Raw genomic sequence first — 144,179 nt, 5'->3', positions numbered from 1 at the left:
TCTGCTAGCCACAGCCCCAACTCACTGTTAGCTCAAAGCAAGCAGCTGTTACTCTGGAAATGGGATCCTAATTAGTGTATGTCTATGGACTTGAGTTCCAACATTCTCATACCTTGGCTTTGGAGACCTGCTGGCCCATTCTAACCTTACGTAACTCTGATTCAAACACTAGAGTCCTGGTGCCACTTATTTTTGGTTCATGCTGGGTTCTAATCTGTCTTTTGTGTTTTCTTGGGTTTAGATACCTGCTCTGTCCAACTCAGTCATAGCCACTACTTTTGTCCAACCTTAATTATAAACATTTTATGTATATTAGAAATCAAGAATCCTAAGCATAAAATCATATGAAAAAAGTTCAGTATTACTTAAAATATAGATCTATTACCTAAAGCTATTAGCATACTCATATTTAAGATGTTAATGGTTCTTTCCCCTTTTGTATTGTTATTTAACTCCTAAGACATATACTCTAAACAACCTCACCATGTTAACAAAACCGTGAAGATTAAAGTTTTATTTTCATTTATTTGTATATCTGCCTAACTTAAAGCGTAAAGTGAAAAAAAGGTACATGGTAATTTTTTCAACTCGTTATTTCATCTTTGACATCCAAATTAAGGTATGTCTTCTCAAATTATGGCAGAGAAAAATAAAGAGTTGTACTCAAAGAACTAACAGTTTCTTTAGGAAACTTCTAGTAGATGAGCTCTATGGGACAGTTTTTACATTAATTCTGCAAACTGCTGTGGGACCGTTTTTAACAGGAAGCTGCATTGTTAAAAATACTACTTTCCCTTTGCAGTGTTATAACTATGGAAATTACCCTGAAGAAAAGGAAGGACATCCCTTCCTAACACATGTGCTGTACATTTCTCCCTGAATCCAGCATCCACCACTGTGTGTTTACAAAACATCTGCATATTCTCCTCAGTTCCTCCTCAGCTGTCCTTTTAAAATAGGCACAGCTTTCAGTTGGCTATACATACTCCATGGTTGTTTTTTTTTTTAATGATTTCCATCTTAGACAAGTTGTCCATGTTATAAACTATAAAGAACACCTGATGCCAGGTGCTGGTAGCTCACAACTTTTATCTTGGATACTTAGGAGGCTGAGATATGATGGTCACAGTTTGATGCTGGCCCAGGCAAAAAAGTCTGCATCGTATATCTTTAGTTAACTAGCAAAATGCCAAAAGAGATGAGGGGACTCAAGTGGTAGTGTGCCAGCCTAGAGTGAAAAAGCCAAGCAAGAGCATGAGTCTGAGTTTAGCCCAAATACCAGGATTAAAAAAAAAAGGGATAAACTTGCACAGAATTAGATTAAACACTAGGATAAAATGATGAAGAAGTATTTCCTGAAACTGGTAAAGCTTCAAAGTTCTACTGTGAGATGAAACCATAAACACGCGCCTGCACTCTCTTTAGCAAATGTGGTTGCATTACTTATCATTCCATTCATTTCTGTCCATGTTTAAGGACTCTAGTAATGATGGACTCTGACGTTCAGTGTTGCAGACACTGCAGGAAAATGACTCTCTCAGCTGGTGACTTCTGTAATCATATCTATGAGCAGTGCTACCCTAACAGCACCCCTCCCGTATATGGCTCACAAGCTCCTGGGGTCCCTCATTGTTTCAGCTCCAGGTACTTTCCCCAGTTAAGCCAGCCCACCCACAGAGCACCATTTCACCCCAGCTGCTTCCTCTTATCCACTTAATGTTATGAGGTCACTACACTAGAATACTCTATTGTTCTTTAGTAGGAATGAATTTGTATTGTAGGCAGATTATCCTTGTTGCATAATGAAGGTATTGTTAGATGGTAAACAGTAAAAGGTAGTAGGCTCCTACCTACCTCTGATTTGAGAAGGATGTCTCAATTGACACATGGCAGAGTATGTTGCACATCGGAATTACTGGTGGGAAGTGGGGGTGGCAATGAAATATCAGTGACTTGGTCCCATCTCAGACCAATGAACCACAATATTTGACATTAGTATTTCTTACAAATTTCTTCAATAATTCTAATATATGATTGGGACTAGAACTATTTAAATGAATCATAATTGGGGACTCAGAATTTGAGGTCTTGGACACTAGGTGTGAACTAGGGAACTTGATTAAAGAGCTAAGATTTGGAGTCTGAGAATGTGAGTTTAAATTCTGATTCTGACTTTCAATAACTGTAACCTTCAACAAGTTACTTGATGTTTAACTAATGTCAAATGATACCCACCTAAAAGGATAATCACCAGTTCCCTTAAAATCTTAGCTTGTTCTTTTGGGGTATAAGCCAATGACCTAATGCTCCCACTGTCTGAATATTAGTTTTAAAAATCTATGTTTGGAGGGGGGACCAAGATGGCGACGGGGCAGTAGGGAAACGCCACAGCTCTCTCCAACCAAAAAGAGAGTTCGAGTTCCAACGCTTAATCTCCCCAAGAGACCGACAACAACAAAAAGACGAACACTCAGAGAAAAACCAGAGGCGGAGAATAACAAAAAAAGAAAGAGAGGAAAAGAATTTCAAAACAGAGAAAAGCGAAGACCCCTCCCCCAACCTTTACTGGCCGCGGGGCAGTGCGCCAAGCCGCCGGCCAGCCGGCCCGGCGGGGGCTGTGGGAGCCCCAGAGACACAGCAGAGACACAGGGGGCCACTTTCAGAACATCAGGTACTGGTTTGCAGAACAGCAGATCGCCAGGAACAGAGAAACCTACCAGCCGGGAGTCTCCACGAGGATCCCACCCCCACCCCTCACTCTCCACCTGAGCAGAGAGGCTCCATCCCGCCAAAGCCGCTCGGCATCAGCAGAGTGACAAAAGGACCTGCGGCAGACCACCCGGCCCACCTGATCGCAATCGCAACGATCCAGCACTCTCCACCCGAGCACAGAGGTTCCATCCCGCCAAAGCTGCTCGGCGCGACAAAGGGTCCTGTCTGCAGACCACCCGCCGCCCGATCACGATCGCAACAACCCGGCGGGGTCACTTGGGCCCCAGAGGTACCGAGAAGAAGCTGCCTGAGCGTGGACACTCTTGACCCAACAGCTTCGACAGAGGCAGAGACAGAAAAGAATCACACAGAGCCACCACCGCCCAACCCAGCGCGGATTGCAACAACAACTGACGACCTACACCACACAGAAACAACCAGCTCCAGGGTGAGTACCCCACAGGGGAAGTGTATCCCTCAAGGGAGACCAGAGCTGGAGGGAATCCCCAGACCCTGACCTAGACTCCCTACCCCAGCACCCGGACCACAGGACCCACTAAAACTGGGAACTGTTTGAGAGCTCCACCAGCCCGTGGAGCACACTCAGCTGGCCAGGCTAGAGCAAGAGCACCCCTGGAAGGGAGCTTAAATGCCCAAGCCAGGAACAGCGCCCCTGGGTCAAGACTACCAACAGTAGAAGAAATTTGAACTGTGTCCCCCAGGCTATATAACCTAGGTGGTATACACATCAGCACAGGCCTAACGAGTGCGCTCCAGGCTGCATCACCTAGGTGGTATACACATCAGCACAGGCCTAACAAGCGCGCTCCAGGCTGGGGCCGGAACCAGGCCCGGGGATCCGGCGCCTGAACAACACAACCAACTCCTCCCAATTGAAGTAAAAAGCTGAGCATACGCCTCAACAGAGGGGAGAAAACCAGGAAACAACACTCCCCTGGGAAGCACGCCTGTGACAACAAAAGACCTGGAGGCCCAGGACAAGAGAAGCCCAAACCCCACCAAAACTCCACCCATATACCCTAGACTGGGAATTGGGCAACACAGGCTGCCAGCACCTGATAGTAAGCAGGAGCTCATACTGTTAAGGCAGCTCAGCAATAGAGTGATAGTCTTGGATGTATGAGGCCCTGCATCTGATTCCTCAGCATCACAAAAGCAAAAAGGGTCAGAAGTGGTGCTGTGGCTCAAACGGTAGGGTGCCAGCCTTGAGCTGAAAAGCTGAGGGACAGCACCCAAACCTAGAGTTCAAGCCCACAACCAGCCCAAAACAAATAAACAAAAACACATCAGGAGCCCATAGCAGACTCCAGCATTTGGGAGAGTGCATCCAGAGCATCTGTTCTTCACAAGAGCACCCGTAGGAGCAAACACAAGCAGTCTAGGCTGCTCAACCCTTCCAAAGGCGGGAACTGCCAGCAATCTACAGCAGAGAGCTGAGAATCCTAAGTAAGTCAGAATAGCAGCTGGAAATAGGCTCCCAACAGAACCCAGATCAGGCACAGACTCTCTCTACCAATACAGAATCAGCAACCAAGCAAAGACAGACACACCAAAACAAAATTGAAGAGCAGTCTCCTGAACCTCCATGCGAAAATCACAGAGAAAAATCACAAGGTTTACTACCACCCAGGACAGCAAGCTCACCTCAAAAGCCAGCAGCCACACAGGGGAGAGCCCCAGTGGGAGCAAAGCAGGAATGGAAGACAAAGGCTACTTCCAAGGGTTGCTGGAGGCAATGACTCAAGAAATAAAGCGAGAAATTGATCAGAAACTGAAAGAGCACAAGGATGAACTATCCAAAGAGATACAGGGTATCAAACAAGAGATGCATGCAAAAATAGAAGCTGCACAAACCTCAGTAAGAAGTGAGATAAACGCCAAATTAGAGGTAATGCATACCTCATTGAGAGGTGAGATCAGTACTCTGAGAACCAACATTGAATCCATAAAGGGATCCATTTCCTCCATGCAAACCACAATAGAAGCCACTGTCAACAGAGTGAATGAAATGGAAGGTCGAGTGTCAGATACAGAAGACAGAATACACCAACTGGACCAAAAAGTGACAGATATGGAAAAATTACTCAAATTAAACCAAAGGGATATTCAAGAGCAAGCAGATAATGCTAAAAAATTTAACCTTCGCATAATTGGAGTGGACGAAGGTGAGGAATTCCAGAGCAAGGGAATGCACCACCTATTTAACAATATAATCAATGAAAATTTTCCCCACCTCAAAAACGACCATCTTAACTACATCACAAAAGCTTATCGAACACCCAACAAGCAAGACCCCAGGAGAAACACTTCTAGACACATTATAGTAAAAATGATAGATCTGAATAATAAGGAAACAATCCTGCATGCAGCAAAAATGAAGAAGGAGCTATACTACAATGGGAAAAAAATAAGAATTACTGCAGATCTCTCCACACAAACAATGAATGCAAGAAAAGCCTGGGAAAGCACCATACGAGCCCTGAGAGCCAATAACTGCCAACCCAGACTGATCTACCCGGCAATGCTAGCATTCACATTTGATGGAGAACTGAAAACTTTTAATAGCAAAGAAAAACTAAATGAATACATAAACATTAAGCCAGCATTACAAAGAATTCTAAGAGGGGGGACACAACCTGAAGAAAGCAGCCAGGAACTGGGGCCTGCCCCAAACAGGCGTTACTCAAAGTCTAACTGAGCAAGCACAGGAGGAAAGGAAAAAAGAAAAACTTAGGAAAACGGAATGGCAGGGACAACAATGCATCTCTCTATACTTTCTCTTAATATAAATGGGCTGAATTCGCCAATTAAAAGAAAACGAACTGAGGACTGGATAAGAAAACAAGACCCATCCATCTGTTGCCTTCAGGAGACCCACCTCTCAGCCAAACATACAAACAAACTCAGAGTGAAGGGGTAGAAAAGGATCTACCAATCAAACGCCCCCAGTAAGAAAGCAGGTGTAGCTATCCTGATATCTGACAAAATAAACTTTTCATTAAAATCAGTACAGAAAGACAAGGACGGACACTACATATTAATAAAGGGAACAATCCAAGAGGAGGATATAACCATCATCAACTTATATGCCCCAAATATTGGTGCACCCAGATATGTCAAACAAATGCTCTCAAACTTACAGAATAAAATAGATCCCAATACGATAATACTAGGAGACTTTAACACACCACTCTCACCAAAGGACAGGTCTACCAACCAGAGGATTGGCAAAGAAGCTACCGAATTAAGAGAGGCCATACTGCAAGCGGAATTAACTGACATCTACCGAGTATTTCACCCTAAAACAACACAGTACACATTCTTCTCAGCAGCTCACGGAACTTTCTCCAAAATAGACCATATCATAGTTCATGCAAGGAACTTAAGCAAATACAAAGGGATCGACATAATCCCCTGTATCCTATCTGACCACAGTGGAATCAAGCTAGCTCTCAATAACAAAGCATACCGCAGAAATTTCTCCAATACATGGAAATTGAACAGCACACTCCTTAACAATGCCTGGATAACAGAAGAGATCAGAGAAGAAATAAAGCATTTCCTACAACTCAATGAAAATGAAAACACCTCACAAAGAAACTTGTGGGACACAGCAAAAGCAGTCCTGAGGGGCAAATTTATTGCCCTCAGTGCCCACATCAAGAGAATGGAGACAGACCAAGTAAATAATCTCATGTTGCAATTAAAACAGCTAGAAAAACAGGAAAAAATGGGACCTAAAGCTACTAGAAGAAGCCAGATAACCAAATTAAAAGCAGAGATTAACCAATTAGAAAATCAGAAAACCATAACCAAAATAAACCAAACAAAAAGCTGGTTCTTTGAAAAAATAAACAAAATTGATGGCCCATTGGCTAGATTAATTAAAAAAAGAAGAGAGGAAACCCATATTAATAGGATTAGGGATGCCACGGGAAACATCACAACACGTACCCAAGATATCCAAACAATTCTAACAGACTACTTTCAAAAGCTATACTCTCTAAAGGAAGAAAATCGGGCAGAAATGGATGCATTTTTAGAGAAATACAAGTTGCCCAAACTGAGCAAAGAAGAAGTTAACCAATTAAATAAGCCAATATCCTATAATGAGATACAGGAAGCTATCAAAAGTCTTCCAACAAAAAAAAAGCCCAGGACCAGATGGATTCACAGCAGAATTCTATAAGACCTTTAAACAAGAACTAATACCCATACTCCTCAAGCTCTTCAGAGAAACAGAGAAGGAAGGAGCTATCCCAAACTCATTCTACGAAGCCAATATCACACTCATCCCCAAACCAGGCAAAGACCCAACCAAAAAGGAGAATTACAGGCCAATCTCCTTGATGAACACAGATGCAAAGATCCTTAACAAGATTCTAGCTAACAGAATCCAGAAACACATAAAAAAAAAATTCACTATGACCAGGTAGGCTTCATCCCAAAGACACAGGGATGGTTTAACATACGTAAGTCAATAAATGTAATCCAACATATCAACAGAGCCAAGGTCAAGAATCACATGATTATCGCTACAGATGCAGAAAAGGCCTTTGACAAAATTCAACATTCATTCATGCTAAAAGCTCTGGAGAAAATAGGAATAGAAGGAACATTTCTAAAAACAATAAAAGCCATTTATGACAGACCAATAGCCAATATTATACTTAATGGGGAAAAGCTACAACCAATTCTCCTAAAATCAGGAACAAGGCAAGGATGCCCACTGTCTCCACTCCTCTTCAATATAGTCCTAGAACCCTTAGCCAGGGCAATAAGGCAAGAAAAAGACATTAAAGGGATCCGCATAGGGAAAGAAGAAGTTAAACTATCCCTTTTTGCAGACGACATGATACTATACCTCCACGATCCCAAAAACTCCATCCCCAAACTCTTAGAAATCATAAATCACTTCGGCAAAATAGCAGGATACAAAATAAACCCACAAAAATCAGTTGCCTTCCTATACACTGATAATGTACAGGAAGAGAGGGAAATAAAGGGAGCAACCCCATTCACAATAACCTCCCGAAAAATAAAATATTTAGGAATTAACCTAACCAAAGATGTAAAAGAACTATTTAATGAGAACTATAAAAAGTTAAAGAAAGAAATTGCAGAAGACACTAGGAAATGGAAAGACCTCCCATGCTCCTGGATAGGCCGACTTAATATAGTAAAGATGGTAATACTTCCAAAACTAATATACAAATTCAACGCAATTCCTATTAAAATCCCAATGACGTACATCTCGGAAATACAGAAAACAGTCCAAAAATTCATATGGAACAACAAAAGACCTAGAATAGCCAAAACAATTCTAGGGGATAAAGACAATATGGGAGGGCTATCAATGCCGAACTTCAAACTCTACTACAGAGCTATAATAACAAAGAGAGCATGGTACTGGCACAAAAACAGACCCGAAGACCAATGGAACAGAATAGAAGATCCAGAAATAAATCCACAGGCCTACAGCCAGCTGATATTCGACAAAGGAGCCAAAGACATACAATGGAAGAAACACAGCCTCTTCAACCGCTGGTGCTGGGAAAACTGGGCAGCCACATGCAGAAAACTAAAAGTAGACCCCAGCCTATCACCATGCACCAACATCAACTCAAAATGGATTAAAGACCTTAACATTAAACCTGAATCTCTGAAACTACTGCAGGACAGAGTAGGAGAGACACTTGAACTAATAGGCACAGGAAGGAACTTCCTGAACAGAGTCCCAGGGTCACAACAAATTGGAGAGAGACTCGACAAATGGGACTACCTTAAAATAAAAAGCTTCTGCACAGATAAAGCTATCGCAACCAAGCTAGAAAGACAACCAACTAATTGGGAAAAAATATTTACCAGCAATATATCAGACAAGGGGTTAACATCCTGTATATACAGGGAACTCAAGAAACTAATCCCTCCCAAACCCAACAAACCAATTACTAAATGGGCAAGGGAACTAAAGAGGGACTTCTCAAATGAAGAAATAAAAATGGCAAAGAAACACATGAGGAAATGTTCATCATCCCTGGTGGTGAAGGAAATGCAAATAAAGACAACCCTGAGATACCACCTTACCCCAGTCAGAATGTCCCACATCCACAAATCAGCCAACGACAAATGCTGGAGGGGATGTGGAGAACGAGGAACGCTATTACACTGCTGGTGGGAATGTACACTCATACAACCACTTTGGAAAGCAGTCTGGAGGGTCCTTAGAAAGCTAAAGATTGACCTCCCTTACGACCCAGTCATACCACTTCTAGGCATCTACCCTGAACAACAGGAACCAATATACAAGGACACATGCACCTCCATGTTTATTGCAGCACTGTTCGCAATAGCTAGGATATGGAAACAACCTAGATGCCCCACCACAGATGAATGGATCCAAAAATTGTGGTATCTATACACAATGGAATATTATGCAGCCATTAGAAATGACAAAATAATGGCATTTGCAGGGAAATGGATGGAGCTAGAAGGAATCATGTTGAGCGAGGTAAGCCAAGAACGAAGAGACAAACAGTACATGGTCTCCCTGATAAGTGGATGATGAATCCAAAATGTTAGGTGATATGACAAAACTAACAGGACTTAAGAAACAAAGAACTCCCACTCATCTGGTTGAACCACTACTAAATATCCCCATGCTGCTGATCACATATATGGTATATAACATATGAGCACCGTTATATATTACAGACTGTGATAGACAATTTGCTCCAGGAAAGTTAGAATGAACTTGTGACTTTAAATGGGCATCATTATTCCACAATACTGTGAATTTCCGGAAATTAAGTAATCACTTAATCACGATCAAAAAAAAAAAAAAAAAAGAACCTTGGGGAAGGGAGGGAGGGAGGGGATGGTAGGGGGAAAACAATGGAGGGGGTAACAATGTTCAAGAGGAAGTGGAAGTGTACTCATTACCTCACTCATGTAACTGTAACCCTCTGTATAGTATCTCTACAATAAAAAAAATTAAAAAAAAATCTATGTTTAAAACCTACGTGCTTTTATGTATTTGAGAGGATGTTCCCCTTTCTCATGTTCAACCATAGGCACAGCTGATCAGAGATGTCAGCATTAAGAATCTATTAGAGGTCAGGTGCCAGTGGCTTATGTCTGTAATCCTAGCTATTGAGAAGGCTGAGACGGAGAGGATTGCCATTGGAGGCCAACTGGGAAAGAAATATCCTCAAGAGTCTATCTGCAATTCCTCAAAAGACTCCACATAGAGCTCCCCTATGACACAGCAATCCCACTTTTGGGCATTTACCCAAATGACCACAAACAAGACCACACTAAAGCTACCAGCACAACTATGTTTATTACAGCATTATTTACCATAGCTAAGATATGGAACCAACCCAGATGCCCTTCAGTAGATGAATGGATCAAGAAAATGTGGTATATATACACAATGGAATTCTATGCCTCCATCAGAAAGAATGACATTGCCCCATTTGTTAGGAAATGGAAAGACTTGGAAAAAATTACATTAAGTGAAGTAAGCCAGGCCCAAAGAAACATAGGTCCCATGGTTTCCCTTATTTGCAATAACTAGTATATGTCTGAGTCAACCAGAAAAGGTCAGATAAGTTGATGTTAGGGGAATGAACCCCAAGATAAGTATTCAAATTTTTTTTTGTTTTTTTCCTTTCGTGCAATTGTTTCTAACATATTTATAAGATGATTTCTATGTTGCTTTTTATGTCCCTCCCCCATGGTATAAACCCATGCTTTAACTGTATTTGATGTTGGTATAATTTGTGGAGGGGAAGGGAAAAAACAAATCGTTTAACTAGGGATACAGGTGGACCCATTGCAACAATGAGATGTACAAGTCGTTATGTCGAAAAACAAACTTTACAACTTTGGTGGGAGGTGGGGGGAGGATCCGATGGGGGGAGAGGGGGTGTATGGGAAGGGATGGGAAGGGGAAACGAAGAGGAGGCAACAATGCTTGATAAGAAATGTTATCTTGGAAGTGGCGCTGTAGCTCAAGTGGTAGAGCGCTGGCCTTGAGCTGAAGAGCTGAGGGACAGCGCCCAGGCTTAGAGTTCAAGCCCCATGACTGACAAAAAAAAAAAAGAATATAGCTCTTCACTTTGCCGGGCGCTGGTGGCTCACGCCTATAATCCTAGCTACTCAGGAGGCTGAGATCTGAGGATCGTGGTTCAAAGCCAGCCCAGGCAGGAGAGACCGTGAGACTCCTATCTCCAATAAACCACCAGAAAACCGGAAGTGGCGCTGTAGCTCAAGTGGTAGAGCGCTCGCCTTGAGCTGAAGAGCTGAGGGACAGCGCCCAGGCCCAGAGTTCAAGCCCCACAACCGGAAAAAAAAAAAAAAATGTTATCTTGCCCATTTAATTGTAACTCCTCTGTACGGTATTCTCACAATAAAAAAAAAAAAATTCTATCTCCAAAAGAACCAGCAAAAATCAAGGGTGGAGGTGTAGTTCAAATGGCAGAATGCTAACCAAGCAAGTAAGCCAAGCCAGTACAAAGCTCCGAGTTCAAGTCCCAGTACCAGCCTCTCCCCAAAAAAGAAAATCTATTAAAGAGTTTTTCCTAAACAATAGTGGCTTTTTCCTACTTTCCCAAGATTGATTGATTGATTGATTGATTGATTGATTGATTGATTGTTGGTCATGGGGCTTGAACTCTGGGCCTGGGTACTGTCCCTCAGCTCTTCAGCTCAAGGCTAGGGCTCTACCATTTAAACCACAGTGCCACTTCTGGCTTTTTCTGTTTATGTGGTACTGAGGAATTGAACCCAGGGCCTCATGCATGCAAGGCAAGCTGAGCCACCTTCCCAGCCCCTTTACCAAGATTTTAATATACTTAAAGAAGCTAAATTACCTTCTCTGGTGGATGTTTAGCTATGAGGGCTGTAGCCCTTTCAGTAAATACGTTTGCTGAGTACATATTTTTATATTCTGTTGCAACTTCTTCACCATCTCGAAAATCAAGAGCACATCGTGTGCCATTCAAAGCATCAATGAATGCACAGTGCTCATGAGAATAATAATTTTCACTTCCTAGAAGATATCCTGCAATAAAAATGATAGACAAAACAGTGAGCAGGGCATAAAACTTGTCAAACAAACTAATTTTTCAGCATTTAATTGACTAATGCAATTGATTACCTGTGACAGGGTTAATCAAATGACAAGACTAATTAGAGAAACATCTCTATATTTGGTAGTAGAGCTCACTAAAGTGTTACTACATAGTCAAGCCTTTCAGAACGTAGGCTCTATTAGGTAACTAGTGAGTGACTCCTGGTAAATATGATGTTGCTTTAAAAAAAAATCAGAGGTCAAATTTAGCATAGATGAGAACACTACACTACCTAATTACAAAAATAATATATGGTTAATGTGATATGGTATAAATTTCTACTGAGATAATTATATAAATGAGTCCAGGATTCAAATTTGTTGTTACTGAGCTTGAGAGACTGGCTTCCAAGTTATTTATAGATGTAGTCCTAGAAGTCATCTTTTGTCAAATGGTGACACCCACTGGTGAAAAACACAAATGTTTCTAAATAGAGAACCTGTAGATGTGATTGAACAGAGCCAAAAGATCAAACTAAATTATAGCACTGAATTCAGATTTTTCTACCTACAATTATCTCAATTTTGCTGTTAAATAGCATCACTTGCCTACCCCTACTTGCACAATTTAAACACAGAAGAAAATACATTTTCTTAACTGACACTTCTTTCTGCAAATGTTCCATATTTTCCTTTCGTATTGGTTTTAAATGTTTTAAAAAAATTTTTATTATCTTTAAGTGGTTGTACAAAGAAGTTCCCATTCTACAAAAGAGTATTATTTTCCTTTAGCAATAACATAAGCTAGGCTGCATGTTGTGATTACATTTATATAAATGTTATATTTACATACATGTAATATTTACATGTTATATTTACATACATATTTCAATATTTAAATGTTATATTTACATACCTATAACGTATGGAAATAGAAAGTCGTGACTGCCTAGGGCTGGATGGTTAGTGAAATGGGGAGTGACTGTTCAGGTTAATGGGGTATGGCCTCTCTTTGGGGGGGTGGTAGTGATGAAAATGAAACTTGGTAGTAATGAAAATGAAATGGACTGGAATGTAATGGCACACTAGAAATTTATTTAAAACGCATTGAATTGTGCACCTTGAGTGAATCATATAGTATGTGGATTATATCTCAATGAAATTATCAAAAAATAAATGGCTGGGATTTTAGCAATTTTCTGATATATACTGCTTAGAAATCTTAAAATGATATAAAAAAAAAAAAGGGCTGGTCCTTCCTCTAGTCCTACACTTCCTTTATTTTTTTTTTTTTAAATGTGTGTGTGCGTGTATGTGTGTACACGCACAAGCTGATCCTAGAACTTGAACTCAGGACCTGAGCGCTGTTCCCGGTTTTTGTTGTTGTTGTTGTTGTTACTGTTGTTGTTGTTTTGTTGCTCAAGGCTAGTGCTCTACCACTTGACCACACTCCCACTTCTAGATTTTTTTTTTGCTGGTCATGGAGCTTGAACTCTGGGCCTGGGCACTGTCCCTGAGCTCTTCAGCTCAAGGCTAGCACTCTACCACTTGAGCCAAAGCACCCACTTCTGGCTTTTTCTGTGTATGTGGCTCTGAGGAATCCAACTCAGGGCCTCATGCATGCAAGGCAAGCACTCTATCACTGAGCCACCTTCCCAGCCCAACTTCTGGATTTTTAAGTACTAATTGGATATAAAAGTCTCATGAACTTTCCTGCCCAGGCTGGCTTTGAACAGAGAACTTAAAATCTCAACCTCCTGAGTAGCTAAGATTGTAGGCATGAGCCATTGGCATCTGGCTACACTTCCCTTTTAACAGCAACTAAGTTTTGGTAATAACTCAATTCATTTTAAATTAAATCTTCCATTTCTGTGATCCAGTTCCTGAATATAATTACACGTTGACTTTAAGATACCTTTTATATGGCAAACTTTTCTTCTATATAAATAGTAGACATTTTTAAAATCCAATATACTTGTTAATGTACATGTAATATATCCAAAAATAATTTCAACCCTTTTCTAGGTGATTAGAGTGGTCAAGACACTAGACATAGTTATCTTTTTTTTTCTTAGTTGGTTGTAGGGCTTGTACTCATGGCCTGGGTTCAGTTTCTGAGCTGTTGTGTTCAAGTCTATGGCTCTACTACTTTGATCCACAGCTCTACTTCCAGTTTTGTTGTTTGTTTTTTGTTTGTTTGTTGTTTTTTTTTTTTGGTCGGTCATGGGGCTTGAATTCTGGGCTTGGGCGCTGTCCCTGCGCTCTTCAGCTCAAGGCTAGTGCTCTACCTCTTAAACCACAGTGCCACTTCCGGTTTTCTAGTGGTTTATTAGAGATAAGAGTCTCACAGACTTTCCTGCCCAGGCTGGCTTTAACCACAATCCTCAGATCTCAGCCTCCTGAGGAGCTAGGATTACAGGCGTGAGCCACCAGCACCAGGATTCTACTTCCAGTTTTTAAGTGGTTAATTGGAGATAAGAATCTCAAGGCCTTTCCTGCCTGGACTGGCTTCCAACTGTGATCCTCAGATCTCAGCCTCCTGAGTAGTGATGATTGTAGTCGTGGGCCAGAAGTACCTAGCCAGAGTAAGCGTTTTTAACAACCAGTGGGTATTAAAATTTGAGGAAGTCACTTTAGCCCCCTTATTTATTAATGTAAACTGTTTTCTACTATTTGGAAGAATATGTACATAGGATATACTTGATTAGATGATATATAAACCATAGGTATTAAAATAATATTATACATAACATAATTATAGAAATAAAACAATTTATACCTCTAGCCAATCGACCATGTGACTGTCACATGGTTTTTTCATTGTATCTACAAATTTGAACTTCTAAGGCTAAAGATAATGAAAGCTTGTGCTCTGGGGGTGAGGGATTATGGAAAAAAAATTATTTTTGTTTTATTGAGAAGGAATCTCTCTATGTAGGCCAGGGCAACCTGGAACTCTCAGTCATCCTGTCTCAGCCTACCTAGTGCTAAGGCTATAAGGCATGATTCACTATACCAGCTAGAAAATAGTTTTTTTTGGTTTTTTTTTTGGGTCCGGTCGTGGGGCCTGAACTCTGGGCCTGGGCGCTGTCCCTCAGTTCTTCAGCTCAAGGCTAGCGCTCTACCACTTGAGCCACAGTGACACTTCCGGCTTTTTTTTTTTTTTCATTTTGCTTATGTGGTGCTGAGGAATCGAACCCAGGGTCTCATGCATGCAAGGCAAGCACTCTACCACTGAGCCACCTTCCCAGCCCTAGAAAATAGTTTTTAACCAACAAAATCTCTGAATACCTTAACAGTTTAAGTGAGATATAATTTACATACATACATCCACTTAAAAGTACACATTTCTGGGACTGGAAATGTGGCTAAGTGGTAGAGTGCTTGCCCAGCATGCATGAAGCTCTGGATTCGATTCCTCAGTATTACATAAACAGAAAAAGCTGAAAGTAGCATTGTGGCTCAAGTGGTAGAGTGCTAGCACAGAAAGGCTCAGGGACCATGCCCAGGCCCTGAGTTCAAGCTCCAGGACTGGCAAAAAAAAAAAAGTGCACATTTCCTTGTTTTTGTGTATTTATGATCAGCAGAACCTTCAAGCCCAAACAGTGACAATGTCTGCGTGGTCATCATACTACTCTGGGATGGAGTTGGACTCTTCAGGTCAGGCTCTTCATACTCATAAAAGGATATGATAACTTCCTTTTGTCCAATTGAACTTATAAGTGTGAAATAAATTATAACAAAAAATTCAAAATCTTTTATTTGTGTGTGTTTGTGTATGTGTGTGGGTGTGGGTGGGTGGATGTGTGTGTGTGTGCACCAGTATTGGGGCTTGAACTCAGGGTCTTATTTGCTCAGCTTTTTTGCTCAAGGCTGGAGCTTTATCACTCGAGCTACATAGCCACTTCTGGCTTTGTACTAGTTAATTGAACATAATCATCTCTCAGGTTTATCTGCCCAGGCTAGCTTCAAACTGTGATCCTTATATCTCAGCCTCCTGAGTGGCTAAGATTACAGGTGTAAGTCACAAGCCTCATCTTTTAGTACAGGCCTGGATAAAAATTTTGAAAGGTAATGAATACAGTTATCAAACCATAAAAGCATGGAGGCATCCAGGGTGGTGGTGATGGTGGTGGTGATGATGGTTGCTAAGTGAAATAAACTGGTCTGGAAAAAAATTTTTTGAAAAGATGTACAGCCTGTTATCTTTCAAGACAGCAAATTGCCTTACATTCAAGTATACAATGAATAGTTCAGTCATTTTAACAGCTATTGGAGAATACTGGGAGTACATATTCACAACTAGAAATATCACCAAGCCTGATTAGTAATTTCTATTAAGGGCATATGGATGAAGTGCAGGTGCAACACATTGACTGTCTGATATCTTTGCACCTTGATCTTAACCCTAGGTCATGCGTTGTTGTTTTTTATGTTGTTGTTGTTAGATGTGCTTCGATTGCCTTGTTTTTCTCTCCACATATATTCCTTTAACTGTATTGTATTGTTGTGTTTTCCCTAGCTTAAATGGGAAAAATACCTCAAGAAACATCCACAAGAAAACCACCACTTTATCACTAAGATGATGTTTTTAAGAGATGTTGTCCCCTCCCCAGCTTATCTTCTCCCAAAGGAAAAAATCTCCCTCAAGCCTACGAGCCAGAAAATGCTTTACTCTTCTGAACATCTGGTTTCCATCTCTCTTGTGAATAAGGAGACTCACAGCCTTTTTCATTTTGCTTTTTTTCTTCCTTTGGACTTCAGAAGTCTTGAATCTTAATATCAAATGCAAATCCCTCCTAAGACTATGCAGTCTTTCTGCAATTTGGTGCCCATAAACTATCTCATCATTTTCTAATCACTCTGATTTTGTTGTTCTAGTTAAATGTTTTATGTTCACTGTGTGTTCCTTTTTGGCTATGGAAGACTGTAAATAAATGAAGAAGCAGATGGCAGGTAGGTAGGTAGCTAAATAGTTAGACAGAAAGATAGCTCAACATAAAAAGAGCCTGACAGAAAGATATACAGCTGCTGGCAAGATAAACAGGTTATTAATTGTGGTACAGTTAGTAACAGATTTCAGAAGGCACATTTTAAAACAAACTTTAAGTTCATATTTATTTTTTACAGGGTTACCAAGTTGATAAAATACTTATAAAATACTTATAAAATAGGTCTGATTATCAGACCTATTGCCATTTGTTATTTGCCCTCCCCATTCTATTAATATTAATTTTTAAATTGATCCTTCCCCACTTAGTATTTTCACAATAGATCTCACAGATGGCAAAAAGATGCCAAGGGAAACGTGTTTTTTTTTTCTCCAAATTCTCAAAAGGGATTAAAAGTCTTCAGTTCATAGAGAGAAAATAACTATTATATACGTTTGTAAATAAAATAATCTTACTTTAGGTTTTGCCTGTAATTAAAGAAAAGCAGTTGTACCCTTTACATAAGAAAGTTCCAGAGAGTACATTGCCCTCTGATGTGGAAACAGTGACTCTTCCACAGCTCTACGGTGGCACTGAGTGTTCTGGCACTGCCTTGCTGTGGGCGCATGTCCACCATGAGCTGAGTGCAGAGCCATGGATGGAGGTAACATTAGAAGGCGGCCCACTGATTCACTCTGTCTTCAACTTTCCAGTTATTTCATTTGATTCCACTTGGGTGTGTTTTATGAGATGGCTAGAGTTAGTCTGGGTTAAAAAAAAAACACATATTTACATTTCCATTACCAAAATAGGTATCAAATCCTCGGCGGGTTGGAAGACATTCTTTCCGGTACATTCCCAGGTGCCATTTTCCGACCATATGAGTAGCATAGCCTGCTTCTTTTAGAAGTTGGGGCAGGAGTTTTTCATCCAGAGGAACACAGCTGGGCTGGCAGGTCTTGATTAAATAGTGCTGTAAACCCATATGGATCTTAGAGAGATAAACAAAATAGTGAGTTATTGGCACTGAAACGTTGTAAGTAGATAAAATGGCTGCCTAGTTTATTGGACATATCTGGTGATCTTCTGACCTCTATTTCTGTTCTGGCTTGAGACCAGTCTCAAGGTAATGGACATAAGTGGAACTTGAAAAGATGTATAAAAGCATTTCAATAAACAGGATTGGTGGTATACACCTGTAATTCTAGTGCTTGGTAGAAAGATTATAAGTTTAAGGCCAGTCTGAGCTACACAGGAAGACCTAGTCTCAAAAAGTTCTAGATGCTGGTGGCTCATACTTTTTATCCTAGCTATTCAGCAAGTGGAGCTCAGGAGGATCATGGTTCAGGGCTAGCCCAGGCAAAAAGTTCATGAGCCCCTCCCCCCCACTTAACCAACAGCTAGGTGCAGTGGCATACAACTGTTATCCAACTATATGGGAAGTATAAATAGGCAGACTGCTACCCATACATGTCATACATGTGAGATCCTATTCTAAAAAAAATGAAGGAAAAAGGAGCTGGGGATGTGGCTCAAGTAGGAGAGTATCTGCCTAGTAAATGCAAGGCCCTGAGTTCTACCCCCAGTATTACAAAACATTGCCACAAGTGTTAGATTTTTTTCAACAAATACTCATCAAAGAAATATGTCAGAAACCATTTACTTTAAGTTTTACTCCCTAAAAATTAGCAATAATATTAAGAGTGTGGGTCTATCAAGAAAACACCATTCCATGAGAAGCTGATATTTGGTTACAATGAACATTTGTATGTAATCTTTGAAGAAATGGTAATTTTTTTAAAGAGGAGTTCTGGGTGAATCTAAGGCCTTGCATAGTCAACAGTGGTCATGGTAACAAATGTAAACTATATAATCAACAACATTATCAATCCTCCCAACACTATACTTCCTCAAGAAAAAGTACCTTTACAACCATCTTGCATCTAGGCCTGGGCCTGCCCCCAGAGTCATTATAGTATATATGACATCATACAAAGTATACACTGGAACTTCCAATCCACAGTTGTGCTGCCACAAACTACATAGTTATTTATCACTGATGTTTCTCAGACTGGACAAACTTACAGATTCTTGTTTGGTTTTACTTTACTATTTTGAGATAGATACAAAGCACAGTCCAAAAAAAAAAAATCTGCTCAAATTCACTGTAAACTATAATCAATTAGTTTTCTCAAAGCCAAGCAGGGTGGTTCACACCTGTAATGCTAGCTACTAGGGGGTGGGGGAAGGTTAGCTGGGGAAGATCATGGTTCCAGCCAGCCCAGGAAAAAAGTTCATAAGAACCCCTCTCAACAGAAAATTGTCAGCCCAGCTTAAAAATAACCAGAGAAAACAAGCTGGAGAAGTGGCTTGAGCAGTAGAGTGCCTGTCTAGCAAGTATGAAGGCCTGAGTTCAAATCTCCTCCCTAGTACAGGTTGGGGTGGGGGTGGGGAGTACAAGCCCACAATTTTCTCAAAAATTTTGACACAATCTTAGATTTTATTTTTTTGCATGAACCTTTTTAGAAGCAACATTAAAAATTACATCTACTATAGCTTGACATCATCTTATTCTATAGAACCAATGGAAGTCAGGAGACTGTAAACCTAGCTACACAGAAAGCTGAGATCTGAAAATTACAGCTCTAAGTCAGCCCAAGCAGAAAAGCCTGTGAGACTCTTATATCCAATTAAGCAGCAAAAAAGCTGTACCTAAATTCAAACCTCAGTATCTGGGGGAAAAAAGAAGGCAAAAAGGAAGGGAAGGAGGGAAGGAGGCAAACATATGGAATATTTTTAACGTTAAAGAATTAATATTTTGGGGCTGGGAAGGTGGCTCAGTGGTAGAGCGCTTGTCTTGCATGCCTGAGGCCCTGGTTTCGATTCCCAAGCACCACATAAGCAAAAAGAAAAAAGCCAGAAGTGGCACTGTGGCTCAAGTAGTAGAGCGCTAGCCTTGAGCTGAAGAGCTGAGGGACAGCACCCAGGCCCAGAGTTCAGGCCCCACGACTGGACCCAAAAAAAAAAAGAGAGAGAGATTTAATATTTTTTAATATTTTTGGAAGTACTGGGGACTTAACTCAGGGCCTTGCACTTGGTAGACAAATGCTCTATCTACTTTGCAATCCACGCCTCCAGCCCCTTTTTGCATTAATTATTTTAGAAGCAGAGTTTCAATTGATACCAGGTGGCTTGGGCTGCAACCCTCCTTACTGTGCTCTGCCTTGTCTCTGGGGATGACAAGTACACACCCAGCCATTGTGCTTTCCTCTAGCTGGGATAATAGGCACATGGCACTGCAATCAGCCATTGGTTTAAATCGACTCATGAACTTTTTTTTTGGGGGGGGGTCCGGTCGTGGGGCCTGAACTCTGGGCCTGGGTGCTGTCCCTCAGCTCTTCAGCTCAAGGCTAGTGCTCTACCACTTGAGCCACAGCACCACTTCCGGCTTTTTTCTTTTTACTTATGTGGTGCTGAGGAATCGAACCCAGGGCCTCAGGCATGCAAAGCAAGCACTCTACCACTGAGCCACCTTCCCAGCCCCTCGATTCATGAACTTTTATGCCCAGGCTTGAACCTCAATCCCCTGATCTCTGTCTCTGAAGTAGGTAGGATTACAGGCTTGAGCTACTAAATCCAGCTTAAAGTGGGCTTGTTTAAGGGGTGATAAATTTATTACCTTGCTATGGTTATGGCCTCTCAAGTATAGGTACATGTCAACACTTATATTGTATATTTAATGTACTGTTTATTATAGGACAATTGTGCTTCAATGAAGCTGCTCAAAAATAGCTTTTGTCTGCTCAGCTTTTTATGCTTCTCTTAGCAATAATTGTCATGTGTGCTGAGATGCGTGCTAGATATCTTCTATTCTGTCAGTCCTGCCCTTTACCTGAGATACTGACCGTGGAGGGCCAAACCAAAGGACTTGCCTTTTAGCTTCTGCTTGCGTTCAGGCAATGGAAAGCCCTGATGAGCAAGAAGACCATGAAAGTAAATGGCCTGTAGCTGCCAGGTTACTTCTACCTGGCTACCTATGTTCTACTACTGAAGTTTACTCTGAAGGAAGCTTCTTTTCTAGGTTCTAGTAACTACTCCACCCTTTTGGTCTAGGGGGTGGTAACAGCTCCACCTGGTTACTACAACTACCTCTATTTCTCCCACACATTTGTACCTTTTAAAACAGCTCCCTTGTTATTAAATATTCCCTAAATTATTCTCATCTGAATATGACATCTCTTTCCAAGAGGGATTTGGGAACCACTTTTCTCTACATTCCCTCTCTCCCTCTCCCGCCCTCTCTGTGTTCTCTTTCTTTCAAATCAAAGAATGTGTCTTTCCATTTTCAACATTATAGGTTTACTCAACAGAAAATTGATCCTAGACTCAAAAACTTCATAATATATGCTAACCGGCAACCAAGCAACAAAGGTAAAAATAATGTTTCGTGGAATCCAAAAGCCCCAGCGGAGATAAATGCTATGTGCAAATTTCCTTAAATGGAAAGCTCATCCATCACATGCAGCGAATTAAGTCTGATCGCTTGAAAGCTCTGCCAAGAGATGCTCTGCAATTGCTTTTCCTAAGCCATGGGCACCACGCCATGTGGTCAGCTGAAGCCTGCACACATTATCTACAATTGTATGGAGCAGGGAATTTGTTCTTTTTAGTTCCTGAGAATTTATTTGACAGAGCATTTTTATGGCATTATTGGGAAGCAGAAGCCGAACTCTGGATTATAGCCAAAAACATGTTTTTGGTCTGTTCAAACACTATTTGAAGTCAGGAAGCTGTAATGTGTTGAGAAGCAGTAAACAGAATGCCAAGCTGGTTCCAATCCAGTATGTTAGTTCAACCAACACAGCACTGTGGAGTTACTCCATGCTTCATGGGGCAGGAAGATAACAGAACACCCACAAGAATCAAGAGAATAAGAAAAGGTTTTCCTTGTCAACACAATAAAATCTGAAACAATTCCATTCTCACATTCACCTTGAATGTGCAGAGTGTATGTGAGTGGAGAAGGCCCTATGCATAACAAAAGTCCAAAGAGGTTACCTCCAATCTGCCCTGTGTGGCTGTCATTTCTGCATTAAACCAAATCTTTTAGGAAAATTCCAGCTTGCTAAGATTCCACGTGGCCATTAAGGATTCTGGCAAAGGATCTACAAACCCTGAGAGAGGACCTGGCTTGTTTCTGGGCTCTTTCCATAAGATAAGTGATGAGAAATCTTTGTTTATGTTTTTGTCACACTTTATTTGCTCCCATCACTTCCTCTGTCCTCTACAGACCTATGAGAGATTTGCAGCAGTCTCAGGAGCTTAAAAGAGAAAAACCAATCTCCTCTTGGAAGAGAAGAGGGCCATAAGCTCCAATGTCATAGACTTTCTTAGTCCAGGCTATTTATTAAGCGCCTATTTTGGAGCTCTGGGCACACTATTTCAGCTACCCTCATGAGAAACACTGCCAAGGGGCAAGTAAACAGAAAATCATTCTCTCCCAATCTCAACAGTGGTAAAATAACATCCAGCTGATCAGAGAGAGGTTCTGTCCAGTCCATCTCACTGGTCTGAAATGAACCTGCATCCTTCCTGTAATCTCAAATCTGTACAACACCTACTGCTGCAGTTCTAGAAAAATTTAAAATGTGGGCAGTCCTACCCCTCTACCTTACACAGCAGAGAATCCAGAAGGAATCTTTGTGAACAGAAAACAGAGGACATGGTTATGGCTATCCTGGAGTTCAGAATTTCCAGCCCACACGTTGGCCAGAATACTGCAATTTTCAGCCACTATCAGGGCCACTTTCACCACCTTAGGGTTTTTGGGTTTTTTTCTGGAGATGCCCCACAGAACAAATGGACAGTAGAGAATCTGCTCCCTTCCCCTGAAGCCTTTTAACAGTCAGCTGCCCATGCTGCTGAGAAGCCAAGAGCTACAGAACACACATTATGGGTGTTAGGAGCCTGGCTTGGCCATCTGGCCTGGCCTGTCAATACTGAAGCTGCAGAACTGGCCCATCTCACTGACAGTTTTAAGGGTCTATTTATTTTGGTGTTGATTAGTAAAACTGCAAATCTCTGACTAAACCCACAAAGGGATGTTGTTGTTAAAGAGAATAAATAAGTCAGAGATGGTTTCAGAGACTCTGTCTGAATCATAAAATGTAATACAAATTTATGATGAAAAGGAAGGAACATATAAAGAAATGTGAAGACGATGCATTTTATGTGGTTGTAATTAAGGAAACAAAAAAACTAAAGGATAACAACCAGAGAGAAATACCTTGTGTAGGGAACTCTGGAGCTGAGCTATGAGAGCTGGAAAAGGGTTGAGAGGTAGGAACGCTGCTTCGACAGTACTCAGAATGTTGAGAACAGGCCAGGAAAGGGTTAAAACAGCCAGCTCTGGAGATGTGGAGGAGGCTGAAATGCTGCCTCCTTCCTTAGAGTTGGAAAGGCTGAGGCTAGACTTTGAAAGCTAGATAAAAGTAGAATAGATGTTTGAATTATGTCTTCATTCCCAAACCAATAAGGGAGCCAGTTATTCTCACAAACTCTCTTTTGTCTCTGTGATTCTAATAACAGTATAGATGCCTTGTTTTCTGCACATACCCATGGCAATTTTCCCTGTACTAAACTTAATAAACAAGCTTGGTTATGGGAACACAGGGTTCAGAAGCCGATAAGCACTGAAACTCCTGGTTATTTTGTTGTGGCTCTTTTCTGGTGACAGTGGGGTCTGAATGCAGAGCCTTAACAACTCCTAGACAAGCAATCTACCACTTACGCCATGCTTCCAGCCCTTAAAAATTAAAAACATTAAAAAAAATCCTCAGGTATCAACCAAAACAAGTTAATCAGTTACATTCTACTCAGCCCCAAACCTATTTCATTTTCAATTTCCTGGGAGGTAAAAGGCATGAAATATGAGTGTTCCTTTAAAATATCAACAACTGTAGAATAAGGTCTCTGGCTTACCCTTCTTCCTGAGAAAATATCCCTTGGCTCTGGCTAAGCTCAAGTAGGATACGTGATTTTAGTAAAACCAAAAAACTACCAGCCAGGTGTGGTGGTGCAAATCTATAATCTCAGAACTCAGGTGCTGATGGCTCACACCTGTAATTCTAGCTGCTCAGAAGGCTGAGATCTGAGGACCATGGTTCAAAGCCAGCCAGGGCAAGAAAACCCTTGAGACTCTTATCCCCAATTAACTACCAAAAATCAAAAAAACTGGGGCTGGGAATGTGGCTTAGTGGTAGGGTGCTTGCCTAGCATCCATGAGGCCCTGAGTTCAATTCCTTGGTACCACATAAACAAAAGATAAATAAAATTAATTTTAAAAAATCAGAATAGAGTGGTGTCTCAAGTGGTAGAGTGCTAGCCTTGAGCACAAAAGCTCAGGAACAGTGCCTGGCCTTGAGTGAAGCTGTAGGACCAGCACACACAAAACAATTCAAAGCCAGCCTGGGCTGGCTTTGAGACCTTGTCTCAACAAACCAAGGCCTACCAGAGCAACTTACTACCAGGTGTCACCATGCTAGAGCCCTAGCATGTTTTAGTGGTTAACGTATCCAGTTCCTCCTCCTAAATGAGCCCAGGAATAAAAGCTAAGACGCTCTCTCTTTAGTTGCACCTTTGACGGCATGTTCCTCTTCCTCTTGGATGCCTTAACTAGAGGATCCTGTGAACCCTCCCAGGTGGCACCATATATCCTCCACCTATTATAGGTCCTCATTCCTCTCTATTTCACTTCTAAGTGTAGGACCAGGAGAGGCAGCTGTGACAGGAGTCCTCTGAGGTAAGCTGGCAGGAAGCAGGCAGGACCCTGAGAGGAAAGAGGAGAGCCAGCAGCTATCCATAGGCATTTCTCCTGCCCCTCCATGTCCTCCTCTACTTCAGGTTATGGATGCTGCCTGCTGACATTCTCAAGGAAAGCTTGAAGCAAAAGTCCACAGCCTCCTATCCACGTTTCCTGTCCAAGGTTCTGTCTCAGGGATAAGTGAAAAGCCATGACAATGTCTTGTCCATTTATCAGTGTGATTAAGAAAAATGTGGCAGGGGTCCCATAAGAATCAGGCCTTGGCATCGTCTTTCATTTCAGCTACTCTGGCAAGGTTTACAGAGTTCTGGTGGAGTGGTTTCCTCAGTCCCCAAGGGAAGAACAAGGAAAAGACTAGACATGCTTTTACTTTTTCCTCAGAAGGAAGTGCTTCTACTAAGACCTACTACATCTACCTTAATGGCTTAAATTCATCCTTTCTTCTACCCATCCATCCTTCCTTTTTTCTTTCTCTTTCTCTTCTTCTCTTCCTCTTGTTCCTTCTCTATTCTTTCTCTCGAAGTTTTAGCAAGGATTGATTTTAGCATAATAAGATAAAATAGGGAGAATTTTCTTTAAAAAGGAAAGAGAAGCATTTCCTGTTCCCCAGGCAGAAAGCAAAAGTAAAAACTCAACCTTTTAAATTTCTTGAGGAAGCAAGGGGATTAGAAGTGATATAAAATCCTGACAGGGTTTTTTAAAATTTAATTTGTATTTCTATTTTTATTGTACTTAATGAGAGTCCACTACAGGAGAGGGCCCAGAGAGACCACAGCCCCTGCAATGTCTCGTCTAAACACCAATAAATAATAGTCATGGCAGAGTGAGGTGCAGTGCTGAGGCCTGGGTGAAGGCTGGTCTGAGGCCATATTGAAAGCTTCTAGAGGGAATCATCTACTCTTAAGTCTGAATGATGGTGTTGGATTCTTCAGGGGTGGGAGGAGACCGCATGTGTTTAGGTATCTACTAGTACTTTGGCATGAGTGAAGTGTTGGGCAAGGAATGGTGTTGGGAAAGATGAGGTGAATCAAGCACAGGTGCTGTGGATGGGGTGTTAGGGCAATGGGCCATGAAAGGAGTTGACAGCATAAATGCTATTATTATTATTATTATTATTATTACTATAACTATTATCATTTTCTATGTGCTTGAGTTTGGGGTCTTGTACTCTCAGCTTTCTTGCTCACAGCTAGTGTTCTACCACTTGAATCACACCTCCACTCTTTAGAGATGGTTCTTTCCTGGTTCTTTAGAGATGGAGTCTCACATATTTTTCTGCCCAGGTTGGCTTCAGAATATTTTTGTTTTATCAATGCTAGGGATAAATCCAAGGACCTTACCCATGCAATGCAAGTGTTCTTCCATTAAACTACATCACAAGTTCTTGGTTTTAATAGCGGCTCTCACTAGCTCAGGCTGTGCTTGAATTCTCAATATGCCTGCCTCAGCCTTATTAGTGCTAGAGTAACAGATATGCGCTACCAAGCTCAACCCTAACAGTTGAATTAAGATATTGAACTCTTTCAGGAAACATGTCTATGTTACAGAATGTGGCACAAGCATCCACCCTAGCTGTTCAACACAGTGCTTCTCTAGGCTAGAAACAAGCAGATCAGCTAATGAGAGCAAGCAAACACAATTAAAATGGTGGGAATACAGACATACAATGAATATTTCATAGTGAACGAAATCAATGTGTATCATATAGGAATAGACAATGACTATAAAACCAAGAGGCCTAAGTTAACTCTATTTTGTATTTGAAATCCATTAAGCTCCTGCTTAATCTTGTCTTTTCAGTCCCAGCCAGTGAATTATCTATATTAGTCTGAGAAAACCACAGTGCCCAGACACTCAGAAGATATATCTCTGAGCCAAACCACACTCTGGCCAATGTATTAGTATAATCAGGAATGCACACCCCTTCATCTGTTAAAGAGACCCATGACCACTTACTTATTTCACCACCACCCCATTCTCACAAAAGCCCTTAAAACCTCGCCATGTCAACAATGCCTATGTGAGAGAATGCTTGTGGCCACTCTCTTCCCTTAGAAAGTGATAGACCTTTGCTTTCTTGCTTGTCACTGTTACTTGTGGTAATTCTTTCACACCAGCTGAAGACTACAGACCTAAGTGTGACTGGAACCAATACAGCACCATTGCTGTCTGCTTAGAGAAAGTAGCATCAGGAGGTGCAAGCAAATATGTCTACTGGGATGAAAGGAGATTGTGGGGCAGGACAATACTTTTTTAAAGTCTACTTAAACATTAAGACTTGGAAAAAGCCTCATGTATGACAATATGAAATATGCTACTATTTAAATTCAACAGGAAAATGCATATTTATTTTATACTTTACATATGTATAGATTACCTCTGAAATATTAACACTATTAACACCAAAAGAGACTTATTTTTCACTGTATGACTTTTTGTATTCTCCAATTTAAAATAAAACTATGTACATTTTACTTTTGGGGGATAGGAGTACTAGGGTTTGAACTTAGGGCCTTGCACTTGCTAAATGGTCACATTAGCACATGAGCAATGCCTCTAGACTTTTTTTGTTTGTTTTTTTTTTTGCTTATTTATCAGATAGGGTCTTGTCTTTTTTACCGGACCAGCCTCAGATTGTAATCCTTCTATTTATGCCTCCTTTATGGCTGTGAGACAGGAAGCCTAGAGTACATTTCTCTTTTAAAAAGACTAAAGTCGGGCATGGCAGTGTAAGTCTGTAATCCCAACTATTGGGGAGGTAGAAGCAGAAGGATTTCAAGAACAAGGCCAGCTTGGGCAAAGTTAGAGATCCTATCCCCTAAACAAAAGAATGAGGGTAGAATTTGTGCCTAGTGTGAGGTCCTAAATTCAATACTCAGAACCCTCCTTAACACAAAAAAACATTGTCATTAAAATATGCACACATGCTCACTTTTAAAGAAATAGGTAATATAATATAAACAGTTCAGTACAGAAAAACAACATTTATATGCATGACAGTGCACAAAAGTATACAGAGGTCAATGAATTCTAAGAACAAAATCATCATACAACTACCAACTAGGTCAAGAACCAGGATGTTGGCATGGACAGTGGATGAAAACTGAGAAACAAAAGTAGAGCACATATTATTTTGTTAGAAGTCACTGATATTTGTACACTTTTGTGCTCTTGTCTTATGCATAAAATTTTCTGTGCCAGAATGTTTTTCTTAATCAGAAAGGAATTGTCCTGCTCATCTAAGTTGGTTTTGAGATTAGAAGTATTAAGGAGTAGGTAGATGAAGGATCAAGAGTTTCATTTTGGTTGATCATCATCTTATTCAGACTCATTGATTTGATAAATTTGGGCAGTTTTGGAAGTAAAAGAAATCTTTCAGGGCTGGGAAGGTGGCTCAGTGGTAAAGCATTGCCTTGCATGCCTGAAGCCCTGGGTTCGATTCATCAGCACCACATAAGCAAAAAGAAAAGAGCTGGAAGTGGCGCTGTGGCTCAAGTGGTAGAGTGCTATCCTTGAGCTGAACTGCTGAGGGACAGTGCCCAGGCCCAGAGTTCAGGCCCCACGACCGGACCCAAAAAAAAAAAAAAAAAAAGAAATCTTTCCTCTTTTTCTCCTCTGAATTTTTTCCTTATCAATACAGTCACATATACTAACACACAGAAAATACCCCAAAATAAATTATGAGTGCTACTTACAAATAATTAACTTTCAAAGGAAGGGTGGTATTATAAAAAAAAAAAAGAATGTACTCATTACCTGACTTATGAAATGGTAACCCCCATATAACAACTTAATAATAACACTAACATTATTTTAAAAAAGAATTAACTTTCTACATGCGTAGAATCTTGATGTAATCCAAATGCATTGGTAGTATCTAGTGAATATAACTTACACAGGTAAATATAGGTAACTGGAAGAGGAATCAAAAGATTGCACAAACACTCCTCTGAAGCCAAGTTTAGGATCTTAGTGGGCATTTAAGACCCTTTCCTCCTCATCTACTATGATTAAAGAAAAATCTATCCCACATCAGTCTCTAAAATTGTGTCATGAAAATAATTTATATATAAAATCTAATATGAAATTGTACAGCTTCTATAAAAAGTTCTGCAGTTCCTCAAAATTTGAACATTAGAGTTGCCTTATGACCTAGCCTTCCACTCCTAAGAGTTAAGGGAATTGGAATAACATATTCTGACAAAACTTTTACTTGGATGTTCATGGCAGCATTAAAAAGTAGCACCAGGAAAAAAGTAGAAAAACCTAATACTCATCAATTTCTAGATGGGTAAAGGAAATATGGCTCAGAATATTATTCACTCATAAAAGGAAACAACACAAACTAGTATATGTGAAAGGATATCTATTGTATGGTTCCATTTGTATCCAAAATAGGCTGATCTAGAGATACTAAAAAATAGATTGGTGCTGAAGGCATGGCTCACTGATATAATGCCTGCCTGGCAAACATAAGACCCTGAGTTCAAACACCAGAATTTTAAAAACAAAAACAAGATGAGTGATTTCCAGGGGCTAGTGAAATGGGTGGATGGGGAGTACCTGCTAATGGTTATGTAGTTTGTTCTTGACGTTCTGAGAATATTGATTGCACAATCTTGTGTATATAGGAAAAGCACAGAGTTGAACACTTCAAATGGTAGATTTAATAACAGGTGTATTATAACCTCTAAAAAGGCTGTGCATGTGTATTGCATGGGACTGTGTACTGGTACAGCCTTTTAAAGTTCCACCTTATAGTACCAAAATTACAGATGCTTTCTATTCTTAAATAAAAATTCCTAGGAACTTGTCCTGCAAACATGTTTGATGATATACATACATACAAGGTAGTAACTTCACCTTGATACACTAATAAACTAAAAACTCCAATGTCTATCATTATGTGATTAGTTACATAAATCATGGCTTAAGAAAATAATATGCAGCTGTAAAAATTAATGAATATGCTTTTTATTTAACAGTATGAAATTTCAAATATAAAGTAAACCATGTGATACCATTCATATAAATGGAAAACAGGAATATCTACGTATATTTGCTTGCATAGGCATAGTACCTTTGGTAGGATATTTAAAATTCAGAGAGCATTGTTTGCTTAACAGAGATGGGAACTTAATGCCTACAGAGAGACTGTATGTGTGTGTGTGTCTGTGTGTTTGTAGGGTAAAATTTTCAATGTAACCACTTTTTTAAAGTTTTGCGTTTTTAAAACAAGTAAATATATTTTCTATTAAAAAGAAGTGAGTGAGTTATAAGACTATGAAAAAAAGACACTAGTTTGACCATAGAGAAATCTGAATTCAAGTTACTGGACTCACCAGTAACTATTAACTTAGTCTTCTGACTAGTGTCCCCATGATACACAACCAGTTCACTCAAGCATTATGCATTTTAGATAATCACAAATGATAAATAGGTTCATTTATAGTCTGGTGCACGCAAGTGGCTCACAATTCTAATCCTAGCTGCTCCAGATCCAGGAGGGGTGGAGAGGGTGGGGAAAAAGGAAAGTAGGAGAAAAATGAGGGAGGGGTAACAAGTTGGACAAGAAATGTAATTATTACTTTACCTATGTAACTGTAACCCAACTTTACATCACTCTGACAACAACAACAAAACAAAGTAAAATAAAAAAGATCCAAGGATTGAGGGTCCCAGCCAGCCTAGGAAGACTCTGTAGAGCCCATGAGACTCTATTTCCAGAAGAAAAAAAAAATCTGTATATGGCACAAGTGGTAAAGCCAGTTGAATACTCTGGTCCTGAGTTCAAACTTAGGAAACAGTCCAACCCCACCTCCCCAAAATAGGTTCATTTGTGAGGATTATTAACAATTATGTGTCTTACTATTGAAATTGATGTTGAATTTTGAAATTGAACTTGAATTCATGTTCCATGTGTCTGTGCGCACGCATGTGTCTGTGCGCACGCAAACTGAACTTGAATTCATGTTCCATGTGTCTGTGCGCACACACTTGTGTACTTGAGTGCATGCACTCATGCTGGTCCTAGGCCTTGAACTTAGGGCCTGGACATTGCCCTAAGTGTTTTTGCTCAAGCTAGTGCTCTACTACTTGAGCTACACCTCCATTCCCAGCTTGTTCTTTGACTTTCTTATCTGGGCTGGCTTTGCACTGTGATGTTCAGATTTCAGCCTCCTTAGTAGCTAAGATTACAGGCATGAGCCACTGGCACCAGGCTCATGATTCTTTTAAAGTAAATTTCTAATAGCAGAACCAGTCATACATACAACTTGTAAGACAGTGTTAAGCAAAGATCAGTCCCTCTTTCCACCAACAGATGGGGTTAGTTGTAAGCTAATGTGTATTTGCCAAGTTATAAACTTGCTCTGAAAAGCCTTAAAGTCAAAGAAAACATTGAGCTAGAAAGAGCATTAGAGTTCAGTCCCTTTATATTTATTAAATATTGTTATTTTCTATGCTATATACCCCATATTATATTTTTATTTTTATTTTTTATAGGAGCACAATTCCTACATTCATGTAGAACTGATAATCTAGTAAGGTCAGACTGACACAGCCAAGACTGACATCTACCTAATTTCTAACATGTCTTCTTTACTTAATACTTTTGTAAATCAAAAAACTAAAACTCAGGATTTCTTGAGAGTGTAAGGTCCAGTCCATCAGGCTAGTTTGTTTACTACTTTTCTAATCTAACAAGACAATTATAATAAGGGGTTATCTAAATATTAACTTAAAGCATGGTTGCCAAGCCATGGCAATAAGTCATTATCTCAAGTGTCTAATTTTGAAGTAGCAAGTAAGTTTTCTCATTTTGCTGTACCAAATTATGCAGAACTAATGACTCAGAACTAAACTCTATTTCCAATGTACATTTAAAACAATTTAAAATCTAGATGGTTGGGATTCAGAGATCTAGAGACATCTCTGAAGTTTTTTTCAGTTGTTTTGTTGTTTTTTTTGTGCTATATGCATATGATCATATAAAATGATGCTTATTGAAATCAACACCAAGAAATGAAAGAGGTTTTTTTTGTACTGTTTGCAGTTCTTTTCTTTTCCTTTTTTTTCTTTTTTTCCTTCTTTCCTTTTTTTCTTTGGTTTATTCCCTTCAGTCGCTGTTTTTTTATTTCTGTACCCTTTATTTTATATATAATTTTATCTTATATGGGGAGGGGAAGGGGAAGCATAGAAATGGTGGGCAAAGGGTGAATCAATTCAGCAGTGAAACCAACTAGACACTATGGTGGAAATGAACTATACAACTGGGGGAGTGAGGGGAGAGAAATCAGGAGGGGAAAAACAGAGAGAATGAAGGGGTGTAACATTGTTCAACAGTCATTACCTGACTTATGTAACTGTACATAACCTTTATAATAAAATTTTTAAAAAGAAAATTCTTTAGAGAGTTAATCTGCTTTGAGTGAGAGATCTGTGGAGGTCTCTAAACAGTTTTTTTTCCAGTTGTTTTGCTTTGGGGGGTGTGTGTGTGTGTGTGTGTGTGTGTGTGTGTGTGTGTGTGTGTGTGTGTGTGTGTGTGTGTGTGTGTGTGTGTGTGTGTGTGTGTGTGTGTGTGTGTGTGTGTGTGTGTGTGTGTGTGTGTGTGTGTGTGTGTGTGTGTGTGTGTGTGTGCATGTACTGGGTTTTCAACTCAGGGCCTGGGTGCTGTCCTTTAGCTTTTTCCCTTGCTCAAAGCCTACCACTTAAGCTACACCTCCATTTTTGTCTTTTTGTCCATTAGAGAGAAACATATCACAGACTTTCCTACTCAGGCTGGCTTCCAACAGTGATCCTCATATCCCAGCCTCCTGAGTAGCTAGAATTACAGGTGTAAGTCACTGGCACCCAGCTGTCTAAGCAGTTTTGAAGTACCAGCTTCTACATGTCCTTCGCTTCTTTTCTTTTGGGGCCCCAGGCTCTCACTCAGCTTGCTTACTAGGCAAGCACTCTACCACTTACATGAGGACTCCAGTCCGGCATTCTCCTGGATAACTGAATATGGAGCCTTGACTTTTGTCTATGCTAGAGCATCCAGATCTCAGCCTCCTGAGTAGCTAGGATTACAGGAGTAAGCCATTGTTGTCCTGCTCCTTCCTTCACTTCTTAACTACAGTATACTCTAGATACTCAAGGTTTTTCCCCAAGAACAAATGTAGGTGATTGTGAAGCAGATGACAGAGAAGGAAAAGAGCATCAGTTGTATTAATGAGGTTTGCAGCATGGCATTTGCCTTCCTGTTCAATCTGTTGGGACAAACGTTGGAGAAATGACTGCCCCTTCTATTCTTTGCTGTGTGACCTGAGTTCTCTTTCTTTAACCAGGGCAAATGCATAACCCTGGGGACACACCTCACCTTTTCTTGTCTCCTGGTCTTTACTCCAACACAACTCTACTCGTGTCTAGGGTGAGACTTGCATTAGAGATTGCTAATTACACTCAGCAGCCTTGGTAGGCAATGTAGTCTTCACTGCTTATGGTAAGGTAAGGACACCATTTCTCTGTGGCCAATCTTAGCCTTTAGAAAAAACACTATCTCCCTTGTTTATAAGTTCTCAGACTACTGGTGAAACCTTTATCATAAATGCAGTTCTTCCTTCTTGGGTCTTAGGACAACATGAAGGTAGTGTTGATCTGAAGGGTTATGTGAATACAAACCTGGGAGAATAGGATCCAAGCATAAATCTCCTGGGTTCAGGCTTACCGACTAGCACAGTATGCTCAAAAACTGCTGAATAGACAGTACAGTCAACTTATATACGGAGGTGTGCATGTGGTATCCAACAGTACCCAGCATAAAATATAAACATGTTGCTTTCATGCAGTCTGAGGAAGCAAGTTCAGTTTTACAGGCCTTTGGTGACTAGTGAATAGGAGAAGAGCCTGGGGGAGCTCGGAGCTACCACTTCCTAGTTGTGTACTTCTTTTCTGTCATTCAATTTACCCAGCAATTTCCTCACCTGAAAGGGGATTAAAGAAAACTACTTGACCGGCTGCTGCGGCAGTCTAATGCTCTGCACTCTCTGTATGTTTTCTCTGTTGAGACATTTCTAAAGAGAGGGTTTGTTTGTTTGGTTGGTTGGTTGGTTGTTTTTGGTATGTGCCAGTCCTGGGGCTTGAAGTCAAGGCCTGGGCGCTGTCCCTAGCTCAAGGCTAGCACTCTACCACTTGAACCACGGGTCAACTTCCGGCTTTTTGCTGGTTATTGGCGATCAGAGTCTCACGGACTTTCCTGCCTGGCCTGGTTTAGAACTGTAATCCTCCAGAGGCCAGCCTCCTGCGCAGCTGAGATCACAGGCGCCTGGCTAGGAGACAGTGAAGATGCTGTGCGGGCTCAAGGCTAAGCCCGGAGCCGCAGGGCTCCCTGCGCGGGAGGTGTGTCGGGACTGGGGAAAGAGTCACCTCCGATTTTGGTGGGCACCCTAACTTGTGTGTGTCCACGGGGTGCGCGGGGGCTGTGCGGGGCACCGGGTCCCCTCCCTCCTCCAGCCGCAGCTCCCAGACCTCGCCAGCGTGCTCCCACAACTCCCTTCGCCCCGACCTTCTGAAAGCGAAAGACCTGGAAATTGGGGACAGAGGTGCCGGGCATGCGCAGAGGTGGCGGGCGCGGGTCAGCCTGGGAGGCGCGCGCACTCCACCTCCCCCCCCCCACCCCCGCCCCCGCCCGCGCCCGCGAAAAGCGAACCGGGAACTGAGCTCGGCGGGCGGGCCGCGGCCTCGCGGTCGGGCCGGGGCGGAGAGGCCCGAGGAGGGGCGAGGCGCCGCGTACCTGGTAGCGGCCTGTGAGCAGCTGGGCGCGCGACGGCGTGCACAGCGGCTGCGTGTAGTAGTTGTCCAGCCGCACCCCGCCGGCCGCCAGCGCATCCAGGTGCGGCGTGCGGATGGACGAGCCGTGGAAGCCCACGTCGTTCCAGCCCAGGTCGTCGGCCAGCACGAAGACCAGGTGGGGCGGCTGCGCGGCCCCGACGCCCCCGCCGGGCAGGAGCAGCAGGAGCAGCCCCAGCGCCGCCCGCGGGCCCGGCCCCATCGTGCGCGGCCGGCCTGCGATCTCCGCGCCGAGCCCGGGCCTCGCTTATAGAATGAGGAACTGGGCGGCCGCGGCCGCCCCGCCCCGCCCCGGCGGCGGGGGACTCGGCCCCTGGGAGCCTGAGCCTGGGGGCGGGGGAGCGAAGTGCCGACGTTACCCCCCCTCCCCATACCCCCGGCTTGAACTTGGCACGGACGGGCTCTGTTTTTAATTAATGCTCGCCGCGTGCCAAGCCTCTGGGGCTGGGTCCTCAGTGCAGGCTGCAGCCCCAGATGCTGAGCTGTGCTGGGTTCAGCAGCACGTAGGCCAAGAGTTCAGCCTGGGGCAGGTTCGGGAAGGTGGCGTTAGGAGCAGTGCCCCTTGAAGCCTCCCCACGAGCAATCAGTGGGCCAGATACCCAGACCAGTGACTGCACCTGCTTCCAGGTCGTTCGGAAGTTGGGGGAAGTTGTGTAGTCCTTGAACAGCTAAATGGTTTCTCCAAGGTAGGAGCGCGGTCCAGAGCTGCCGTCACCAAGCCGTGAGCCCCAGAAGGACAGTGCTTGATTTGCCCGGCCTATCTGTGAAAGAACGGATGCCATAACCATAGGCTTCCTGCAGGAGCTTAGCTTTGTGAGCTGTGTATTCCTGCTTCCCTCCGAGACGTTCTGCTTACTCCATGTCTGGAGATAAATTATAGCTATTCTGTGTTGGTGAAAGATTTTTTTTTTTCATTACCAGGAGAACACAATCTTTCAGGCTGAGTTTAATTTTATGGGAATTATTTTACAACTCCCTCCCCCCCCCCCAGCCCTTTACCACAACCCCAATCCTTTTGTCTGTTTCAGAAAGTGTCTCATGCTGTCTTTCTCCTGGCCAACCTCAAATGGTGGTTATCCTACTTTTACCTCCCCAGTAGCTGGGACCACAGGCATGTGTCACCACACCAGAATTACTTTACAACCTTATAAGTTGCAAACAAATGGCAATCACAAAAACATGATTCTTGCTATATACAAGGAAATGAACTCCGTGTAGAGGGGTGACAACCCTCCAACTCCCACATTAAGGCAAAAAACATTTTCATCTGCATTTACTTTAATATTCCTGATCTTTCTATTTTACTTTGTACTGGTTTGAACTTTTTGTCAGTTTTTCCATTAATGAGTTAAATAAAATTTTACCATGTGTTTGTTTCTATGTGAGGATGATTATTTTACCTTTTCTGGAGAAATTCTTTTAATGCATGAAATATGTCCCTTTTACATATTGGCATGGAAGGAGGGGAGGGGAGAGAACAGGTGCTTGCTTACTTTAGAGTAACTCAAGAAAAATAGAGAAGATATTAGCACCTTGGTAAAAGGATGAGAAAGTTTTATCCATACACTTCCTATACATTCTGAATGTTTATCTCTGCATATGTTATCTATTTCTTCTGCTGCTATTACTGTACTTATCAAACCACAAATCTCCCTAAGCAAGGCTGAAGGCATCCTTGGCTACGTGTAAAGGCACAACACCAGGGATGTCTAAGTGGCAAGGCTCATGTAGGCAGAGTGCAGAGGCATGCACAGGGAAACAATGGCCCTGGACCCGTCCCTGACCCTTCTCCCAAACCAAGGAAAGATATCTAGTTTACTCAAGAATGTTAGCTTAAGAGTTTATATTCAACTTGGCTTCCTAACCCTTCTCCCAGACCAACATAAGAAGATAGCTAAAGATAGCTTACTCAAGAATATTAGCTATGAGGCCCTTGTCTGTTGTATGGCTAGTAAAGATTTTCTCCCAGTCTGTGGGTTTTCTATTGATCTTGCTAGCCCTGTCCTTTGCCGTGCAGAAGCTGTGCAGTTTCGTGCGATCTCATTTGTCCAGCCTTTCTTTGATTTGTTGTGTTTCTGGGTCTCTATTGAGAAAATTTTGGCCTGTGCCAAGGAGCCCTAGAGTTTCTCCTACTCCTTCCTGTAATGTTTTCAGGGTGTCTGCTTTGACTTTGAGGTCTTTGATCCATTTGGAGTTGATTGTGGTACAGGGTGATATATAAGGATCTAACTTTAGTTTTCTACAGGTATTTAACCAATTTTGCCAGCACCATTTACTGAAGAGGCTGTCTTTCTTCCATTCTATTTTTTTTGGCTCCCTTATCGAAGATTAGGTGGCTATAGGTCTGTGGATTCATTTCTGGGTCTTCAGTTCTATTCCATTAGTCTTCAGGTCTGTTCTTGTGCCAGTACCAAGCTGTTTTGATTACTATGGCTTTGTAGTAGAGTTTAAAGTTTGGTATTGCTATTCCTCTAGCACTGTTCTTTCTGCTAAGGATTGTTTTTGCTATTTGGGGTCTTTTATTGTTCCATATGAATTTTTGGATTGCTTCTTCTATTTCATTGAAGAATGAGGTTGGGATATTGATGGGTTATCACATTGAATCTGTAGATAGTCTTTGGCAGTATTGCCATTTTCATGATGTTAATCCTCCCAATCCAGGAGCATAGGAGCTTCCTTAGTTCTGCTTTAATTTCCTTTTTCAGGTTTTTATATTTTTCATCATAGAGGTCCTTCACTCCTTAACTCCTAGGTATTTTTTGTGGGGCTATTACAAAGAGGGTTGCTTTCCTGATTTCAGTCACACTCTTCTCATTATTGGCATACAGAAAAGCCATTGATTTTTGAGGATTAATTTTATACCCTGCTACTTTGCCGAAGTTTCCAATCAGCTTAAGTAACTTGAGAGTGGAGTCCATGGGGTTCTTTAAATACAAGATCATGTCATCTGCAAAGAGGGAGAATTTTACATCATCTTTCCCTATTTGGGTCACCTTTATGTTTGCATCTTGTCTTATTGCTCTAGCTAGGCATTCTAATACTAAACTGAAGTGGAATGGAGAAAGCAGACATCCTTGTCTTGTTCATGAATTTAGAAGAAATGGCTTTAGCTTTTCATCATTAAGTATAATGCCACTTGTAGGTTTGTCATGCACAGCCTTTATAATTTTGAGGAATGTTCCATGGATTCCTAGTTTCTCCAGAGCTTTCACCATAAAGCAGTGTTGGATCTTGTCAAATGTTTTCTCGGCATCTTTTGAGATAATCATGTGGTTCTTATCCTTTCTCTTGTTGATGTGAAAAATTACACTAATTGATTTGCATGTATTGAACCAGTTTTGCATTCCTGAAATAAGGCCATACTCAAGCTACCAGCACAACTATGTTTATCGCAGCATTATTCACTATACCTAAGATATGGAACCAACCCAGATGACCCTCATTAGATGAATGGATCAAGAAAATGTGAGCTATATATACATATATATGAATTTTATGCCTCAATCAGAAAGAATGGCACCGCCCTATTTGTTAGAAAATGGAAAGACTTGGAAAAAATCATATTAAGTGAAGTAAGCCAGACCCAAAGAAATATAGGTCCCATGATTTCCCTTATTTGCAATAACTAGTATAAGTCTAGGATAATCTTATCAAATGAGCAGAAAAGTTCAAGAGCTATGTACATATGACCATATAAGATGATGATGCTAAGTAAAATGAACCCCAAGATATGGACTCAAGAGGTTTTTCTTTGTTGTTGTTTTCAATGTACTATGTGATTTTTTTTGTTTCTTTTGTATGTTCTTCCCCTATGGTATATTCCCTGTTGTCACTGTATTTGATTTGAGTTTGTTACCCTGCATTTTGTATATACATTTATCTAATTTGGGGAGGGGAAGGGGAAAAGAAAAATGCTTAAACAAGGACACAGGATGACCCATTGCAACAGTGATACTCACAAGACACTATGTTGGAAATGACCTTTACAACTTTGGTGGAGGGGGAGTAGGGGAGGTGGAAGAGGGAAGGGATAGTAGGAAAAAAATCAAAGGAGAGGGAACACTGTTCAACAAGAAATGTACTCATTACTTTACCCATGTAACTGTAATCTCTCTGTACAGCATCTTTACAATAAAATAAAAATTAAAAAAAAAAGAAAATTAGCCTAGGGGCTATGTTCAGCTCAAGGTCAGAGCTTTGTGTTAGAGAAGAAACTTAGTTACTCATCACCAGTTATGTACAGAGTTCACTACCTTTCCTACTGTGTCATGCTGAATAATTAAAACTGCCTGGAAGATGAACTAGGGGCCTTTGTCCTGCAAGATGGAGTTCCCCACCCCCACCACGTTCCCCCCCCCCTTTAATTCCTGAGATTGTCTTTGCTCTTTCTCATTCCGCAGCGTACCCCTTCTAGGTGCCTGCTTACCTTGTAGGGCTGGATGTGGCAACTACTATCATCATTGTTCATGTAATGAAATAATTTACAGAGTATTATGAACAAGTCTTCCCCCAAGGAACGCACTGATAGGCTGAAGGCATGTGCTAGGAGGTAAGAGTTGCTAATGCTGGGCCTCTTTATGGCTCATATATATATATATATATATATATATATATATATATATATATATATATATATTTCTTAGCTTGTGCTGATTTGCTGCATACTGTGCTCAGATGTCAGAATTCCCATGTTTCCATACTTCCCTCAAACCATTTCTGTCCAGTGCTTTTGAATATGGTAAATGTGCATACAAAGACTTAAGAGATTTTTTGAGAAAAAAAAAGCTATTTCTAAATGCTTAACTGTTAGGATACATGAAGAAAAGCTCTCTGGCTGTTGAGATAAGAATGATAAGAGGCCTTTCTTCAGAGAGAAAACTTGAGCCACTAATAAGTGGTAAATTGTGGTTGGTTTTACTCAATGCTCTGTTGCTACATTTAGCAAGTCAGAAAGAAATGATACTTGAACATCAGAAAGAATACCCAAAATCCATTCATTGAATTTTTCACAACACATTTAGTTTTAGAAACTGACATAGTATGAATTTCCTACAACTATATGAGAGTGTAAGTGTCTTAAAGACTCATCTGAGGTCCTAATCTCTGCTTTGAAGAATATTTTTGAGGTCCTTTGACCCTTCTGATTGTTAGCAGTTACATGCATTAGTTATATTCACTAAGTGTTACCATGCATTAAAAGTCATTGAGATTCCATTCAGATGGAAAGCTAATTCTTTATAATGTTGTAAGGTGAATCATCCCAGAAGCCATATTTTAGAATATGGAATATTGGAGTCTTTATTATACCACTAGCAGTCTTTGTGTAACCCGTTGTTTCAAAGGCTTGCAGCCTCCAAATACACATAACACAGCTAGGAAATGGGCTAAAGAGGAAAGAAAGAACTAAAACAATACCAGCAACCCAATTCAGCTCCAATGGGGAGTTGAATTGGAACACCAAGATGACCAGATAGGAGCTAGGAGCCAGGACACAGGACATAGGACATGATCACAGAGATGCACAGGGTGTGGTGCTCTGGCTGCTGGTCTGGGCCTAAATAAGGCCTGAGCAGGGGTCAGATCCACAGGAAATTCCCAGTCCCAGGCACTGGACCGACAGATTCAGTAACCTATCAGCCAAGTGCCCACTGCTACCTCCAGAGTTCCAGCATCACCCGGGTGATGGGCAGAAGGCATTTCTCTCTCCCAGCAAGAAGACAATATTTGGGGGGGGGGGGGAATGGGAGGACAGGGATGATAAGGGGAAACAAAGGAGGAGGCAACAATGCTTGATAAGAAATGTACTCATTACCTTGATCATGTAATTGTAACCCCTCTGTACAGTATTTTCATAATAAAAAAATTGATATTAAAAAAAAAAGACAAGATGCCAGCCCTTACCATCCAACCATGTGGCCAATATGGCGCTAGCCAGACCTGACCTCCTTACTTCAGTAAGTAGAATCCAAAGTTTATTTCTGGTGTGTTAGGGTATGTGTGTATTGGTAAGAACAAGTATGAAAGAGAAAAAGAAGAAAAAGTTCTTTTGGCTCCAAATTTATAAGTCCTTATAAGACAATGGGCAACCAAAACAAAACTCTTTATCTTAATCTGCCTACTGCTGCTCATTTCTAATCTCAAAATCACCTAGATGAGAGAAGAGTAGTATAGAATTCTTTTCTGATAAAAAAAAATCTGGGCATGATGTTTTATGCATAAGACAAAAGCACAAAAGTATGTAGAAGGCAATTAATGCTAACAAAGTAATCCTATTTCCTCTTTCTTTTCCTTGCCTTTCACACATTTGTCCATGCCAATATCCTGGTTCTTGACTCAGCTGGCAGTTGTGTGATGATTTCTCTCTTACAGTTCATTGTGCACTTGTCTTATATCTGCACTGAACTGTTTATATTATTTGTCTATTTCTTAAAGATCTCAAGGCAATCTTTTCCAACCATGCTAAAGTATCTCAGACCAATGTGAGAATGTGTACATATTGGAATGATAGTCTCCAGGGAGTCCTGAGGTTGAGCCTAGGACCTCAAAATAAGCAAGTGCTCTACCTCTTTAGCCTACTCACTTCAAAAATATTTTGTTCATTTTTTTGAGATAAGATCTCACTAATGTTGCCTGGCTGGCCTTGGATTCAAAATCCTCCTGTTTCCACCTCCCCAACAGCTAGCACTACTGATGTACACCACTATGCTTCTTCTGTATGATGCCATTATTTCTTTTCTTTTCTTTTTTTTTTTTTTTGGTCAGTCGTGGGGCTTGAACTCTGGGCTTGGGCACTGTCCCTCAGCTCTTCAGCTCAAGGCTAGTGCTCTACTACTTGAGTCACAGCACTATGTCCGCCTTTTCTGTTTATATGGTATTGAGGAATTGAACCCAGGGCCTCATGCATGAAAGGCAAGCACTCTACCACTAGGCCACATTCCCAGCACCGATGCAATTATTTCTTAATAACAATCATGAAAAAAGAATAGTAGATATCACAAAAGAAATACAGAATGAAATTTTCTAATGAATTTTATAGATATTAGACCCACAAAAATGAGAAAAATAGAAACAACAGTAAATTGAAATGAAAAAAATCTGTTATAATAAATTATGCATATCTGTTATAAAGAATTGGTCTGTTTCTGTGAATTATGAAGTCACATTGGTTTTGTTGTTGTGATTGTTGTTTGTTGTTTTCTTGTGTGAGTCCTGGGGCTTGAACTCAAAGCTTGGACATCAAAGTTAGCACTCTACCACTTGAGCCACAGCACCACTTCCAGCTTTTCCTGAGTAGTTTATTAGAGATAAGAGTCTCGTTTCTTCCTAGGCTGGCTTTGAACTGTGATCCTCATATCTCAGCCACCTGAGTAGCTAGGATTATAGGCAGGAGCCACCAACACTCTACACATTTCTGTTTTTATAATGACTTTACCAAAATTAGTCTTCTTTGAATAGTAAATGTTTAGTGAACAAATAGCCAGTTTGTCCATTTGCCTTTGTGCATAGCTGGATGAAAACTAACTTTTAACTTTTAATTTCAGAGTTTCTCTTACATGGGCAACAGATATACAAGCAATTGAGAGATTTCAATATGATAAGTTTGACAGAGGTTAATAAAGATCTCCTTTAACAGCAAACACTAGTTGTAGTATTTTCTATGCTTTGCTTCTCTAGAACAATTCTGGTTTCTTCTGAATATCTCTATAGTTGAGATCTTTTTCCACCAATATACCTTCATTAGAAAATTCATTAGCTTTAACACAATTAACAAATTAAAAAGAAATCTGATGCTGGTTGCTCATGTCTGTAATCCTGGCTACTTAAGAGGATGAGATCTGAGAATAGCAGTTCAAAGCTAGCCTGAGCAGGAAAGTCTAGGAAACTCATCTCCAATTAATCACCAAAAAGCCAGAAGCAAAGCTATGGTTCAAGTGGCAGCACACCAGGTTTGAACAAAAAAGCTCAGGGACAGTACCCAGGCCAAGTTCAAGGCCCAGAACTGGCACAAAGAGAAAAAAAAAAAAAGAAAGAAACCTGAATTTTAAAAGATATATTCAAAACAGTGAAATATTTTATGTATGAACTAAAATTTATACCTACTACGCATGATATTAAACTTCAAAGATTGCCTACTTCCTTATAATATGCATAATAAACAAACCAAAGCTGTGTTTACATGGAATGATAAAACTGAAGAAACTCAACTTCTGTTTGTTTGTATTTACAATCATCTGCAGTCATTGTTTATTTCCATTTCTTTTTAAACATAGGCTAACTCATTCCACAGGGACTGGGGACATTAACTGTGCCTCTAGTAAACTTGACTGACTTTAGCAACTGAAAGATCCACAATAGATGTATACAACCAAGTCAGTGAATATTGGAGGCCCATGCTATAACTGGGAACTCTCCAAATTAACTTCTGTGGGGAATACAATGTTCTGTAAGATATAATCTATTAGGACAGCACTCCAAAGGCTGAGGCGGGAAAACCACAATTTTAATCCAGCATGAGATATACAATCAACACCTTTTATCATTTTATTATGAAGCTAGATGCCCCTAAATACTAAAATTTCTTTTTATTTAGTTTCCAATGCAGCCTAGCTTTGGTCTTCACTGGTGTACCTGAAATTATTCATGCAGAGGGCATCAAAGACTATTCTGCTTAACTCAAGGGACCCTTCTAACACTACCTTATCTTTTGACACTGCCTGCAAGTCCCTCATTCTCAAAATATTTTCTACCTTTGTCATTCATGACACCATCATTTGTAACTAAAAGTTTACTTGCTTTTCTTCCTAGTTATATGCTAGGAACATGTCTGTTTTGCCTGGCCTAGAGTAAGTCCTTAGCAAGCATCTGTACACCAAGTCCTTCACTGATGGAACCACTACTGAGTAATGCAGTTACACAGAATTTAAATACAGCAAAAGCTTTGGTTAACATGATGTGTGGACCGTGTTGGCTGATGGATGGCAGAGCTGGGGAGAGCAGTCTTGTGACTTTCAGCCCAATAGGCTTTGAAACACACCACCACCTCCATGCTTCATGGCCTACTAATGCTTCCAAAATCTGCACCTAGAGAAAATACTGTTCAGTAATGCATCACCCTCTTCAAAGAAGCAGTCTGTAAAATGTGGAACTATTTTATAAAGATTCATTACTGAAGGAAGATAAACCTGGGTTGATATCTTTATATGTAGATTCATCAAGCCAGTGTTATAATTAACTTGATTTTGGGTATTCTGCTTTTGGGAGGGTTTGGATTAAAGGAGATGTTGTTTGGGTAGCAGAACCTTTCTTTCTCCAGTGCCATGTTTCCTGATGTTATCCTTCTTTTGTTCAGTTTAAACATGCACAAAATCTTCTCAGTGCAACTCCAGTTTCCAGTTTTTCTGCTGCTTAACCTAAGTGGTTTCTTTCTATCACCTTTACTTACTAGTGGGAAAAGAGAAAGACAGATCCTTTAGGATGCAAACATTAGCAGCATAGCAACCTCCATAAATGTTTTGGTAATGTGTTGACCAGACCTATTTTTACAAGTGCCAAAAGTCATCCCTCAATCAAGGGAAGAAAGCATCTATGGTTCAGGATGTTTCTCACGGCTTCTGGACATCTCTGCAGTACTTTCAGTACTTTCAAACTAGCTGTTTGCTGTTCATGGCTGACACTAATCCTGGACTCATTCCTTTGAAGGTCTCTCCCAGTACAGGCTCTAGTTTAAGAAGCTCTAGTTTTAGATGAGCTCTTTATAATCAAATTTCTCATCCAAGAACTGGCTGACATGCCACCAGGGGCTGAGAGCTTGGGGAGTAAGTCTTTCTGCTTTCTGTCTCTCTCTCAGGGTCCCCTACTTATGGGGGCACACTCAGCATCCATAGGCATATATATGTACACATATATATGTACAAAATATAATAATGAATTTAATGATTTGTTATTTTTTTTGAGTGAGGAAATTTAAAATGGATGCTTTTTATTACCCTATCTTATAGTTCATGAAACTATATATATTTATATATATTTTTTCTTCCTATATGATTCAGCAGTGATGGACTGGCTGGGCCCAAGGTCAGGACCATAGGTGGGAATGTGAGTGCCTGGGGTGACTTAGAACACCTAATAGCACTCAGCCTACAACAAATTAGACTGCCAGGACAACTACTTAAGAAAGTCAGGAAGTAGGCTTCCATTGTCAATAGAATTTCTTTCTGAATATTCTATTCCCTTTTGTTCTTTTTTTTTTTTTTTTTTTTTTTGGTCATGGGGATTGAACTCAGGGCTTGGCCACTGCCCCTGAGCTTTTTCCGCTCCAGGCTAGGGCTCTTTCACTTTGAGCCACAGTGCCACTTCTGGTTTTCTGAGGGTTTATTGGAGATAGTCTCATGACTTTCCTGCCCTGGCTGGTGTTGAATTAAAATTCTCACATCTCAGCTTCCTGAGTAGCTAGGATTATAAGTGTGAGCCATTGGCACCCTACTTTGTTCTTTTTTTCATTAGCATCAATAAGATGTACAAGAGGATTTCATTTGACATGTCCATATATGCACACAATGTACCTGATCTAACACATCCCCTCTATCCCTGTCCCTCCTATTCTTTATGTTCTGGCTTTAGTGGTATTTTAACAATACTTCAAGTTCAGTATCATACTATCATTATTGTTTCTTGCGATAGTAGTCCCCTGCAAATAGGAGAATCTAAACCTTTTTCATAGAGATGGCCTTCTTTCTTTAACATCTAGGAAAAATTCAGTGTGCAACAAATATATGTGTGTGTGTGTAAATTAATTATAAATGATAGACCATCTGGTACCAAAAAAGCTCTTTTATTCAGTAAGCTAAACTCACATAATTTCATGAAACATATCAAAGAATTGTTTCTATTTTTTTCTTGCCATACATTATACTAAAGGCAATGCCGTCAGCTCTTACACCTGCCTTCGTTTGACCTGTGTTGTCAAATGCTTTGTGAGAAGACATTTAAAATGGTGCCATGTGATGTCAACTTGCATTACATCTTTCCCAAGGAGAAGTGTTCAGTATTCAAACCGTGTGTGTTCTGGCACAATCTATTTAGGTTCAGTTGCACTTCTGAAGGTTTGCAAGTACCATTTCCTTTGGCAGACTGTTCTTTTTTTTTTTTTCAATTTCTCTACTAAAATAACCTTTGAAAGGACACTCTTTATATCCTACAAAGCTGCTTTCATGAAATTCATTATGAAAAATAGCAAATATTTCAGAGAATTGATAGAAATGTTACCAATAAGCTAATATTAAATTTTCACTATTTTCATCAAATATATTGAAAAAAAAATTAAAACTATCACTTATTCATCCAAGGAAAGATTTCTTAATAAAAGTTTTTCAATAATATCACATTGCAATTATAGAAAAGATAATTTATTGATAATTTGTTTTCAGATATCAGCCAGATATTCCTAAGCTTACATAGAGTTCTTTAATTCTATGATAATGATCAATGCCTACTGATAACATCTAATGTCTTCCTGATTTGGTTTCATAAACTATATGACATGGTAATAAAAAGCATCCATTTTAAGTTTCTTTACTTGAATAACTTAAATCATTGATTTATTATTATGTTTTTGTTTGAACATAATTAAGAGAAAGGTTTTATTAAAAGTGTAAGTCTAGACTTTTGATTATTTTGAAGTGAATTCCTGGTTTCCTCTATTCCCAACACCCAATTACAATAATTTCAAGTATAGTCATATAGCATTTATAATTCATCTGATTAGTTACTGCTTTATTTTAAGCTTTGTCCTTTCTGCCATTTTTCTGAAGGCGGTTTCTAGTTGGTTCTGTCAATACCAAGGGCTCTTGAATGATGGTTGCTGGGTAATTTTTACCCAGTAGTTCAACTTCCACTTGCTGTCCCACTTTACTTAGCTCTAGAGGGACATAAGCAAAAGCCAGACTCTTCTGGATACTGTAACTGTAGCTTCCAGATGTTGTGTTGCCAACCACCTGAAAAACAAAACCCAACAATGCTCAGCATCTTCCGATGAAATAATCTAAAATACAGAGTCAATTTGCAATGTGAAAGTTTTAAGAAATTCTGTCTAAAGGCTAATACCAGAGACTTAGCTCACCTTTGGTAAAGGTAAAGGGTGCAAATTTACAAAGTGTGAAAAATAATTCTCAAGAACATATTTTGGTTATTATCCTAATGTTTCTCATTTTAGAATAATCACATTTAGTTTCTTTTTTATGATACTGACCTCAAGGCTTTGTACTTGGTACTCTACCACTTGAACCACTCCTCTTACACTTTTTACTTTAGTTAATTTTTGGAGAGGGTCTAGTGTTTTAGTCTAAGGCTGGGTATTTGTGATCTACCTGCTTACAGCTCCACAGCAGGGATGTCCAGCTCCAACACCTAGTTGCTTAATAAATTACATTATTTTGCCCAGTTTCATATTAAGGAATTCAATAAAAGAAAAAATGATTTCATTTTAAACTTTAAAAAGAAAAACCTCTTTAATCATTAATTTAGTATGAAAATAGAAGAGAGAAATTCAATAAATCCAACTGCAACTTAGTTAACTGTCCCTGCTGAGGTTAGAAAATCTGCCAAAATAGTGCTGAATTAATATATTTATTATTATATCAGTAGTCAAAGTGAAGTCAACATTCTATATCAGAGAATCCCCATAGCATGTATATATTTATATACATATTATTTAACAATTCCTACCAATTATAAGGCATTTAAATGGTAACATTTTAGCTCAGCCACATTAGACACTAGAGGAATGAGTAGAGCATTGGTACCTATTTCCAGGAGCAAATATAACCAGGAAACCAGGGCAAAAAAAACATGAAGGCTAATCACTGAACTAGGATTTCTTTTATACTTTGAAATTGGATGGAATTAAGTTGTTCAAGATGGAGGATAAAACTCTCCAGGATGAGGAAAGAATATTGCTGATGCATAGAGGTAATCAATGTAAAAAACTTTTATGGAATAAATGAATAAACTTGTGCCTTGTCTCTGTTAGTAATGAACTAAAAAAGCAAAAAAAAAAAAAAAAAACCCCAAAAACGATCAAAACCACACAGGATGAATTAAGGTAACTTCTATTTGCAGACCAGAGAAAAACACTAAGCAAGAAATCAAAGCCTGGCCAGTCACCAGTAGCTCAGTCTTGTAATTCCTAGCTACCCTACTCAAGAGGCTGAGATCTGGAAAGTCCATGAGACTCTTTTTTTTTTTTTCTTTTTTTTTAGGTCCAGTCGTGGGGCCTGAACTCTGGGCCTGGGCGCTGTCCCTCAGTTCATCAGCTCAAGGCTAGCGCTCTACCACTTGAGCCACAGCGCCACTTCCGGCTTTTTTTATTTTGCTTATGTGGTGCTGAGGAATCGAACCCAGGGCCTCATGCATGCAAGGCAAGCGCTCTACTGCTGAGCCACCTTCCCAGCCCTCCATGAGACTTTTATCTGCAACTAACCATCAGAAAACCAGAAGTCCAAAAGTGGCACTATGGCTCAAAGTGACAGAGTTCTAGCCTTGAGCAAAAACAGCACCCAGGCCCCCGAGTTCAAGCTCTACAATAAGAAGAAGGAAGGAAGGAAGGAAAAGAAAGAAAGAAAGGCAGAGAGAGAAAGGGAGGAAGGGAGAGAAGGAGGGAGGAAGGAAGGAAGGAAGGAAGGAAGGAAGGAAGGAAGGAAGGAAGGAAGGAAGGAAGGAAGGAAGGAAGGAAGGGAGGGAGGAGAGGAAAGAAAGAAAGAAAGGAAGGAAGGAAGGAAGGAAGGAAGGAAGGGAGGGAGGGAGGGAGGGAGGGAGGGAGGGAGGGAGGGAGGAAGAAAAAGAACAAAGAAAAGAAATCAAAACCATGAGATGAAAACAAAAGCTATATATGACTCCCCCCGCTAAAAAAAAAAAAAAAATTGATATCACAAGCCCAAGAAGATATAAGAGGGTTAGTGGAAATCATATCCAATGGATCAAAGAGAAGGAAAAGCCAAAAAATGCAAAATACTGTCAAGTCAAGGAAGACAAAAAGGCTGAATGTGCTAGACATCCCTTCTCAAAATGGCTTCTCCTGGCCATACAACATTGTGCTGCTCCTCCTCCTCGCCATATATCGCCATATATCGCTATATATCACGTAGGCTGTCAGAGCGGCTGGTGAGAATGCTGTGGGTGAGTCACCTTGGTGAGCGCTCAGCGGCGCACCCACAACAGTCAACACTATAGCACATCTAGTCTTTTAGATCCAAACACATTTGTGGTTTTAAAAGTACTTCTTTATCTCCGTGGTTCCAGTTTTTAATGATCCCTTTGAAACCCCAAATCAGAAGCTTTCTGTGTGATTTCTAAACTAAATAGTGAGAGCTAGTTGATTAAAGGGGGGGGGGGGGAAAGAAACTGAAGTGCCTTCATCTGGCATATTATTAATTGCCAGGGTAGAACAGTACTTCCAATTGCTTTTCTCCCTCAGATCCTCGTTAAATGGCAAGGATCTGGGTCAGCAAGGCTGGGGTTTTAGTCTTTGCTCTTTGAAAGACTGTCTTAGCAACTTTTGTTTCACTTCCCAGTCTGTAAAGTGAAGATTGTTTTTGGAGTAGGAGAGTTAACTTGATTTTCTTGGGCAACTTAAGGAAAAGGAAGAGCCCTGAGCGAGTCCCTGGGTGCTGTCTCCTGACTCACTGGCCACGAGCCCACAGTCACTCTTCAGAGAGTTTCTCAGTTCTCCATTACCCAGTCTTCTCATCCCAGCAGTAAAAGGGCTTGCAGTCATTTCTGCACTGAAGAAACAGCTCTCACTCTGTGAGTGGTATTTTATTAAAGCATGCTTTGTTTGTTTGTGTTTTCGAATTTCCTTTCAATTCTACTTTAATTTCTCTCTGAACTAGGGAATTGCAGCCCAAGGTATTTTCACCGTTTGGTACTATCTTTTATCTATTATTACTAAGTCTCCAGAGAGACTGAGTGAAGTAGAATGTGGGTGAAGGCATGGGTAGACCATATTTGGAAGCACTGAGAAAGCTGGATAGGAATAAAGTAAAAAATGTAAAACAAATGAATAATGAAAAGAGAAAGACAGTAAATGTAAAACAAAATCAAAGATGACTAGGGAAAAATACTAATTAAAAGTAGGAAGATCCTCATCTCATCCAGTGGCTTCATTTTATAGATGGCAACACTAAGGCCCAGAGATCAGGGCAGTTAATTAATAGCAGAGATGGCAACAGCAGAAATTATGTGAATTGTAGGAAATTTTGGAGGATGAACAAGATCACACCATATAGCTCAAGCTGACCCAGAGTTCTCAATCCTCCTGCTTCAGCTCCTGAATACTGGAATTATAGACATACACCACCACATTGGAACAGGAGAACAGATATTAAGAAAAGAGGCCTGAACTGGAAATACAGAAGAAAAAGAGGAAGCAAAAGCATGAGGAACCTAGGAACAATTTTACAAAAGAGCAGTCAGTCCAATGCAAGCAGGAAATAGATGTCTACCAATAAATATGACAGAAAGGTAATAGAACATGAGATTTAAGAAAAGGTCTTAAGTTTTCTTCATGGTGTTGAATTGCATCTCCCTGGTTTTCAGATGTATAAGAACTGTGAGTCTATAATTAAATTCTATATATATATATCCCAGTGTGGTGACTCACACCTGTAATTCCAGCTATCTAGGAGGTAGAGATAGGGAGGATCATAATTTGAGGCTAGAATGAGGAAAAAGTAATAAAGCAAAATCAACTAATAAGATAGGTGTGGTGGTACATGTCTGTAATTCCAGCTTTGCAGGAGTCATAGCTCAGGGATTGCAGCCAGAGGCTACTTGCAGCACACATCCCCTTCCAAAGCTACAAGACCTTGTCTGAAAATTAACCAAGCCAAAAAGGATTAGGGATTTGGCTGAAGTGGTAGAGTACCTGCACTGGCAAGCTTAAGGCATTGAGTTGAAACCTCAGTGTCAAAAAAAAGTTTTAATAAAAAATAAAATAGTCTCCAGTTCAGAAAAAGAACAAACTAGAATATTCAGTAAGCCTTAAGGGCGAAAAAGGACAAGAAATTTTAAAAAACCAACTATATTTGAACTGGAAATCAGTTCCATCGATCACTATCAATCTAAACACAAGGAATTAACTCCATCTCTTTGAATCCTAAAGCTTCATGTTTAAAATGGAACGGGTCATTCGTGTCTGCCATGGATATTGTAAAAGTAAATGAGACAGTACATGAAAGCTATCTGGCCTATAAATAGGAACTGACTAGATGACAGTTCTCTGACACATGGTCCATGCATTAGCTCAAGTTCCATTTTTTTCCCCACTGTACTGGGATTTGAATTCAGAGCCTCCAGCCTGCTAGATTTGAAGCTCTACCACTCTCAGCCTCCAGTCCTGTGAGTTTTTGTTTTCTTTTCTTTTGTTTTCTGGTTATTTTCAAGTAGGATCTTGAAAACTTTTTCTGATTAGGCTGTTTTCAAACCTAATCCTACTCTCAGTCTCCTGAGTAGCTAGGATTACAGGCCTGAGCCACTAGCACCAGGCTCACATTGCATTCCTTTAGTTACCCAAAGGTTGTGATGTGATGGCAGTCTTCCCCAGATGGAGGAAATGAAAATAAATATGGAGGTTACAGTGGAGGAGAAAAAAGCCAGTCACAGAATCTGTGTTCTGGCTTATGCAAGCTGATCCTGATCAACAAGGAACAGCTCCTTAGATGAGCCTGGAAGACACTGTGCCCTTCCCACGGTCTCAACTGAGTATCTCACACCAGTAGAAGCAAGGGTATCCAAACAGGGTTCACAATAGGAAAAAGTGGAGGATATGAAGTTCCATGGAAAAGTACCTGACTAGCCCTGGTTTTACTGAATACAGAGAATGACATGGAACATTCCATAGCGGGAAGACAGTCATTTCCTTCTTCCTAAAGGATGAAGTGGGGCCCACTTATCATTCTAGGGTTTAACCCTCACAGTCATCAATGCTTTCATTTATAACTTTTTCCTGCTAATATGCTAGTTAATCCTTTCTGAAAGATCCTGAGGAGTGGAATCAGAATGCCAATTTCTTTATAAAATCAACCTTTTACTCAGAGATACAGATGTGGTTAACAAGTAGATCATTTTACCCTTGATTCAGACCTCCCCTGTGGTTCAATACATCTCAGTTTCTTGGATTTATTCTTTCTCTGTGTGAGGGTATATTATACTACACATAACAAAGTATTTCATTGTGACATTTCTACACAATCAGACCCATCTTTCTATTATGTCTTCAGGCCTATTCTTTTAAAATAAAGCATACAGAATCTTTTGTTTTCAAAGACAAGCAGCATATCATTTTCTTTTCAGTAAATTGTTTCTGTTTCTTGAATGTCAGCTCTGAATTTTTTTTAAAAAGTGTTATTCTTTTGATAAGTAAATACATAAATAAACCTTCCAATAAGGAGAGAACAAGGAAGCCTCTAAAAATGCACAGGGAAAGTTCGTGCAGGTAATACAGAGGCCCCTGGCAATGAGTCCTCAGCGCTCACCTTGCCCTTGTACCAGATGCTTTCATTTCCCTCCGGATCCACATCATCTGTCGTCAAGGTGAGGCAGACCAGTCTCCGTTTCAGCCCCTTGGCTTTAATCTGTTTCAGTGCTTGCTTTCCTATGAAGTCTGCTGGCTACAGAAACCCAAGATAATGATGATGAATGAGTGTTCAGATGCTGTGACAAGGTTAGAGATGCAAGCATTTAAATTTGTCTTTGCTATTTTCTCGCCAATTACACATTGAATAAAAATACAGATTGGATCAAATGTCTAGACAAATATTTCTTAGTCTTCAAATGACAGTATCAGCCACATAGTCCTTCAGAATATGTGAGACTTAAGGCAATAACTTGGGGATGACAATTTTACCAGAATCACCTAGGCAGGAAAATATAAGGCATTATACTCTGATGGTAGCTTGGGAACTTGGCCCTTGTCACTTACCGAAAGGTCTGAACAGTGATATGGGTAAAGTACAACTCAATTTTTACCTACTGGCTCTCTACAAGAAAGAAATATACTTTTTTGAGATGCGATGTTAAAAACAATTCCAAAATGCTGCACATGTTTTCCTTCTTCAGAATAATGGTCCCTAGGATATAGACTATGGTTGTTAGTTTATCAGGAAGCATGTGTGGAAACATTCTACATGTGAAGAAGCATCATGCTTGGCCCCATGTGGGTTACAAAATCAGACATGGGTATTTTGAAGGAAGAGCACAGTCTTCAATACTCTGCTTCTCACCCTCCCCCACCCTTTCTTCTATGCAGTATATGACAAGTGACATTCCTATTCCTAATATATTCCTTTGGGTAATCTCAAGATATACCAATTTAACGTGTTATGGAGATAAAACTTGAATCCATTTTGATGGGATTTATAAAATAAATAGAGGGAATTAGGCAAACTCAAAGACTCCCATTCTTAGTAAAATACCTCACAACTGAGTAGCGCGCGCGCACACACACACACACACACACACACACACACACACACACACACACACACACACACACACACACACACACACACACAAAGTGAGCAAAGACTCCTCAGTGGGGACGCTTCGCAAGAGGGTGTCCAAGAGGGAGTGCTGACCTCTGGTGAGAAGACAGGGTAATCTTCTATAACAGGAGCCAAACAAGCACCTCTTACGTTATGGGGTGAAAAGGGAATTCATAGCACACAGAAAGCATATCTCTGCTGAATGAGATTAGAGATTATAATAAAAACAAAATTCTCAAAATGTTTCTTCTATCCAGACTACTTTCTGTAAAGAAAGAAGAGAGGGTTAGGGAAGAGAGGGGAAAGAAAAGAAGATGGCAAGAGGGCGGAAGGGAGGGGAAATGAAGGGGAAAAGGGAAGAATAAGGAGGGAAGGGAGGAGAGAAGTGGGAGGAGAAGGGAGGGGTGGGAAAGGAAGCATCCATGAGGGAAGGGAAGGATAGCAACAAACTTTAATATCCCCAATTGCCACAAAAGGAAAGGAAGTAATACTTCATGACAAAAATGTCCTCCATCACAAACACTTAGGATCTACACGTTTAGGATCTACTTGAAACATTTAGAACTGACTGCAGGAATGCCCTGTGGCCTCCCAGGGAAGCAGCAGGAGAGGCCCTAACATGCCCTTTGCCAGACATCCCAATTCACTCCTTTACTGATTCCAAGCTTCTAGGATGAGCCATAGCACAGCATAATTTCTATGGCAATTGTAACTTCAAATTGCTGACAGTGGGAAGCTAAAGACAGCCCCATTCACCCAAGTTAAAGTAATGTGTGAAATGAAAGTCCAATTTTCTCTCCTTCCTCAGTGTGACTCAGATGGTGAGAACCATCTATGCAACTTTATTATAAAGCCAGTGCACAAAAACTTTAACAAGATTGAGACCCATGTTACTTAATACAGGAATAATGGGAACACAGAAAGACTTGGATTTACTTGAATTAATATATAGGGAAAATTCATGATAAGAATCCTAACAAAAGTTTGCTATAGATAAAATATGGATATCTAGATACAGAAAGACTGTAGAAAAATGACACACATTGTTACTCTTTTGAAAAGGAGATTTGCTGCAATAGGTAAAATGATGACAAGGTAAAATGCCTTTTAGAGTCTTTGGATACATCTGAGTCAATAACTGCAGTAAAAATATCTTGTGGCAGACTAGTGAAAAAGCATTTAGAACAATTCAAGTGACTAACGCTTTACCTGGTGTGATAGGCAAAGTGCACTGAATCCTACACTGTTCTCACTTCCTGTCATGGGAGTCTAGATCTTCATGACTAAATTATTTCGGTTTTGAGAGTCCTCTAGTAAAGACTTTTCTAGCAATTATTTACTCATTTGTCATTAAGCCTCTACTGTATGCAGTATTTAGAGCTAATAAAACATGATCTTATAGCTTCATAGAGGGGAAATGTAACCCTCTTTCCATCATACAGCAACATGTCAGTACTGAATTAACGTTCTCTCTTCAGTGTTCGAACAAGGCAAAAAACAATTTGAGATGACTGAAAACATGGCAGGCTATGACATATTGATATCATTATTAATCAGCAATAGCAATTGTGAAACACGATTCATGGGTGGTTGTGTTCTAGGATTATAAACATCACAAATGTGTTTCTGGAGTGTGGTGATATCACTTCGCTTCACGTATGTGTTGTAAATTTAATGGGTCTAGGTGTGAAGGGGAGGCACCAAACAATATGATAAAGGAGGCCCCAGAGTGTGGGGCTGCAGTCAACAGTCTTCTAGCAAGTTGCTGGGGTTGAATTTTGAGAGGTGAGTGTGGTTTCATAATGACTTGATCTGCATAATCTTTCCCTAACATGGTTGTTTTTACATTATAATTCAATCTTCAATGCCTCACAGATGGTGCGATGGAGGTCTAAAAGAAGTGAATTAAGTAAATCAAATACAGTCCATCAGCAAATCAGTTAAGAACCAAGATTTTAGAAAGCCTAGCCCTGTTCCTTTCCTCTACTCTGAGTCTCCTCCATCAAGCCACTGAGCCAGGAACACCACTGCAGAGATGGTAGAACTGGGTGTGATAAAGTTTCCAGCAACTGGGGTTCAGGAATGCTACATAAGAGCTACTAGAGCTGATGCCAGGATCAGGATGAGGAATGCTGGAAGAGTATCCCTCTACATTTCCCAGTTCATAGCTGTACTACAGGTTAAGTAAGAGGATGGTAAGAAGGGAGGGGGCAGAACATTGTTCAGAAAAAATTACAGTTGTAAACACAATAAAATATTATTTATAAGTAACATTTACACTTATTAAGTACTTGGCTATGTGTCAGACACTATGTGAAACTCAGCATAGGAGGGAGGGAGGGAGGGAAAGGGGGGAGGAAGGGAGGGAAGAAGGAAGGAAGGAAGGAAGGAGGAAGGATGGGAGGGAGGGAGGGGGGGAGGAAAAGAGAGAGGAAAGAAGAAGTACTCTAAATGACTAATCCCTTGACATTTTATTTTCAGGTGGTCTGAACCTGTTTCAGATGACATTCATTGCATAGTGTTTTTGTACTGTGGGAGGCTAAGGAAGAAAGATTGCAGGTTGGAGGTCAGTCTAGGCAATGGAGCAGACCATGTCTCATAAAAAAAGAAAAGAAAAACAGCTTGAAGTTTAACACTAAGGAAATTCGACATCTCTATCTTTCATGTCTCATAAAAAAAGAAAAGAAAAACAGCTTGAAGTTAAACACTAAGGAAATTCGACATCTCTATCTTCTACCTGTGGATTTAGGAAGAGATCCTGTGAGCAATATTGTCCTCAGACATGAAGAAACAATATGACAACCACTACTACCAAATGCTCAATGAAAGTAAGGACCACAGAGAAGAGCCATCTGCTCCTCCTGACATGATTTCCCTTCCCACACTAACCCTGCTGCTGACAGGGGAAGATATAGCTGGTGAGAGTATTCCACTTTCATTGTTCTTGGCTGGCCTTTCCACGCTGTAGATTTTTACTCTGCCACCAAGTTATTAATTATCAGTGAAAAGAAAATGTGTCTGAAGGTTACTTTTAAAATGAAATTGGTGCTTTCAGAATGGCCCAAGAACAAAAATACGTTTCTTTAATGAGTCATTGCCAAATTAACTATATAAATAGCCGTTCATGTCTTTGAAAAATGTATAAACTTCTGGGGCACTGAGATTATAGTATAAAAATAGCCTCGGCTTGGGTTTTCTTAAGTTATGGGCTTAACAGCAGTGTCTTTAAAGCAGCCAACTCCAATAGGCACTAGACATAGCATCCACGTACATGAAATAGTGAAGAGAAAGTGAATAATACTCATCTATTAAAGGTATGCATATTGCAGGCATGCATTACCTAAAAGCTAATGTAAATGTAATAAATTACATCCGTGTGCTTGGGGTGATTATAAAGATGACAGAGAACTTGCAAGAACATAAAGTCTGATTTGATTTTAGCAGTGGAGGAACTCTGCTACAGGGCTAGGGGAGTAGCTTCTGGAAGCCCAGAGGAAATAAGAGTAAAACAGCTATGGGACTTTTATTTTCCATTTATGTGGATCAAAGCCCTATCTGAAATTTTAAGAAAGTCATCGATTTTATTTCATTTTTAAAACACAAAATCCTTTCAGCAAAAATATAAAAAAATCCAGAGATACAAGACAATCATTGTGACACAGGATACTGTGTCACAAACAACCCCCTCTTAGATACTGAAACATGCTTCTGTGTGTGAGACCCACGTGCAAAGAACCACAGAGAAATCCTACGGAAACCCAGATGCTACAATGGTAGAATGAAACAACTCTGGTCAGTTGTTAGTATCCTGTGCACCTGTGCGTATCTCACAAACATGGAGAAAGGGGTAGAACAAGTTCAGTCCCGGGGAAAAGGACTGATTTAATCTTGCCTCCTTGTAGGGTTCATTTCCTGTTCACAGAACTGGAGTCATTTCCTGATAAGGACTGTGTGGCTCAGTAAAGGTAAAGGTATCAACTGAATAACAAAGTGAGCACCAAACTTCAAATCTGGCTTCTCAACCCACTATTCCTTTTTCTACTAGGAAGAGCATCTTCACATTCCATGTAAGTTCACAACCACCACAATTTCAATGCTCTTTGATGGCAAAATGTTAAACTGTCAGTTCAGCAACTAAAATAGAAAGTGAACACACACATACATATGTTTTCAGTCTGTGACTGAATTTACTGACAGAACTAGCAGATACAGAGGATCAACTGTATTGTGAAACTCTATATTTTAATGTTGCTAAAGCAACAATTATATATATATATATATATATATATATATGCGTTTGTAGTTTTTATTCTTTGTCCTTAGCAATCTGAAACAACTCATCCAGCATTTTTCTAACCAAAATGACTAGCAAGATAAGAATTCCTTCTTCAAAAAAAAGAAACTCACAGTCTACCAACTAGACACTATATTGACAATGAACCATACAACCTGTGAGTGGGAAAAGGAGTGAAAAACTGGGAGAGACTGAGGGAAGAGGTGACATTGTCCAAAAAGAAATGGACTTTTTTTTTTTACCTGATTTATGTAAATGTAACTCCTCTGTTCATCACTTTTATAACAACAATAATTTTTTAAAAGCTTTCAATATAACACAAAAGAGACCCTTAACTAAAAACAAGAGAGGATACAATAGAAACTCAGGGGAAATATTTAAAATATGGCTAAAGCAGATTAAGAATCAGTTACTTGGCGTGGAAATCAAACTAAGTTTTCAAAACTAAAATAGCACCATTACCTGTGTTCTATTACTTTTAGTAGATTTGATTTTAAAAGAAACATTTATTTTTCAGTTTTCAAATCTAATAATTCAAAGTAAAATTGTAGACCTGTGGTCTTACCAACTGTACTTTGATATTTAACTGCGTTAGCAAGAATTTATGAAAACATGAGTTTCATAATACAGTTGACTCTGTATCTGTTAGTTCCACAGCTGTAAATTCAGTCAATCATAAGGCTGAAAACATTCAGAAAAAAAAAACACCATAGGCACAGGGGCTCACAACCATAATCACAGCACTCAGGAAGCTGAGACAGGATGATTTGAATTGGAGATCACAGTGAGTTCCAGGCCAGCCTAGACTACATTGCAAGGCCTTGCCCTTCCCAATCCCTGCTATATGTGTGTGTGTGTGTGTGTGTACACACACACATATATACACATATACATATATACACATGTATACATACATACACATATTTCCTGAATGTTTTATATATACTCAGAAACAGCAGTTACAGTGAATTTGTACAAACTTTTTTCTTATCATCTCCTAAACAATAATGTGTAACATCTATTTACATAGCATTTATATTATATTAGGCATTGTAAGTAATCTAGAGGTAATTTAAAGTAGATGGTTAGATATTGCAAGGTTATAAGCATATGCTATTTTGTATTAGACACTTAAACATTGACAGACTTTGGGGTGAGGGACGGGCCAGGCACCAATTGCCCATATAAACAGAGAAATGACTAGAGTTTTTCTCTCCAGGCTAGAGAACCGTTGGTGTTTTAAATATAGTACTTAAGTCTAAGTGCAAAGTTAAAATTTATTAAAGAGAGTTGAAAGAGTAGTTTGAGAGTGCTTGCTAAGCAAGCATGAAGCCCTGAATCCAGTCCCGAGCACTACCACTGAAAAATAAAAAATAAAAAATGAGGGGCTGGGAATGTGGCTTAGTGGTAGAGTGCTTGCCTAACATGCATGAAGCCCTGGATTCAACTCAGTACCACACAAACAGAAAATGCCAGAAGTGGGGCTGTGGCTCAAGTGGTAGAGCGCTATCCTTGAGCACAGAGAGGCTCAGGGACAGAACCCAAACCCAAGGTCTGGCCAAAAAAAAAAAAAAAAAGGAAACAGGAGCAGGAAGAAATGAGCTTCAATATTGATCAAGATCTTCTTCCTTGCTGAGCCCTTTTAGCTGCTTTTCCCTAAATTATTAATTTTTTATTCAATTCAATCAGATGGAAAGGAGCTAACACTCAATGATGTACGACATTTTACCTTATCTAAGACTTATAACAAACTTATAGGTGAATATTTTCTTCATTTAATAAGGGACAAAACAAAAATAAGTTAGGTTTAGAATTAATGAGTGGAAGAACAACAACTGAATTCTTGGGGTGGGAGGCATGAATTCAGTACTTAAGGAAAAATCTGTAAATATTGTACAAGACATATGCTGCAGCTTTGAAAGAAATTGAAACGACTGAATTAGAGACATATCTGTTCAAGGATTGAAAGACTTGAATTGACCTATAGATACAATGGAATTCTAATAAAAATCCCAACATGTATGTTTATTCTTAATTAATAAGCTGATTCTAACATTTATGGAAAATCCATAGGACCTACAATGGCCAAAACAACTTTTAAAAAGAACAGTTTTTCATTGTAACCACTATCTTATTTAAATTATAGTAATCAAGAAAAGTGTGGTGTTCAGACCAAGAAAGACAAACAGATAAATGGAACACAACAGAGTCCAGAAATAGGACCAACAAATATATGCACAGCTGGTTCTTTATAATAGTAGAAAGACAGTGAAGGTAAAGATGTATAATCTTCAATGAATTATGCTAAAAATAACTGGAGATACATGTGCAAAAAATAATAAATCTTAGTTCATAAGTTCATACATCAGACCGTACACTAAATTAACTAATATTGGGTCACAGACCTCAATGTAAATTGCAATATGGTAAAATTTCTAGAAGAAACTGCAGGAAAAAGTTATAACTTTGGGTTAAGGCAAAGGTTTTTTAGATAGGAACCAAAAACATGATTCATTCAAAATAAGATTGATAAAGACTAAAATTCAAAAATTAAAAACTTTGATCTTTGAAAGACACTGTAAAAACAAATAAACAGATAAGACACAGAGTGAAAAAAGTATTTCAAAGCATATACCTTATAAAGAACTTGTTCCTAAAATATTCATATTTCGATGTACCAGCCCTGAGCTAGGTGTTGGGGATAAAAATTATAACATTTAAAATAATAAAGAGATAATTAGGTGCTCCTGGATTGAGGATTCAGGTTCCAAATCAATCCATGCAGACAAATCTGACAGAGTCTTATCTTCAATAACCACCAAGAAGTTGGAAGTTGAGGTGTGGCTCAAGTGGTAGAGCTCCAGCTTTGAGTGAAAAAGCCATGCAAGAGCTTGAGTTCAAGCCTTAATATGTGCCACACACACACACACACACACACACACACACACACGCACACACACACATGCACGCACACACACGCACACACGCACACACACGTTAAGAAATTTGATCAGGCACTTTACAGAGACAGGAACTAGGAGACAGGCACATAAAAGATGTGCAATGGGGCTGGGAAGGTGGCTCAGTGGTAGAGCGCTTGCCTTGCATGCCTGAGGCCCTGGGTTCGATTCCTCAGCACCACATAAGCAAAAAAAAAAAAAAAAAAAAAAAAAAAAAAGCTGGAAATGGCGCTGTGGCTCAAGTGGTAGAGCGCTAGCCTTGAGCTGAAGAGCTCAGGGACAGCATCCAGGCCCAGAGTTCAGGCCCCATGACTGGACCAAAAAAAAAAAAAAATATGTGCAATATACTTCTCTCTCTGGAGATCAAGAGGAAGAAGACCCAGTCTAAGTGGCTGGGTCTGTGTTTAGAAAGGACAAAAGAGCTGGGCACTGGTGGCTCATGCCTGACATATGTAATCCTGGCTACTCGGAAGGCTGAGATCTGAGTATTGCACTTTGAAACCAGCTCAGACAGGAAAGTATGTGACACTCTCATCTCCAGTATGTGACCATAAAGGCTGAAAGTGGAGCTGTGACTCAAGTAGTACAACACTAGTGCCTTGTGCAAAGGAAGCTCAGGGACAGGGCCCAGGCCCCGAGTATCAGCTCCAGGACCAGAAATCTCTCTAAGGCAATAAAATTACAATGAGATCACTAAAATAGCTCTAACAGCTAATGTTAAAAAAAAATACTAACCAGCACAAACATTTGACAGTGATATAGAGGTAGTGGTAAAGATACAAAATATGAAATGCAAGCCGGGTGCCAGTGACTCACACCTATAATCCTAGCTACTCAGGAGGCTGAGATCTGAGGATGGAGGTTCAAAGCCAGCCTGGGCAGGAAAGTCCATGAAACTCTTATCTCCAATAAACCACCAGAAAACTGGAAGTGGCGCTGCAACTCAAGTGGTAGAGCACTCAGCTGAAGAGCTGAGAGACAGCAGGCAGGCCCAGAGTTCAAGCTCCATGACCAACAAAAACAAACAACAAAAACAAAAAAATCCAAAATATAAAATGCTACATGATTTTGCAAAAATAAAACCTTTTAAAGGAAGATAAAAATAGAAAGCTTTCTAAGACTTAACATATCCTTGCCATTTTACCCATTTATTCCTCTCCTACGTATTTCTCCAAGAGAGAAAGTGTATGGACATACACAAATTTTGGCTTATCCATGAAACGGAAGGCTGTTTACTATAGAAAAGAGTGAACCGTTGATACATGTGACAAACTAATTATGCTGAGTGAAAAGAAGCCCCAACCTTGAAGGAGTACATATGGTATAGTTCCATTGATATACTTTTGTATTTGTTATAGAACATGCAAACAAAATCTACAGTAGAAGAGGAAGACAAATGTTTGCTGGAGAAGATGGGCTGTGGGGAGGGTTGGGAAGCAAGTGTTACCAAGGTGCATGAATAACCCTCCAGAAGCAAGGGATATATGTTCACTCTCTTCATTGTAGTAGTAGTTTCTTTGGTATATGTATTATCTTTCTCAAATTGTTTTAGTATCTCAATTTATTGCATGTTCAATTATGCTGTTAAAATTAAAATACAAATAAAAGCAATCCAAAAAAATTACTTCAGTTTATTCTAAGACCTGAGTTTCCATGGATTCCAAAATTTTAAAGCAGTTAGTTTGCAGCACACTTCTGTTTTTAGGATAGAAATAAAGTATTGTTTCATGACTGAAATTGGATATATATGAGGATAATGATCCAATAGCCTTTAGTTTGGTATATTCTGACAGGTGTTTCAGGAATGATAAACTACGCTTCAGTTTACATTTCCTTCCCTTCCTTTTCTCTTATCACTCAGCAGTGAAAATGGCTAAGATGATAAAGATGGTTTAATTAAATTTATATGGCTCATAAACATGACATGATACCAATATCTTCAATCAATGTGCTAAGTGATATTTCATCGAATTTTAGACTTTGCAGATTAGGCATCTTAGGTGCAAAATTAAATCAAATGTTTTTCTCAAACCACACAGCAAGGATTTGACTGACTTAAAAAAATCAGGACTGGGATTGTAGCTGAGTGGTAGAGTACTTCCTAGCATGTGAGAGAGCCTGGGCTTGATCACGCGTATGTCAAGGTCCACTATGGACTGTCCACCACTATGCTCTGACCCCCTCCTGCAACCTATTTTCTACTTTCCTGTTTATTCTCAGGACCACAGCTATTGTTAGGTTAAAAGCACTAAGACAGTAGCTCTGGATCTTCATTGAATTAAAAAACAAACAACTTCCTAATCCCCCTTTCCTCTGACAAGTAGATATTTTTTGTAGCGCTTGAAGAAGAAATTAGGAGCTGGGTGCCAGTGGCTCATTTCTGTAATCCTAGCTACTCAGGAGGCTGAGATGTGCCAATCCAAGATTGAAATAACCCAGGTGGAAAAGTCCCCTAGTCTCTGTCTCCAGTTAACTAGCAAAAATGCTGGAGTGGAGATATAGCTCAAGGGGTAGAGAACCAGCTGAGAGCATAAAAGCTGAGCAAGGGCACAAGGTCCTGAGTTCAAGCCTTAGTACAGTAAGGAAAGAAAAGAGAAGAAGAGATGAACAAAGGAAGGAGAGAAAGAAAGAAGGAAAGAAATAAGAGGAAATGAAAGAAAAGGAATGGAAAAGAGAAGAGAGGAAAAAGAAAAGAGAAGAAAAGAAAACAGGAACACCATGTATTGGCTTAGGAAAGCTATCAGATAGGTCTCAGATCAACTGTATCAATATTGTTGAAACATACTGTTTTAACAAGTGGGGTCTTGCAGTTTTGTAATTTGGGGATATGGGATAGTACTCAACAATTTGGCTAGCCTGAGAAATCCCCATGTGATCTTGTCTGTTTGTCTGTGAACCACTGGGGAAGGACATCAAGTAATTCCTGAAGTTCTTCAGAATAGTAATGTCCAGTGAGTTAAAAGTCCTTGGCTAAACTCTTGGACGTCTACCTAGAATAGGATATGGTAAAGACACTTGCGCATCCATGTTCATTGCTGTACTGTCCACAATAGCCAAATTATAGAAACAGCCTAGATGCCCTTCAATAATAGATAAGTAGATCAAGTAAATGTGGTATATATGCACAATATATTTTATTCATTCTTTAGAAAGTGTAAGGTAGGTCATTTGCAGGGAAATGTATAGACCTAAAACAAATGATGTTAAATGAGGTAAGCCAAACTCAGAGAGACAAATGGTGCATGTCTTCTTTCATATGTGGAAGCTAGATCTAAAATATAAGTGGACATGATACCCAATATAGGACTCTAGGCATTCACCAACAGACTAAAAGAGGATACCCTTGGGGGAGAAACCCAAAGGTGTAACTCCCCTGAACATTATTTTTGGGGGGTCCAGTAGTGGGGCCTGAACTCTGGGCCTGGGCGCTGTCCCTCAGCTCTTCAGCTCAAGGTTAGCACTCTACCACTTGAGCCATAGCACCACTTCTGGCTTTTTTCTTTTTGCTTATGTGGTGCTGAGGAATCGAACCCAGGACCTCATGCATGCAAGGCAAGCGCTCTACCACTGAGCCAACTTCCCAGCCCCATCCTCTGAATATTTTAAAGTACTGTTTATCAAAATGAATTCCAAGAAATGGAAACGTGGGTTTTAATTGATGGTGATGTTTGTTTTTGCCTTTTTTGTGTTTTTTTTTTTCCTCTTCAGTGGAGGGCAAAGGGGGAAAGAGAAAAGGAGGGTGAACAAGTGCATTAATGGTATTCAATATACAGTGTTTGAAAAATAAACTATACAACTTGTGGAAAGGAACAAGAAAGTTTTCAAACCAAGGGAAAATAAAGGAAAGGTTGACATTGTCCAAAAAAGAAATGTACTAATTATGTGACTTATGAAATGGTAGCCCTATGTACAACACCTTAATAATAACAACAAAATTATGATACCCACCGGACAATATATTGGAAACTGAACTTTACAACTTTGGGGGTGGGTGGGGAGGAGAGTGTGGAAGGTGGGGGAGGGAAGAGATAGTGAGGCCACATCCACAAGGGCAGGGGTAACAATGAGCTACAAGTAATGCACTCATTGCCTTACTCAGGTAACTGTAACCCCTCTGCACAGCATCTTTGCAATAAAATAAGTTTTTAAAAAACATTTTGGCTAAAACAGTCATTCTCAATCTTTTCTGGAGTTACCTGGGAATTAGAGATGAAACTGATTGATGAATCCCAGAGAGGGTTTTGCTTTTTTTCTTTTCTTTTCTTTTTATGATTTATTTTCATTTTTAAGAAAATAAAAATACAGAAGGGTTACAGTTACATAAATCAGATAATGAGTACATTACTTTTTTGGACAATGTTACCCATTCCTTCACATGCTCTCTCCCAGTTTTTTCATCCCATCCCCACTCACAAGTAGTTCAGTTCATTTTCAACATAGTATCCAGTGAGTATCACTGCTACAGTTGTTCACCCTTTGTCCCTCTATTGCTTCTTGTTTGTTTCTCTCTGTGTCTCTCTCTGTCTCTGCCTCTGTCTGTCTGACTCTCTGCTTCATCAGTTGTGGGGCTTGAACCCAGGGCCTAGGTGCTGTCCCTGGTCCTTTTTGTGCTCAAAGCTAGCACTCTACCTCTTGAGCCACAGCACCACTTCTGGGTTTTGAGTGATTCATTGGAGATAAGAGTCTCATGTGGGCTTCTCTGCTTGGGCTGGCTTTGAACTGCCATCCTCAGATCTCAGCCTCCTGAGTAGGTAGAATTATAGGCGTGAGCCAGCAGTGCCATTTCTGTGTCCACCTTTACCCTCACAAAGACAGATAAACAAGACAAAAGAAAAGAAAACAAATACAGCAGCAACAACAACAAAAAAAACAACCCTCGTTTCCATTTCTTGGAGTTAGTTTTGTCTTTTTTAGACAGGGTCTCACCTACACAGGTCAAGCTCCCTCAAACTTAAGATCCTCCTGCCTCAACATCCTGAATGTTGAGATTATAAGCATGTTCCAACATGTCCAGCCAGCAATCCTTTTTAAACTGATCTCGGTCTTGGGATTATTTTAAAGCAACCTATTATGTAAAAGAATCACATGCCAGATTTTATGTTTAGCCAAATTTGAATGCCAATGAATTTTCAACCTCCTTGATTTCTATTACAATATGCTTCAGATTTCCCCATCATCATTATTACATAGTAGTAATTCCTAAGTTGCTACATCTGAGCAGTAGTGTCTTTCCATTATTGATGATTCAATAATAGATAACTTTTATTGAATGCTTACGATTATAGTCAGTCTAGTAGTGGTAAGTGTTTTAACTCTTTACCAGTTTGTCTTTTTTTTGGTGTTTTGTTTTTGCTTATCAAATAGTTCAATATTTTCTCAAAGAAAGATGCTATATTTTCTGGAATCAGTATTGTCTTCTAATTTGTAGTCAATATCCACATTTTTTCTGGTTAGAAGCTCAATAGAGGGAGCAAGAAAGAGGAAGAATAATGTACAGAAAAATTTTGGTCTGTTTAAACACATTATATTTAGTACTTAGTTGTCTCAGGATGTTGGTAGGCATTCTCCAGAAATAGACAAATATTCAGTAATTCCTAGAGGAAAATTCCAAGAAAACCTATGACTCCATACAAAAGCAGCTGATTTTCCCTTTGATCATCTTTAATGCATTTCTTCCATTTCCAACAAAAACAAAATACACTGATTCTTCCTCAGCTTAACTTTTTTTGGAACAAATGGAAACACCATCTAGAACAATGCTGTGAGTTGCTTCAGGTGATGAGGCTTATAGTAGATTTTCAAATGTCTCTGTTTAATTGTATTTACTTGTATTACTGATTTGAAATGTTTCCTCTCTGAGCTCTGTGACTCACTTCCACAAGGTGGCAGTATTCTGAAGAGCCTGAAAATCTGTTTTCCACTTACAGGAAACGTGAGAGCCATCAGAAGTATATTTTTCAACCTGAGGCTTAGCAAGGTATTTAGTAAATGGTGCCTAATAAATAGTTAGTAAGTGAATCAGTCTATCTACTTCAGAGAAGCCAGGGGTAAAAGCTGAAGCTGGGGCCATTCTAGGAAGGAAAGATGGCAGCATTGTCTCCCTCCAACACACACACCTTCTTCTTTGTAAGGAAAGATTTCTTCAGTACTCCATTTTTTCTTTTCCCTATATTCATACTGATTTTGACCAGAACACAGCTCACCATAATGAGGCTGACAGCCCATCTTCTCAATGAGTCATTTTCCTTCTGAAAATGAGCTGAATTAACTCTTCTATAAAATGCAAAATTGATGATAACAGATGTAAGTGTATACAAATTTTACAATCAAAAAGAAAGAAAGAAATTCCTGAGCAGTTTTTCAAGTCTGCTAAGCCCATTTGGAAAAGGACCCTGTTGGGAAAGTGGTGGGTGAGGAAGTTCCAAACTGAGATCAGAGCTCTGAAACAATGATCTGACTCCAGTCACTTCACTTCTGTGCTTCAGTTTTGTCACCCTTATCAAAGAGAAGGCCCAGTGTATTCCCCAGGGCCCTTCTAATTCTGACCATCTGCTTCTCTCTTTCTGTCACACTACAACTCCTACAATCATTGTGTCATACACTTGAGGGTCAACCAGAAAATTCTACCTATTTGCTTTGAGAGGAAAGAAAGGAATTGATTTCAACCAATTGTAAAATTCCAGGGAGGGAGTGTTTTGTTTAGGTGGCAAATATTATTATCTCTCTATATTAGCTGTAGGTTCTTTTTTCATAAAGCATCAATTTTCCAAAGCAATATAGGCTTGTATATTATTATTATTTTTAAAGTTATGGGACATCTTCCATTGAATGTTGAAAGGAATATGTTTTTTAAAAAATATAAAAAAGGGAATATCTTTGTACACTAAATGAGTAGTATTTTGTGGTTTAGGCACAGGGCTTGAATGATCAAGTTATATAGCTTAGCTTGCAATGTTTTCAGGAACCTTGTTCACTTATAGACTGCTATAAGCTATGATAAAATTGTTAGAAAATAACAGACAGCACCTAAACCAAGTTGGTCAAATATTTTTACGTGTCTTGGAAATCAATATGCATTGCCACGAATAGACTGACACCAACTAACTTCCTGACTCTACATAATTTAAAAGACCTGGCTTAGGTCTAGATATTTGAGCTATATGGAACTTAACCCAATAAAATCATTAAGAATTAACTTTGTGACACCTGAAGGAGAACCAACACTTCAGAATGATTTTTTTAAATGCCATCGATCAAAATTAGTATTAAATAACTTCCTTCAGAGCTGAACTTATTTGAGCATATCATTTATAAGAGATCAGAAACAAACAGTCCATACCTACTAATAATCATAAAAGTTTTTTAAAAATCCATTTCAGTATGAAGACATCAGTTATCAAAGTCTTATTCCCAAACAAGATTATCCAAACACTGAAGCAAAAACCATCAGTTCTCCATCCAGCTATTGGTGACCAACAGTAGAACTTTAGTGCTCTCAAGAGTCAGTAATTTTGATCTGTATTTGAAACAGTCGAGCAAAGACTTCTGCTGTCAGAAGGAACAATCTGCCGCTAGGATCTGCCCAAATTCCAAGCACCTCCCTTCTCTGGTCTGGAGGCAGATGGCACATCATAAAAATAGAAGCCATGGAAAAATATAGAGAAAGATATTCCCTTTAAAACCCTAGCTTCTTTCCCCTAAAATCTAGGACTATGAATAAACATATTTTATGTTACTATTTTTGCCCAGAATTTGGGAACTGATACTGGACATTAAAATGTTTCCTTATCCCATTTCATTTGCATGGGTTATTATATTCCCCTAGGCTGGAAAAGTAGCCTTTAGCTTACCCAAGCAGCAAAGACAGGACAGTTATAATTTGGGAATTCTAGTAAATACCCTAAATTGCAGCAGCTGCTGTGCCCAGCCTTTAATACTACCAACAGTAACGAGCTCTTTTGTACTGACTTGCGCACTGTTCCATGGGGAAACCTCATTTGTGTTTGTAGGACTTGTATAGATGAAGTAGGCCACAGTGGATTGACTTTTTTTTTTTTTTTTTTTTTTTTTTTGGTCATGAGGCCTGAACTCTGGGCCTGGGCACTATCCTCAGCTCTTCAGCTCAAGGCTAGTGCTCAACCAATTGAGCCACAGCACCACTTCTGGTTTTTACTGCTTATGTGGTGCTGAGGAATCAAACCCAGGGCCTCAAGCATGCAAGGCAAGCACTCTACCACTGAACTGCCATCCCAGCCCCTGACATACTTTTTAATGACATACTTTCACATAATTATGTGGGACAGTGTTTCTCAAATCCTTGGTGTATCAGAATCTCCTACAAGGACTTCCCAAAGCACAGATCTGTTGGCCTGAGTCCAGCTTTTAGTAAACCTGGGTTGGATCTTAGCCTTTGCATTTTTACACATTCCCAGGTAACGCTGACGCTCTTAGGCTGAGGACCAGACTTTGTGGACCACTGATGTAAGGGCTGCTTTTGGAGTATTAATATCAATTATGTTTCTCTGGGCCTGTACTGGCTTCTCAGTAAATACCAATTTATTGCTGGGCACATTTGAAATGTCATTTGCTTGGATTCAGCAACTTCAGTTACATACAAAGATGCTTAGTAAGACCAAGGCGGCTTCATGCTGTAGACAGCAGGAGAATCAATGATGCAGAATGTTTGCTTAGCTAATGTGCAACTTCCTAGGCCACCAGAAGTACTGTAACATAAACAACATGGCACAATTTCTACAAGAAACTCTACTGAAATCTGATTGACACCATCTTAGTTTTACTTTTTTTTTTTTTTTGTCCGTCATGGGGCTTGAACTCTGGGCCTGGGCGCTGTCCCTTAGCTCTTCAGCTCAAGGCTAGCACTCTACCACTTGAGCTATAGCACCACTTCTGGTTTTCTGGTGGTTTATTGGAGATAAGAGTATCACAGACTTTCCTGCCCTGGCTGGCTTTGAACCATGATACTCAGATCTCAGCCTCCTGAGTAGCTAGGATTATAGGCATGAGCCACCAGGGCCCAGACTAGTTTTACTATTTTTTAAGTTTGATTATAAACATAGCTTTTAAAGATGGTGGAATTTTCTCTCTTAAATCAACAAGTATGGTCTAACAGTTTGAACTGATCAAATTTTGACAAGTGTTGATACAAAACAATTGAGCATTTATGCTCAATTTATTTATGTTCATTTCCTCTATATCATATTTGCTTAAGTTTTAAAGTATGGCTCTGCCAGAAAACAATGTCATAATTTTAGTATTTACTTCAAGCACATTTGGTAATGCAGACATACCTTATTTAACTTGACAAAATAGTCCAGTCCAGCTTCAAAGGGATTTGTGTCACAATTCATCTGAAAGGGAAACACACATATTAGATCTTAGATAGTGCCAGTCACTTTATATAATACTTTTTAAGGAAGGAGAATACTGATTTTTGAATACAGATTCTGAGAAAGAAAAATTATGGAGGACTGGTCTCTAAAAGTTTTATAATCTATGTTCAAATGTAGCCTTTTGGCTAACACTACCTTTTGTTTCAAGCAAACACAGAAACTAAAAGTCACAGTATGTTTCCATAGCTCTTTAGCTTTAACAAATATCTGAAGGATAGCACATGATGCTTTCACTTAGTTTTCACTTAATTTTACATAATTTGAGTTGGAAAGAGCATTCAGTAAAATGCTGAGACTGCAATTATCTGGGAATCAAGATAAAGAAAAAAGCAGATGTTAGGAAAATGGCTTCCATAGAGGAGCAAAGAAAAAGGGAAATAGTAGGGCTAAATCTCAGTCTTCTCAAATAGGGTGAATCATTATAATAGATATTAATTCAATGTTAAAGCCAATATTTGCTGATAGACCTGAAGCAAATTTTTTCTCTATTTTGCTGTTTCCTTTACTGTAAGGAAATTGATCTAAAGGTACTTAAACACTAAAGACAATAAAGAACATACATAAACCAAATGAACATAAGATCATCTTATAGGACATATTTTTCTCTCATAGTTCTTGATCAATTTGAGCTACTTTAAAAATATTTTTTATCTGCTCAAAGTGTCAAAATATGTTCAAGAAAAAAAGTTAAAACAAAGCAGAGAAAATTGATGGTTATAACACCAGAGGGCGCTCTGGCACTATTGAGACACCACAGGACCCAAGATGGCGCTGAGCTCCCAAAGGAAAACAGCAGACGATAAAGGCCAGAGAAACGTCTTGCTCCCAAAAGGTTCTTCTGCTGCTTCATTTGTTAGGGTCTTGGGAAAGAGCTGTCCTGTTTTTGTACAGGTAGCTGGTTGCTGCTTGCCTAAGGCCCTGTTATAAGCTGAGACCCCCACAGAAAATACTTTTCATGCAGGCTTCTTTTCAGTTTCACTAAGATGCTTCTCTACTTACAAGTCCACTTGCTTCTGCTATAGTCTAAAATTACCAATGGCTCCTTTCTTGGCTTCCAAATTACTATATGTTTATATTGTGCCTGCTTCTTGTGGGCTATTTCTAATATCTGTGTTAATTCTGTGGGATAGATATTTCATTTCACAGAAAAACAGGGCTTCTGGGAGATTGGGAAACACAGCTAGTACACAGCAGAGGACAAACTCTGAAATTCATCTTTTATCACTGTTCCTTATCTCGCTTCTTAGGACTAATACCTCAATGTCTTCCACAGAAACAACTAGAGAATCTAAAAACAGGTAATGATCCAATACTGTCACATCGGATATAAAGTAGAAGTATAGAATCGGAGATATATTGGCTGCTTATTGTGTAATCTGGACCCTGTGGTTCAATCTAGTATGATTGCTTGTTTAATAGGAATAATGACACTAACTTCCTGGAGTCATGCATATACAAATGTATATACTCTACAAACAGAAATGTACACAATCTACAAATAGAAATTCTTAATTATCTCTGCTCCTGGGGATGGGGAGAAAGGAGTACCAATTCATCAAAAATATGAGAAGAAACTGTGAAGATAGGAGAGACTTTTGAAAGGTCATGTTCAAATCCCACGAGGTAGGCCTGATCCTCACAGTCAGAGACAGATGTCTAGGTTCTCTGCCCAAGCCAGACAAAGTAAGGCTGAATAAACATTGAGCCAGACCACACGCCCCTTGATCTCCTAGTGGAAATAAAAAGGATGGAGGTTCCAACCAGTTTGGTTAATAAAAATATACAAGACCACCATCTCAGCAGAAAAGCCTCAGCATGATTAGGGGCACCTGTTGTTTCAGCTATAGCAAGAAGTGTACAGCAGGTCAGGTGAGGCAAAAAGTAAGACTCAACAATAACCAGAGGTTGCTGGGCGCTGGTGGCTCACGCCTGTAATCCTAGCTACTCAGGAGGCTGAGATCTGAGGATTGTGGTTCAAAGCCAGCCGAGGCAAGAAAGTCTGTGAAACTCTTATCTCCAATTAACCACCAAAAAAACAGAAGTGGAGCTGTAGCACAAGTGGTAGAGTACTAGCCTTGAGCTGAAGAGCTGAGGGACAGTACCCGGGCCCAGAGTTCAAGCCCCATGACCGACAAAAAATAAAAAATAAATAAACAGAGCTTTAAAAGGTTGGAGGCATGAATCAAATAGCACAGCACCTGCCTAGCAAGCAGACAGCCCTGAGTTCAAACACCTATACTGGCAAAGAAACAAAAGCAAACAGAAACATTATGTCAGAATTCTACTAAATGTTCAAGAGGATAACCTAGAGGAAAAACTCCTTCCCTTCATTAGGTAAAATTGTCTGGTAGTATGTCATTTCTCTTACATCCAGAAGGAATGCTAATATGTAGTGAAAACCAGCATTCAAGTAAAATTAGATACAATGAACATAAGCTTTTCATGAAGATGCTAGCATTTCAAACCTCTGATCCCCAGGCTCTGAAAGCTTTCTCTAGTCTTAAGACATTCAAGGCATATGTTCCAAAATTGTCGATTCCTTCTTCTTGGCCAGCATTCATGATAACATCATAAAGTGCCTCAGAATCTTCTCGCCTGTGGTACAGCTCCCAACCCAGCTCACCTGAAATAAACCCACAGGATCACACCAGAGTAAGAACAGTTTTCATTAGGTCTAATGTGCATGAACCAAATCATATAGAGCCAGGAGAAAGTCCATTCATGAACTATAGACATGGTTGGTTTTTTAAAAGAACACCTTATCAGAAAAGTTGCTGTAAGATGGCACTACAAAGGAGCTGGCAGCATCACATTCTATTGTCATGCAATCCTGACTCCCACACAGAGGGTGGGAAATACAACACCTCTTCTTAGGATAGAAAAAAGACCATAGGGCAGGATTTACCCTCCATTCTTGGCTCCAGCTTCAACATGACACTTGACAACTTTCAGGACATTGATACTAGGTGAGTCATTACCATGGCATATTTTATCAGGATAGGAGGTTCCAGGCTTAGACACCTAACCCAAGAATCATAGTCATAAAATATACAATCCACTCATGCCAGATATTGGCGGTTCATACCTATAGACCTAGTTACTTGGGAGGCTGAGATTGGAAGGATTGCACTTTAAGACCAGCCTGGAAAGAAAAGTTTGAGAACCCCTCTTCTCAGCCATTAGCTGGTCATGGTAGTACATGCCTATCATCATAGCAATGATGGAAAGTGAAAAACAGGAGGACTGCGGCCCAAGTTATACTTGGGCAGGAAGTAAAACCCTATCTCAAGAATAACTAGCATAAAGAACTGCTGAAGACATGGTGAGTGGCATCACAATAGCCTAGCAAGTGTGAGGCCCTGAATTCAAATCCTAGTACTGACAAAAGAATCCAAAAAACCAACACAATTTACTTAGAATTATTCAAATTATCTTCATTATGGGGTAGCCATCATCTTCTTTGACTCCCATTCCTTCCCCACTTGCTCGTTTCATTCATCATTAGAGAAGTGGGCAAAAAGAAAAAAGAAAAGAAAACCTAATCCAAATGGTCCTACTCATTTTTCATTCTTTTTTGTTTGTTTTGCTTTGTTTATTCTGGTCATTTTGTTTTTGCCAAGACTGGGGGAAGAATGGTTTTAAGTTAAGAGTGGAAGCCCTGGAAAGAACTATGACTTGTAACGCTGCATAATCTCCTTGAAGCGCTGATGAGATGTGCTCTTCCAGGACACAAATAGAAGCAACATGTCCTTGAGTGAACACCTGGACAAAGCACTCTCTCAGTGAAGGGATCAGCAGGTCTAGAGGAAGCCAGAAATGTACCAAAACACCACTGGGGAACTGAAGAGCATTCTATATCAAATACCTTCCCTGTGCAAGGCTGGCCGCTAGGGGAAAGATTCCTACTTGAGCACACCCTCTAGAAGTGGCAATGCTCTAGTAGAGAAGTTAGTACATACGCTATGGTCTCTAAGTGAGACTATCTCTGGGAGATAGTCCTAAGTGGAGTTTGTTGCCCTGAATACTTCAACTATTCCAATGGCCATCCTTTTCCTACTCTTTCCTCTAGCCTTTCAGAAAGAAGCCACGATTATAAATCTGTGGAATCACTCCATAGACCAGAAGTGAGTAGAGACACTTGCTGTTGGGCAGAAGGAATCTTCCTTCACTGTGTGTGTATATGTGTGTGTGTGTGTGTGTGTGTGTGTGTGTGTGTATTTGCACACATGTAAACACCCATTTCTGGTGGCATCTCCTTTTTAAATTCCAGAAGCTTACTCTAGGTTGCTTTCCAAGTCTTACCAGTATAAGATATCCTAATAGCGGTGACAGGAATATTGGAAACTTTTAAAGACTTGGTTTGAAGGAACTTGAAAACATCATCACTAAGATCTTCAGAGGTCAGTTTCTGAAGGACCTTCCTTGCATGCGGTCCTGCAACGCCAAGGACGCCAAGCTCATCTGTTATGTTTTTAATCTCGACATCATAGCCGCCTTTGATTGCTACTTCTTCAATCCATCTGCATTTGAGTCATAAATATTGTATAAATATTATTTGAATAATGCATTGTGCTAACATTATTTCTATACACTGACACATGCACTGGGTCTAGAATGATCAGAAAGCCCCCACAGGGTCATGGTACCCAATCATCTGATATTTTTAAGCTGGGAAAACTAAGTTTCTGAGATGTTAAGTGTGTTCCTAAATCACCATTTACAAATATGGAGACAATTTTCCACAGTACAGAATGAACCTTTGATTTAAATGAGCTTGCCAAATACTACTTTTAAATAGTGACAGCTCTATTGCATTTATTGATTCAGTGTTCAAAAATTAATTTAAACCCAAATTTTCTCTAATACCTGTACTGAAAAGACATACTAGTTGTTGCTAAAGGTTAATAATGAGTCTGCCACTAGATGCATAATTGCTTTGACAATCACAAGGAACAGATAAACACTTGAGTTTCAATTTCTAAGTCATGATGAATTATGGGAACCCAGCTATAGGGCTAGTTAATAATTTATTGAGCAGTACCTAGAACTATGCAAATATAACATACACTGGTTGTCTGAATTCAGGTAAAGCTCAGTTACTCAGAACCCAATATATCTTATCTTATAGCACATAATTTGAATCATTTTATTCCTATGGTGATACCCTGTCAGAGTAAGACATTGAATAAATAACAATATCATGAGTATTTTTGGAACACTGAAGACCACATAGTGAAGATAAAACATTCATGCAAAGACTCTACTTGGTAGGCCAATGATTTAGCTGTGAGTTGGCCATCACCAAGTACCACACAGGAAGAAAATAATACAAGGAAGCCAAATATGTTAAATGTGACATCCCTGAGCCAGCTACTTTAACCCAAACCTTAGTTTCCTCATCTGAAAATGAGAATAATACATACTTTACAAAATATTAGGAGAATTAGTTGATGTAATGTTAAAGGCAGTTCAAACACATTGATAATGCTTAATAAATAGAAGTTAATATTATTAGAACCATTAAATCCAATTGATGAATAAATAGCCTTTTGGAAGAAGTGGGTCTTCACTTCAAATAATTTGCTACAAAAGACACAAAATTTATTCAAAATGACCAGATGGAAGAATTGAAGTTGTTCTTCAGCCAGGTGCTGGTGGTTCATGCCTATAATACTAACTACTTGGGAAACTAAGAATGGGAGGATCATGGTTTGAGGCCAATCTAAGAAGAAAAGTTCATGAGACATATAGTTGGCCCCAGGAGTACATGACTGTCATCCTAAACTACAAGGAAGATTGAGATTGGGAGGATCACAATTCCAGGTGAACCTGGGCAGACAAGTCTGAAAGACTCCATCTCAAAGGAAAGAAGCTAGGTGGGGAAGGGTGCCCTGGTCATTGCAGCTATAACCAGGCAGCTTAAAATAAATGGACCATGATCCAGGTGCACCCTAGGCAGGAAAGCAAGACCTTAAATTTAAAAAATATATTACAGTAAAAGACTGGAAGCATGAATCCACATCAGAGTACTTGCCTATTGAGCATGAAACTCTGAGACAGTCCTAGTAATACCATATATATATATATATATATATATATATATATATATATATATATGTATATGTATACACACACACACACACACACACATATATATATATATATATATATATATATATATATATATATATATATATATATATACATACATACAGTCAGGTGCTGGTTGCTCACACCTATAATCCCAGTTACTTAGGAGACTGAGATCTGAGGGTCCCAATTTGAAGCTGGCTGGGAGTCCATGAGACTCTTATCTCCAATTAACCACCAGAAAACTGGAAGTGGCACTGTAGCTCAAGTGGTAGAGTACTACCCTTGAGCAAAAGAGCTAAGAGGCAGCGCCCAGGCCCTGAGTTCAAGCCATATGCCGACATACAAAAAATGATAGACAGATAGAAGATATAGATAGATAGATAGATAGATAGATAGATAGATAGATAGATAGATAGATAGATAGTTCTTCAAATACTGGCAAAAGAAATACTCAGAATAGGGGCTGGGAAGTTGGCTCAGTGGTAGAGCGCTTGCCTTGCATGCCTGAGGCCCTGGGTTCAATTCCTCAGCACCACATAAGCAAAAAGAAAAAAGCCGGAAGTGGTGCTGTGGCTCAAGTGGTAGAGCGCTAGCCTTGAGCTGAAGAGCTGAGGGACAGCGCCTAGGCCCAGAGTTCAGGCCCCACGACCGGACCAAAAAAAAAAAAGAAAGAAATACTCAGAATAAGATTGAATCAATATAAAATACATAATTTTTTTGAATGAGGTATACACTTACCTAAGATCATGAAGTTCTGATCCAGAACCAGTTATTAGTAAAAACTCTCCTGGAGACTGGTGAGAAACTGTCAACTCAGCATATACTCGTCCTTTGGGTGTTAACATGTGACTAATATTTGTAAAACCCACCTACATGAAAGAACTAAAAATTACTTTAGGATAAATTAAAAACCTTATGATGCATTCTTTTAACACATGTAAATAAAAATGTGAGAATTGATGTTAGAATGAGAAGCCTCTTATCAATTGCATGAACTATCTAAACCCAAAACTAAATTTTTTGTCATTCATAAATACAACATTTTATTTATAATTCATTAGTGTAGAAAGACCACAATGCTTCTCAGAGCATGACATACGACATACCAAGTTATTCCAAAACATACTTACCGTAACTAAACAAAACAGTACAGTTCAATAAAAGATATACCAAGGGTAGAGCCTGCAAATTCATTATCATATCAAAGAAAAAAATCAACATGGTGGGATGCTTTATAGGAATATTGCCCCATAAAAGGAAGAAGTTTATCATTTCAAAGAAACTGAATGTCGAGGCAAATTATATATATGTTCTTTGACATATTGAAGTGTATATTTAAAATTCCTTTGAACATGGTTTGTTTAAAAAGCAATGTGGTTTTGAAACCAAGATCAATAAAAAGTTCTCAACTTGAACAATCATTTAAAACTGCTTGACATAAAAGTTACACTTTATTTAACTGTGGTCAATTTCAGGCTCCCATGGGCATAGTCAGCTAAGTCATTAAGTCCTTAGATGATTCATTTACTTAACAAAAACTTAAATTTTAAAAATTAGCTTACGTATTCTTGATCGGTTGAAGAGGTCTACTATTCACACAGATATCAGGCAAAAGAATATATTGGATTTGGGGTTTTGGGGGGGAGGAAGTGTGGCAGGAATGGAAAAGCCAATGGGTCAAAATCCCAGACCTTGTCTATTTACCTTTGGAATGACATTTGCAAAGAGGTGATCCAACAATCTAACGGAGTCTGGGCCTCTGATGTTAAACTTGCCAAATGGTGACAGGTCAATCACTCCTACTTTCTGCATAACTTGTTTATACTCTGAACCCACAGGCTCAAACCAGTTTGTGCGACGAAAACTTGGCCTGAAACACAATATTTAGAGTTACAAAACAATAGTCATCCATTGTCCAAAATTGACAGAATAAGGATATTTTAAAGAACTTCACTCAATAAAAAAATCCTTTTAGGAAGAAAAAAAAGACACATTTTGTAAATCATCTACATATGTTGGAACTTGACCTTTTAGAGTTACTCATTTATCCCATTTCGGAGTGAATTAAATATTAATTAACTAGAAACTAAAACAGAACTTGAGAATGCTCAGATCTGAAAGAAAATGTAAGGAACAACCCGTCCAGGGGTTTTCAATCCTGGATATATAGTAGAGTTATATGGGGAGCTTTTTGAAGCTGGGAAGGAAAGAGCTATCTAGTTCAGTGCTTCTCAAACATTAACACAAATACAAATCATTTTCACTTGCTAACATCCAGTACTTGATACCTGGGGGCTGCTTGGTCTGCAGGTTTCTGGCCCTACCAGCAAAGGTACAAGTAAGGATTTGGTCAACATGACCTCTAAGACTTTTCAGTACTTAATATGAGAGCTGAGTTTGGGACAAAGGTCTCCTGACTCATTATTAAAGTCCCTTTCCACTTAACCAAGTGGATTTCTAACATGACATTTTAACTTCAGAGCACGATGCCAAGTCTGGAAAATGAGTTTTCAGTAGTTTAATTATTAAAATGATAGAGGGAACATAATGCAGATATAAACAGCACAAAGTGAAGAAGAGAGCTGGCTTTTATCTAAGTCATTAAGGAAAAGCCAAACCCATATTTGACCACCAAATGATTTGGATCAGTTGTCTGCAGAGTCGGAATTTATTCATCAACAGTAGAAACTCCATAATACTTTGTGCCACTTAGATCTGGTCTTAAAATAGATAACAAAACATGAAAAATAAACAAAGCCTGAAAATAAGGTAACTTCCCTTCTAGATTTGCTATTTGATTTCCCTTCATTATGGATTCTCATGAGAAAATAGATAATCACCATTCATCCTAAGTACAACAATAACATGTGGCACTTTGCAGAAATTCAGAACTAGTTAATATTAATTAATAATAAAAATAATAACTAATTAGTATGTGGCATACTCTATGTTTTAGCTTAAGCTGAACTGCTCAAAAAATGATCTTGTCCCTTAATTGATCAATTGTGCGTATAATTTGCCTGATTCAGTATACATACACTATAAAGTAGGTGCACTGAATTATTCCATGATAAAGAACCTAACACACCAGGTCCTTCAATTTGTGGGTATATACTCCAGGATTCCATCAAGTATTCTACACCATGGCAAATCTTAAGAAGCCAACTGAAGCCGGATGCTGGTGGCTCATGCCTGTAATCCTAGCTACTCAGGAGGCTGAGATCTGGGAATCACGGTTCAAAGCCCGCCCGGGCAGAAAAGTTTGTGACACTTTTATCTCCAATAAACCACTCAGAAAACCAGAAGTGCACTGTGGCTCAAGTGGTAGAGTGCTAGCCTTGAGCTGAAGAGCTCAGGGACAGCACCCAGGCCCCAGAGTTCAAGCCCCACAACTGACAGAAGAAAAAAAAAAGCCAACTGAAGCCATGTGAGTATATCGATGGGAGTGAAGAAGGTTCCTCTAAGCTTCTGGTGAATACCAAGTGGAAGAAGTTTCCCAGGGATGGTTACAGGACTTTCAAAGCAAAGGAGTCCTAGATATAGGCCAATGTCATATTGGCTAAAGTAATGCTTCCACTGTCAGAGAATAACTGGAAAAAAATGCACTCTGTGCTCCTTAGATTGGGGTGCAGGGTGGGGTAAGAGTGGGCATTGGTAACTCTTTGCTGTTTTCTACTCCAACTCTGTAGTTACTGTCTTAGTCAGAAAGCACAGGCAGGTTGTCATTCTCTTACCTATACTGGGTGTCATGGCCTGGCTTATAAAACCAATGTGGCTGCTCCCAACCTGCATGGAACCCCATAGAACATTTAGCTGACAGGGTTTTGTAGAGCCCGCTGACTCTCTCAGTTGGCCTCCCAGCAAACCGTTCTTCCTTTGGATAACCAACTAAGAAAGGAAAAGCAGTACTTTAAATAGGTTGTACTTAGAAGAGATTTAAACAATGGAAAATGCAGAGCTTAAAATTGAGAAGCAGGCTGGGTAGGGGTGGCTCACACTTAGACTCCTAGTTATTCAGAAGTCTAAGATCTGAGGACTGTAATTCAAAGTCAGTCCAAGGAAGTTCATGAAACTCTTATCTTCAGCTAACCACCAAAAACCATAAGTGGAAGTGTGGCTCAAGTGGTAGAAGACTATCTCTGAGTGAAAAAGCTATGGAATAGCACTCAGGCCCTGAGTTTAAGCCCCATGTACCAGCACACACACACACACACACACACACACACACACACACACTAACACACACACATTCATATCTCACGATTTATGTATAAAGCAAGCAAAGTGTCACTTATAGTGGTCATCAAGGAGTAAGGTAATACATATATTTAAATTTTAAAATCAGTGATGTATCCTATATATTAAATATATATAGTATATTATTTGTTGAATCTTAGCAGCACAATGCTTTGTAGAGTTTTTGACCACCCCAACCCTAGAATAAAGAACATTTCAAGTCAGAGGTACTGCCATTCCATTCTTCAAGCTCTTCAGCAGATTAGTACTTCACCAATGTTGTTGAATCCATATGATTCTCTGGCTTTGGCCTCGGTGTACTGAGTTGTTGTCCATTTGCCATAGCGGTTGGGATCCAATTCTATCAGGTCAAAAGAAGGTTCTCCATGCAGGATCCAGTCACTGAGATACCTCCCTATCCCACCAGCATGGATTATGCCATATCTTAAAAACAGAGAGATGGATAGTCTGTTACTAACAGATACCATTTTCAAATGATGAAAACATATTCAAATATTTTATAGGGTCTCAAATTTTGAATAGTCTGTGCTATTCAGAACACAGATGTAACATAATCTTTTTATGTTCTACATTTTTTTTTCACTCAAAAACAAATGAGGACTGGGAATGTGGCTTAAAGATGGTAGAATGCTTGCCTAACATTATGAACCCATCCTAGGTTCAATTCCTCAGCACCACATAAACCAAAAAAGCTTTTTCCCTTCCCCTCCTCAAATTATACCAACATCAAATACAGTGAAAGCAGGGATTATACCGTGGGGGAGGGACATACAAAGCAACAAAGAAATAATCTTATAAATGTGTTAGAAACAATCGCATGAAAGAAAAAAAAACATTTGAATACATATCTTAGGGTTCATTTCCCTAACATCAACTTATCTGGGAAGGGAAAAAACAAATTGTTTAAATAGGGATACAGGTGGACCCATTGCAACAATGAGATGTACAAGTTGTTATGTCAAAAACCAACTTTACAACTTTGGTGGGGGGGGATGGAGGAGGAAGATTGGGTAGGGGGGGTGGGGGAAGGATGGGAAGGGATGGGAAGGGGAAACAAAGGAGGAGGCTACAATGCTTGATAAGAAATATACTCATTATCTTGCCCATGTAATTGTAACCCCTCTGTACAGTATTTTCACAATGAAAAAAATGCAAAAAAAAAAAAAAAAAAGCTGGAAGTGGTGCTGTGGCTCAAGTGGCAGAGTGCTAACCTTGAGAAAAAGAAGCTCAGAGACAGTGCCCAGGCCCTGAGTTCAAGCCCCAGGACTTCAAAAAAATGAATACATGCTTAAGCATCAAATTAAATGTGCCTGATTTTATAGTTTCCACAGTTTCAAGAGATAACTTGCTTACAAATAGCCTATAATTCCCAGCTAGCAAAGGTACTCAGTTGAGGAAAGTGGAAATAAGGTTGGGCCCATGTGTTTGATGCTGACTGATCTTGAGGGAAGTATGGGAAAAATATGTGCTGCAACCATCTCTTCTCAGACACAGTTTAGTTCTGACTCCTTTTGGCAATGGCCTCTGTTCAAGAAACTTGGGAAGCCAGAATTCAAAGGGGCATTCACAGAGACCTATAGGGAGAACATGGAAAAGAATTTAAGATATGGAAAGGATTTTATAACTAATGGGTCACTCAATTGGAAAGGTAAACTTGTTTTCCATTTCCATAGAAGCTACTTTAAAATTATGACTATGTTTGTATTTTTAGTATCAGAATGGAGGAGAGATATTTCTGAGAAAATGAACAGGTCAAAGATTATTGGGAGAGAACTAAAGAAAGTAGCAAGTAACCAGACATTAAATAATGTCAAAGGAATAACAATGCCAAACTTCAATCTATTACAGAGTCTTAGTAATGAAAATAGCTTGATATGAACATAAAATCAGTCTTGAAGACCAATAGAACAATAGAGTAGAAGACCTAGAGCCATTTAACAGTCATTAAGGGAGACAAAAACATAGTGGTAGAAAGCCTCTTCAACAAAAGGTGCTGGCAAAACTGGATATCCACATGCAGAAAGCTGAAACTAGATCCTTACACTATCACCTTACACCAACATCAATTCAAAATGGATCCAAGACCTCAATATCAGACCTGAAACCATGAAACTATTATAAAAAGAGTAGGGGAAACATTAGAGCTTCTGGACACAGGTAGAAATTTTCTGAGTAAAGATCCAGAAGCACAGCAAATCAAAGAAAGACTTGAAAAATAGGACTGTATCAAACTAAAAGTTTCTGCATGGCAAAGGACATATCCAACAAGCTGATTTTACCAGCTACATATCAGATAATGGCATAATATTCAGAATATACAGAGAACTTAAAAAAATTAAGCTCTTAGAAAACTAACAACCCAATTAATATATGGGCTAAGGGACTAATAAGAGTCTTCTCAGAAGAAGTAAAAATGGCCAATAACATATGAAAAAATTCCCAACATCTCAAGCCATAAAGGAAATGCAATCAAAATGGCACTGAGATTCCACTTCACCTCAGTTAGAATGGCTATTATCAAGAAAACAGCAATAACGATGCTGGCAGGCATGTGGCCAAAAGGGATCCCTAACACCCTGTTGGTAGGAATATAAACTAGTTCAACCACTCTGGAAAGCAACATGGAGGTTCCTTAAAAACTTAAACATAGAATTACTCTGTGATCCAGTAATTCCATTCTTGAGTATTAACTCAAAGGATTAAAAGCCAAGATAGAGTAAAGCCACTAACACAACCATGTTTACTGCAGCAATATTCATCACAGCCAAGTATGGAACCAGCTCAGATGCCCCTTAGTGGATGAATGGGTCAAGAAAATATGGTGTGTGTGTGTGTGTGTGTGTGTGTGTGTGTGTGTGTGTGTGTGTGTGTGTGTGTGTGTGTGTGTGTGTGTGTGTGTGTGTATATACACACACACACAAATGGACTTTTGCTCACCCATTAGAAAGAATGATATTTTACTATTTGTAAAGAAATGGAAAGGGCTGGGAAGGTTGCTCAGTGGTCGAGCGCTTGCCTTGCATGCATGAGGCCCTGGGTTCGATTCCTCAGCACCACATAAGCAGAAAAAAAAAAAGCTGGAAGTGGCACTGTGGCTCAAGTGGTAGAGCGTTGGCCTTGAGCTGAAGAGCTGAGGGACAGTGCCCAGGCCCAGAGTTCAGGCCCACAACTGGACCCCCCCCCAAAAAAAAAGAGAAATGGAAAGACCTGGAAAAGTTAAGTATAGTAAGTCAGGCCCAGAGTGTGTAATTCCTTAGGAAGGCAAAGTCAAAGCTCAGTAAATTAAGACATCAAGAAGAAAGTACATGAAAGGGATAGGGTAGGGTGGGGTCAAGGGGATAGGGGTAAACAAATGAAAAGGATAAGAGGAGGAGAATGCAGTCAAAAATCCAATATATATCCTAAAAAATTAAGAAGAATGAAGGAAGGAGTAAGTAGGGGAGGGAGGAGTAAGAACATTGAAAGGAGTAACACTGATCAAGATATATTGTATATTGGGGCTGGGAAGGTGGCTCAGTGGTAGAGTGCTTGCCTTGCATGCATGAGGCCCTGGGTTCGATTCCTCAGCACCACATAAGCAAAAAGAAAAAAGCCGGAAGTGGCGCTGTGGCTCAAGTGGTAGAGTGCTAGCCTTGAGCTGAAGAGCTGAGGGACAGCGCCCAGGCCCAGAGTTCAGGACCCACGACCGGACCAAAAAAAAAAAAAAAGAAATATAAAAAAAAGATTGTATATTGTATTGCTTTGTTAAATAGCAACTCCTTTGTACTACTTAAAAGATAATAAAATAAGCCAGGTGCTGGTGGCTCATGCCTATAATCCTAGCTATTCAGGAGGCTGAGATCTGAGGATCCTGGTTTGAAGCTAGCCCAGGCAGAAAAGTCACTGTAAGACTCTTATCTCAAATTAACCACTCAAAAACTGGAAGTGGCACTGTGGCTCAAATGGTAGAGCACTAGCCTTGAACACAAAAAGAAAACTCAAGGACAGCGCCCAGGCCCTGAGTTCAAGCCCCACAACCAACAACAACAACAACAAAAAGATAATAAAATAATTTTAAAAACTTGTAGTACCCAGCTCCACAAAGGGAAAACAAAACAAACTAACACAAGAATTCTATACCCTAAAAATATAGTGACATGCAAGGTAGAACCACAGTTCTAAGATTGGAAATGCTAGATTTCTTTACACCAATTTTGGTATTTTAGAAAAATGAATGGTTTAGTTGTTATTATGCTCTTTATCAAGAAGAATAGAAAGGCTGCAGCTTACTTTCTGTGAGCAGTGGTAGGCCAGGAACAGAGTTGGCAATCATTAAGCATTAGTTGAATAATTGGCCAAATAAAATGGAGAAGAGAAATAGAATGCTAGAAGTTATGCTATAATGACAAAGTGAATTTGACATCAATATTCACCAAATTAATGGGACAAATATTAGAAATAAAATATCAAAAAGGTTACTCAATCATAATAAGAAGCAACCCAAGCTATTACAGTGAAGTAAATTATGCTGGAGAACACAAATTATGGTGGAAATGTATCAGTATATTAGACAGTTGATATTTTGGATTATCCTTGTCATTTTGTGTTAGGAAAACAACATTGTAAAGTTGAAGCAAATTGACCTATGTGATAACAACAGTGTGAAAAGGGATAAATAATCAAAATTACAGGAAGTATGTATAGAGGAAGTGAAAATGATTGCCTTTCTTGGGATAATCTTGTGTAAGTGATTAGACTATGATACAGTTGATGCTTCAAAATGGAAACTTGTTGCTTCTTTTATTACTCTTTGATTATGAAAGGGAGAAAATCCTCTCACCCCACCCACCACCAACCCCCTTGCCTAGATTATCCTTTTTTGGGCCTGGAATTCTGTGACCAGACTTGAATAAAACAAATGCTTCTACATAAATGTTGACTTGCACAGTGATACTCACCCAAAGCCTATAGCCACCCAGTAGTTCCTGACCCCCTGATGGGGCCCCACCATTGGCAGGATGTCAGGGGAGTAGGTGATAGGACCATTGATGATATTGATGATGTCAGCATTCTTCAAGACTGGAACCATCTCCATGGCCATCTCCACATACTCCATAATACGGTCTAGATCAGACTCAAAGAGTTCCTTCCCAAAGCCTTGAATGACATGGCATGGTGTCACAGGTGCAGTGACAATACCTTTACATCACTGAAGTCTCTGAAACAGTCCCCATCTATAGACACAATTAGTGCACTACTGTCTTCTCCCTCCTCCTTTTTTTTTTTCTTTTTCTTTTTGTCATTGTGGGGCTTGAACTCAGCCTAGGCATTGTCCCTCAGCTCTTCAGCTCAAGGAGAGCGTGCTACCTCTTGATCCACAGCGCCACTTCCGGTTTTCGAGTGGTTTATTGGAGATAAGAGTTTCACGGACTTTCCTGCCCTGGCTGACTTTGAACCGTGATCCTCAGATCTCAGCCTCCTGAGTAGCTAGGATTATAGGCATGAGCCACCAGCCCCCTCTCCCTCCTCCTTTTTTTAAACCTAAACTTGTACAAAGGATTACTCACTCTGTTACTGAGAATGATATTATCATTCTTGAAGTAAAATCAGCTTTTTAATTAATAAAATTTAAATTTCTATATATTGTTTCTAATATTTAACCCATCTACATTAACAACTAATTAGGTTTGTCAAGAGAAATTTTTATTCTTCAATTGACCACAAGATCCTGGTTTATCCATCTAGGTTAAGAGCAAATACAACCAGCACACTGAGAAAAGTAGACCATTGTCCACAATCTTCTGGGCCCAGGCATGGGGTATGCACCTGTAATACAGCTATCCAGGAGGCATGAGTAGAAAGATCACACTTTGAGGTTGGCCCATGTGACAATTCCTCCAAAAGACAGAATATAACATGTGAAATTGTTAGGACCAAGTCAAAGTTAAGCAGATAAGGTATTGATTAGACCAAGGAAGGAGGAAACTTAACTGGAACAAACAAGTCCCAAGGAACCTGAGATACATAGGTACAGACCCTAGGAATAGAACAAGACTGCTGCGGTCTGACAGTTATTGAAACTTGACCATTTGATTAAGAATAGGGCCAAATGTTAAATTTCAAAAATAAAGGCTTAAGTAGCAAATTAAGCACCAGGGTGGGTGAGCTAGGCATCTGCTAGGAATGTCTCATCACTAGGCGATTTGGGTAGCTAATCAAATTGCTCTCCACAGTTTGGGGAAGTAATGTTTTCCTAGGGCTATCATGTTTGTGTTTCTCTAGAGCAAAGCCCTCCTAGCTCACAACTCCACTGAGCCAGCTACCTGCTCTTCAAGGGAGGACTTGTCCCACCTCCAGGCCTAGAAGCTAGGAAAACAGCTCCCATCTCCTGCTTAGGCACCAAGATGTCTGCAAGGATGGCTTATTGCATTTGTGGATAGCTCTGGCTTATTGCTTTGATGCCATTTGTAATCACTAACTGCTAGTTATGCTTTTGTAATTTGCTTCTTGGTCAATTATGAAACTGCCACTGACCACTTACAAATGCTGTTCTTCCCCACCTTCCCCCACCCATAGATCCTTTAAATACCCTGAGCTATTTGACTTTATTGCTGGTCTTCACTGTCTCAATATAGTGGAGGTCAGCCACCATAGCTAAAACAAAAACAAAAACAAAACAAAACAAACAAACAAAAAAATGATTCCTAGCCCTATTGATTGAGTGTTGGTGACTCCTTTCACCAGATCATGGGTTGAGTCCCAGGGCTGGTGGGACTCAACCCATGATCTGGTGAAAGGAGTTAAGCAAAGACTAGAGACCCTACCTAAAAATAGCTGAAGCAATAGAGAGATTGAAGTGTGATATGTGGTATAACTCAGATAGTAGAGAACCTACCTAGCAAGCTCAAGGCTCTTCATTCCATCCCTAGTACTGAAAAACAACAACAACAACCTCTCTGCCCATTCTGATGATTTTCCCACACAGCCACTGGCCAGCTTCTCCTAGCACGTCAAGGCTACAGCACAGCAGCCTTGGCTACCCATTGTGCCTTTGGTCCCATGGCCCTCTTACTCAGGGATACCACAAAATCTGGCTCTCTCTTCAACTGGGACTTGTTTCAATATTATTCAGCATTTATTTGGAAGAAAGGCTGTGGCATGGAAAAGAGAGTGAGACTTCCTCACGCTGAGATCAGGTGCAATTCCACCCTGGCTCAAAAGTGCAGGACCCACTCAGCAAAATCCAAACTCTGTAGACTCTAAAGGAGGCAGTTGGTGATCACTTTCTGTTGGATTCATTTTGCATCCTTAGTTGCTTATTAAAGCATAATTCTAGGAAGCATCATTTCCTCTATTTTTTATATTTCCCCAAATATTTAAGTATCCTAATGAACTTTCAACTAGATTTATAGGTTAGAACCAGAGGTTCTCCCCAGGCAACCCAATTCTTAATCTGGTTCTTTGGAAATGTTTCCTGAAAAACAAAACCTAGCCCATTTCCCTTATAGAGCTTGAAAAAGAAATGATCACTGTCCCTGCTCCAGGATCTAGCCTGAACCTTTTCCATTTATGTTCCTTGGAAGTACTTGGTTTGTAGTATGAAATTGCTCAGCTGTTAGAGACTGCTAGGATTTCCTTCTTAGAAGGACTGATAGTCTGTCTCTGCTACCTGTGTAGAGCCAACTGTAAAAGCACAATAGTAGCTTTGTTCAGATCTTGAAACTGGACCAAGTAGACAGTGAGCAGATCAAGAAAAACAAAATGGGGAAATAGGTGGTTGATATAGGCATGTAAAAATGACTTGAGGCTTTCAGAACAGCTCCCACAGGTTTCTTCAGCTTCTCCACTGCCAATTGCACCTTTTCCCTACCTCAAGCCCTGCCTCTGCACTGTCCCAAGTGTCTGATGGTATAGGATAGTGGTCCTGTTTTAATCTATACCAGACCCCCAGCTGTGAAGATGATGAACACATGTGTCAGACCTATATAAGATATGATTTGCTGAACCCACCTGGAGGGACTCCGCTGGTAACCCAGGAGTCCTGAATTTTCATTTTCTCCTGACTTTCATATGGACCCAATAAAAGCCCATCTCTCTCCTGCCGCAGGTAATAGGATCCTTCCAGATCTCGGATCACAGGGAGTTCTTGCTTCAAAGCTTTCACTTCAGGTATAGTTGATGTAATGATATATTGATGTTGAACTGGGATGAGAGGATGCTCCAGTCCAATCATTTTACCTATCTCACGGGCCCAAAAGCCTTAAGGAACAACAAAAAAAATTGAAAATGTTACCACACCTGTAAAAATACCTTGTATGATACTGATTGGAAATTTATACTTAAAAACATCTAGAAGACTTAAGTACTTTGTGAAGTTGAAAGAAGACTAAAAGAAACTTTATTTTTGTTTCAGTGCTAGAAATCTAATCTAGGGCTTTGTATACGCTAGGCACTCTATTACCTGAGCCATAGCCCCCCGGAACATTTTGCCTTTTAGTTATTTTTCAGATCAGATCTTAGATATTTTGCTCAGGGACAGCCTCAGATCTTAATCCTCCTACCTCTCCTTTTTGGGGTAACTGGGATTACAGTTCCATATCATGTCCAGTTTGTTTGTTGAGATGAAGTCTTGCTAAGTATTTTGCCTACGTGGCTTCAAATCACCATCTTCCTTATAGTCTGCCTTCCAAGTAGCTGAGATTACAACTATGTACCACTCATTTCTGGACCCCTGCCCAGAGTTTTGAAGATGTCTACAACATAAGGAAACTTCATTCCTGAAAAAACAGTTTTTCCTGGCCAGGCACTGGTGGCTCATGACTGTAAGCCTAACTACTCAGGAGGCTGAGATCTAAGGATTGTGGTTTGAAGTCAGGAAATCTGTAAGACTCCTATATCCAATTAACCAGAAGGAGAATGCAGGGGGAAGGGAGTGGTTAAGGACAAAGTGAAGAAGGTGTGGCTCAAATGGCAGAGCATTATCCTTGAGGAAAAAAAAAAAAGTACAGGGACAGTGCATTGGCCCTGAATTCAAGCCCCAGGATCTGCACAATAAATAAATAAATAAACAAACAAATAAATTTTTCCTGTAAGATGAGCAGGGACGAAACCAGGTGCCAGTGGATCATATATGTAACCCTAGCTATTCAGGAGACAGAAAGTTGAGAATTGTGGTTCAAAGAACAGGCAGGAATATCTACCAAACAAAGAAAAAGTTGGAAGTAAAGCTGTAGATCACGTGGTAGAACCCTGGCCTTGCATGAAAAGCTAAGTGACAGTATCCAGGCCCTGATTTCAAGCTCCATTACTTGTACAAAAACAAAACTAGTAGAGATGAAAAAGTATTTGAAAGAAGAAAAAGAACAACCCACAAAACAATAAAAAAAAAATATCAGAGGAACCACAAGGGAAATTGGGCTCATCAGTAAGTAAGCAATTTCTAAAACAATGTCTTTCTCATGTTATATCATTTTCCCAATACTGAACTGGGTGGGAAGGTTGTGGCCAGAAGACTCTTGATTATTTCTCACACTGGCACTTCAGTACCCAGATAAGAGTACTGGTCCAGAGAAACAACCAAGTTAGATATACTGTAATCACCACAGTGATTCTATGCTGCAGAAAGACTTTTAGAACTCCAGGACACCTTCCCTGGTCTGAAGATATTTTAGAATCTAAAATGATAAAACTAATGATTATTTTCTGTGTGATTGTCTATGTGTCATCGTCTTGTTTTTGCTACTACTAGGGTTTAGACTCAGGACCTTGAGCTTGTCTGGCTGTCTCTCTCTCTACTAGTTGAGCCATACCTTCAACCCAACTTTTTGCTGGTTATTTTGCAGGATTGAGTCTTAAAGACTTCTTTCCTGGATGGCCTTGGGCTGTCATCCTCTAGGTCTCAGTCTCCATAGGCGCCAAGCAGCTCCCCCTCCTCCTCTTTTTCTTTTTCTTTTTTCTTTCTTTTCTTTTTGGTATCTAATCAAGAGCCCTCTATTATGAAATTGAGAGCTAAACAAAGAATCATTTATTAGTTAGTTTGGGAATGCAGATTATGTTCTTTTATGAGTCTAAGTTTGTTGCTATTTTAACATCCAGACCTTATCCCTAAACCTTATTGGTTGCTTGGTTTTTGGCTTATAGTTAAGTTGATCATGCTCTTATAACGATCTTAGAAATGTCTGCCCATTTGTAAACAGGAAATCTAACCTACAATCATCAGAGCTATGTTTAATATTAAATATTTAATATTAATTAATTAATTAATTAATAATTAATTAATAATTAATTAATAAATTATTAATTAATTAATTAATTAATTACCTTTAATATTAAAGGTAATTTATTTTTTTGCTATAGGAAGATAGGCAATGCTCAGGTTAGGACTTTGTAGAAAAATAATAGTAAAACCACACATTCTAGTTATATTCACTAGAGCAATTTAAATATAAGTAGTCAAAAATATTTAGTCTAGCAATTCCAGCTACTACAGGATCCTCAATATACTTGTTTCAATTAAAAACATAAATTGAGAAAAATAAATTCTATTCTTTTCAAACACATTTACAAGTTTCTGAGTTTAATTGCTTGCTTATTAATGTACTTCATCATAACAATAAAATAGAAATGTTTGCGTAACTATCAAATGAGTATATTACTCATTTGATACTCATAGCAAGCTCTATATTGTTTTACCCTTTGGTGTTAGTGACTAAGTCATTTTCTCCCCTAAGAGGTAGTCAGATTAGCCTAAAGCTAGCCAAGATTACACTTTATTTCCTGTGTGATCACTTACCCACTAAATTCAAAGCAAAGAGACAAGTATGGAAAAAATCATGCATTAGTACCTGAAAAGCAACTGAAGAGCCAATAAAAATGACCACTGGAAATGACTTCCATTTTAAAAACTACAGGGATCAGTAGAAATGAGGTTAAAATAAAGAGTCGAGTTTTATGAACAAGTGCAGCTCTGCAAGATGTTTTATCTGGCAACAATGATGCTTTTATCAAATCTAGCAATTATTTTTGATGGAACACTGGGTTTCATAATAGCATAATCAATCACATTTCTGATTTACCATTTTAGTAAAATAAAATTCTTAGGTGAAATTTTCAGGGTTATCTCAGGTTTAAGAGGAAAATTGGAAATGGGGTCAAAAGAAGCCATCATCACACAGAACAAAGGTTTGCATCTCATAACAGCATCTCCCAGGTTTCCTTGTTATACCCGAGGAAGGGATAAAAATGAAGTCAATTTTGAAAGATGTGGCTGCTAAAAGCAAGTTCGATATTGCATAGCAAGAGTTGAGCATTAAAAACTTTAAGGCAAGGAGATATGACAAAATAAACAGGACTCAAGAAACAAAGGACCTTCACTCAATTTGTCGTATCATTTCTAAATGACTCCATATTCTTGACCACATATATGGTGTATGTATGCATATATATATATATATATATATATATATGCACATCTTAGGGAAGGATACAGAATCAGAGGGAATGGGAAAATGTACAACAGAGGGCCCCATCAGCTGCACTGGACATTTATAAAAATGAACTAAGTAACTCAGGGGCAGGGATGGGAGGGAGGGAATGAGAGGGAGAGGGAACAGCTTACATTAAAAAAAAATGTATATATGTATATTTCTTCTACCAGATGTAGAAGAAATAGTTGTATTGTCAAAGCTCATAGAATTTACAAATGTTATAGACCATGATAATGACAATTTGCCTTGTGAAGGTTAAATTGTGTTTGTGACTTTAAGTATCACTGTCTCACAATACTGTGAAATGTATGTAATCACTTAATCTCAATAAAAAATTATTTTTAAAACTTCCTTAGGTTTGCTTACTCCAGAATATACTCACTATAGTCTCTTACAGAAATGCCTTTTCAACAATGTCTCTCAAAGGACATTTGCAAATCAAGCAGTAAAATTTAATATACAGTTTCTCAGTTAGAGAGATATCTCAGTGTTAAAAGAGCACATGCCTAGCATGTGCATGGTCCAGCACTAACGGGAAAAAAAGAAAAAGAAAAAGGAAGGGCAAGGAAATATAGCCCTTAAACCTCCACCCAGATCATCTGAATTAGAATTTTTTGAAGCCCTAGAAATATCCTGAGATGATTCTTAGGCACACGAGCATCATAAACAAACTCTGAGAAGCCAGCTTACCAGAAGAATGGGTGATAGATGGCATTAGGACAAAAAAAAATTATCTTAAGGCTGCTACCAAGCAGCTAAGCTGACCAGATTCTAGTGTCTCCTGGACCAGAGTACAAATCTACAAGGAAATAATGATCATTATAATACCTATTTTTTAGTGCTTTCTACATGCTAAGCCCATTTACTACCCAAATTACCTTTTTGGAATGGCACTATCAGCCCCCCTTTACAAACTGGCTATTTCCCCCAGTCATAGGTTGGCAAGATATGTGTCTCTGAGTCAGAGAGGCCAGGACCCTGGAGAATGGCAGCCACATCAGCAGCCCTTACAGTTTTAACCATTTGATTATACTTCCAAGTCTATAGCCTGGTTACTTTAAGTCCATCTCCAAGCTGGCCTGTGGACCTTGCCTGAATCTGTGAGGGAAAGTGAATTCCTGGAGTGGCTCTGAGTCATGTGGATTTTCTTTCCTTATCTTTTCTTTTTCTTTCTTTCTTTCTTTCTTTCTTTCTTTCTTTCTTTCTTTCTTTCTTTCTTTCTTTCTTTCTTTCTTTCTTTCTTTCTTTCTTTCTTTCTTTCTTTCTTTTTCTTTTTTGTGTGTTGCCAGTAATGGAGCTTTAACTTGCAACCTTGAGTGTTCACTTGGGTTTTTCACTCCCAGCCGGTGCTCTACCATTTAAGCCTTGCCTCCAGTCCCACCTTTTGCTAGTTATTTGGAAATAAGAATCTGACAGATTTGTCTGCCTATGTGAGCTCTAAACCTTGCAGCTAGCATTTTAGATGGAAGCCAGCACATGATAGGGTTTAAGTGTTAAAAAAAAAAAAAAAACACTTTAAAGTTCCTTTCCATTAACTCTAATTCTAAAGGAGAGCATATCCAAAGTTTGGCCCCCAATTTCTGAAGTTTATCCTGTGGGAAGCCTCTCTGTTCCAGATAAGGTGTCTTAAAAATATGCTTCCTAGCCCCCCCACTCTCCTCCCATTAGCTACTCATATGTAATCAGTTATCATTTTCTCTAGTAAATTTTGTCCAATGGAAGAGAAGAGATAGAGGAGTAAAAGGAAAAGAAAAGATGATGGCCAGAGATCTGATGGGAATGAGCAAGATGCTACCTGAAACTGGAATAATAGAATCTGGCTATTGGGATAGATTCTAAACACAGAAAGGAAAAAGAAGCCTCACTTGGCCAAATACAACCTGGAACAGAAGTAAATGACGAATTGAAAAAAAGACAAATTGTTTATTGATCTCAAGGACAGCATGGAGTCACACACCAAGGGCAAAGTCATGGAGGTAAACCTGAAGGCCAAGGGCATGGCTCAAGTGATAGAGTGCCTGCCTAGCAAGACTGAGGCCCCAGAGTCCAATCCCCAGTATAACACGAACACTGTGTGTTTCAGAAGGATATGATGCTCACCTGCAGCATTCACAATTCGATTTGCTCTTATAGATCCCTGTAGTGTTTCCACATCCCATGTTCCATCTGGCCTGGGTTTCAGGGAAGTCACTGGCGCAGGATACTTTAACAGGGCGCCATATTTCCTAGCTCCAGCAGCCAGGGCCATGGTTAGAGAATAAGGATCAATGTGACCATCCCCAGGAGTATACAGTCCAGCTAAAATCTGAATTATGAAAGAGTCAGTGCTTAAATAGATGTATACCTATGACTCTGTCTAGATACATTCTGTAGCAAATATCTGACAACACTGGGCTTTAAGAGTCCATCTTGGGGGCTGGGTGTGGTGGGACATGCATGTAGTCTTAGCTACTCTGGAGGCAGACGTAAGAGGGTCATGGCTCAAGGCTAACCCCAATGAAGTTGACATGACAGGAGGCATGGCTCCAGTGGTCCTTTCCTAGCAAACATGAAGTCATGAGTTCAAGAACCAGGGTAAAAAGTGCATATCAGTGAGTCAGTGAGCCAGCCACTAGTGACTCATGCCTGTAAATCTTACCTGTTCAGGAGACTGATATCTAAGGATGGCAGTTCAAAGCCAGCCCAGGCAGGATATTCCATGAGATTCTTATCTCCAATTAGCCACCAGAAAAAAAAAAAGAGCTAGAAGTGGAACTGTGGCTCAACTGATAAAGCACCAGCCTTGAGTAAAAAAGCTAAGGGATAGCACCTAGGCCCTGAGTTCAAAGCCTAGTACCAGCATACACATACCAAAAAGGAGGAGGAGGAAGAGGAGGAGGAGGAGGAGGAGGAGGAGGAGGAGGAGGAGGAGGAGGAGGAGGAGGAGGAGGAGGAGGAGGAGGAGGAGGAGCAGGAGGAGGAGGAGGAGGAGGAGGAGGAGGAGGAGGAGGAGGAGGAGGAGGAGGAGGAGGAGGAGGAGGAGGAAAGAAAGAAAGAGAGAAAGAGAAAGAAAGAAAGAAAACGTGGAATTAAGCTTGCAATTGTCTCTAATATCCTTTCTTCTTTTCTCCCATAGCAACACAACTCAGATGTTCTGTTCATTTGGACACATGGCCACTAAAATCAAGAAAAACTGTTTCTAGCCTTCCTGGAAACTACTAGTGCTAGCTGGTAGCTAAGACCATTACTAAATTCTGGCCAGTTGACAGGCAAATCAAAGTGCTATATAGCACCTTTTACAAATTGTCTTAAAAAGACATCTAGTACAATCTCTTTTGTCCTAGCCTCCAATGTCACATTAGTCCAAGGGAGACATATCTTTATCTGGAATGCAGGCATAATGGCTGGAGCTCTAGCTGCCATCTTGGAAGAATAATGCAAGTGTCACACTCCAAAAGTGATAGAGCAAGGATCTGGAAAATGAATGGTTTCCTGAAGTCTTCATGAAAAAGACTCACCATTCAAGCCCTGTAATGCTTCCATGAGAGAGAAACTTCTATCTTGTTTGAGCATTATTAAATTGGTTTCCGATAGGTAAAGTCATGTCTAATCCTAACAAAGTCCACTATAATTTATATGTAATTGCTTAGTACTAGTAATAAGTATACATGTATATCTGAAGTCTTGAAAATTTATGTTTTTCCAGTTAGTTACTGTGCTAGAAACGAAGAATAAAACTAAGATGAAATGACCTGATAGACTGAAAAATATTATAATTAGGTCTTATCTAGTCAACAAAATTCTTTTCAGCATCAAATAGAACAAGGAACTTTTGTGAAATATTTTGTGAACTATTTTTTCTGCATCTACTGAAATGATTGTGTGATATTTGTCCTCTACTCAATTACTATGATATTATTATGATTGATTTTCTTTTTTTTTTCTTTTATTTTGTCGGTTGTGAGCCTTGAACTCTGGGCCTGAGCACTGTCCCTCAGCTCTTCAGCTCAAGGCTAGCACTCTACCACTTGAGCCACAGTGCCACTTCTGGTTTTCTAGTGGTTTATTGGAGTCTCACGGACTTTCTTGCCTGGGCTGGCTTTGAACCGCGATCCTCAGATCTCAGCCTCCTGAGTAGCTAGGATTATAGGTGTGAGCCAACGGCACCAAGCACAATTGATTTTCATAAGGTAAAATGACCCTGCATTCCTGGGATACCTTCCACTGGATCAAATTGTAGAACATTTTTTTGTATGTTGCTAATTCATTTACCTAGTATGTCCAGGAGGATTATTGCATATCTTGTTCCTGAGGGGCACAGCATTTCTTGTGATGTCTTTGTTTTTCATGTCAGAGAAATGTGGCTTCATAGAACCTTTATTTCTTCTCTAATTTTGGAAGTTTTTGCGAAGGATTAGTGCTAACTATTCAAATGTTGGGATGAATGTACCAGTGAAGCCATCTGGATCCAAACTTTTCTTTGTGGGAAGCTTTTGTTGCTTTAATGTTATTAACATTAGTAGTAATGCAACAAAATAATAGGCTTTATGTGACATGTTTATACAGGCATGGAATATACATTGATCATCATATTCACCCTGTAGGAATTTATTTTATTTTATTTTATTTTATTTTTGCAGTTCTGGGGCTTGAATGCAGGGCCTGGGTGCTGTCCCTGAGCTCTTTCAAGGAAATAGCATCTGCTTCCCTTAACAACCCAGCTGGGGCACCCAGGACATTCACACAAACCAGTGTAGTCAGAGGGCTAAGATTTAAACTCTTGTTCTAGACCTTTCTAGACAGGCTACTTGGACTCACAATGTAAATAGTCTGCCTATGCTGCAGTTTTCTATTTAGTAATAACAGCTACCTTATAATATTACTCTACCAATTAAATGGAATTTCACATATAAAGGGCTTAACTTGGTCCTTGGTACATAAATATGTGTTCTGTCATGTTAGACAGTGTTATTCATATTCAAAAAAGATGATTGGACCGAAAAGGTGGCTCAGTGGTAGAGGGTTTGCTTTGCATGCATGAGGCCCTGGGTTCGATTGTTCAGCACCACATAAGCAGAAAATGCCAGGAGTGGTGCTGTGGCTCAAGTGGTAGAGCACTCGCCTTGACCTGAAGAGCTGAGGGGCCCAGAGTTCAGGCCCCACAACCGACCCCCCCCCCAAAAAAAGATGACTAACTAGTAGGGGAAAACCACCTACATTCCTTGTAGTGGATTATCTTAGGAAACTTGTTATAAATATAGATCTATGCCTGGTACAAACTCTGTAAGAGCAGTAATGCGCTAGGTGATAGAGAACATGACATAGAATGTCTTCAGTTGATTTCTTTAAAACTGTAACTACCTTTCTAGATTGATCATATCAGGTTGTTTCTCCATGGGACATACAGTAATAGAAAGGTATGGTTTGTTAGGCACTCCTGGCTCATACCTGTAATCCTGACTACTCAGGAGGCTGAGATCTGCGAATCATGTTCCAAAGCCAGCCAGAGCAACAAAGTGTATAAAACTTCTATTTCCAATCAACCATCACCAAAACAAAACAAAAATGCCAGACGTGATGCTGTGATTCATGCGGTAAAATGTTAACTTTGAGTGAAAAAGCTAAGGGACAGTACCCAGGCCCCCAGTTTAAGTCCCAGTACTGGTACACACACAAAAACAATCATTTTAAGCAGAAAATTAAGATTTTTGCATTGCTTTTCCATATTTAATCTAGCATATATAACAGCTCATCTTGATTTACCTAAAACAATCATGTACTTTTGCCAATCAAAATGTGGGTATAAAGAATTTCCACTTTTGGGCTTGGAAGGTGGCTCAGTGGTAGAGCGCTTGCCTTGCATTCATGTGGCCCTGGGTTCGATTCCTCAGCACCACATAAGCAAAAGAAAAAAGTCAGAAGTGGTGCTGTGGCTCAAGTGGTAGAGCGCTAGCCTTGAGCTGAAGAGCTGAGGGACAGCACCCAGGCCCAGAGTTCAGGCCCATGACCGGACCCAAAAAAAAAAAAAGAATTTCCATTTTTTATTTGTTTCTTAGAACACCTTTCTAAGTCACATTAACAAATGGTAAAAATGACTTTCAGATGTATACCTTATTCATGTTGAGCAAAGGGAACATCTCCTGAATTTGTTCAGGTTCAATGATGTACTGCTCTGTTGCATGCCAGCCAGTCCGCGTCATCTGATATTTAAATTCATCTACCCTTACCGGAGTTGTAGCAATTCTGATACTGCCTGGCTGATGAAATCCCACCACCTATGATAATAATTCCAATGAAATCCCATAAGTAAATTATTATTATTGCACTCAAACACAGTTCTCTAATGCAATGTATAAGGAAAGAAATTTACTATGCACTGAAAAGATAAGGGCATGAAATATTTGTGTCTTACAAAAAAGACATTCATCCAACAACTGTTTACTAAATGCTCCTCTGTGCCAGACAATACTCTTAAGTCCCAGAGATACTGAAAGAGAGGCAAAGCCCTTGCCTAGATTGAGTTGTTAGTGCATAAGTAAAGTCAAGACAGCTCTGTGCACCATTATAATAACTTAGACAAGTACTTATGTGCACACTGAAAGATCATATGAAAAGAAAAAGACAAGCTAGGCACCAAAGCTTATACCTGTAACCCTAACAATTCAGAAGACTGAAATCTGTAATGATTCAAAGCTATTCCAGACAGAAAAGTCTGTGAGACTCCATCTCCAATTAGCCAGCAAAAAGCTGGACTGGAGGTGAGACTCAAGTGGTAGAACACCAGCATGAGCAAGCAAGCTGAGCAAGTACGAGGTCCAAAATTCAAATCTTGGTACTGGCAGAGGGGGTGGGGGGAAGAAAGGAAAGAAGGAAGGAAGGAGATAGGATTGAAAGAGAGATTGTGAAATATCAAAATGTTGCACTGTTGTGACTGTGAATTGAATTAAACATGCATTTGCCATTTATTGAAGTTCTTCCATTTGCCAACACCCTGATTTACAAAGATAAAAAACACAGCCCTGGCCTCAAATTGCTCAAGATCTGTCAGGAAAACTAACCAGCCAAGAAACAATAGTTCTCTGGGTCAGATCAGAAAAGTGTTTGCACAAACACTGTGAGAACCCAGAGATGTTCTGCCCTGCTTGGGAAAGAGGGAAAGAGTGTCATTTCACACCAAGGCAATAACAACAAAGAAAAAGGAAAGCAACAAAAAGGAAGAAAGAGTGGTTTGAGAGAACTCAGCATATTCCATTTAGTAAACATACTAACAGGGAGACACACGGCGAAAGAAAATATGGGAAAGGCACGCAGAGGTGGGCCAATGAAGGTCTCACATCTCAGGCAATGGACCTTCATCTGCCAAATATGGGAAGCTATGTTTTCAGCAAGAAAACAGGATGAAAATGTAAGTATCCTTTAGCCTGAGCCTATGGCAACTCTGCTTGCCACTTCATTTTGCAAGTACAAGTCAATATGAAAAGGGATAAAAATAAAAGTAGAGGCTTTGAGTGGTGTACTTTTCAAAGCTGAATTTCAATCTGGCACTCCATTGTCAGATCCTATGCAATCCAATTACTTACAGACTCTCAGTTCTTAGCTTACAGATATAGTAACTGGCTAAAGATATTTTTTAAAGCTGCTTTTTATTCACTCTTCATCAAAAATATTAAAACTGGTTAATTACACAGGTAGTACACTTGAAATTAGGTTGATTTTAAAGCAGGTTTTAAAGCAGACTCTGGAGCTTCTTTAGTTTTCACTCTAGTTCCCTACCTCAGTTAACAGTACACACATCACTGGTATCAGACACACACAGCCACTTGGGATGACATGTCAAAACCATCAGACAGCTTAGCTATTTCAGACAATTCTAAGTTAAATTCACTTACCTGTCCAGTTTCTTCCTCCAGTTTCTCATAAAGCTTGATGCTATAATAATGTATTTTCTTCAAGTTTATTCCAGGATGAAAGTAAGTTGTTAAGCCTGCCTTAAAAGTAAAGAAGAAAGAAAATACATATAAAAATAACATTCTTAAAATGTTGATCATTTATCTTCTAAGCTATAATTTAGGGTTGCTAAGAAACAGAAAAGCACCAACCAATGCTTGGGATGAGGCCACAGTAGCAACAGCTTGAGTTCTGCAGAGCAAAAAGTTCGTGGCAGGATACACAAAGTATGAACTGAGGTACTGACACATGCATGAAGCACCTGAAAATTACTAGGGAAAGGGTTGCCTGGAGATTCAGAAATAGGATGAGTTTGATGGGAGAGTTAAGAATGTTTTCTACAGTTGAATATCCTTTATCTGAAATGCCTGGCACTATAGATGTTTTGGCCTCTAGATTTGGGATACGTGGTAAAGAAAGAGGTTGACATAGTTGCATATGCATACATAATAAGGAACTTTTGGGATGGGACCCAAGTCTATGTGAAAAGAAATTCATTTAGGTTTCATATGTCCCTGATACACACCTGAACTTTCAGGCCATTGTTTTTTGGTTTTGGTTTTGTTTGTTTTTGTGGTCCTGGGGCTTCAACTAAGCTTGAACACTGTCCCCATGCTTCTTTTTGCTCATGGCTAGCATTCTACAACTTTGATCCACAGTGGCTTTTTCTGAGTAGTTACTTGGAGATAAGGGTCTCACAGACTTTACTGCCTGGGCTGACTTCAAACAGCAATCTTCAGATCTCAGTAGCTAGGAGAATAGCTAGGATTACAGGTGCCCAGTTTCAGGCCATTGTATTTTATACAATATTTTAACTCATATGCATGAAACAAAATCTGTATACACTAAACTATCGGAGGCCAGGTGTAGGATTTTTTTTTTTTGCCAGTCATGGAGCCTGAACTCTGGGCCTGGGCACTATCCCTCAGCTCTTCAGATCAAGGCTAGCATTCTACCATTTGAGCCACAGCACCACTTTTAGCTTTTTCTGCTTATATGGTGCTGAGGAATTGAACCCAGGGCCTCATACATGAAAGGCAAGCGCTCTACCACTGAGCCACCTTCCCAGCCCCCAGGTGCAGGATTTTCTACCTTTGATCTCATGTCAGATCTCAAAACTGTTCTCCTTCTGGAGCTCAGATTTTTAGATTAGCAAAGCTCAGTTTATGTTAGGAAGAGTCTGAGTAAAACATGCAATGTGGGCTGCAGCCAGTGAACCATGGCTGCAGCCCCTTGACCAGCAAAGGGTTTCCCTTGATCTACTCCCCACCTTTCCCTTGAATAGAAGTTCTCTTGTCCTTTCCTGAAGTTGCCTATTTTAAGAACTAGAAAACTCCTTGTAATTAGAGCCTGCTGAATAGGTTGAATAGACTTTTATGGAAGCTAAAGCAGCTCCATATGCAATAGTGGCACCCCACAAGTATTTGTTGAATAAATGTGGATTAATTACCCTCTGGAAAAGATTTCTAAATATTAGGTATGCCAAGACTTTTTTTTAAGTGTTTGAAGATGATTTATTTATTTATTTATTTTGCCAGTCGTGGGACCTGAACTCGGCCTGGGTGCTGTCCCTGAGCTCTTCAGCTCAAGGCTAGTACTCTACCACTTGAGCCACAGCACCTCTTCTGGCTTTTTTTTCCTGCTTATGTGGTGCTAAGGAATGGAACTCAGGGGCTCATGCATGCTAGGCAAGCACTCTACCACTGAGCCACCTTCTCAGCCCCAAGACTTTTTTTTTTTTCAATTGTGGCAGTTGTAGTATTCAAAAAGAATCTAGGCAATGAAGCAAATTCTCTTAATTATCTAGGACCTCATTTTGCAGCTAATTTATCTTTAGAACAAAATCTGTTGAAAATAAAGTCTATTTAAGGATATTTATACAGTTCTTCCATAGTAGTATTGGGCATTATGATTCTCCAAAGCTTAAAAACATTCCCATTTAAATTTACTAATCATCCTTTATGGGCCAGAATTCCAGGGATTCTTTTACTTGTTCAGGCATCTGGACATTTGCACAACTATGTTTTTCACATACAAAAATAAAACTCCAATTCAGTTCACTAGTCAGGGCATAACAGCATAACACAGAGTAGTAAAGTTTAGAACTCTAAGTCAGGCTTTCTAACTCATAGCTAAGCACTGATGTTTGAGGTTTAATAACAGGGATTATATAACCCCTGTTTTCTGAACAGAGAACCCCTGGATCCCAATTTTGTCTTCAGTGTCTACTCTATCTGTTGATGAAATGGATAGTTACAAATACTGGTGTGAAGTTCTGATCACCAACCATATGTACTTCTCCAGAGCCTCTCAGCCATATAACCCAGGTGAAGGCAGACTTCTAGAAAGCTCTATTATCCATCTAGACTTACCTATGCCATACATTCTCTTCCTCCCCACTCCCAAAATTAGGACATAATGATCTTTCATCTGAAGGAATCACATGGATTCATCTTTGAAAAAGTCTTATTCCAAATATTTAGCCCAACAAGATGCAGGGCTCAGGAGGCTGAGACCTGAAGAATGGAAGTGTGAAGTGAACACAGTCAGGAAAAGTCTATAAGACTGTATCTCCAACTAATCAGCAAAAAGCTGGCCTGGAGATGTGGCTAGAATGCAAAGTGGTAGAATGTCAGTACATAGACAGATAGAAGACAGATAGCTGATAAGTAAATGGATTATAAACCTTTGAATAAGTTAAAAATTAATGAATCCTTTTAGCATGAATGAAGATTAATAAGAAGGAAAGCTGGAGTTAGAGTCATCAAACTAAATACAGCTAAACACTAAATACAGTGTAATGGATAGTGTCTAGGGGTACCAGTAGGAGTCCTAACAGTGTTCTCCCTAACAGTCCTCCCAACTTCCAAGAACCTGCCTCAGAAAGCCCTGAGACAGCAGAACTAACTCATCCTTTATCAGTAGTTCCCAATCTACTCAAAGGTTTGAGAATAACCACTAAAGCATGCATATTTCTTTGTTTACTTGTGATATGTAAATATATATTACTGTGTTAGTTGAGATTATAAAATGTGCAAAACCACTTGGAATGAGGGAGATACTTTAAGTAAATTTTCTGTTGTTTACTGTGTAGAAAAGTCTTTGAATATTAAGCTTATTAACCATACTCTAGGAAAAGCTATGTGATTCAAATACTTTGTTATTAAACTACATACACCAGATTACAGTTTGAATCCAGGGTGTGATGGCCTGATTCTAGCTTTGCTGTACTTGAGGCTGGTTTTAATGGCTGGTGCTGTGGAGAGTGATCCCTGATCCCTCCCAGTGATTCATGGACCTAAGAAGTACAGTGTTGTCTTGGCCATGCTCACTTGGTACTTCTTCCTCCAACCTTATACAAAGATTTCTACTGACACTTGGCTGTAATATTCCCTGTTCTCTTGTCCATTAATGTTTGTGACAAATTGGGCTACATTACTTCTTTGCATGTATTTTAAATAACTGGGGCCAGATCCCACGAAACTCCTCATTCAGTAAAATTTTAAATGGTTTAAAAATCTATCTCTTGCAGACAGTCATGTTGACTTATCCCTGAAATTCCAGCTACTCATGAGGTATGTTAGTAACATGGTTTGACAAAAACTTAATGAGAACCCACCACAATCAATAAGCTGAGCATGGTGGTGTGGGTCATGGTCTTAGCCATGTGGAAGGATCACAGTCTGAGGCTAGCACTAGGAAAATACCTCAGAGATCCTACCTGCGGCTCACTGTGTGAATCCTCATTTCAGACCCAGAGGCTCAACTCAATGATGCCTATTCCCTGCAAAACAACACAGATCCTCAGCTCACTTGCTTTGTGTTCCCTTTGCTTAAGGGAAAACTATTTTGCATAGTTAACTTTGATCAAGACACTGACACTTCAATATCTCTAAACTTGTTGTTTTTTTTAAGGAGTTGAGATTAAGGGTATATTACTTTTTATCCATTGGGGATCTTTAAGAAGCCAAATCCCAGGGAATCTTGTAATCTAGTCTAAAATATTAAATGAGTGTGTAAATGAAAAATAAGTCATTCTAATATGAAGGGGGTGCCTTCTCAACAATCAGTTATGGAGAGTTGTCAGCCATCCTTTTCCAATCTGTTTCTGCTGGCCTTGATTTCCTTCTGCTTGAATGTTCTTGGCTAGATAACCTCACAGCCCCTTTGCCCCGCCCCTTGCCTTTTGCTCAGTGCTTCCTGGTCTCTGCTTTTACTGCCACCTCTTGGAAGAAACCTACCTATATACCTCACCCTCTGTCATTCTGCACTTTGCTCTATGGTGCTGATTTCTCTCCAGCACTGTCTCGTGCTTTCTAAACTCCAAGAAGCACCAGGGACCAGGGCTGTATGCTCCATTCTCCGCTGCATCCCCACTGGAACATTCCAGGCTAGTTTGTATATTCATTCCTTCCTAAACTATACTGAAGCAGCCTACTGTCCTCTATGGCAAAGGTTTAAGAGAGCCATAGAGAAATACAAGCTGGCTCTGGGAAGTTGTGAATGGGAAGGAAGCCTGGTACCTGATTTGGGGCACAGGCCCCTGTGGAGGCTTTACTTACTGCGTGCCAGGTGGATCCAGCCGTGAGCTCCGATTTCTCCAACAGGACCACATCTTTCATGCCTGCTTTGGCCAGGTGATAGGCCAGACTTACTCCCACACAGCCACCTCCGATTATCACAGTTTCTGCCCTGTCTTTCCATTTTGTTTCTGTGGGTGAAGAGAGCTTTTCCTTTCTGGAAGAATACAAATTTTAAAAGTGGTAACTATACTTAACTTTAAATGCAGCAGTGGTACTCACTAGATATTATGTTGAAAATGAACTATACAACTCATGGGTGAGAAGGGAGAACAAAAACTGGGAGAGAACAAGGGAAAGGGTGACAAAAAGAAATATACTCTTTACCTGACTTATGTTACCTGTAGCCCCTCTGTACATCACCTTCATAATAACAATTTTAAAAATTTACCCAACTTTGTTCTGATTAACATGCTTTCCCAGCCCCACTCTAGTGATTGTGATTTGTGTTTGGTTAGCTAGACACCCAATCTCTGACTAGGCAACCTGGGTTGGGGAGAAAGAAACAGGTATTTGGTCCATCTCATAATGACTCTGATGCTTCATATAGCTAAAGAAATGAAGAGTCTCTCTTTTTCTCTTCTTCCTCACCCCTTTTTCCTCATGAAAGACTTCAATGAATATATTTATTATGTTTAAAAAAACACATTTATAACTGTTTTGTTCCATGAAAAACCACAAGCATCATTAAGTTGAGCACCTGTAACTCTCGGATCATCTTGGCCCTCCGACGCTTCCCAGGTGCAGTAGAATGTTCTGCCTCTCATTGTTCCCTTCACTTTGCACCTGCTTCTCTACCTTGCCTATCCTTACTGATTTTTCAGTAGTTAGCATTATCTTATGGATCTGTACAACTAGCTGGGCTATAAGCTTCTTCTTTGTTCTCCTCTGCTTTTTTTTCTTTTTTAGACAGGCATTTGAACTTGGGGCCTCACCCTTGCTAGTCCGGCACTCTATCACTGGAGCCACATTCTAGCCACTTATGCTTTATTTTGGAGATACAGTCTCTACCTTTTTGTTCAGGTGACCTTTAAATACAATCCTCTCTTCTCTGCTTTATACATAGCTGGGATTACAAATATCAACTACCACACCTTGTCTCATCGTTTATTTTAATGCGACATTGTTCCAGGCTTAGCCAACAAAGCATTTTTTCAGTTGGTTCCTGGATGCTTTAGACATAATTAAAAATATTCTTAAGAGCATTTCTTTATTTTCTGGTGACACAGTAAATTCCAGGATTTTTGCTTAACTGGATTTTTTAAATTTGTTTTGGTTTTTGTGCTGGTACTGGGGCTTGAACTTTGGGTCTGGGCTTTTCACCTCAAGGCCGGTACTCTGCTACTTGAACCACACTTCTACTTCCAGCTTTTTGTGGTTAATTGGAAAGACTCATGGACTTTCTTGCCTGGGATGGCTTTGAACTGCTATCATCAGATCACCACCTCCTGAGTAGCTAGGATTATAGACATGAGACACTGGGCCATGGCTACCTTTGCTGAGTTTTAAATTACTTTAATCATTTCCTTGAACTCAATAAGAAAACAGTAACATATATAGAAATTCACTACTTTGGATAGAAATTCATTCTTAAATGGACTAAAGATATCTTTGCTTGAAATCCATACAAAAATGACCAATGATAACAATTTTAAAGGTTCTTTTGCTGTGTGTTCAAAAGAGAGACTATGATTTATTTTAGTAGAGTGGTCAAGTGAAAGAATAAAGAATGTCAGTCGGGTATCTTAGGATCAAGCCTCAGTCCCTATCTAACTGATCAACTTTCTTAGAGTGATGTAGATAAAGAATCTCAACACCCCATCTGCCAAAAGGGGCCACAAGCATTGTCTAGTTCACAGTATTCCTTCTGCTCAGTATACCACAGTAGGTTCTAGACTGTGCAATATATTTTTTTTGGGGGGGGTCCAATCGTGGGGCCTGAACTCTGGGCCTAGACGCTGTCCCTCAGCTCTTCAGCTCAAGGCTAGTGCTCTACCACTTGAGCCACAGTGCCACTTCCAGCTTTTTTCTTTTTGCTTATGTGGTGCTGAGGAATCGAACCCAGGGCCTCATGCATGTAAGGCAAGCGCTCTACCACTGAGCCACCTGCCCAGCCCCATGCAATATATTTTTAAAATATCTGGACAGTTGTATTAAATCTTTCTGGAGTGCCAGGCACCAAACCTGGAATCCTAGTATTCATGAGGCTGAAATGTAAGGATCATGGTTCGAAGCCCACCTTAGCAGAAAAATCCCTGTGAAACTCTTATCTTCAACTAATCACTCAAAAACTGGAAGTAGAGCTGCGCAAAATAGTATAGCACTATCCTTAAGCAAAAAAGCTCAGAGACAGCACCCATGCTCTGACTTTAAGCCCCACAACCTATTAAAAAAATCCTTCTGGAAGTAGTTGAGAATATCCACACATATATTAAAAAATCAAATGGAGTAGAATCCATGGCAGAAAACAAAACAAAACAAACAACAATAAAAAAATGCAGGTCATACCTCCATTTCCTATATTAGAAACTGAAATATTTATTTGGCCTCTTTGGCTAAGTGTTTGTGAAATCAAAGATATTGATGTTTTGGGATTGAGTCAATACAAATTATTCAGCCAAAATAAATTAGCATACTGCTTTTACATCAACTTTAATCTCAGAGCCAACCTGCATGAGTTAACAATACATGCATGACTTCCAACTATTGTAGGAATCATAGTCCTTACAGTGACCAAAACTCATACTCAACAATGAGTTCTGACTTGCAACATCAGATTTACTATTTCCACTTGTCTGTACGCTTTTGTTATAAATTAAACAAAGACATATACAAGTGTACAGTAAAATATATTTTGAGGTAGTCCTAAATATTTGATTTGCCCAACTAGTTTCAAACAAATCAGCTCAAGCTATTAAATTTGTTTCCTTTTGTTCTACATGGCATGTCACTATGATGGTAAGTGTTGTGATGTTTTGAGGTGTGCAAAGCACTTTCACATGGATTCTCTTGTTTAGAATTCACAGTACCTTGGGAGTTAGGCAAAGCAGGCCTGATTATCTCCATTTAATAGAGACACATAAGTGTTGGGTCACATCCTGTGTAACTGATGCAGAGGGAACTATAATTTGGTGGCTATTGTATTACTAGTACCAGACTAGCCTAGCACATCATAGCTACTAAGTAAATATGTATTCAATTGAAGGATGATGGAATTCAAAAGTAGATCTTTTGATTCCAGAAATTAAGGGCATAGTATGTAAAATAATAATGGAGTCAACTAGTAACAATGTTAAGGTGGTCTTAGCCAGTAGCCTTCCTTGCAGACTGAATAATCTATTGACACTACTACACTATGAAGTCAAAAAGATGCTCCATATTGCTCTGTTTAAATATAGAACCATTAAAATAGGAATAGCCACTTTCACCTGTCAGACTTAAAGACACACACCAAAATGTGCAAAGCCTACAAGCCATAAAGATGCAGGAAGAGCTACACTTGTAGCAAGAATATACTGACTTGCCATCTTTTGGAAGTTTGTTCATATTTTTCGATCTTTCAAATGCATATGATCCTTTACCTAGTAATAGTTTCTTTCTTAAACACTGACTGTAGAATCTCAAGTGTGACCAACAATATATGCTTACAATTTTTCTTGTGCACATTTTTGCAGTAAGAAACAACTGGAAGCTGGACACCAGTGGCTCATACCTGTAATCCTAGCTACTCAGAAGGCTGAGATCTGACTATTGAAGTTCCAAGCCAGCCTGGGCAAGAAAGCCCCTGAGACTCTTATCTCCAACGAACTATCAAGAAAAAGTCAGAACAAAGTGGCTCTGTAGTTCAAGTGGTAGAACACTAGCTTTGAGCACAAAGAGGCTCAAGGAGAGTGCCCAGGCCCTGAGTTCAAGCCCTGGGTCTAGCAGAAAGAAAGAGAAAGAGAGAAAGAGAGAAAGAGAGAAAGAAAGAAAGAAAGAAAGAAAGAAAGAAAGAAAGAAAGAAAGAAAGAAAGAAAGAAAGAGAAAGAAAGAAAGAAAGGAAGAAAGAGGAAGGAAGGAAGGAGAGAAAGAAAGAGAGAAAGAGGGAGAGAAAAAGAGGGAGAGAAAAAGAAAGAGAGAGGGAGAGAAAGAGAGAGGGAGAGAGAGAAAGAGAAAGAGAAAGAGAGAGGGAGAGAGAGAAAGAAAGAGAAAGAGAGAGGGAGAGAGAAAGAGGAAGAGAGAGAGAAAGAGAGAGAGAAAGGAAAGAAAGAAAGAAAGAAAGAAAGAAAGAAAGAAAGAAAGAAAGAAAGAAAGAAAGAAAGAAAGAAAGAGGGACTGGGAAGGTGGCTCAGTGGTAGAGCGCTTGCCTTGCATGCATGAGGCCCTGGGTTCAATTCCTCAGCATCACCTAAGCAAAAAGAAAAAAGCCGGAAGTGTCGCTGTGGCTCAAGTGGTAGAGTGCTAGCCTTGAGCTGAAGAGCTGAGGGACAGTGCCCAAGCCCAGAGTTCAGGCCCCACGACCGGACCCAAAAAAAAAAAAAAAAAAGGAAGGAAGGAAAGGAAGGAAGGAAGGAAGGACAAGAGAGAAAGAGAGAGAGAAGCAAGAAGCAAGCAAGCAACTAGAAACGGTCTAAATGTTAATAAATGGACTGTTTAATTATGGTGTGAATATTGACAGGATGAAAAACTATGCAGCAGCTGATTTTTTTAAAGAGCAATCAACATAGGGTGATATGAAACAATCTCCAAGACAAGGGAGAACTCAAAAGATAAAGTGAAAGTCAATCAGAGAAGCTGACTTGAGCCTGCGCTTCCTTCCCACACCAGGTCTCATGGATAGAAGCCCGCACTCGCTGTGGCCTGGGGAGGGCAGGGGGCTGGAGGGTCGGCACACAGGAGCCTTTCTTTCCATGCGGTTTCCCTTTGTAATTAGCTGATCATTCACTGGGGCAATTTCAAGCCTGTTTCGCGGAGACTGAATCGCTCCTAACTCTGAAGGCTGACCCACCACCAGCTCCCAGCCCCACGGCCGGCCGCTGGCCGGGCGCCCTACTCACCCTTCTGGGCTGCCCACCGAGCGCAGGCGCCCGGGGCAGCTGGGCAGCGGGAGCCCCCGCAGCCGCTGCACGCCCCTGCGGAGCATGGCGAGCCGGAGGCCAGGCTGAAGGCACCTCATCCGCGCGGGCACCTGCTGCGACGCCCCGGGAAGCCTGCGGCACTGACCCCGCGCCTCCGCGGTCAGACCCTCTCCCCACCCCCAGCAAGGGGCGGGACCCTGGACACCAGAGTGCCCGGGGATCTGCGCCCTCAGAACCACGGCACCGTGACAGCAGCCGGAGGCCCCGCACCAAGGTGAGTTTCCTTCCTTGTTTCCTTTGCGAATCTCTGATCGCTGCTCTCTGAGCCGCTCAAGTTCAGATCCACCTGGCCAAACCCTGAGTCCTTAGCAAGGGGGCGGGGGGGGGGGGGTAAGAGCGGGCTCGGAGCCTCGGTTTATCCAGTCAAGAGGAGGTTAACGTGCATGGAGCCCTTACTCAGAGCCAAGCACTGCACAGGGTACTTTTCGGGTTAGGAAATAGAAACACAGTCAGGCGACTGGCGCAGGGTCACTGATCTGGTGGAAGAACTTCCCAGCTCACGCTGGAACCCCCGTGCAACCCCCATGGTTCTCCACCTAGCACCCCTGCTGGTCCCAAGTTTCTCTTTGTTTTTGACAAAAGTGGCAGCCAGGCTCTGGGAGTCCCTGGCTGGTCTGTAATCACCAAGAACACCCCTTCTCCCAAGTCTCAGGAGTGGTGGGTGCTGGGTCTCTCTGTCTTCATCACCAAGCTGTCAGTTCTCAACTCCTGGTCCCCTGTGTTGGGACTGTGGGGGAGGGGATTGTGGATAACTAAGCAAAATTAGAAAGGCTATGAACCTGGAGCAAGAACATCCCAGCACCTCTCAAAGCAATCCACCTGAGCCTCATAATCCAGAACGGAGGAGTGGTGAGATATAGGCATAGAGACATGAACCACTGGCTTAGTAACACCACAAAGAGAAATAGTCAAGGTGCAAGTAATAAAGAACTTTAAATAAAATAAATTTCCATCAATTAGTAGGTAGCCATGAAGACAACTGAGAGCAGGTGAGGCATTCTGGCAATGTTAGCAAAGATGAAATGTGTCTGTCACTGACCCAAGCTATACAAAACCCTGAGAGACACAATAAAGATAACAGTTATATGAGATGCAAACTATAGGTGTTTTTTTAAGTCTTCAGATATGTTCTCTTGATTATAAGTAACAATGTGGAATTCGCATAAAATAAGGTTACTAAGAAGATAAGAGACAGTGCTGACTTCTTTTACTAAATCTTTCTAATCCTATGGGTGTTTTTTTACACTTCTTTTTAATAGTCCATTTTTCCTTAAAGGTTTGAAAATTGCTCTGTCCCTGTTCAGTTCTTTTGAGGATTCCGCTCTTTCAACAGAAAGATTGTCACATGCTGGTCCATTTTAATGTGTACCTACTGATTTAGAGGGTACTGGGAAGGAACTAATCTCACCTCTCTTCCCAGCTATCAGGTACATTTTAGGAATCCATGTAGTTGCCTTAGACAACACCTCCATGAGCACATGGGGGCTAGTTTGGGCAGACACAGCCTCCTCCTATCACAGGCTGAAGCTATTCTCTGAGCAGGTGCACACTTGCTCTGAAAATGGACATCTTTATCCTAGGTGTTGAAATCTTCAAACAGATGTAAATGAACCCCAGAGCTCATGGTCAGATAAAGCAGGTTCACTGCTGAACAGGAGAAGGGTGGAATGAAAATAGTACTAATTAATACAAGCACTCTGGAAGGTGGTTTGGAGATTACCCCCCGCCCCAACACCACCACCAAAAAAAGTTAAACATAGAACTTCCCTATAATCCAGCAATACTACTCTTGGGCATCTACCCAGAATATTACAAGTCAGGATATAATAAAGCCACCCGCAGATCCATGTTCATTGTTGCAGTATTCACAATAGTCAAGCTACGGAAACTGCCCAGATGCCCTATAATAGATAAATGGATCAAGAAAATGTAGTTGATAGGTGGAATTTTACATAATGAAATTTTGATATAATAGAATTTTACTTATCTATCAGAAAGAATATTATGTCTTCGCAGGGAAATGGATGAACCTAAAAAATTCTGTTAAGTGAGATGTAGAGAGACAAATGATGCATATTTTCTCTCATATTTGGAAGTTAGATCTAAATATAAATATGTATGAAAACACATACTGAGTTATATACACACAAATTGACTAAAACATAGTCCTATTAGGGGAGGATTCCAATGGTGTAAGTCCTCTGAGCAACTACCAAACAGTTTCACAAAGTACCTGGAAGCTAAAATATGCTTTTGTCAGGCAGGGAAAAGCAAGGGAATGGGGGCAGATCAAAGAGAGGAAGGTTGGCAAATGCAGTTATTATATTCAATGTACACATATGAAAATGGAACCATATAACTTGAAAGTATAGATGGGATTGGAAAAGATGAAGAATGATGGAAGAGGTGACATTGTTCGAGATGCATTGTACTAATAATCTGTCTGGTTGAAACTCCTTTGTACAACTACTTAATTTTTTAAGAACGAAACTGCAAAAAAAGAAAAAGCAACATACTACAAGTTAAACCACAGCACTCTATTATACATGTTCTGAAGCTGTCATTAGCACACCCAATGCAGTAATCCACTAAGTGGGAATGTAACAGGAAGGGAGGGGTAAAGGCTGCTCCAAATTCAAATCTTTGTAAATGAGATATTTTTGCTGTGAAACAAAATGATGACTTTAAAATGTTGGAAAACTTCCAGATAAGAAATAAAAATGTCTCAACTTTTGCTTGATATCATGAAGGATATTCTTAAATCTCTGGCTAATTTTCTGTGGAAATATGCAGTGGTTTTTGGTTTTTTTGTGTTTTTTTTTTTACCTTCCTTCTCTTTTTCTTCCTCAGGATGAAAATTCTAGCATATGGGACACACATGATATTTTCAAACAGTCCTGTCTCTCTGCTAAACTACTGACATAGTTTAGTTATCTGCCTTTGGTCAGATGCTAGAAGAGGTGGTAGGGATAGAAACAAATATGACAATCAAATGAAGAGCCAGGTACTTAACCAGATACTGTGGCACAAGTAGATTCAGGGATGAAGATACCAAAGTCAAGCAAGGTGCAAAGGAGCTTTGATCCCAAACAGAGACGGTCAGGCAAGGTTGGCTCTGGCTGCTTTGGGAGATCATTCAGGGCAGAACTCAGTAGACTTTTGACCATTTTAGTAACCCAATGGCCATGAAAAATGTTTAATTGATACACCTCATGTAACCCTGAGAACTGGACACTATAGCAATGCTTTTCTCTCTAGAATTATCCCATGTGCAACTCTGATTCTTAGTTGAAACAATATAAGGTTTGCTTTTCTTAACAAGAGGTCTAGAAGTGGGCCATCATGGGTGTTGAGATCACTACGGGATATCCATAAGAAATCAAGCTCTTGTGTGGCTTACAACTGTAATCCTAGCATCTCAGGAGGCTGAGGTCTAGCGGATCACAGTTCAAAGTCAGCCTGAGTAGAAAAATCCATGATACTCCATCTCTGAAATAAATAAGCTAGCCTAGAAGCATGGCTCAAGTGATTGAGCAAAAGCCATGAACAAGGAAGCTGAGAAAGTGTAAGACTATGAGTTCAATTCCCAATATTGACAAAAAGAAGACAGAAAAGAAAGAAAAGGAGAGGAGAGGAATGAGGCTCTTTAACCAATTGATTTCTAGCATGTAGCTTTTAGTGGCATGACAGAAAGATGGTTGCTGTACCACCAGGCATTATATTGATGTTTGGTCAGGAAGGATAAAAGGGACAAGAAGAAAGGGAGTAGGCATCTGTATCAGGAAAACAAAACTTTTCCCAAAATCCTCAGCCTGTTTTCACCAATGTCTCATTAGCCAAAGCTGTAATACATGGCCAGGCTCAGCTGCAAGGGAGCGTGGGAGTTGTTTTCGTTTTTTAAGTTGAAGACATTGTCTCCCCCAACAAAACACATCAGCAAAGAAATGAGAATGTGTATTAGTGGGACCACCAAACCAGGTCATCACAAACAAATTGACAGAACAAATAAAGATCAGGGAATCAGCTCTTCAACTATAATTTGGCCCAGAGAGCATGTTAATTAAGAAGAAATAGCCTCAGCTCTTTTGACTACACAAAATAGGTACTTGGCTTAGCCAGGAAAGATAGCATGCTCAATCTTTCAAACACAATTAGACACAACTATAATGAGATCAGAGCTCTAAAAGTATAACACCACTTTCCTAAAATTAGAAATTGCTTTTAAAGAATCATTAAAAACAGGTGGGATGGCGTGAGGAGAGCTTAGATGATTTTCCTTTATCTTCTCCAGGGTATTTTGGAGCATCTGGACAATGGGGAGGCTGTGGTTGGAGATGGCAGCTTTCTATTCACTCTAGAGAAGAGCACTTATGTGAAGGTGGGGTCTGGACTCCAAAAGCTGTGGTGGAGGATCCAAATGCAGGCTGGTGCCCAAATCACCCAAGACTCAATGTGTGTTTAAGTGACATTTTGCTTAAACAAGGAATTAAAGCAGGAAGCTGGTGGCTTAAGCCTGTAATCCTAGCTACTCGGGAGGCTGAGATCTGAGGATGGAAATTTGAAGCCAGCCTGAGGAAGCAAAACCTATGAGACTCTTATTTCCCAATTAGCCAGAAAACTGGAAGTGGAGTTGCAGCTCAAAATAGTAGATAGAGTGCTTTAGCAAATGAGCTCAGAGACTAGAAAAAATAGGACTGTGCTACTAGAAAAGTTGTCAAGATATGGAGAGTATATGTTGAAAAAAAAGGACTTTCTCTTTCTCTCTCTCTCTCTATATATATATTTCTCTCTCTCCCTCCCTCTCTCTGCCTTTTCTCTGCCTTTTCCCTATTCTCTTTTCTTCTTTCTCTATCTCCCCTCTTTCTCTCCCCTCTCTCTCCCTTTTGCCCTCTTTCTCTTGCTCACTCACACACACGTGTATCTTTTTGTATAAGTATTGTTAAAATAATACATTTAGACTTTATTCCATGAATACTTACCTTGTTGATATTCAAGTGTTTCCTTAAAATAGCAAAACTTGTTACTGCTTTCATTTTATCCTGCCTACTGGAGCACATTCTGTAACAGTGGTAAGGTAACTTACTACAGTGATTAATGACTGTCACCAACCTAAAAGCACAGATGGCATGTTCTAGGGATGAGATTCAAAGAAATGAACAGTTTTGCATCATCCTCCTGGCTGGAAAATAAAAAGAAATGAAGGAACTGGCATGGATGGGTTGGTAAGATCAAATTGGAACTTTAAGTCTATTCTTTGCTCTGCATTCCTAAATTAAAGTAGAAAAATAAAGCCAAAGAATGAGATGAGCTGGGAATGTAATTTTGAGTCCCTCTGATTTTATTCATATGAGCATCACATATCAGACAAACATGGGGGCCTGTCCTGGTCTCTACAGACCAGTTATATGATCTTAAACAAGTCCTTTGGTGTCTTTGTGGCTCCTTCTTTCATCTGTCACATGGGGCAGGATGTAACCAGTTGTAAGGACTGATAACCTAACCCATGTGAGTGGCATTAGTACCCCACAGCCATTACCACTGCCCCACCAGATACTCAGAGTTCTGTGGCAGACACAAAGGATCTTTCTGGTGCTATCTTATACTTAATTTTGGAAGTTCTTAATTTTGGAAGTTCTTTTTGCTAACCCAGAAGTGCTAAAGGAGCAAGGATAAAGATATGGCGTAAAAAATGAACATGATGGGGGGATGGTGGGCAGGGAGAGAAACAGGGATGACTCTCAGAGAAGTCTAGGACATCATTCGGGTTATTTCTTGGTTTCCCTCATGCTTGTTGTTGACCTAGCCTGCTGTGGGAGACACATCTTTTCTTTTCTGTGAGGTGCCAATGCTTCTGGTACATAAACAAACTGCTATAGCCCAAGAGACCAGTGGACCAACCAAACCAGGCCATCATCTCTGCATGTAACCCATCAGGCCTTGAGGCTGCTCTGAGCCATCCATTCTATCCTGAATTCTCCTGATAAAATGTATGACTTTCCATCAGTATTGGGTTGAAAACTGGATTGATTGAAAGAGATAGGAGTGAATTAGCTGCTGGGCTGCTGGGGGGGGGGGCGAGGGAGAGAGGGAGTCAGAGGGAGTGAGAGAGAGAGAGAGAGAGAGTGAGAGAGAGAGAGAGAGAGAGAGAGAGAGAGAGAGAGAGAGAGAGAGAGAGAGAGAGAGAGAGAGAGAGAGAGAGAGAGGCACCTCTGTGATCTTTAGTTTCAAATTTTAATTAGAAAACACCCTAGCTGGCACCAGCTCACTCCTGTAATCCTAGCTACTCAGGAAGCTGAGATCCGAGGATCTGGTTCAAAGCCAGATTGGGCAGGAAAGTCTGTGAGGCTCTTATCTCCAATAAGCCATCAGAAAACTGGAAGTGGCACTGTGGCTCAAGTGTTAGAGTGCTCGCTTTGAGCTGAAGAGCTGAGGGACAGCACCCAGGCCCAGAGTTCAAGTCTCACGACTAACAAAAAACAACAACAACAAAAAAAACACACACAAAACACCCTGATCCTTTGCAGTTCATCAGCTTCACGTGGAATTCTTGAGAACAGGATCAAATGTCATGCAGACATTCACCTTTTCTGCCAGGGAGGACAATGTAGAAAACAAGGTAAACCAATGAGACAGGATGGGAGAGAGTATATGTCCATCTACCACAAATAAATTCTCTTCTCAAGAAGCTAAAAGATTGACCTGATGTTTTAGACATTTCATGACAAAATCTACAAACAATGCTGATGAATTCACCAGTAGCTCATGCCTGTAATCCTAGCTACTCAGAAGGCTGAGAATTGTGGATCACAGTTTAAAATCAGCCAGGGCAGGAAAGTCTGTGAGATTCTTATTTCCACTAAATTACCTAAAAATCCTGAAGTGAAGCTATGGCTCAAGTGGTAAAGTGCTAGACTTGAGCAAGAGCAGCTCAGCAACAGTATCCAGGCCCCGAGTTCAAGCCCCAAGACCAGCACAAAAACAAACAAACAAAAATAACCTAAATAAAGAAGGTTTTCAGGCCCTTTTAGATAGAGGAGAGAATAGGACCAGACCAGAACAGGGCACTGGGAAGGCAGGACTTTCCTTCCAATGTATTTTTTTTTAAAGAAAAAAACTCTTGGCAGACATTACTTTCACCTTCTCATTTCACATTGTGCTTTTTTAAAAAAAAAAATCTTTAAATTAGTTATACAAAGGATATTGTGCCTTTTCTGTTTTGTCTGTCAAGGAAGGCAGTACTAGTCCAGAAGTGAAATTAGGTGTAATTTCCAAATTTGCCACCTATTGGCAGCATAACTTTATGAAAGACTCTTATTAAGCATTGGCTTTTTCTCTACAAATGGAGAAAATAATAGTGGTTATGTTGATAGACCTATTGGGCAGAGTAGATGAGATGGGGAATGTGGAAATACTGTAAAATATTTTAAGGTGCTAATAGTTGTAAATGTTAATACACATTTGTTCATTTAACAAACCAACATTTGATGGGTGCCAATAAATGTTATATATTTCTGAGTTAGAGTCAATGTGCTTTGTTACAGCCAATGGGCCATATCTAGGATAGATAGAAAGATCATACACAGGCATAGACATTATTTTAAAGAAGCTCATGGTTAAATATGGGAGGCAAACCAATAAAGAGTTATTAACCTAACCAGGTGCCTGTGGCTTATGCCTATAGCCCTAGCTACTAGGAGGTGAAGATCTGGAGGACTGCAGTTCAAAAAAAAGTTCAAGAGACTCCATCTCTGGTTAAGCAGCAAAAAGCAGGGCTTGAGGTATGGCTCAAGTGGTAGAGCATTGGCCTAGCAACCACAAAATCCTGTAGCAAGAACAATAATGAGAATCTAAAGTCACCCTTCTCAGAAAAGATTGTGCCCAGCTCTGCTGCTTTCCTCATAAAGGAGTAACTTGTATGACTTAATTCTCACGGATCCCTGTTATCTGTTGTATTCCACATCTAAATGACAGGCTCTAGGCTGAACTCTTGTTCTCTCATTTCAGTGGGAAGACATAAATGCCACTGCCTATGACCTTGCCAAGGAAGTGGCTGGTGAAGGTGATGCTTTGGTGGCAGGAGGATTCTGCCAGATGTCCATGTACAAATACCATAAGGATGAAACTAGAACTTAAAAAAATAATTCTGAGTACAACCAGGAGTTTTTGCCAGGGAAAACGTGGACTTCTTGATTGCAGAGGTAAACCTGGTATTCAGGGAATAAGATTAAGGCTATTTTCACAAGGGAAGTTTCATAGTTTCAACTTTCACTAGGGTATTGGACTGCAGGGTATCTTTGTTTCCACCATGTGGATGGGCAAAGGTTTGTTTGAGTGCACCACAGTCCAGACCAACATTACTTGTTTGTACAATTTCTCTAAGGCCAAAGGGCAGAGCCAAGTGAGGTCTGAGCCCCACTTTTGGCTTTCTCAGGTCTGGATAGTTGTAGAGCCTGATTCATCCTGCTGTATGGGATGAGAGGAAGGGAGCAGTGGCTCTGGAAGCATGCTCTGCAAGGGAGAGGCTGGAAGGTGCTATGGGTGGGCTGAAGATAGTGAAGTATCGAAGCCTAGGAAGTAGCTGCTGCTCAGGCTCATCCAGGCCCCCAACAATCCTCAGTACTAAGTAGTTGCCCTCTCCTTCAGCATGCAGGTCTTGATCACTCCATTTTTCTGCTTTCCCTCAACCTATAACACACACAAGGAACACTTTAAACAATCAGTCAGAACTTCTCATCATTGTAGCAATCTGCTGAGAAAAATCAACTTAAGTGAAGAAGGATTGATTTGGGCCCAGGATTTTTTTTTTTTTTGGTCAGTCGTGGAGCCTGAACTCTGGGCCTGGGCACTGTCCCTCAGCTCTTTAGCTCAAGGTGACTTGGTTCATGGCAGTCAGAAAGCAGAAAGAGAAAAGGGAAGGAGCCATGGACAGTATATCCTTCAGAGGGTTGTCCCCATGAGCGATCTCCGCTAACAAGGCCACTTCCCTGCACCTCTCAATGATATCATCCGATTGGGAAACCATCAACAGATTGATCCATAGATGGAATACAGCTATTATAAACTGTAACTTCCCCATGGTTAGACCCACAAGCTAGTGACTAGGCTTTCAACACCTGAGCCTTCTGGGGAAAACTTCATATCCAATTCATTACAATGGGTCCCTAATTGCACACAAATAACCATAATATTCTCTTCCCACTGCCTTCAAAAAGAAAACTCACAGCACCTCATTTCCTGTTTATCAACACCATTGTTATTGTTTATAGGGCCACGCCCTCAACTCAAGTGTTTGAACAGGAAAACAGTGACCCAACTGCTATTTCCCTCAATGATTCCTCTCACTGTAATGCAAATCTTGCCTCAGCAACTGTCCCAAGGCCCAGCATTGCCCTTGCCTCACCGAACCCCTGGAAGAGTCATCTGCAGAGACATCATGTATCACTGCAGCTGTTCCCCAGATGGGTGAACCACACAGCTTAGATGATTTGGGAATGTCTCTTTTGATTCCCTTCATCATTCCTTACACGTGTGCACTTGGCTTTTGCAAATTCCTAAGACTGAAGAGAGAATCAGCTGTGCATGTAATTCCACCTACTTGCTTTTGATGGGGAGGAGGATCTCATTTGAGACCAGCTGGGACAAATGTGTGAGATCCTATCTGAAAAATTAACTAAAAAGCTCTCAACCATTTGAGAGTACTTGGATAGCAAGAACATGGGCTTCAGTTCAATCCCTAGTACAAAAAAAAAAAAGTGAAAGAAAGAATGAGAGAGAGGAAACAGGAAAATTTCTGCTGACTTTTCTCCACTTACCTTAAGGTCAGCTTTTCCATTATGGCATTGAAGCAGGTTTTGGGAGGCACCTCTGAAACTGATATGGATTCGCAAGAGAAGATGTCCTGTCCACAGTTGACAAGGACACCAAGTGGGTGTGTCCTATGCCGTGGCTCAATCTTTTTGTCTGGGAAATTCACTCTCCCTACTTCTTTATGGAACACTTATGAATATCCAACTAGAAGAGACATAAGAGTACTCTGAAATATAATGCATGATAAATTATTTTTTGGAGATTTTCAAGTTCCATAAAGTTTATATAAGTAAAAAGTTCAATCCTTTGAAACTACAATTTCAAAGATGCCATTATGGGCTGGAAAGGTAGCTCAGTGGTAGAGCGCTTGCCTTACATGCATGAGGCCCTGGGTTTGATTCCTCAGCACCACATAAGCAAAAAGAAAAAAGCCAGAAGTGGTGCTGTGGCTCAAGTGGTAGAGAGCGAGCCTTGAACTGAAGAGCTGAGGGATAGCGCCCAAGCCCAGAGTTCAGGCACCACAACCAGATCTCCCCCCGCCCCCCAAAAAAGATGCCATCATTAAAAAAGGAACTGGGTGAGCATGGTTTTTGTTTTACAAAGTCATTTCACTAGACAATAACCCTTGAATGAAAATCTGTATGTTATAGTTGAAGGAATTAAAATATTTACTCAGAAAGCTATTGTTTAGTCCACTGGTTTGGGAACACATTACTTAGTATTATCACATACTATATACTTGATAATTTTTATAACTCTTGCAACGTTTGTGTTCTACCATCCAAAATAGTACTTTAAATTAGAAGCAATAGAAAAAAGTGACATTTCCCTTAATGGAAGAAGCTGTGTGGGCCATGGAAGTCTTAAAGGAAGCAGGGAAGCCTGGGGCAGTGACCATGTACATAGGCCTGGAAGGGGACATGCATGACTTGACACCAGGAGAATGCACTGTGAAGCTGGTGGAAGCAAGTAATATGGCTTCAAAAATTTAACAACGTATTAGAAAGGATAAAATAATGGCATTCACAGGGAAATGGATAGAACTAGAACAAATCATTTTGAGCCAGATAAGCCAAGATCAGAGAGACAAACAGCACATGGTCGCCATGATATGGGGATGTCAGATTCAAACACAACAAGATGGGCAAAGTAAACAGAACTCAAGATAGTCATACACAGTGAAACCAAAAGAGACCAGTCTCAGAAGAATAACATCAAATTGTAATACCCAAGCACCTCTTCTTATGAGCATAAACTAATACAGACTGAAAAGAACCCCAAAGACAAGGAAACAAAGAACTTCTTAATTTATTGTATTGTTTTTAGATGACTCTATACTCTTTATCTCATATATGGGTATACACGTGCACATCTGAGGGAAGATAGGAGGAAGGCACAGATTCAGGAAATGGGTGAAAACATACAGCAGAGGGACACACCAGCTGCACTGGACATTGATGAAAGTGAACTAAGCAACTCAAAGGTGGTGACAGGAGGGAGGGAATGAGAAAGAGGTAACAGCTGACACTAAGCAAAAGGAAATAAATGTACATGTCATCTGATTTAGTAGAAATAGTTGTATTCTTAAAGTTTGTAGAGTTTGTAAGTTTTGTAGATTAAGATAATGATGATTATCATTGTGAAGGCTAAAAGGTATTTATGATTTTAGCTAAGTATAACAATGCCACAGTAGTATGAAATTTATGTAATCACTTAATCTCAATAAAGAAATATTTGGAGAAAAAGAAATTTTGCAAAGTTTGCTTAACGTTATGAAAGAAATATGAATAAAAAAGGAAAGAAAAGAATTAATTGGAATCTGTTTATATGTAAATCTTGGGATTGCTCATTTCTAATGTAGCTTCTACTTACTAATAAAACAAAATGATCAAACAAACAAACAAAAAAGAGTAAGTCCAGAATAAGGGTTCAAACCTATAATCCTGGCTAGTTGGGAGCAGAGATCAAGAAATCATAGTTTGAGACTAGCACAGATATAAGAGTTGGTAAAACCCCATTTCATGCAATGGCCAAGCACAGGTACATGGCTGTTATGCACAGAAGAAACACTGGGAACAGTGGTGCATACTTGTCATTCCCACTGAATCCTGGAAGCACAAGTAGGAGGATCACAATTCAGTCTGCCCTGGCACAAAGGGAAATGCTACATCAAAAAAAATCACCATAAAAATGGTTTGGGGGCTTAGTTCAAGTGATAGAGTGCCCGCCTGGCAAACTCAAGGCCCTGAATTTAGTCTGAAAATAAGTAAATAAACAAATGGATAAATGAATATAAAACATCTTTATTTCTCTGAACAGGGGCTAGCATTGTTGGTGTCAACTGCTGATTTGGGCCACTGGACAGTTTGCAGACAATGAAGCTCATGAAGCAGGGTCTCTGGGCTACAAGCTCACCTCATGGTGTAGGCCCTGGGCTTTCTCATACACCTGACTGTGGCAAAGGAGGATTTTTGGATCCCAGAGTATCCCTTTGGTAATCTCAGGCATACATAGAGGTCTCTGTATTTCCCATTATGCCAAAGGTCCGACTACAAAATTCATGCAATCTTATACTATGAGAATGCACAGAATAAAAACATTTGGTATTAACCCACTAAGTTTTCTGAATAATGCAAATTTAAAGCTTAAAGTTTTTTTAATTAGAAAAAAATGTCCATATGAGCATCTATCATTTGAAAATGTAATCTCAGTACTTGAAAGGATTGAGGCAGAGTTCAAGGCTACATAATGAGACCCAGTCTTAAAAAGAAAAGGAGGAAAAGAAGCAGGGGGCGATGGTGACTGTAACAGGCTGTTACATTACAGCACTAGAGCCCAGAGTTGACACCTGATTGGATATTCAATAATATGCCCTAGAGGTCTACAAGCTGGGGGTCAGGTACATTGGCAGGCACTGTGGATTTGAGCTCTACCACATCAGAGCAATTGCAGAGGAACTGGCCCCAGAATATGGTTTTTGCCAGCAGCTTCAGAAAAACATAGCAGCTGGGGAAACAGTTTGGACATGCACACCAAACCCTGGATTAGAACAAGATTAGCATTCATATTGTTTTTCTTTAAATCTTGTTTTCTTTGCTGTTTTGAACACCATCCATGCACATAATAATGAAAAATCAAACTGTAGGATGTACAAAATGTAAATGTATAAAATATAAAATGGAAATAGAGCTGTGGCTCAAGAATGGTAGCCTTGAGCAAAAAGCGCAACTGACATGCAAACACACACACACACACACACACACACACACACACACACACACACACACACACACACACACACACACACACACACACACACACAATAAATGTAAAATGTAAAGCAAAAACTGTTCTTTCTGACATTAGCTCCATTCCCAGAAGTGTCATTGTTTCCTAAGGGACCCTACTATGTAATTACTACCTTCTATCATCTTCTTCCTTCCTCCTCCTTTTTCCTTCCTCTTCCCTCCTCCACCTTCTTCTGTTCTTCTGCCTCTTCCTTCCTCCACTTCCTTTGTCTCTTTCTTGCAATGCTGGAGTGTGAACTCAGGGCCTTGTGCTTGCCAAGCAGATGCTTTATCCCTTGAACCAGACCCTCAGCCATTTTCCTTTCATTGTTTTTCAAATAGAATCTTGAATATTATATCTATGCTGGACCAGAACCCTTCTATTTATGCTTCCTGAAGAGCTGAAATGTCAATCACTCACAATTACATCCAGATTTTTATTGGTTGAGATGGAGGAAGGAACATCTCTTACCATTTTTTTCTCAAACTGGCCTCAAACTACAATGCTCCCAATCTCTTCTTCCCTAGTAGCTAGAATTACAGGTATGAGCCACAGCAACTACGTACTTCTTTACTCATCAATATAAAGCAAAATCTTTTGACTCCATTCTTCATAAAATAAGAACTGGGCTCCAGGGGCTCATGTCTATAATCTGAGCTACCTAGGAGGCTGAGATATGTAGATTCTGGTTGAAGCCATCCTAGGCAGACAAATCTGACAGACTTTAAATATCGCCTATTAACATGTAAGAGTTCAGGAATGGAGGATCAAATGGCAGAGGGTCATCTTTGAGCAATAAAGCAAAGCAAGAGCACAAGGCTGAGTTCTAGCTCCAATACCAACACACACACACACACACACACACACACACACACACACACACACAGATGAATTGCTTCTTCTAAGCTTCTCTCTCTACTTCTTAGCATCTTTAAATCGTACTATTACTTTCATATCACTAAGGCTTCTAGCTTCTATATTCCTTTCTGTAATTATAATCAAATCTTCCAAGCTTGGTTTAGTTGTATGCTGAATCTAAAAATTTAAAACCAGGTAAAAACATTTATAATATTTTAATTGACATGCTAAACACATGAAACAGAATCAGAACTCACAATGATCTTTGTGTCCCTCTATTCCTTTAAACCTTCTCAGTGGGTAAATGCCTTTCTTTGTCCCTGTTTGAAAATATTGAGTTGCCCTCAAGACATTTCTGAGCACTATCATTATATAACACTGTCTCAAGGTTGTAATTAAAAGTGTAGCTCACAGATAGATAGAGTGCCTGTCCAGAGTATACAACGCCCTGGGGTCAATCCCCAGCAGAAGGACAGAAAGAAAGAAAGAATATTCAGTTGGATATAAAATCAAAACCCAGGGCTGGAAAGGTGGCTCCATGGTAGAGTGCTTGCCTTGCATGCACGAGGCCCTGGGTTCCATTCCTCAGCACCACATAAGCAGAAAAAGCTGAAAGTGGTGCTATGGCTCAAGTGGTAGAGCGCTAGCCTTGAGCGGAAGAGCTGAGGAACAGTGCCCAGGCCCAGAGTTCAGGCCCCAAGACTGACAAAATAATAAATAAATAAAATAAAACCCAGAACATATTTCAAACTTAAAACATTTTTGGTCTGGCAAAAGGCTTGGTCTGGCAGAAGGCTTGAACAGGCAGGAAGCCAGGGAAGGCAAGAATTATACGTTGTTTCTTTCTATGCTTTCAAATATCCCTTCCCATTGCTTGACTGGCACTCTAATAGAGACTGCAGTCTCAGAGCCTGAGAACTTTTGTTATTGAGGGGCTTCCTGGGGAACATTGCTCTCTTTTTGTGCCATGGGTATTTTTCCCAGACTGCCACTTCCTCCTGAGACTCTGACTTTTCCAGATATACCTTATTTGGGGGGCCCTACTGTCCTTCCTTATGATCCCTTTGGGACAGCTTTTAACTATGCTCAAACTGGTTCTCTTTTGAGTCAAAATATCACTCCGTTATGCCAACTCTGGGAGTATAGTCTGATTCCAGTGTGACAGCACCCTCTTCCCTCACCATTCTGACCCACCGTGCTTTGAACTAGATCTTCCAGTGCACTGTCAGGAGAGTGAGTTCTTGGCCATGTATTTTGAAACTTCGGTGTAGTGTCTATCTTGTGCCTCGTTTTGATATTTGTTACCAGTGCCTCTTGGTGCCTCTCATAAAACCATCAATGTTATATTTTCTAAACATTCACTGCAGAACAAAGTGGTGTTTCTGGAACCATGGAAACAGAGAAATAATTCTATTTTACACAACTTGAGCCACTTGTAGGAGAATGTTCTCAGCATCAAGGTCAAATGGATTCTCTTCTGTTACATTTCATCTGTTGTCCAAATTCATGCTCTGTTTCAGTTTGTTTCATGCTTGGACTAACTCTCTTTGTATTTGTATAACATTTGGCTTTCCAAGAATTTTTAATTTAACTTCCCTTTTCATTGCTGAAAGAAAAATTACAGGCCTTTACCTTCTCTGAGGTTTTCCAGATTCTAAATTATACTATTTGTTACTATCACTTTATTATTAAAGATATTTTTCTTGGGGACTCCTGAATTATTATATTGTTTTAACTTACTAATATCTTATTCTGTCCTTCTCTCTTTTTCTTTCTCTCTCCATTTCCTTCCCATAACTTCTGCTGTATTGTCTTCTTTATTCAGTGCCATTCTATATTTAATTCATTTTCTATTTCTTTAGTCATTTTACTGAAGCAGTCTCCATTTTTTGAATGAAAACAATTTGCCTTGTGTACACTGTATTAAAAGTGGGAACCAAATTATTTAGCCAAACTTTTTATCTAGAACACACTTATAAGAGAAGACATTTCTTGCAGGTATTATGTTAGTAGAAGTATTTCCTAAATATTAATTAAAAAGTGAGTGCTACCCAACAGGCTCGGAGCCAGCCAGCGTTCTACCTCTGCCAGCGTCCTCGCGGGAGCCACCAGGCCTCCAGTCAGGATGAGTGATAAGCCAGACATGTCCGAAGTGGAGAAGTTTGACAGATCAAAACTGAAGAAAACTAATACTGAGGAAAAAAAACACTCTTCCTTCAAAGGAAACTATCCAGCAGGAGAAAGAATGTGATCAAACTTCCTAAAATGCAGATTGCCTCTCAAGAGCAAGCTTCAACATCACCTGACATTCTTGCTTAATTTAGGCTTATTTCTGTAAAACTATGTGTTTGTGGAGACTTGAGGCACCTGTAGATGATTTCTCTTCTATATTCCCTGGCTAAGAGGTCAACAGTAGCCAGTGTCCCTCTAAATTTGTTTTTAAAGTGAAATTTCAGATGGTAGATGACATGTTGTCAGTAATCTCACTACTGATGACCTTTGTGGGTGTGGTCCTTGTGCCCCCTACAGCGTGAGTCAGTTTAACCTACAATATGTGCCTTCTGCTTCATAATACTTTTGTAGTCTCTTAATTTTCATTTACAATAAAGCATTAAAAATAAAAAAAGTGAGTGCTAATTGTAACCCCTCTGTATGGTATTTTCACACACACACACACACAAAAAGTGAGTGCAAGCTGGACACCAGTGGCTCATGCCTATATCCTAGCTACTCAAGAGGCTGAGAGCTGAGGATCATGGTTCAAAACCAACCTTGGGCAGGAAAGTCCTTCAGAACTCTTAGCTCCAATTAGCTACCAGAAGAAAAAACAAAACAAAACAGAAGTAATGCTGTGGTTCAAAGTAATAGCCTTGAATGAAAAAAGCTCAGAGACAATGCCCAGGCCCTGAGTTCAAGTCCCACAACCAACAAAGAAAAAAAAAAGGTGAGCGCAAGGCCCTGAGTTCACACCTCAGTACACACACACACACACACACACACACACACACACACACACACACACACACACACACACACACACACACACACACACACACACACACACACACACACACACACCCTCTACACTAAAGTACAACAGTTCTTGCAGCCTAAACTCCCAAACCTACAGATATTTGCAGAAATTTATGGGTTTTTTTTTAACAAAAATAAGTATGAACCACATTTTGTCATCCAAAATCATTGATTTCTTCATTGTTTTATAAATAAAGGAGAAAAAACAACTACAAAAATACATTAAGTGCCAAATCTGTACCCAGGAACCTTGTACTCCACTCTTCTTGTCACAAGAAGAAACACTAATATAGTCATTTGTAACGTCTTCTTATTTTTTTGAGGACTACACTTTGTGTCATAAATATTGTCTTCTTTATTCCCTTTTTCATTAAAGTATTGAGTAAAGAGCTTTGTAAGAACTTCAGAATGAATGTAACTTATAAAAATATGCAAAATTATTTTTTTCTGAAAGGCAGTATGAAACCTATAATTGTTATGAGGAGAAAAATGGGAGGAGAAAAGACCTTGAAAGTGGACAATTTTTCTGTCTGTACATTGAAACAAAAGTTGCAGTCAGTCTGATTATGTAATACATATATGCAAATACTTGTAAATGTTTATACACGAATGCATGCATTTACATATATGACACATTGGAATTATAAAAAGTATATATCTTCTGAAGATACATTGTACACATAAATGGACATATTAAATTGGAACACCCCTCATACAAATATTTGAAGATAATCATTTAAAATTTATGCATCAATGGAAAATGAGGGGTTTTTTTCTTAGTTGCTTTTGTTTTCTTTTGGTATTTGGGAGGGTAAGGTGATCCAGAAATGGAGGGACAAAGGATGAACAAATGCAGCAATGGTTATTCACAACTCTATGTTGAAAATGAACTATGTACAACATGGGTAGGGATGTGAGAGGGGAAACTGAGAAAGAGTAAGGGAAGGGGTACATTGTCCTCAAAGAAATGTACTCATTACCAAACTTATGTAACTGTAACTCCTCTGTACATCACCTTTATGACAATAAATATAAATAAAATAAAATATGTATCTTTTAATTGGTTAATGCTGTGTTTGTTAAGACACAGGGCTAGAAGGGAGTACTGGGAGACACTGGTGCCAGCCTCAGGCTGCCCTTTCTGTCCTTGGCTATCAAAGCCAGATGTAGGAATAATGGAAGAAAACTGAAACAGCAGAACAGAAAGAAATGGCCTCAGCTCCTTCTGTATATCATCATCAGCCTGCCTTGCTCTCATCCACTAAGCTCCACAGTCTCTTCAGCTCAAACTGGCACATGCATACTGAACTTCTGCTCAATGGATATGTAGAACAGGATGCTGCCAAAAATGCAGAGGAGTAAGCCAGGCCCTTGACTGAGTACTAAGTGTCTAAAAATGCTGCCCTGTATTATTCTGAAGAGCATCATGACTAACCAACTTGTCTTTCAGGGTGAATTTGACATTTGAAAATAACGGGAAGTCTCTGAGAACCAACCCTAATGAATAATTTAGGTGTCTGAGCTAGGTGTTTAAGGAAGATGGAGCACCACTCTAAACTAAAGCTATGAGTCTACTTTTCTTAAATGATCTGTATTATGGTGCCAAAGGTAATCCCAATAGGAAAGATGCAAAAACTGTTCTGAGCAATGACAGAATTCTTGAACTGGTATATAACATTCCAAATGATTATAATGCTTCAAAGACAATTTTTACTTAAAGCTACTGGTATGGGTCTTTATAACCATAGACAGCTAGCTGGCTAGAACATAACCTATCAAAGGTCAAAGACCATTTAAAATACTTCTTATCTTTCTCCTTATTTAGCATATTTAACATAACCATAGATGCTCAATGAAATACTTTCTGATTATTTAAAATAGGTGAACAGTTTCAGAAGAACTTTTTAAAAGTCAAATCTATCTCAGTCTAATATTTTCATGACTTATTGTTTTGTACGTCTCTTTTTTCACCTCTGCAGTGTATCAATTTGTGGCACCATTTTTTATTTAAATTAATTTTTCTTATTATTTTGAGCATGTAAAATTTCATAAACTTTCTTTGGAACATAATAATAATTATATATTATATTACAGGTTTTGATCTATGTTGTGTGTTTCTCTCATGTGTATGTATGTGTGTATGTATGTTCATTCACAGCAATTAAAGCTGAGATGCTTGCTGATAGTTTTTTTTAGCACAGCAGCTTACATTCAAGTAAACTAAAGTCTGATGTGGCTGACTAGCTTGTCTGACGTCATACAACTACAAAGTGTGGGGTTAATAAATTGGGATTTGAACCCACATGGTCTGGTTCTGGAGTCTGTATTCCCAGTCATTATTCTGCATTGCCTCTATCCTGCACATAGCTGTTACTTTTTCAGATCTATCCAAATTTTTGTGTTGCTGAATTTAAAGATTGTGGTGTTTATTTTGATTCCTTATATATTTATAATTTCTTTGTGTCTGGAGACTTCAAATTCCTGTAGTTGTTCTTAAAAATATATACTAAAATGCAGAGTTTGGGCTGGGAAGGTGGCTCAGTGACAAAGTGCTTGCCTTGCATGCATGAGGCCCTGGGTTCGATTCCTCAGCTCCACATAGCAGAAAAAGCTGGAAGGGAAGAGCCCTTGGCTCAAGTGGTAGAGTGCTCACCTTGAGCTGAAGAGCTGAGGGACAGCACCCAGGCCCAGAGTTCAGGCCCTACAACCAACAAAAACAAACAAACAAACAAGCAAAAACAATGTAGAGTTTAAGGTTTGTTTTTATTTTTGCTTTTTCAAATCCCAAGTTAGTCTCAAATTCATGATCCTCTGACCTCAGCCTTATGAGTGCTAGGCTTACAAGTATGTGCCACAACACCTCACTCAAATGTAAGTTATAGCCCGGCACTGTGGCTCATGCCTGTAATCCTAGCTAGGAGGCTGAGATCTGAGGATCGTAGTTCAAAGCCAGCCCAGGTAGGAAAGTCCATGAGACTCTTATTTGCAATAAGCTCAGAAAATTAGAAGTGGTCTGTGGCTCAAGTGATAGAGCGCTGAACAGCTGAGGGACAGTGCCCAGTCCCAGAGTTCAAGCCCCATGACTAACAAAAAACAAAAAAGTACAGTGTTTTAAAAATCAGCTTTCCTTTATATGGATCAATCCTTCAATCCTGGTGTGACTTCCTTCTTTTTAGATACTTCTCACTCTCAGAAAGTTGTTCCATAGGGCTGGGAAGGTGGCTCAGTGGTAGAGCACTTGCCTTGCATGCCTGAGGCCCTGGGTTCGAATCCTCAGCACCACATAAGCAAAAAGAAAAAAGCCAGAAGTGGCACTGTGGCTCAAGTGGTACAGTGCTAGCCTTGAGCTGAAGAGCTGAGGGACAGCGCCCAGGCCCAGAGTTCAGGCCCCACGACCGGACCCCCCCCCAAAAAAAAGAAAGAAAAGAAAAAGAAAATCTACCATCAACAGTTTCCACCTGCTGGCCTATGAGACTTTGAGTATCTCTAAAACAAACTTATGGTTCCTTCCAAATGGTAACTCTTCAAAAACTTAAAGTTAGCTGCTAGGTTTTTTTCTATAACTCCTCTTCTTCATTTCCACTAAACCAAATAGCTGAGTTATGATTGGCTTTATTGTGTACTATCTGTATAATATTGGATCAATACTGATCACAAATTCATGAAGGAAAAGCCATAAGTGAAAACAAATTTTATCATGAAAAAAGTAAATGTATATGTGCACACAACTACCCTCAGTGAAGGTGAAGTTGAATGGGAAAAGTATGAAACCAAATTGTGAACCACTCTTGCAGAAGGGAGTCTGGAACTAACTTAGCCTGAGACCCTTCTCCCACCCACTCAGATGTTGCAAGAAGGGCTCAAAATATTCAGAACCCCATTGCATCGCATTTTCTTGGGCTTACAAGTGTTATGAGCAGGAGATACACCTAGCTGAGGATTAGTTAGAGCAGCAAAGTTAGCACTAATGCCATCACCTCTGCTGGACAGTCATCGTTCTCAGTGTAGATATAATGCCCCAGAAACACAGTGCTCTTGGTAGAGCTGATGTGAGAAGCTGGGTAATTGGAGCTACAGGCCTTGCTACATCACACAGACAGCTTCTGAGTGGTCACATATGATCCCTAAACATGGAACCTGTTAGGCCCAACTTGACTCTTCCCTTCCAAAGCAGCAGATTCTCTTCCTTGAAACAACTTCTGGTGATCAGCTCTCAGATCTGATCCCCATACTGCCAGTTCCCTCCCCCCTCAACACATACAACATTTATGGCTTTATCTAAAACCTTCCAGATCGATCCTTATATTATAGGTAAACTATTTGCTTTATATCCTTTTTCCAATGCCATAAAAAGGGAGCGGTAAAATAATAAATTTTTAGATGCCAAATATGTTTTTACAACATTTTTTTCTTTTTTTTTGGGGGGGGGGTCCGGTCGTGAGGCCTGAACTCGGCCTGGGCACTGTCCCTCAGCTCTTCAGCTCAAGGCTAGCACTCTACCACTTGAGCCACAGCACTACTTCCAGCTTTTTTCTTTTTTACTTATGTAGTGCTGAGGAATGGAACCCAGGGCCTCATGCATGCATGCAGGCAAGCACTCTACTACTGAGCCACCTTCCCAGCCCTTACAACATTTTTTCTGAAAACCAGGCTGACCTGGTCACTTATTGGACAATTTTTTTCCCATTGGATGATACTTTTTGTCTATACCATGGTTTGAACTCAGAGTCCCCTGCTTGCTCAGCTTTCTTGTTTATAACTGGCACTCTATAACTTAAGCCATACCTCCAGCCTTGCTTTTTTGCCAATTAATTGGAGCTGGAGTCTATTAGACTCTTTGGCCCGTGTTAGCTTCAGATCTCAGTCCTCTAGGGCTTAGTCTCCTGAGTAGCTGGGATTACAGGCATGAGCCACTGGCATCCAGTTTTTGGTGATGTTTATCTTGTTTATCTTGTTCCTATGCCCCATGCTATTGAATGTCCCCTCCAAAACTCATGCTGAACTCTAAATTCATGTAATAACATTTGGAGACAGAATTTTTGAGATGTGGGGCTGGGAAGGTGGCTCAGTGGCAGAGCGCTTGCCTTGCATGCCTGAGACCCTGGATTCAATTCCTCAGCACCACATAAGCAAAAAAAAAAAAAAAGCCGGAAGTGGCGCGGTGGCTCAAGTGGTAGAGCGCTAGCCTTGAGCTGAAGAGTTGAGGGACATGGCCCAGGCCCAGAGTTCAGGCCCCACGACCGGACCTAAAAAAAAAAAAGAATTTTTGAGACGTAATTAGGATTGGAGGAGATCATGGAAGTGAGGCAACCACAAAGCTTTACCCAAAAAAACCCCATACAATCACAAGGAAGGAACGAGTCAGACATTCTTCAAGAGAGCTGGCCTGTTTAGCACCACAGCAGTGTTTTGACATATGTATAGTCAGCCCTAGACATCCATGGGTTTTGCATCAACCAACCTCAGATTGAAAATTTTCAGGAAAAAAAAATTAAAACTGAACAGACTCCTTTATTCTCAATATATTTAATAAACAATACTGTGACACTTACTTATTTCATATAATATGCATTATATTAGGTATTATAAGTAATCTAGCATATGTGTGGGATATATACAAATGCTGTGTCATTCCATATAGAGGAGTTGAGCATGTGCAGATTTTGGTATCCATGGAGTTTTCGAGCCAATGGCCCTCAGACACTAAGTAATGGCTGCAAATAAATAAAAGCAGCAAAAGGTCCTAGAATAAATCTGCTTTAGAAAAAATTCTAAAAGAAATTATGGAGAAAACTAGGGAAATAATTGGGCTAATAAATAGTATTAATTTTAAAGTATGTAGGTACATATTCTTAATTTCTGGAGAAAAATACAAGTTTTAAAAATACATACTAAGTCTTAAATTGCTATTTATAATTTTCTTTAAGTATTTTTGCATGCTAAGTTTTTTACAGGCAAGATTTCTAAATGTTCTGCTTTTTAAGAAGATACAAGAAAAAGGTAACTGAAACAACAACCAAATAAAGGATGATCAAGTGACATTAAGAAAAACCAGCTTGAACTAGCTCTTTCCAGTTCCACAGTAGATATTTGCTGTCCTAGACAGTTATCAAGACTAACAGATGGCCCTTGGATAACCCTGCTGTGGGGAGACTCACCAATGCAGACCAGCAAGTGGCTGGCATAGAAACCACCTGTACAGGATCAAAGCCATGTGGGAAAATAGGGGTGAAGGTCACTGGAAAAACAATTACTGCTTTGCAATGATCACAGGTATGACTTGACACCTTATGCAAAATCCTAAGCTAAGTTAAGCAATTCATTTTGGCTGTACAGACAGCTGCCTTGAAGACAGACACGTATTTTATTTAATCAATCATTTAAAAACCTCTGAAAATAGTTTTGTTGACAGGGTCTTAGGAGAGACATAGCCAGGGAATACTGACTGCAGATCTAGCACTCTGGTGGGCTTTTCTGACATCTAGCCTCTGTTATTTGGCAGAGCAGAGGAGGACATGATATAGAAGGAGGAGCATCAGAAAAGGCTAGCTATGTGCTAGGTCCAAGAAGCTTATGATGAGGAAGCTTAAAGACAGAAAGGCAGGCTGGCCAAGCAGAATGGTTCAGGGGGCAGCCACAGGAAGGTCATGACTCGAATAGATGGGGGTGTAGGGAGGAGAGAGTTGGTACTCAAGATTGTGAGCAATGAAAGTGCCCCCTTTAAAAAAAAATGCATTATGATTCAGCCAAGTTCCGTGGCTCATGCCCGTAATCTCTACCACTGGGAAGGAAGAGATAGAAAAATTGCGGTTCAAAGCTAGCCTTATAAATTGCTACAATGGACTGATACACCTATCTATATATTCCAATTTTAGGGGCAATAAATACCTATACTACTCTCTTCTCTAAAAGTACTTTATTTTTTTTAACCTTACTTTCTCATTCATTTTTTTTTTCAACGAATGTTTAAAGCTGTTAGAAGACAGGCACTTGGTGCTGGGAAGGTAGCTTGCCTTGCATGCCTGAGGCCCTGGGTTCGATTCCTCAGCACCACATAAGCAAAAAGAAAAAAGCTGGAAGTGGCGCTGTGGCCCAAGTGGTAGAGTGCTAGCCTTGAGCTGAAGAGCTGAGGGACAGCACCCAGGCCCAGAGTTCAGGCCCCACCACCGGACCCCCCCCCAAAAAAAAAGAAGACAGGCACTTTTCCAGGTGCTGAGGTTACTATCCTGGTTACCTCAGTGCTAATCTGGTTTTAGCACTACAAGTCCTATGTCCTGTGGAACTCTTCTGTCCTGGGTCAACACTAGTCATCCTAGGTCCCACATCAGTGAGGGAGGGTAGTTATTTTAGAGTCAGGAAGTTCTTAATAAAGAAGTTCCTTTCAAGAAAACATCTGGTAAGATAGATATGGGTGGCTCATTCCTGTAATCTTAGCTACCCAGAAGGCTAAGATCTGGAGGTTGCAGTTGGAAGTCAATCTCAGCAGAAAAGTCTGAGTGTTTCCATCTCCAATTAACCAGTAAAAATCTGGGAGGCCCTGAGTTCCAATCCCAGTATCACCAAAAAAGAAAAAAAGAAAAGAAAAGTTGGGTACTTTGGAAAGAAATAGGTTGGGTACTTTGAAATTTTATAGAAAGAAATCCATAAAAGGGCTATAACCACTTTTATCTTGAGGGAAGAGCAATCCAAAGAGTTCAAAGCCTGTTCAGAGAGTAGCTGAAAAGCCAGGGTTGTGAAGGACAGGATGTGGAGAGGGGATAGGAGGAGTAGCAGGAGATGAGATCCAAGAAACAACGTAAATCAGGCGCCCTGATTTTTAGCAAGTGTTTTGGCTTTTACTTGGAGCAGTATGAGAGAATACTGGAAGACTGTCTTCTTTTGGTTTTGCTGGAGGTTTGGTTTGTGCTGGAGGTTGAACTCAGAACCTTCTTCACTCTAGACAAGTGTTCTGCCACCAAGCTGAACCCACAGCCTGACTTTGGAAGGTCTTGGATAGGAAAGGACAGGCTCATTTTGGCTGTTGTGTTCATGATAATCCACAAAGGGTTAAGAACAGAATTAGATGGCAGAATTGGCTATATACATGTAGAAAGCTGAAGTTAGATCCTTATATATCACCCTGAACCATAATCAACTCCAAATGGATCAAAGACCTCGAGGTAAGAGCAGAGACCCTGAAAATATTACAAGAAGGGATAGGGGATACACTAGGGTTCCTTGACACAGGTCAAAACTTCCTACATAAAGATCTATAAGCACAAAAAATATCAAAGAAAGGCTGGATAAATGGGATCACTTTAAAATGCAGAGCTTCTGCATGGCAAAGAACATAGCTAGCAAGATAAATAGAAAGCCCACAGATTAGGAGAAGATCTTCACTAGCTATCCAACCAAGGGCCTTATATAAAAAATACACAGAGATAAAAAAAAATTACCACACCCCAATAAAAAAAATCCTCAAAGAAACAACCACCACATTAATAAGTGAGCTAAAGAATTAAAAAGAGACTTCTCTGAAGAAGAAATAAGAATAGTCAATAGACACGTGAAGAAATATTCAACATCTCTGGCCATAAAAGAAATGCAAATCAAAACTACATTGAGATTCTACCCGTCCCCCACCCCCACCCGCATTTAGAATGGCCATTATCAAGAGAACAAGTAATAGTAGATGCTGGCAGGAATGTCACCAAAAGGGAATACTACTACACTGTTGGTAGAAATGCACACTGGTTCAACTACTCTAAAAGCAGAATGGAGGTTCCTCAAAAGACTAAACAGAGAACTCCTTCTATGATCCAGCAATCCCATTCCTGGGCATTTACCCAAATGATCACAAGCGAGGGCACACTAAAGCTACCAGCACAACTATGCTCATTGCAGTATTGTTTACCATAGCTAAGATATGGAACCAACCCAGATGCCCCTCAGTAGATTAATGGATAAGTCTGGTATGTATACACAATGGAATTCTATGCTTCCATCAGAAAGAATTATATTGCCTCATCTGTAAAGATATGGAAAGACTTGGAAAAACTCATATTAAGTGAAGTAAGCCAGACCCAAAGAAACATACACTCCATGGCTTCCCTCATTTGTAATAATAATTTGTAATAATAATAATGTCGAGCATACTCCTAGCAGAGGATCACAATAGCCCAATAGCTATGTACATATCACCATATAAAAAGATGTTAATGGAAGCCGGGCGCTGGTGGCTCACGCCTGTAATCCTAGCTACTCAGGAGGCTGAGATCTGAGGATCGCGGTTCAAAGCCAGCCCGGGCAGGAGACTCCTATCTCCAATAAACCACCAGAAAACTGGAAGTGGCACTGAGCTCAAGTGGTAGAGCACTCGCCTTGAGCTGAAGAGCTGAGGGACAGCGCCCAGGCCCAGAGTTCAAGCCCCACGACCAACAACAACAACAAAAAAGATGTTAATGGAAATGAACTCCAAGATACAGAAACAAGAGGTATTTTTTGTTGCTGATATTGTTTTTAATGTACTGTATGAAGTTCTTTCTTCCCTCCCCCCTTTGGTTTATTACTGTTTTTTATTCTGGTACCCTGTGTCTTGTATATACGTTTATCTTGGGGAAAGGAAGTGGAATAACAAAACGGTGAAACAAGGACAAAGGGTAAACCAATGAAACAGCAGTACTCACAAGACACTAGGTTAGATGAACTTTACAACTTGGAAGGGGAGGTAGTAGAGGGAATAGTGGGAGAAAAACAAGGGAGGGAGTAACAATGTTTGACAAGAAGTGTACTCATTACCTTACTTACGTAACTGTAACCTCTCTGTACATCACTTTTTCAATAGAATAAAAAGAAAAAAAATTTTAAAAAGAACAGAAGCAGAAAGGCTATGCATTTCCAGTAGGTCTTTTGAAATTTCTAGTGCCTCTTAGCCTTGCCAACAATAAGCAACGGAAAGGTTAGGGTCTTCAATTAGCTTCGTGCTTCCCTCCAAACTGTGCCCTGGGCACAGTCCCCGCCAGAAAATGGTCCTCTCCACTTCCTTTTTGGTTCCACTCAGCTCATCACACCATCTGCTTCTCACTCAGTGTCAAGTTCATGTCTCTTGTTATGACCCAGTTGTGTCTTTTCAAAAAGGAAGAGAGAAGCGGTTTCAAGAATGAAGAACATAAATGGTGTTAGCTAAATCTACACTTCCACAGCAATAGGAATATTCTTCGTAAGAGGAGCACTGAGGATGTAAGTGTGGGGCTAGACTACCTGGGTGGACCTCAGTTCCTTAATTTACTAGCCAAGTGTCCTACCCTGGACAAGTTGCTTGCTTTCCTGTCTACAGGCACAATAGCTGTGTCTACTCAGAAAGTAATCAGGAGGATTCAACACATACACCTAGAACAGAATGGGTCCTCATTAATATTAAATATCATTATAATTATTAAGTCATACAGAATTAGATGCTCAGCTCTAAGCCTGACTAATCATCATATCCTTTCAAGCTCTGAGCATAGTGGGATGAATAAGTAACTACTGCTAAAGCATCAGCCACCATATTTTCTGAACAAAACAATTTTGAGTTAAGAACAAACAACTGGAAGATTATTAGTATTACTATTACTACTATTATTATTAATTTCTTTGGAAAGTTAAGCTAAGATCTTGGATGCACAAGAGATTATTGGGACATAAACTCTTTTTTTTTTTTCTTTTTTGTCAGTCATGGGGCTTGAACTCTGTCTGGGCCCTGTCCCTGAGCTCTTCAGCTCAAGGCGAGCACTCTACCACTTGAGCCACAGCACCACTTCCGGTTTCTGGTGGTTTATTGGAGATAGGAGTGTCACGGACTTTCCTGCCCAGGCTGGCTTTGAACTGAAATCCTCATATCTCAGCCTCCTGAGTAGCTAGGATTTATAGGCATGAGCCACCAGAGCCCAGCTGACATAAACTCTTATTAGTCAAAATTTGTATTTGTCACTAACTCACACTGTCTAGTTTAACTGGGAAAAGGGATTTATTAAAGTTGGTTTGGAAATGCACAGAACCTCCAGAAGGGCCAGATTCAAGCTTTTGTGAGTGAGCAACATCCAATCGATCTCAGAGTAACTCACTGCTGCCACTGCCGGCCCTTCATATTCTGGTGATGCTGGACATGAGAGCAACCCTCCAAATTGTGCCCCGGCCATAACATCCACCCGAGAGAAGGGTCTTTTCTGCTTCCTCTCTGCTTCAACCCACTGACTTCTCACTCAGTCTCAAGTTTGTGTGTCTAATTAGGGGGACAAAAGTCACAAGCATGTTACCTACCAGCTGTTACAAAAGCTGGCAAAGTGGATTTAGAACATCTACCCTAAAATGGGAAATTCCCAAAAGACAGAGGAAAAATATTCAAAGGTTTGTAGGCAGCTAGATAACACAACCACATTAACAAATAGAAATTAAATATTCAAGCAGGACATAGATAGTGGTACATGCCTATAATCACAGCACTCAGGTGGCTGGGACATAAGGAGCACAAGTTCCAGGCCAGCCTGGATTACAAGCAGGAGTGTCTCAAAAGCAAGCAAACAAACAAACAAACAAAAAAAACAGAAAAGAAAAATAAAAGAAATTCATGTGCAAAGTGATTTGTCATTTAACAACAGTATGTGTTAGGACTTTTGGTTACATAGTTCATATATTCTTATTGCTGGGAAATATTTTAATATAGGACATTTCTTTATTCATATATACTGTAATTTATTTATATACTCATCTATTGATTCACTATTTTAGCTTTATGAGTTATTATTAAGTAGTATCTAATAACTTTTCTGTTATTTCCCAATTATATTTACTATCATTCAATAATTTTTGCCAATATAATTTACATTTTTCTACTGAATTATTTATTTCATATTGATTTATGTGAAATTTCATTACATTTGAGTATCATACTTTAGAAAGTATGTGCTTCATAAAGGCTTTTTTAAAAGGAAATATTCAATTGACTAAATTTATCCCTATGATGTTACTACATTAGAACCTTAGCACAAAGTATACATACATATATAACATGTGTATTTTATAAATACACACGCAATATATTTCAAGTCACAGGCTAAAGATACAATTTATGGAAAATAATTGAAATAAAAAATAGACAAGGAAAATGCATTTAAAATTTTCAGAATTTTTAACGACAACAGGAGGTGATTTAGAATAGAGTGTTTGCATTTAACTATTTGACCTGCTCCATTTATTTTTCCAGATTATCTTTCAAGTGGAATACTAAAATGGATATATAGCCTTTAAAAGCCCAAGGAAAATCTCTTTGCTGGTTCAACTCCATTAATGCTGATGTGAGAAAACAGAGACACAGAAAAATTCAATAATTTACTCAAGGTCATTGTTGAAAAACAAATCATGTTGAAAGGCTTAAATGATTGTATTGCTGTTCCAAGAATTCTTTTCAAAACCTCCTACAAAACAGTCATCAGGCAGGATGGTCTTTGGTCAAACCTGTCCAAGTCCTTACTGTCTTAAATATTCATCCAGAAAGCCTACTTTGGCTTGCTATGTTCTGGAAAGATTTTTTTCTATCCCCTTTGAACATGCTGAAGCTTCAGATAAGAAAAATGAGAGAAATAAAACCTGTTCTCAGCCGGTGGCTCATGCCTGTAATCCTAGCTACTCAGGAGGCTGAGATCTGAGGATCAATGTTCAAAGCCAGCCTGGGCAGGAAAGTCCGTGAGACTCTTATCTCCACTAAACCACTAGAAAACCGGAAGTGGTGCTGTGGCTCAAGCAGTAGAGCACTCGCCTTGAGCTGAAGAGTGTAGGGACAGTGCCCAAGCCCAGAGTTCAAGTCCCATGACCAACAAAAAACAAAAACAACAACAACAACAAAAAACCTGTTCTCGGGCTGGGAAGGTGGCTCAGTGGTAGAGTGCTTGCCTTGCATGCCTGAGGCCCTGGGTTTGATTCCTCAGCACCACATAAGCAAAAAGAAAAAAGCAGGAAGTGGCACTGTGGCTCAAGTTGTAGAGCGCCAGCCTTGATCACAGAGAGACTCAGGGACAGTGCCCAGGCCCTGAGTTCAAGCCTCAGGATTGGCCAAAATTTTTTTTTCTTTCCATGAAATTATGGAGAAGGAACAAGACATTAATGCATAGTATATCCATAGGGTTTCATACTATCTGCAATTTTCAGCATCCCCTGGGGAACTTGGAACAGACCCTCCTCCAACAAAGGAAGGCTATTGTAGTAAATGGATGGATAGGTAGATAGAGCAATATGGTTTAATATAGAGATTCCAAACCTTGAAACAGGAAAGTTTTTATTCTTGTCACCTCCTTGGAATAATAGATCACTTGAACTCAAGTCTTTAACAACATTGGTGTTTCACATATATTTCTTATGAAAAGGAACACTTGAACTCACATTAACTGTATTACATTTCCACAAAGAGAATATGTTAGCCAGCAGTAAAAGCACAGAGTAAGTGAAATCAGGTGGCAAATGCTGGTTTTATGCATCTAAGCACTGCCCAGTACACATACAGAAAATTTTGTAGTATATGTATATATATACAGACACATATATACAAATATATACATATATATATTCTTTTTTTCTTCTTCTACTAATGAACTAAGAACTCAGGATCTTGTGTTCCTACAGCTTCTTTGCTACAGCTGACACCCTACCATGTAAGCCACACTTCCAGCATGGCTGGCTTTTGCTGGTTATTTAGATGGTATCTGACTGACTTTTCTGACTTATCTGATCTCAAACTTTAATCCTCAGGTCTCAGTCTCCTGCAGCTAGGGTTACAGATATGAACTACTGGCACCCACCTTAACTACATTCTTGATAATTATAAGTCCATCCTATCTCTTGTATGTAATTCAGTAGTTACTGATTTTTACCTTTGAATATTATTCACTTTTTTCCTCCAGAAGAAATGCTTTGTAGCTAATTCCCAGGTTACAAAATGATTAACAATAAGCAAAAGACAAAGACCCTCTTCATCACATCCTTGAAATACTTGTGTCTAGGAAAGACAGAACACTACTTCAACTATAAATATTCTATGTATCCAGTTCATTTTCTGATTCCACACTTAACTATTCAGCTTTCTGACAAGGCTACAGTTTTTCACAGAAGTCTGCTTATCTTAAAAAACATATCAATGTTGGTTTCTTAGCTTTGAGAAGTGTACCACAGAAATGTAAGATAAAACTGAAACTGGATAAGAGAACACATATTTGGAAATTCCTATAGTTCCTAGGTATGATGGCCCATGCTTATAAGCCCAAATCTTGGGAAGTACAGGGATCAGGATCACAAACTAGAAGCCAGCCTGAAGTACACAATAAGCCTCTTCTCCACTTTATTTTTGTCCAAAGCGTGTATACACACACATATACAACATATTTATAGCATCTTTATTTATTTGTGTATTGTCTGTCTTCTCTTCCATGCTATCTCACAACAGGAAATCTCAACTCTTCTGCTCACTACACAGAACAAAGTCTGGCATAAAGTAGGGTACAGTAAATATCTAAAGGAAAAAAAGAATGGTCATTTAATCTTTTCTGCCTGAAACCCCTCATAACCTGTGACTCAAAATCTCACTTTTGATTGTTCTAAGTTCTAAGCTATACTGACCTCAAAGGAAAACAGATAAAATGTCTGATAACGCAAAGTTAAGCTATCTTCTGAGTTTACTTATACAATTGCTCAAAATAAAATATGTGGAAAATTATCCTCTCCAGGTTGGTCTAATAGGACAAAACATGAAAATAATGTTACTGTCGGAAAGTAGGGATGAGCTAAATAAATTCTGATATGTCAGTACAACACAATATTTGGTCACTTTAAAAAAAAGGTGAAAGTTCCTTGTATACTTATATGAAATAATTGAGAAAATACATGGTTAAGCTAAAAAAAAAAAAAGCAAGTATGGGAGTTTGGCTCAAGTTGTAAATAGCTACAACTAACAACTGTTTTTTGAAAATGGAATGTGAATTTACTATATGTAAGATGCACCCTGACCTTGTGCTGGGCTGTCTATAAGACTAACAACCAAACAAGGCCATACTAAGGCTACCAGCACAGCTATGTTTATCACAGCATTATTTACCATAGCTAAGATATGGAACCAACCCAGATGCCCCTAGGTAGATGAATGGGTCAAGAAAATGTGATACACACACACACACACACACACACACACACACACACACACACACACACACACAATTGAACTTTATGCCTCCATCAGAAAAAATGACATCACCCAATTTGTTAGGAAGTGGAAAGACTTAGAAAAAAATTATATTAAGTGAAGTTAGCCAGGCTCAAAGAAACATAGGTCCCATGGTTTCCCTTATTAGCCATAACTAGTACATGTGTAGGACAAGTAGAAAAGGTCAAAACCTATGTACCTTTGACCATATAGGATGATGTTAAGAGAAATGAACTCCAAGACAGGGATACATTTTTTTTCTTGCTTGCTATTGTTTCTAATGTACTTTAATGTACCATGTGATTATTTTTGCTTCTTTGTATGTTCCTCCCCCATGGTATAACCCCTGTTTTCACTATATTTGATGTCAGTGCCCTGCATCTTGTATATACACTTCTGTAATTCCAGAAGGGGAAGGAAAAAAACAAAATGTTTGAATAGGGATACAGGTTAACTCATTGTAATAATGAGATATACAAGACACTATGTTGAAAACAAACTTTACAACTTTGCTTTTTTTTTTTTTTTTTTTTTTTTTGGTCCGGTCCTGGGGCCAGAACTCTGGGCCTGGGCGCTGTCCCTCAGCTCTTCAGCTCAAGGCTAGTGCTCTACCACTTGAGCCATAGCACTACTTCTGGCTTTTTTCTTTTTGCTTATGTGGTGCTGAGGAATCGAACCCAGGGCCTCAGGCATGCAAGACAAGCTCTCTGCCACTGAGCCACCTTCCCAGCCCAAACTTTACAACTTTGGTGGGAGGGGTGTAGTTGTGGATGTGGGAGGAAAGGGATGGTAAGGGAAAAACAAAAGGAGGAGGCAACAATGCTCAATAGGAAATGTACTCATTACCTTGCTCATGTAACAGTAACTGCTCTGTACAGCATTTTTACATAAAAAACATACAAAAAAAGAAATTACCTATGAAGATATAATATTTATTAAATTTCATTTGCCTGAAGTCACAAGCTTCTCTAGGCAAATTCAGCACCAAAGATTTTTTCTTTACTTTCAGTCCTAAATTTAGGGGGAAAAGAATGAGCAGGAAGGGCATTTTTTATATACTGCTTATCAATCCTCTAATTTAATCTTAACTAATACTTGAATCTTGACAATGATATATTTTTTATAATGATGAAATTAAGAAACTAATAATGTAACACTTTAGTAAATGATAATAAAACTCATTTCATATTACTAAAAAAAAAAGACTAACAACCACAAAACTCTAAGTTCAAACTCTAGTAGTGCCTAAAAGGAAACAATAACTTAAAAAAAAGAAAGATGGAGATAGTATTCATTGAATACTGATCCTTGAACAAGCTTAGAGCAAAAAAATGCTTGTGCAAATTTATTGTTAAGTGTGTAAAAACAGTTCTTACTACACAAAGGAAAAGTGAAGCACTCTAGGAAAAAGCTATTGTATGTCCTAAGTTTATGCCAAGTCAACTTCAAAGACAAATATGAGAATCACCCAGCTTCTAATTTTACATGTGAAAACACCAATGCCAATGTCTAACAAGGGTAGTCATGTGATAAGGTTTGATATGTTGGAATTGATGTTTGAATGTGACCTTCACCAAGAACATAGGTAATGAAGAACTGCCAGAAATGGTAAAATGAAGAGAGCCCTTGCACCTACCCCTGGGTAAGAATTTTCAAAGAAAATCCCCTTCCACCAGCCCTTGATTATTTCCTGGATAGTGGTAATAAAATTACCTGAGGTCAATGACAGTGGGAAGCAGTGAAACTTTTACTTTAGGGACTATTGGGGGGATTATATATATATATAAATTCCCCTGAATAATATATATACATTCATATATGAATATATGTATATATGTATATGAGAGAGTGAGAATGAGAGTATCACTCCTCTACTTTTTTTTGTATTAAGTAGAAATAAGTCTTATGGATTTTCCTACTTTCAACTGTGATCCTCAAGAGTCCAGGATTACAGGTATAAGCCACCTCAAATAATACCCTCTTGTAGTAGAAGCTGAACACCAAACATGAGAGCCAGAAAAGATAGCTCATCAGAATGGGATCCAGCCCAGCACAAGAGTAGAGTGAACCCTGCACATATTAAGTTTACATTCCATTTCAAACAGTGGTTTTACCAAGGCAAACATAGAAATCGGATACATTTCCATGTCAACAGTTGGTAAACAGTTCTATAGTGCTGAAACGTGAAATACCATTAAACACAGTGTTCAAACAATTTCAGTGGTTTAAATGACACATTTTTTAATCTAAAAAGATCTGTGATTGGCTATTTATTGTGTGTGCATTTATTCACATAATACTGAGGGTCAAATCCAGGGTCTTGCGCATGGTGGGCAAGCATTTCACCAGTGAGCTAAACTCCAAAATCTGTTTTTTAAATTTATTTTTATTATAAAGGTGATGTACAGAGGAGTTACAGTTACATAAGTCAGGTAATGAGTACATTTCTTTTTGAACGTGACACCTCTTCCCTCATTTTCTTCCCTTTTTCCCTCTCAACTCCCCTCCCCCCACAAGTTAGTTTGTTTTCAACACAGTGTCTAGTGAGTATTGCTGCTGAATCCTTTGTCCCACCATTTCTTTCTTTCTCTTTTCTTTTTCTTTTTTTTTTTTTGTCGGTTGTGGGGCCTGAACTCTGGGCCTGGGCACTGTCCCTCAGCTCTTCAGCTCAAGGCTAGAGCTCTACCACTTGAGCCACAGTGCCACTTCCTGCTTTTTCTGCTTATGTGGTGCTGAGGAATTGAACCCAGAGCCTCATGCATGTAAGGCAAGCACTTTACCACTGAGCCACCTTCCCAGCCCTGTCCCCACCATTTCTGTGCTCCCCTTTATCCTCCCCAAACAGATAAACATACATGCAAAAAGGTACAGAAATCAAAAATAGGAACAAAGGAGAAAAAAACAAAAGGCAAAATAATTTTAAAAACTCATTTTCCTTTCTTGGAGTTCATTTCAATAAA

General features: G+C 39.8%; 2 protein-coding genes, 1 non-coding gene and 2 pseudogenes across 3 annotated transcripts in view; 2 read left to right on the top strand and 3 right to left on the bottom strand.

Moving 5' to 3' along the window:
* Positions 1-34,619, bottom strand: part of Arsb (arylsulfatase B) — a 175,336-nt gene extending 140,717 nt beyond the window's left edge. The window contains exons 1-3 of the mRNA XM_070031209.1: positions 34,335-34,619; positions 17,545-17,731; positions 11,610-11,800 (exon numbers count right to left, since the gene is read on the bottom strand). Coding sequence (XP_069887310.1) covers positions 11,610-11,800; positions 17,545-17,731; positions 34,335-34,592 — 636 coding nt within the window. The 5' untranslated portion in view covers positions 34,593-34,619. The remainder of the gene's footprint in view (positions 1-11,609; positions 11,801-17,544; positions 17,732-34,334) is intronic.
* An 11,160-nt stretch (positions 34,620-45,779) lies between these two features.
* On the bottom strand, positions 45,780-109,269 carry Dmgdh (dimethylglycine dehydrogenase). Its single transcript, XM_070031208.1, has 16 exons — positions 108,948-109,269; positions 103,894-104,068; positions 99,274-99,372; positions 97,495-97,659; positions 93,506-93,710; positions 87,930-88,178; positions 84,878-85,076; positions 80,194-80,363; positions 79,418-79,571; positions 77,388-77,553; positions 76,422-76,552; positions 73,893-74,110; positions 72,056-72,213; positions 69,489-69,548; positions 51,919-52,053; positions 45,780-46,383 (listed from the first exon to the last, which is right to left on the bottom strand). The coding sequence occupies exons 1-16, from the start codon at positions 109,064-109,066 to the stop codon at positions 46,168-46,170; spliced, it is 2,619 nt and encodes an 872-aa protein (XP_069887309.1). The 5' UTR covers positions 109,067-109,269; the 3' UTR covers positions 45,780-46,167.
* Positions 106,625-106,751, bottom strand: LOC138833064 (small nucleolar RNA SNORA40). The gene has a single exon (XR_011373779.1). It is a non-coding gene; the product is annotated as a small nucleolar RNA SNORA40 (small nucleolar RNA).
* On the top strand, positions 109,172-126,006 carry LOC138832937 (thymosin beta-15A pseudogene; annotated as a pseudogene).
* LOC138832802 (S-methylmethionine--homocysteine S-methyltransferase BHMT2-like) lies at positions 112,071-127,204 on the top strand (annotated as a pseudogene).
* The last annotated feature ends 16,975 nt before the right edge of the window (positions 127,205-144,179 follow it).

Source organism: Dipodomys merriami, unplaced genomic scaffold (assembly GCF_024711535.1).
Source record: "Dipodomys merriami isolate MVZ:Mamm:240054 unplaced genomic scaffold, mDipMer1.0.p SCAF_20, whole genome shotgun sequence".
NCBI classification, from domain to species: domain Eukaryota; kingdom Metazoa; phylum Chordata; class Mammalia; order Rodentia; family Heteromyidae; genus Dipodomys; species Dipodomys merriami.
This window is presented reverse-complemented; position numbering and strand designations above follow the sequence as displayed.

Excerpts from the sequence above, each read along its gene's own strand:
- Dmgdh (XM_070031208.1), bottom strand. The coding sequence starts at position 109,066 with ATGAGGTGCCTTCAGCCTGGCCTCCGGCTCGCCATGCTCCGCAGGGGC. Across the intron at positions 99,373-103,893 it reads CTGGATCCACCTGGCACGCA|GCAGGCTTAACAACTTACTT; the intron begins GTAAGTAAAGCC and ends TTTACTTTTAAG. Across the intron at positions 69,549-72,055 it reads TCAGAGCCTGGGGATCAGAG|ATGAATTGTGACACAAATCC; the intron begins GTTTGAAATGCT and ends TTTCCCTTTCAG.